Source organism: Pan troglodytes, chromosome 6 (assembly GCF_028858775.2).
Source record: "Pan troglodytes isolate AG18354 chromosome 6, NHGRI_mPanTro3-v2.0_pri, whole genome shotgun sequence".
Lineage (NCBI taxonomy): Eukaryota > Metazoa > Chordata > Mammalia > Primates > Hominidae > Pan > Pan troglodytes.
In genome coordinates, this window is record NC_072404.2 from 145,581,031 (window position 1) to 145,692,526 (window position 111,496).

General features: G+C 44.3%; 2 protein-coding genes, 1 non-coding gene and 1 pseudogene across 3 annotated transcripts; all 4 read left to right on the forward strand.

Annotated features, from left to right (window-relative positions):
* Positions 1–14,469: 14,469 nt before the first annotated feature.
* On the forward strand, positions 14,470–71,262 carry CPA2 (carboxypeptidase A2). Its single transcript, XM_063815592.1, has 14 exons — positions 14,470–14,635; positions 23,208–23,243; positions 48,172–48,244; positions 48,507–48,769; positions 50,718–50,799; positions 51,458–51,592; positions 52,482–52,577; positions 54,853–54,954; positions 56,929–57,027; positions 58,411–58,521; positions 59,611–59,701; positions 61,244–61,443; positions 63,885–63,969; positions 71,027–71,262. Exons 4-14 carry the CDS (start codon positions 48,699–48,701, stop codon positions 71,212–71,214), a joined length of 1,260 nt encoding a protein of 419 aa, XP_063671662.1. The 5' UTR covers positions 14,470–14,635; positions 23,208–23,243; positions 48,172–48,244; positions 48,507–48,698; the 3' UTR covers positions 71,215–71,262.
* On the forward strand, positions 37,741–44,595 carry LOC112209810 (large ribosomal subunit protein eL29-like; annotated as a pseudogene).
* Positions 71,263–74,601: 3,339 nt separating the features above from the next.
* Positions 74,602–105,667, forward strand: CPA4 (carboxypeptidase A4). The gene is made up of 11 exons (XM_519380.7): positions 74,602–74,716; positions 80,211–80,292; positions 80,735–80,869; positions 82,283–82,381; positions 85,943–86,044; positions 87,282–87,386; positions 88,256–88,366; positions 89,779–89,869; positions 92,268–92,467; positions 93,521–93,605; positions 103,985–105,667. The coding sequence occupies exons 1-11, from the start codon at positions 74,649–74,651 to the stop codon at positions 104,170–104,172; spliced, it is 1,266 nt and encodes a 421-aa protein (XP_519380.1). The 5' UTR covers positions 74,602–74,648; the 3' UTR covers positions 104,173–105,667.
* On the forward strand, positions 100,775–100,878 carry LOC112209939 (small nucleolar RNA U13). Its single transcript, XR_002944923.1, has one exon. It is a non-coding gene; the product is annotated as a small nucleolar RNA U13 (small nucleolar RNA).
* Positions 105,668–111,496: the final 5,829 nt, after the last annotated feature.

The following is a 111,496-nucleotide window of genomic DNA, read 5'->3' on the forward strand; positions in this document are numbered from 1 at the left end:
GCAGGAGGATCACTTGAGCCCAGGAATTCGAAACCAGCCTGGGCAAAATGGTGAGACCTTGTCTCTACTGAAAAAAAAAAAAAGATCTTGGGTAAGGACTTGGGGACTATGTATGGTTAAGACTACAGGCTAATACTAAGGACTGAGCCTTTCATGGGAGACAGGTAGGGGATGGGGACAGAGACCAGAGAGCTGTGACTTTGGGCCCATGAGTCATTCCTGATAAGAGCAGATTCCTCAACTGAATACAACAAAGATCCTTGGGAGGCAATGAGGGAGTCCCAACCACTGGGACTAGGCCACTAGAATCCACAAAACAGGGTAACATTTCTCAGCCTATTTGTGGAGGCTTTGTCTTATTCAGATTGCCTCAGGATTAGAACAGGTCTGGGCCGGGCGCGGTGGCTCACGCCTGTAATCCCAGCACTTTGGGAGGCCGAGGGGGGGCGGATCACGAGGTCAGGAGATCGAGACCATCCTGGCTAACATGGTGAAACCCCCTCTCTACTAAAAAAATACAAAAAATTAGCTGGGCTGGGCGTGGTGGCAGGCGCGTGTAATCCCAGCTACTTGGGAGGCCGAGGCAGGAGAATGGCGTGAACCCAGGAGGCGGAGCTTGCAATGAGCTGAGATCACGCCACTGCACTCCAACCTGGGGGACAGAGTGAGACTCCGTCTCAAAAAAAAAAAAAAGGATTAGAACAGGTCTGAAGGCCCAGGTGAGAAGCAGTGAAGCTGTCCTCACAGAGTTAACAAGAATTCTAGACAGAAATATAGTTATAAATAAGCACTAATCAGGCTGTACTTTGACCCACTTCCTTGTAACCCAGAGTCACTAGATCCTGACCATTTGTATCCCCATTGTTCCTACAGATGGGATTTTTGACATTAGAATTATAAGTCTTTTGTTTAAGAGCTGCTTAAGATGTTTTTCAGATCCCAGATTCTAAGGAAACAGCTCATGTTAACCAGTTTGAAGAACCCATCTCCCTGTCCATGACTTCACGCTGCACTCTTTGACCCCTCAGTGATCTCCACACTTTGGCCCACTCCATAATCCTGAAAAACCCAGCCGCCAAATCCTCAGGGAGATGGATTTGAGGTTTCCTGTCATCTGTTCATTTGGCAGACCTATGATTAAACCTTTCTCTGCTGCAGCCTGGGGTCTCAATGTATTGACTTGTTGTGCATGAAACTGCCTTTGCAAAATCATGACAGTAAGAGAAATCTGACCTAGTTGACTCCATCTTGCTTCTGACCTTTAAGCTGTCCTTGGCCATTCCTGGGCATAGGCCAAGCTAACTTTGGGAGGAATTTACAGTTTAACCTTAAAGCAAGGATGACAATACCCCTTCCCCAAACTAAATCACCTTTGTAAAACTAATGAAAGACCACAAAATTAGGATTATGAGAGGATCCTGAATTCTGAGAAGATGTAAGCATAGTTTCTGTAAACCCTTACTGCTCAGGAGTCATGTGGCCTGAGATGACAAGGTTTGTGTTACCCCAGTTGCTCCTATAGATAACATCACCATTGCTCCTATAGATAACATCACCATTGTAGAACCTAAAATTGGTTTTTTGAGATGTCTTTCAGACTGACCCCACCCAGACCTGTGGCGCATGACTCAATTGGTCCTGTGGCCCCATACAGAAGCAGACTGGGTGCATGAGGACCATTTTCCACACCCCTGTGATTTCATCCCCACTCAATTGGCAGCACTCATTCCCTAGACCCTTGCCCACCAATTTACCTATAAAAACCCTAGCCCCCGAGCCTTTGTGGAGACTGATTTGAGTGATAACTCCAGTTCTTCTGCGTGGCCAGCCTCGTGTCAAACTCTTTACTGCAATGCCGTGGTCTTAGTGAATTGATTTTGTCTAGGCGGCAAGCAGGAAGAACCTGTTGGGTGAACGTGAGCTTATCAGGCAGGAGACCTATTATGGTTACAGCAGAACAACTTCGAGATTCAGTAGTTCAAGCATCGACCTTTTCCACAAAAACTTTCCTTGCTCCTTGACACCCTCCTCCACTTTGTTCTCTCAGGCAGAACTCACTTTGCCCTCCCTCATCCTCCAGTGTGCCCTGAAAAGTTCTTTCTCAGCACCTTTATCTTTTTTTTGAGATGGAGTCTTGCTCTGTCACCTAGGCTGGAGTGCAGTGGCGTGATCTTGGCTTACTGTAAACTTCGCCTCCCAGGGTCAAGCGATTCTCCTGCCTCAGACTCCTGAGTAGCTGGGATTACAGGTGCATGCCACCATGCCTGGCTAATTTTTGTATTTTTAGTAGAGACGGGGTTTCACCATGTTGGCCAGGCTGGTCTCGAATTCCTGACCTCATGATCCACCCACCTCAGCCTCCCGAAGTGCTGGGATTAACAAGCATGAGCCACTGCGCCTGGCCATCTTTAACATTTTGATGAATGCATTTGTTTGCAAGTCTCTGTCCCCAACATATGCTTATCCACCCTTTAAGGTAGAGTCCATGATTTGTTATCTTTGTATCTCTGTAGCCTAGCACAGTGCCAGACAACATGACAGATAAACAATGCAGTTGAATCAATATATTATACAAAGAGATTCCTGAATGTAAAGTGGTGGTTAGGGGAGCTGGGGAATCAGAGGTAGAGGAACCAGGGCAGGGGCCAGTATCCACAATTCAGTGAATAATTCTATTTCCAGCTTGATGTGATCAAGGTGCTTAAATTATCCTAAGTAGTACCCTCCCTCCAAACAGCAACAACAAAAGAACCAAGTTGAAAATATAGCAGTAAGTTGCAGAGGAAGGATTTAGACCCAAGTCATCTTGCTTCAGAGTTTGGGCTCTTAATTGCTATGACCTTAATCATTATCTGAAGATAGAAGGTATGATTCCAAGGTAAGTTAATCACCACTTCCCCCACAGTCATAAATGATGTCTAAGCAGATACAACCTCACCAGGATCTATTGGAAGATATGGACAATGGCGATTTTCCAAATAACAGAGTAAGGGCCCATGCACCCAAATGTTTTGCTTGTAGATAGAATAGAAACCAATGACACTATTACCCAAAGAGTCACTTTTCCTAGTCTTATTCATAGGACTGGAAGAGTTGGGGGGCTGAAGATGGCTCTCTTTAGGAAAAGGGAATCAGGATTGAGTTAAGTATGGGGGTATAGTATGGGGTTAGCCAGGATAATCTGTGAGTATGTGAAACCAAAAACAGGCTAAACATAGTTGGGAGGATTATCCAAAGCCAAGGAGAGAATTGCACCAAATCAAAGGGACAAGGCAGAAACATAGTAGGATGAGAAGCAAAAGCATAGCCAGGTGCTTTGGGACTGGATCAGTGAACAAGGTGCACAACTGGTCAGGTGGGAGCTGGCTCATGAAACTAGAGCTGCTGGCTGGGCACGGTGGCTCATGCCTATAATCCCAGCACTTTGGGAGGCTAAGGAGTGTGGATCACCTGAGGTCAGGGGTTTGAAACCAGCCTGGCCAGCATGGTGAAGCCCCATCTCTACTAAAAATACAAAATTAGCCAGGCATGGTGGCACATGCCTGTAATCCCAGCTATTAGGGAGGATGAGGCAGGAGAATCACTCGAACCTGGGAGGTGGAGGTTGCAGTGAGCTGAGATTGAGCCATTGCACTCCAGCCTGGGCTACAGAGTGAGACTCGGTCTCAAAAAAAGAAAAAACAAAAAAGAAACTAGGGCTGCTAACACTAGTCACAGCTGGTTGTTGCTTTTGTGCAGTCTGGTGTGGGTTCTTAGGGTGGGATCCCTGGGTTGCATAACAGTCCCCTCTTCAGTCCTTCCTTGCTGGTTGGGATAAAGTAGGCCTTCTCTGGCTTTCATGGTCAAAGCCTGTAACCTGTTTGGGTGGTTTGCTTGAGGGAGGCATAAGATTCTCAGGCTGGCCTCCTCTCTGTGGCCCATCCATGCAGCTGAGCATCAGAATGACCTCTGTGGCGATGTCCAGCTACGTTAAGTATCACGATTTTTTTTTTTTTTTTAGACGGAGTTTCCCTCTTGTTGCCCAGGCTGGAATGCAATGGCATGATCTTGGCTTACCGCAACCTCCACCTCCCGGGTTCAAGCGATTCTCCTGCCTCACCCTCGCCAGTAGCTGGGATCACAGGTGTGCACCACCATGCCCAGCTAATTTTGTATTTTTAGTAGAGATGGGGCTTCTCCATGTTGGTCAGGCTGGTCTTGATCTCCTGACCTCAGGTGATCCCTCCCACCTTGGCCTCTCAAAATGTTGGGATTATAGGCGTGAGCCACCGCGCCCGGCCAGGTATCACAATTCTTATCAGGAACTGGGATGCAGGGAACTATGGGATGTAGAGAAAGGTCACAGTCCAAACCAGTATCTGCCCTCCAGGATGGGGTGGTGTGGCCTTGGTGGGAGGAGAGATGAGCCAGTAGGTTAAATCTTACCAATAACAGCAGCAACAATAATAGCAATATTGGAAACGAGTAACATTTAGAGCAGGGGTACCCAACACCTAGACCATGGTGCGGTACTAGTCCGTGGCTTGTTAGGAACTGGGCTGCACAACAGGAGGTGAGCGGCAGGCAAGCCAGCATTACTGCTTGAGCTCTGCCTCCACCTCCTGTCAGATCAGCAACGGCATTAGGTTCTCATAGGAGCGCGAACCCTATTGTGGACTGCACGTGCAAGGGATCTCAGTTGCATGCTCCTTATGAGAATCTAATCCCTGAAGATATGAGGTGAATCTAATGCCTGATGATCTGGGGTTTCATCCCCAAACCACCCGCCCAGCCCCCCACCCCTCCAATCCATGGAAAAATTGTCTTCCATAAAACCTGTCCCTGGTGCCAAAAAGGTTGGGGACTGCTGATTTAGAGATTGCTTGTCATATGCCAGGCACAAGGCAAGCAATTTATAAAGATTATTTATCCTTCACAATCCTGCAAGATAGATATTTCAATTTTACAGGTGATAAAAGTAAGGCTTGGGGTAATTAAATAACATACTCCAGGTCATACAGTTGGTAAATGGGGAGCTGGGCCTTGGTCTTGTCTGACCACAAATATTTTTTTGTGTTGTTTTACCATGGTAGAACATTATCCATTAAAAAATTTATTTTTTATTTTTTATTTTTAGAGATGGGGTCTTGCTTTGTTGCCCAGGCTAATGTCAAACTCTGGGCCTCAGGGAGGCCAGGTGCGGTGGCTCATGCCTGTAATCCCAACATTTTGGGAGGCTGAGGCAGGTGGATCACTTGAGGCCAGGAGTTGGAGAACAGCCTGGCCAATGTGGCGAAATCCCATCTCTACTAAAAATATAAAAATTAGCCAGTTGTGGTAGCATATGCCTGTGATCCCAGCTACTCTGGAGGCTGAGGTAGGAGGATCACTTGAACCTGGGATGCAGAGGTTTCAGTGAGCTGAGATCGCACCACTGCACTCCAGCCTGGGCGACAGAGTGAGACTCTGTCTCAAAAAAACAAAACAAAAACTCTGGGCCTCAGGCAGTCCTCTTGCCTTGATCTCCCAAAGTGCTGAGATTGCAGGTGTGGGCCACTGCACCTGGCCTATTATCCAAATTCTTAATGAAGAGCAACTGATAAAAACTTGGGACACCACATACCAAATACCAAACCAAGTCCTGAGAGAGCAGAGGACTATTAATGGAAAACAGAGCCAAGAGTCAGAGGCTGAGCAGAGTTAGAAGCAGAAGTAACCTGGAGAGGTTTCACACTGTGTGGTGGTGAGGACTTGCAATCACCTGACAGGTTCTTCCTGCCCACTGCACAGACAAAACCAATTCACTGAGACTGTGGGATTGCAGTAAAGAAAGAGTTTAATTAATGCAAGGCAGCCAAGAGGCAGGACTGGAGTTATCACTCAAATCAGTCTCTCCAAGAACTCAGATGCTAGGGTTTTTATGGACAATTTGGTGGACAGGGGGTTAGGGAATAGGTACTACTGATTGGCTGGGGATGAAATCACAGGGGTGTGAAGAATGGTCCTTGAGTGTTGAGTCTGCCTCTGGGTGGGGGGACCACAGGACCCGTTGAGTCACGAGTCAGGAGTCTGTGGGGTCAGTCGGTTGCCAGAATTCAAAAGCCTGAAAAACACCTCAAAAGACCAATCTTAAGTTCTACAATAGTGATGTTATCTATAGGAGCATCGGGGAAGTCACAGATCTTGTGACCTCTGATCACATGACTCCTAAGCAGTAAAGGATTGTAGAAACTATGCCTACATTTTAGCAGAATTCAGGCTCCTCCCATAATAAAACCGCTTTTGCAAAATTATGACTGAGATAGTGAAAGAGATCTAATCTAACTGACTACACCTTGCTTCTAACCTCCAAGCTGTCCTTGTTGGGCGTAGGCTGAACTAACTTTGGGAGGAACTTAGTTCATAGTTTATAGTTTATAGTTTTTCTTTCCTTTTTTTTTTTTTGAGACAGAGTCTCACTCTGCAGTGACATGATCTCGGCTCACTGCAACCTCCACCTCCCGGGTTCAAGTGATTCTCGTGCCGCAGCCTTCTGAGTAGCTGGGACTACAGGCACCTGCCACCACACCCGGTTAATTTTTGTATTTTTATTAGAGACAGGGTTTCACCATATTGGCCAGGCTGGTCTTGAACTCCTGACCTTGTGATTCGCCTGCCTCAGCCTCCCAAAGTGCTGGCATTACAGGTGTGAGCCACTGTACCCAGCTTATAGTTTACAGTTTAAAACAAAGACGATAACAGCCCTTTCCCAAAACAAACCTCCTCCTTGTCTGGGGACTAGACTGCCTTTGTAGGACTAAGAAATTAGTCACAAGATTAGAAATTATGGTTTAGGAGTCGTGCAGCTGGAGGCTACAAGATTTTGTCCCTCCCTAAATTCCTCCTAAGATAAGTGCTTGAGATATTTTGCAGCCCCTGCACTTGATGGATCAGCTGGCACCACCCAGATCAATAAACTGGCTCATCTGATCTTGTGGCCCCTACCCAGGAACTGACTAAGCACAAGAAGACAGCTTCAACTCCCTATGATTTCATCTCTGACCAGTCAGCACTCCCGGCTCACTGGCTTCCCTGCACCCACTAAGTTGTCCTTAAAAACTCTGATCCCCTGGCCGGGTGCAGTGGCTCACGCTTGTAATCCCAGCACTTTGGGAGGCCAAGGCGGGCAGATCATCTGAGGTCAGGAGTTTGAAACCAGCCTGACTAACATGGTGAAATCCCGTCTGTACTCAAAAATACAAAAAATTGGGGCAGGGCCGGGCGCTGTGGCTCACGCCTGTAATCCCAGCACTTTGGGAGGCTGAGGCGGGCGGATCATGAGGTCAGGAGATCGAGACCGTCCTGGCTAACACGGTGAAACCCCGTCTCTACTAAAAATACAAAAAAATTTGGCCAGGCGTGGTCCCGGGCGCCTGTAGTCCCAGCTACTCAGGAGGCTGAGGCAGGAGAATGGCGTGAACCCGGGAGGCGGAGGTTGCAGTCAGCCGAGATTGCGCCACTGCACTCCAGCCTGGGCGACACAGCGAGACTCTGTCTCAAAAAAAAAAAATTCCGGCAGATCACAAGGTCAGGAGATCAAGACCATCCTGGCTAACACGGTGAAACCCCGTCTCTAATAAAAATATAAAAAATTAGCCAGGCGTGGTGGTGGGTGCCTGTAATCCCAGCTACTTGGCAGGCTGAGGCAGGAGAATGGCGTGTACCCGGGAGGCGGAGCTTGCAGTGAGCCGGGATCACACCAGTGCACTCCAGCCTGAGCGACAGAGTGACATTTCATCTCAAAAAAAAAAAAAAAAAAAAAGCAAAACAAAAAATTAGCTGAGCATGGTGGCACATGCCTGTAATCCCAGCTACTCAAGAGGCTGAGGCAGGAGAATCGCTTGAACCCGGGAGGCGGAGGTTGCAGTCAGCTAAGATCGTGCCATTGCACTCCAGCCTCGGCAACAGAGCAAAACTCCGTCTCAAAAAACAAAACAAAACAAAACAAAAACAACAAAAAAACTCTGATCTCTGAATGCTCGGGGATACTGATTTGAGTAATAATAATACTTCGGTCTCCTGCATAGCCAGCTCCGTGTGAATTACTATTTCTCTATTGCAATTCCCCTGTCTTGATAAATTGGTTCTGTCTAGGCAGCAGGCCAGGTGAATCCATTGGGCAGTTACAATAGTCCTAATTTTCATGGCCTTTTATTAGTTTTACAAAGAAGATTTCAGTCCCTGAGCAAGGATAGAGTTAGTTTTAGGGAGAAACTATTATCCTTGCTTCAAAGTTAAACTATAAAATAAATTCCTCCACCTAGGAATGAGCAAGGCCAGCCAGCTCATAAGGCTAGAAGCAAGATGGAGTCAGCCATGCTGGATTTGTCTCATCATCATAATCTTTGCAAAGGCGATTTCCACCTTATGACATCAGCTTGCCTCCTCTGCAGGGGTTAAGCCTGGCCAGCTTAAGACAAAAAGGGAGAAATGGAGACTTAGCTGGTGAGGATAGAAATGAACTTTGCACTGATTGTTGAGAAACAAGGGACAGTAGGAACTAAAACAGTGAGGTTGATGGCCAAGGGTTTGAGTGGAGGAGAAGGAGGAGGGGATCTGGGTTCAGACCGCATGGGGAGTAAGAACTCTGATGTGAGTGGGCTTGCTCCATCTTCCCAGGACATGGTGAACCATAGAATGAGGAGCAAAACCATGGTCAGGTACAGATCTGGTGAGATGAGACGGTTATGAAACTGGGACCGCAGACACTAGTCATGGCTGGATGTTGCTTTTGTGCAGAGTCTGGTGTGGGCTCTACACCAAGCTCAACACCATCAAGAAAACCTGATAGCAACTACGACTCTTCCCCAGTGCCACTCCTTTATCTAATGAAGGAGTGCTATCTTCCAACACATTCTAGAAGTAGTACTTTGAAAATGACAACCCATTAGCAGATTGTGAAATAAATTTAGCGGGTCGTGATTCGCATTTATTAAATAATAAACAGAAAGTTGGTTGGGTGTGGTGGCTTACGCCTATAATCCCAACACTTTGGGAGGCCAAGGTGGGCAGATTACTTGAGGCCAGAAGTTCGAGACCAACCTGGCCAACATGGCGAAACTCTGTCTCTATTAAAAATACAAAAATTAGCTGGGCATGGTGGCACACGCCTGTAATCCCAGTTGCTTGGGAGGCTGAGGCAGGAGAATCATTTGAACTTGAGAGGCAGAGGTTGCAGTGAGCTGAGATCATGCCATTGCACTCCAGCCTGGGCGACAGAGCAAGACTCTGTCTAAAAAAAATAAATAAATAAAAATAATAAACAGAAAGTAACAGCATATCACACATAACAAGGGTAAGTATTATTAAGTGTGTGTGTACTGCATTGCAATGTAAAATGTATTTCTTATTATGTGTGATAAGAGAAAAGGGCTGAGCACAGTGGCTCACACCTGTAATCTCAGCATTTTAGGAAGCTGAGGCAGGAGGATCACTTGAGCCCAGGAATTAGAGACCAGCCTGGGCAACATAGTAAGACCCCTGTCTCTAGAAAAATATTTAAAAATAGAAAAAAAAAAAGATAAAAAACAAAAGTCACTGCTCTAGAGTAGTTTTCTTTGTAGATTTTCCTGTATCATCTAGCTATACCACTAAATTAGTGAAGGCACTATCCATGCTTTCCCAATTGTCTGCTAGGAATTAGTAAATCCTCACCCACACTATAGGATGGAACGTCTAGATTAGTGAAAAGCTTGAATTAAATTATACTACTTTAAAAGAACTTCAGGTTTATTATTTTCAAATACAAAAAGTGGAAGCAAGCTAACCAACTGTTGCCTGGTACACAGGGGTGGGTTTTGGCTTGGTGAATAGACAAGAGTTATCTGTAATTGACATTTCAAAGAAGCCTAAGAAACAGGCCAGCCTTTGTTTAAATCATAATTACCCTGTTTGTATGTAAAAGAATACTTCTGAAGCTTTTCAAAACAACTGGTTCTTTTAAGCAGATAATTATTCCCCTTCCAATCTTGTTTACACTACTATTCAGAACTTCAGTGAACTTTTTTTTTTCATAGATAGTACAAAGGTTAACTTCAGCCAGCCCTTCCTCAAATTATCACAAATTCCCAATTAGTGGATTCTAAACAGGGTTTCCCTGTAACAATATGCTGAAGACTTGCATGATGTGTTTTTTATTGCTTTGAATAACATCTGACAAGTTTCCAAGTACCAGGCCACCTGGACATTCTCTATCTGTCAGGAAAAGATAGAGGTCAAAGAGTTGGGTGGGAGGGTGGGGGAAATATAAATCAGGCCCATACATTCCTATACTATTAGAGGAAGACAAAAGGAAGAAAATGCTTTTTTTCCCCCCAAATATCTATTACATACCAACTGAATCTTAAATAATAGGCACTTTTTGGTGTAAAGAAGAGTTGCACTTACCATCTAAATTTAACAAAACCTCAGATGAAAATAGAAAGCTGACCTTTTTTGTATGTAGACTGGCAGTTATTGGAGAGGCCCAGGGAAGTTGGCAAGAGAAAGATGCATTATAAATAAATTATACTTGTCCTTTCTCGTTATTTCTTATTGCAAATTTCCACTCAGTGCACAAAGGGATAATGCATGAAATCCTTTTTTTAAACAAAAATTTTATGATCCTGAGCAATACTGTTTTCCAGTTCTTTTATCTTCTGAGCTCAGCCTTTTTCACAAGCTGTTCCTCAAGCTGCCTTATTGCAGGGGCCTGTTGTCTCTAATTGTCTTTGTTTATTAGGGCCCTCTGTCACCATGAAGTTTCACGTGTTCAAATCTTGATTTAGCAGTGAGAACACCAGGCTGAGAACTAACTCTGCTACTAATGAGTGTAAATCACAAAAGGGGAAGTGGAGAGATAAAAACCAGGTCCTAGTGGAAGGGTCTACAGCCAGGGTTAGTAAGACTGACTGGCAGGTCAGAGGATTGAGGAAGAGACGAAAGGGCTTGGAGAAATGCCACTTAGGGTCAGCGTCTTTTTGTCTCTTTTCTCTGATTGTACCCCTTCAGATACAGAAAGGGTCTGAAGTAGCCTATGTTGATTGTTTTCCTTTCTTCCATTTTGTTCCATTGTTCCTGCTCTCTTACATGATTTACGGTTAAGTTCTGATTGGTCTAAGCCAAGCCTGGTGGTGCCATTCTCCTGGTCCATGAGTGGCTCAAGGGTGGGCATGTAATCTCATTCTGGGAAGGGAAGTTTGCTGGGGGGAGCATTCAGAGAAAAATGTTTGTTCAGTCTTTCTTTAAAAAGACATGTGGAGAAGAGAAATAGTCCCTTTTCTTTTGGTGGTTGCTAGCAAGTCTGCACGTGATGACTGGAACTGTGACAGCCAGCTCGTGTCCATAGGGGCATTCGCCCCAGTATGACAGTGTGGAAATATGGAAAAGACTAGGTCCTGAGCTGCTGAATTAACAAATTCTGGAAACATCCTACTTTTAGATTTGTTGCTAGGCAAAATAATCCCTATTGTAAGTTGGTTTTTCTGTGACTTGCAGTTGATACAGGGTCTTAGTCATCTTCTTATGTTCTATAATTTCTAGAGCAGCTTCTTTTGCCTGGAAGGTGCTCTATGATGCCTAAATTGTTAAAGAAAAAATTATGCGTGCTTCTTTGATGGCGGGGCCCATGGCTTTGCGTGTGTGGTGATGATGATCATATTGAGAGGTGACAGCGTGCTGGCAGTCCTCAGAGCCCTCGCTTTCTCTCGGCACCTCCTCTGCCTGGGCTCCCACTTTGGCGGCATTTGAGGAGCCCTTCAGCCCACCACTGCACTGTGGGAGCCCCTTTCTGGGCTGGCCAAGGCTGGAGCCCACTCCCTCAGCTTGCAGTGAGGAGTGGAGGGAGAGGCGCGAGCGGGAACCCGGGCTGCGTGCGGCGCTTGCAGGCCAGCTGGAGTTCCGGGTGGGCGTGAGCTTGGCGGGCCCTGCACTCGGAGCAGCCGGCCAGCCCTGCTGGCCCTGGGCAATGAGGGACTTAGCACCCGGGCCAGTGGCTGCGGAGGGTGTACTGGGTCCCCCAGCAGTGCCAGCCCACCGGCGCTGCACTCGATTTCTCACCGAGCCTTAGCTGCCTCCTGGCGGGGCAGGGCTCGGGACCTGCAGCCCGCCATGCCTGAGCCTCCCACCCACTCCATGGGCTCCTGTGCGGCCCAAGCCTCCCCAACGAGCACCACCCCCTGCTCCACGGCGCCCAGTCCCATCGACCACCCAAGGGCTGAGGAGTGCGAGTGCACGGCGCCGTACTAGCAGGCAGCTCCACCTGCAGCCCCTGTGCGGGATCCACTAGGTGAAGCCAGCTGGGCTCCTGAGTCTGGTGGGGACGTGGAGAGTCTTTATGTCTAGCTCAGGGATTGTAAATACACCAATCAGCACCCTGTGTTTAGCTCAAGGTTTGTGAGTGTACCAATCAACACTCTGTATCTAGCTGCTCTGGTGGGGCTTTGGAGAACCTGTGTGTGGAAACTCTGTATCTAACTAATCTGATGGGGACGTGGAGAGCCTTTGTATCTAGCTCAGGGATTGTAAACGCACCAATCAGTGCCCTGACAAAATAGGCCACTCGGCTCTACCAATCAGCAGGATGTGGGTGGGGCCAGATAAGAGAATAAAAGCAGGCTGCCGGAGCCAGCAGTGGCAACCCGCTTGGGTATCCTTCCACACTGTGGTAGTTTTGTTCTTTCACTCTTTGCAATAAATCTTGCTACTGCTCACTCTTCGGATCCACACTGCTTTTATGAGCTGTAACACTCACCATGAAGATCTGCAGCTTCTGTCCTGAAGCCAGCGAGCCCATGAGCCCACCAGGAGGAAAGAACAACTCCAGATGCGCTGCCTTAAGAGCTGTTAACACTCATCGGGAAGGTCTGCAGCTTCACTCCTGAGACAGCGAGACCACGAACCCACCAGAAGGAAGAAACTCCTAACACATCTGAACATCAGAAGGAACAGACTCCAGACGTGCCACCTTAAAAGCTGTAACACTCACCACGAGGATCCGCGGCTTCATTCTTGAAGTCAGTGAGACCAAGAACCCACCAATTCCGGACACAGTATTAGTCCGTTCTCGCGCTGCTATAAAGAAATACCTGAGACTGGGTAATTTATAAAGAAAAGGGGTTTAATTGGCTCACAGTTCTGCCGGCTATACAGGAAGCATGGCTGAGGAGGCCCCAGGAAACTTTCAATCATGGTGGAAGGCGAAGAGGAAGCAGGAACGTCTTACATGCCTGGAGCAGGAGAAAGAGAGTGAAGTGGGAGGTGCTACACACTTTTAAACAACCTGATCTTGTGAGAACTCACTGTCATGAGAACAGCAAGGAGGAAATACACCCCCACGATCCAATTGAAGTAGGATATTTCCCTGACCCCTTTGCAGGACTCATGAAGGGGGTGCCCTGTTTACTCAGCCCACAGCTCTCAACTCCTTGTGGAAGGGAGTGCATGGGTGAACGAGACAGGAACTGGAGAACATGAGCACTGGAGTCAGCTGGCTACTCTGGTGCCAGCAGGAGTGAACTCCACTCAGACCCACTGAATTCTACCCCTTGCTGGAGGGGGGTGCAGGTGAATGGGTGCAGGAGCTGGGGCAAGTGCTTTGGGGGGCCAGTAGGAGCCAACTTCTTGCTGGTCCCATGGCAGCGTCTATGGGGGTGCTTGCGACCCCTGAAGCCCCAGAAGGTGTGTTACAGTGCTCTTTTAGCTCTGCCATCCACGGATGGCTGAAGTGTTATCAACTCAGAGGGCCCTCTGCCTTTTTGCATGAGGCGGCTGCCTTCTGCCAGTGAGAATAAAGGGTCAGTATGACAGCCTTTTACGTCCTCACTCTTGGCTCCTGAATTCTTGTCCAGCATCCAGGAGAAACAAGGTCACACAAACAAATTGAAGGATGGTAAATGTGGGGAATTTTACTGCTGATGAAAGTGACTCTCAGTGAGAAGGGGAGCTGAATAAGGGATGGGGTGGGCAGGTAATTTTCCCCTGGAGTCTGGCCATCTCTGGCTGGATTCTTCTCTGAAATTACACTGTCAGACTGTCCCTCTGAAGTCAAGCTGTTTCTCTCCAATGTCCAACCATAGTCTCTGAGGTACAGCTGCTTCTCAGGGATTTTTATGAGCACAGGATTTGGGGTAGGGCAGGCCATGGGTAGTTTTGGAAAATACGACTTTCAAGCAGGAAAATAGGAATGTAACTTCTCACTTTGGGCTGCTGTTTCAGGCTGTTTGTCTTGAGGGTGGGGCCCTCACTGGGGACCTGCCCTTTTCTGCCCAGAATTTCCCTGCCTCCTGTCCCTATCACAACCACCTTCCATCAGGCCACTTCTCCAACAGTGGGGATTACAATTCAAAATGAGATTTGGATGGGGACACAGATCCAACCCATATCGATGCTGAGAGCTATTAATAGCGGAGGGAAGGTTTTTGTAAATGTTTTGGACTTTTTCGTGTTGCCTGTCTCCTCCCTTTTCTTTTCCAGGAGCCACCACTTCTTCCAGTTCTCATGAATGTTGACACAGTGTGATGCTGCTTTCTACCACCTCACCTTCACCTTGACCAAGCATAGACTGCAGTAGGACTCTCTTCCAATCTGAGATGCTTCCTGAGAAGTTGGAATTGGGACCAGGAAAGAGATCAGTCTCTGGGTGAGTGCAACTAGAACAGGTTTTCAGGCTCTACATTTCCCTCCATGTAGATTGGGAAACAGAAAAAGCAGATTATTACTGAAAGAAAAAAAGAAACAGGACCAAGCATGGCGGCTTATGCCTGTAATCCCAGAAGTTTGAGAGGCCATGGGGGAGGGATGGATTGAAGCCAGGAGTTCAAGACTCTACCTTTTCTTTTCCCCCAGATGGAGTCTCACTCTGTTGCCCAGGCTGGAGTGCAGTGGTGCAATCTCGGCTCACTGAAACTTCCACCTCCTGCGCTGAAGCAACCTCCCACCTCAGCCTCCTGAGCAGCTGGGACTACAGGCACATGCCACCATACTTGGCTAATTTTTGTTTTTGTTTTTATTTTGAGACAGAATTTCACTCTGTCGCCCAGGCTGGAGTGCAGTGGCATGAGCTCAGCTCACTGCAACCTCTGCCTCCCAGGCCAAGTGATTCTTGTTTCTCAGCCATCTGAGTAGCTGGGAGTACAGGCGCCTGCCAACACGCCCAGCTAATTTTTGTATTTTTAGTAGAGATGGGGTTTCGCCATGTTGGCCAGGCTGGTCTTGAACTCCTGGCCTCAAGTGATCCATTCGCCTTGGCCTCCCAAGGTGTTGGGATGACAGGCATGAGCCACTGTGTCTGGCCTACTTTTTTGTTTTTTTGTAGAGATGGAATTTTACCATGTTGCCTAGGCTGATCTTGAACTCCTGGTCTCAAGGGATCTGCCCACCTCAGCCTCCCAAAGTGCTGGGATTACTAAGTGTGAGCCACTATGCCTTGCCAGACCCTGCCTCTTTAAAAAAAAAAAAAAAAAAAAAAAAAAAAAAGCAGGGGCAGAGAGATGAGATGGAAAGTTCTGATGTTTTTCTTTTTTTTTTTTTTTTTTGAGACGGAGTCTTGCTCTGTTGCCCAGGCTGGAGTGCAGTGGCGCGATCTTGGCTCACTGCAAGCTCTGCCTCCTGGGTTCAGGCCATTCTCCTGCCTCAGCCTCCCAAGTAGCTGGGACCACAGGTGACCGCCACCACGCCTGGCTAATTTTTTGTATTTTTAGTAGAGACGGGGTTTCACCGTGTTAGCCAGGATGGTCTCAATCTCCTGACCTCGTGATCCACCCGCCTTGGCCTCCCAAAGTGCTGGGATTACAGGTGTGAGCCACTGTGCCCGGCCAGTTCTGATGTTTTTCAAATCCCTGATTCTAGGTCATTTCTAAGGTCCATCTGTTTACACACTCATAGGCACCATGACACTTCGCTAGCAGATTTTTATAATAAATCCCCCTTTTCACTTATGCTAGTTCAAGTGGGATTGTATTACTAGAAACCAAAAAAATCCTTAAGGTAGTGGTGTGCTGGTAAATGTTTAACAATTGGCTCTGATTGTTAACAGCCGTGATTTTACAACACCTGTTGATTTCCATAATATACTCCCACTATCACTTCTCTCAAGTGGCAGCATGAAGGTGGAGTTGGGCTGAGACAACTGGAGTCCTGATAAGTGAGCCACAGTGAGGAAGGGGCCCCAGGTGGAGGAGGGCCCCAGGTGGAGAAGAACAATGAACAATTTTTCTGAGAGACAGCTAATCACAAACAACCCCCAGGCACAATGACCTCCATGGACACAGCTACCTCTTCTGTTCGTAGTCCCAGCAGCACGACCTTGTTCCGCATGTAGCCCCTTCCAACATGACCCTATAAAACTTCCCTTTAGTCCGCCTCTTTGCAGACAGCCCCTTCTCTGCTGTGCTGCCTGTTGCAACCTTGAAGCATGTTTTCATACCTTCTGTAATCAATCTGCCTTTCTTTACCTAAAACTGTCTAGGTAAATTCCTTTACCACCTGTGCCACTGGCCCCAAATAGTCGCTACCCACTACAACAAGCACATTGGTTTTGGTGAGCTGGTGGGAGGTGGCTCTAGCACACCACTGGCTAAAGAACACAACACATAACCCATATTAAATACTAATTATGGAAAGCCATTGTTTTGGACTAAGTTTCTGCTGTAGGCCCCAACAGACCAGACCTAAGACCAAAATGGAATCATTCATGCTAAAGTTCCAGGTCACCCAGCCTACACTAAGTTGTTATCTGACCTTCAGAGAAATAAAGAGAAAGAGATAACAGCCAATTTCCCAAACAGGCCAGTTAAAAATCTTCAATAGGCTGGATAATGCCATTCTCTCTCTAAACCTTACACAAAAAAAGTAACCTGACATTGACTGATCAGTTATTTTTCTATTGTTCTGTGTAAAAGTAACGAATATACTCTTTGTTCTTTGTCTTTGCTTTCTTCAGCTCTGTGATGGTTAATACTGTCAACTTGATTGGATTGAAGGATACAAAGTATTGATCCTGGGTGTGTCTGTGAGGGTGTTGCCAAAGGAGATTAACATTTGAGTCAATGGGCTGGGAAAGGTAGACCCACCCTTAATCTGGGTGGGCACCATCTAATCAGCTGCCAGTGTGGCTGGAATATAAAGCAGGCAGAAAAATGTGAAAAGATGAGACTGGCCTAGCCTCCCGGCCTACAACTTTCTCCCATGCTGGATGCTTCCTTCCTTTGAACGTTGGATTCCAAGTTCTTCAGTTCTGGGACTGGGACTGGCTCTCCTTGCTCCTCAGCTTGCAGGCAGCCTATCGTGGGACCTTGTGATTGTGCGAGTTAATATTTAATTTTTTTTCTCGAGACGGAGTCTTGCTCTGTTGCCCAGGCTGGAGTGCAATGGCGTGATCTCAACTCACTGCAACCTCCACCTCCCGGGTTCAAGCGATTCTCCTGCCTCAGCCTCCCAAGTAGCTGGGATTACAGGTGCGTGCCACCACGCCCGGCTAATTTTTTGTATTTTTTAGTAGAGATGGGGTTTCACCATGTTGGCCAGGCTGGTCTTGAACTCCTCACCTCGTGATCCACCCACCTCAGCCTCCCAAAGTGTTGAGATTACAGGTGTGAGCCACCACGCCCAGCCATGAGTTAATATTTAATAAACTCCCCTTTATATATATATATCTATCCTATTAGTTCTGTCCTTCTGGAGAACCCTGACTAATACAAGCTCAATTCATTGAAACACTTATTCTATTTTATGGAATGAAGTGTTGCCTGATCCTAGACTTGCAAATAAAGCTAGCTGAGATCTTTAGCCTCAATTTGTTATAATTATGTCTTTTGACACACACTTCTCAGTTATATAGGAGGTTCAGGGATGTATACTGATGGTTGCTAAGTTAGGAATTCTGGTATACTAATCTTTTAATTAGTTTCAAATGTGCAGAGACTTGGGGCTCAGGGAGTAGAGGAAATAAGACTAAGTTCTTAAATCATATTGAAAAAATACTTTTGTTGTATAATAATGCTTTTATGTGTATTGGGAATGGGAGGGAGGTAAGGGGCTGAGGAAGGAAAACTAGCTGTAAATGCAACTGGGAAGATGTGGAAGAAGGTGGCCTCTGCGAAGGAAGTCTCCAGACCTTGACTAAAAGGACAGGATTACCTTCTTCAGGTAAGGAGCAGCCTTCCAGGCTACCTAAAACCCCCAGCTACCAAACAAAACACTAACTCAGTTCACTGGGCCATCTCATGTTAGATCTCCTGACCTGCTTTGCTTTTGTCTGAAGTTCCTTTAAGGACAGAAAACCCTTTTTTCTTTTTCTTTTCTTTTCTTTTTTTTTTTTTTTTTTGAGACCGTCTTGCTCTGTCGCCCAGGCTGGAGTGCAGTGGCCCAAACTTCTCTCACTGCAGCCTCCTGGATTCAAGTGATTCTCATGCCTCGGTCTGCCAAGTAGCTGGGATTACAGGCATGCATGACACCCGGCTAATTTTTGTATTTTTAGTAGAGATGAGGTTTCACCATGTTGACCAGGCTGATCTCAAACTCCTGACCTCAAGTGATCTTCCTGCCTTGGCCTCTCAGAGTGCTGGGATTACAGATGTGAGCCACTGCACCCAGTCAGAAAACCGTTTGTTACACAATTAAAGACAAGGTATAGAATGCGTATTCAGAATGGGAGTAATATTTTTATTGTGAATGAAGGCAAATAATAATTATTAGCAAGACTCACATGGCTGGCAGCAGATCCTTCCCTTCTTTGATGAGGGGAGATTGGAAGGGGTAGAGAAGGATGGTGTCAAGGTCGGCAGGGAGCGTCTTCTAGGCTGGCCAGCTGCACACACACTTGGTTCTCTGCCTCAATAAAGACGCCAAATCTTCAAATAAATTCTTAAAGCCCTCTTCAATTTTAAGACCAAGCTTTTAGGTTGGTCTTTCTAACCAACCTCTAACATTTTCTATGGCTTTCTCAGGAAAGCTGCTTTCATGGTTCAGACCCCTGTTGTAGCATTGATCTCATTTTATGCAATTGACTGACAGCAGTCTCTCCTCTCGTCAGTTTGGTGTTAAAATAAATAGAGTTTTTGGACATTATACACCGACACCACTAAACCCCCAGAATTTTGATTTTTGTACTTGGGCTCATGAATGAACATTTCAAATGGCTGCATTGTTTAGTTCCAAAAGCACCAATATCTCTGTGCATTGGTATTTGAACATGATTTGAATATATATACATGGAAAAAGAATGTGTTGATGTTAGTTATAAGAAGAGTAAGTCATAAACATAGTTCAGTTGGGACAAAGCTGGAAATCATTAGACATGCTGGAAGGGGTGCATTTTAACAATGATCACATATTTGGGCTTAGGCCTGTTGATTCTGTTTGTGAAAAAGAAAAAAAGAAAATTAAAGAGCACATATAAAGTGCTGAAAAATATATTCCTAAAGAGTATATCTGAAAGGTGACATGAACTAATTCCTCATATAAAAATTAATTCCAGATGGAACAAAATTGAGAGATAAGGAAACCATAATAGTACTAGAAAAAAAGCACTAGAAAAATTTTCTTAATCTCACTCAAAAGTAGGAAAGACTTTTCCAAGCATAATATAAATAAAATCCAGAAGCCTTAAAGGAAAAGACGGATATTTGCACTGCATAAAAATATTTAAACTTCTGTAGCACAAGAGAAAAAAAACAACTCAGTAAATAAAGTAAAAAGTTGAAAAAAATGTTGGAACACAAGCCTTCATTTTCCTTATATATAAAGAGCTTTAAAAATAAGATGAAGTGCCTGTAGTCCTGGCTACCTGAGAGAATTAGGCAAACGATCATTTGAGCCTAGGACACAGAGGCTGCAGTGAGCTATGATTGTGCCACTGCACTGCAGCCTGGATGACAGAGTGACACCCCATCTCAATCAATCAATCAATAAGATAAAGCCACATAACTTAGTAGAAAAGTGGTCAGAATATATGAATAGAAAGTTCATGGAAGAGGAATTCCAAATAACTAATAAATACATGAAAAATGGTCAACTTTACAAATAAATATAAAATAATGAAATATTTTTCTTATTTTAGATTGGCATAGATCCAATTTTTGGTGATACCAGTATCAGGAAGATGTCCTCTCAAAAGCATTGCTGGTAGGAAAGAAAATTGTTATAATTTCTTTGGAGGGCAGTCTAGGAATACTAAAAATGTTCACACACTCTGTGACCCAGCAATTCCACTATTCAGAATTTGTCCACCATGCCGGCGTGGTGGCTCATGCCTGTAATCCCAGCATTTTGGGAGGCCGAGGTGGGCAGATCACTTGAGGTCAGGAGTTTGAGACCAGTCTGGCCAATGTAATGAATCCTCATCTCTAACAAAAGCAAAAATACAAAAATTAGCCAGGTGTGGTGGTGGGTGCCTGTAATCTCAGCTACTTAGGAGGCTGAGGCAGGAGAATTGCTTGAGTCAAGGAGGCGGAGGTTGCAGTAAGCCAAGATCGCACCACTGCACTCCAGCCTGCACCAACAGAGTGAGACTCCATCTCAAAAAAAAAAAAAAAAGAATTCGTCCAACAGAAATATCCTTTTAGTAGCATACACAAAAAATTAGATACACAGCTAAGGACATTCACTATAGTATTGTCTGTGCTTAGGTTTCCAGATTCTGAGTCTGTTTTTCAAAACTGACATTTGCGTTATGTTGTTTTCTGATTAGAAGCACCCATGTGCATTGTAAGAAATTCAAATAAAACAGTTATGTTAAATTAGAAAGAAAATTCCATCCCCAAAGATAATGACTACTAACAGTTTAATGCATATTATTTCCGGACCATTTTTGTACATAAATACATGCAGTAATATGAATTTAAGCTTTCCAAATCTTATAACCAGATTCAGCTAAATATTTTGAGATACAATTTATCCTCATCCAAATGCTCGCTATGTGCTATTTAAAACGTATAAGCTGAATACATTGCAAAAACTAATATCCTTCACTAGCTGAATTCACTTCTCAAACTTTATCTCTTGGTGTCTCAATTTAGAAATAGATTTGAGATCCAAGGATAACTGGATAAATATTTTTTCTTCTACAAAAGTTAAACTGTAACATACACTATTCAACAGCTTGCCTTTTTTTCCTTACAAATATATTTTATACATCATTCAATGTTAGTTCATAAAGATCTATCTCAGCTGGGCATGGTGGTTGATGCCTGTAATTCCAGCACTTTTTTGGGAGGCCAAGGCAGGAGGATTGGTTGAGTCCAGGAGTTTGAGACTAGCCTGGGTAACATGGCAATACCCCATCTCTACAAAAAATACAAAAATTAGCTGGGTGTGATGATGCACACCTGTAGTCCCAAGTATTTGGGAGGCTGAGGCAGGAGGATCACTTGAGCCCAGGAGTTGGAGGCTGCAGTGAGTTATGATCAACATCACTGCATTCCAGCCTGGATAACAGAGTGAAGCCCTGTCTCTAAAAACAAATAAAAGCGAAAAAGATCTATCGCGTTTCTTTTAAATTGCTGCATAGTACCATTGTACAGCTATAACATAATTTAACTGGTTTCTTATTGATGATAATTTATTGGTAGCCTAAGTATATGTATTGACATGGAAAGGTGTCCAAATATTTTTAAGTTAAAAAGTAAATTGGACCGTATGTATAGTCTATTTTAAAAGGATAAGCTGGTTAATATATACACAGAAAAAAATTCTGGTGAAATATACATCCAACTGCTATTTATCTATCATCTATCTATCTATCTATCTATCTATCTATCTATCTATCTATCTATCTATCTATTTAGAGATGAAGTCTCACTCTGTCACCCAGGCTGGAGTGCAGTGGCACGATCTGGGCTCACTGCAACCTCCACCTCCTGTGTTCAAGGAATTCTGTCTCAGTCTCTTGAGTAGCTGGGACTACAGGCGCACGCCACCACGCCAGGCTAATTTTTGTATTTTTAGTAGAGACAGGGTTTCACCATATTGGTTAGGCTGGTCTTGAACTCCTGACCTCAGGAGATCCACTAACCTAGGCCTCCCAAAGTGCTGGGATTACAGCTGTGAGCCACCATGCCCAGCCCCAACTGCTATCATCAGAGGTACAGATTGAGACAGGAGAGGGGGACAATAATCATTTTTTGGGGGGTTATATTTTTCAGTGATGTTTGAATGGTTTTACTATGAAAATATTATTTTAGAAGCAGAAAAAAATAAAAGCACACAAAGGTATTGTCAAGGAACAATATTTCACCAAATAGAGCTTTAAAAATCTGATCGGCTTTTATTAGTGATTTATGAATTGGGCAGCATCTCATCTATGAAACAGAAAGGTGCTTTGGTGAGAGCCAAGCAGAGAGGGTTGGTTACGTAGGCAGAAAAAGGCTGAAAAGAGCAAAAACAAGGAGGAAAAAGTGCATTGATCATTTCAAAGTTACTTTCCTTATAGGGTTAAAGCAGAGGGGATTTTCATATCATGCCAACTCAGGTTGACTGGCCCCTTTGGATTAATTGCTGTGAATCTCTTGTTCTTTGGAAAACCAGCTGGTTTCTAAATTTAGTTTGATTATGTGGCACCTAGCATGAGTGACTCCATTCTGGTTTGGTCTGGTCTGTTGGGGCCTAAGGGCAGGAGCTCAGTCCAAAACAAGGACCTCCCACAAATTTTATTTAACAGCATATACATGAATATTCTTTGTAAGATACTTTGAAATAGTGAAAAATTGAGTGCAGTAAATAAGGGATTGGTTAAATACAGTATACTCACATAGTGGAATACAATTGAGCTCTCCCCAAAATACAGTGTAATCCCACACAGAGAAAAATAACCAACATGGTAAAACCCCATCTTTACTAAAAATACAAAAATTAGCTGGGCGTGATGGTGGGCGCCTGTAATCCCAGCTACTCAGGAGGCTGAGTCAGGAGAATCACTTGAACCAGGGAGGTGGAGGTTGCAGTGAGCTGAGATCGTGCCACTGCCCTCCAGCCTGGCGACAGAGCAAGACTCTGTCTCAAAAAAAAAAAAAAAAAGAAAAAAAAAAGTAACTAATAACAACAATATGCCTTTATATAGATCAAACTGTTAATTATCTCTAGGAATATTTTAGCTTTCTTAGTAATGTCTATAATATTTTAATTGTCAATATGCCACATGAATTACTTTTACAGTTGAGATAAAAGGTTATTATTTAATGCTGGTTGAAACTGGGAATTTTATGATTTTTGTCTAGGTCTTGAGAAGCAACTACCTCACCCTGTTATATCAGGTAAGTCTATTGTTTATTTTTATTTATTTATTTTTTTGAGATAGAGTCTCGCTCTGTAGCCCAGGCTGGAGTGTGGTGGCTTGATCTTGGCTCACCGCAACCTCCGCCTTCTGGGTTCAAGTGATTCTCTTGCCTCAGCCTCCCGAGTAGCTGGGATTACAGGCATGCGCCACTGCACCCGGCTGATTTTTGTATTTTAAGTAGGGATGGGGTTTCGCCATGTTGGCCATGCTGGTCTTAAACTCCTGACCTAAGGTGATCCACTGGCCTCGGCCTCCCAAAGTGCTGGGATTACAGGTGTGAGCCACTGCGCCCGGCCCTATTTAATTTTTATGCATTAGGCTTTCCTATGCATTTCCAGGAACCTATTATGATACAAGTAGACTGTGCAGATATCATTTTTTTCCCTCTAGACCAATGCTATCCAATAGAAATTTATTGCAAGCTACATATGTAACTTTAAATTTTCTAGTAACTACATTTTAAAAAGAGCAGGTGCAATTAATTTTAATACTATATTTTATTAACCCAATATATCCAAAATATTATCATGTGAACATGTAATGGATATAAAAATTATTAATGAGATATTTTACATTCTAATTTCCACACTAAGTCTTTTAAATCTGGTGTGTGTTCTACTTACAGCATATTTCAATTTGAGTGCTAAATTTTCAACAGTTAAAATGTTGTCCTACCAAAACAATAAGATATGTATGCATTTAGAGGAAAAATATTTCACTCTGCTTCAGTTTTTAAATGTAAGTTAAAATTAATTTAAAACATCACTAGTGTGACCAGTCACACTTGCACATTTCAGGTACTCCATAGCCACAAGTGGCTGGTGGCTACAGCATTGGGGAGTGTAGATATAGAACATTCCACTGGACAGCCGTGGTCTAGACATTGAGCTCCAGGCAGATACAATCTCTTACTCATCTTCAGGGCTCTATGACTTAACAGTGCCTGTTACACAGTAGGAATGCCATAAATGAAGAACCCATTCATAGATCTGGGACTGAGATCATCATGAGCAGCACACTGATTAAGGGTGAAAAGACACACCTTCACAACATGGCCATGGATGGCCCTATTTACCTCCTCCTGAGCAGGACAAATAGTTAATATACGTGGAGGGATTTTGGTGTTGCAGACAGCAAATTATTTGTGGAATCTATTTGTTCTTCCCAACTGACTTAATATAAAAAAGAATTTGTATGATGGAATTTTAGACTCAAGATTGTCTTTGGTACAAGGCGGGAACCCGGTGTACCTTGGGACCAGGGGACTGACACAGTGGTTGTCTGCTGGGGGCAGGAGGGGGCAGCAGAGAGCCACCAGGGTGGTTGGCTCCGGGGAACCCAAAAGATGATGGATGAGTGGGAAAATGGACTGTTAGGGTGAACCCAAATCACAAACTCATAGATCAAAAGGAAAGCCGGGCTAGAAAGCCAAGCCAGGATGGAATCAATGTATTAGAAAATATGCTGTGAATCTGTGGTTTCCCTTACCACTTCAGTAGGAGATTTGACCTTTACTTTCTTTCTACTTAAATTATAAACAAAATGAAGAAAATTGGCCAAGTGTGGTGGCTCATGCCTGTAATCCCAACACTTTGGGAGGCTAAGGCAGAAGAATCATTTGAGGCCAGGAGTTTGAAACAAGCCTGAGCAACATAGTGAGACCCCATCTCTATTTTTTTTTAAATAATAAAAAAAGAAAATTAAAATTGTTGTTTACTACACAGAATTTTTAGCAATTTGTATAGCCAAATCCCTGAGTTAACTTTTTGGTGTATTTCCTTCCAAAATAATAATCATTTTGAATACATGTTTTGTTTTATAAGCTCCTTAAAATTTTTTTTGTCTAATTCTGGGTTTCAAGGGGAATGCGTCTAGCTTTTGCCCATTCAGTATATAATGTTGGCTGTAGGTTTATCATAGATGACTCTTATTATTTGAGATATGTGCCTTTAATACCTAGCTTATTGAGAGTTTTTAATATGAAGGGGTGCTGAATTTTATCAAAAGCCTTTTCTGCATCTATTGAGATGACCATATAATTTTTGTCTTTAAGTTCTGTTTATGTAATGAATCACATTTTCTGATTTGCATATGTTAAACTAACCTTGCATCCCAGGGATAAAGCCTGCTTGATCATAGTGGATAAGCTTTTTGGTGTGTTGCTGGATTTGGTTTGCCAGTATTTTGTTGAGGATTTTTCACTGATGTTCATCTAGCCTGAAGTTTCCTTTTTTGTTGTTTCTCTGCCAAGTTTTGGTTTCAGTATGATGCTGGCCTCATAGAATGAATTAGGGAGGAGTCCCTCCTCCTCAATTTTTTGGAATAATTTCAGTAGGAATGGACCAGCTCTTCTTTGTACATCTGGTAGAATCTGGCTGTGAATCCATCTGGTCCTGGGCTTTTTTTGGTTGGTAGTCTATTTATCACTGATTCAATTTCAGAGCTAGTTATTGGTCTGTTCAGGGATCCAATTTCTTCCTGGTTCAGTCTTGGGAGGGAGTATGTGTCCAGGAATTTATCTATTTCTTCTAGATTTTCTAGTTTGTGTACACAGAGGTGTTCATAATATTCTCTGATTGTTGTTTGTATTTCTGTGGCGTCGGTGGTAATATCCCCTTTGTCTTTTCTAATTTCTTTTATTTGGATCTTTTTTGGTTTTTCAAGTCTCAATATCCTTCAGCTTAGCTTTGATTTTGGTTATTTGTTGTCTTCTGCTAGCTTTGGGGTTGATTCACTCTTGGTTCTCTAGTTCTTTTAGTTGTGATGTTAGGTTGTTAAACTGAGATCTTTCTAACTTTTTGATGTGGGCATTTAGTGCTATACATTTTCCTCTTAACATTGCCTTAGCTGTGTCCCAGAGATTCTGGTGTGTTGTATCTTTGGTCTCATTAGTTTCAAAGAACTTCTAGATTTCTGCTTAATTTCATTATTTACCCAAAAATCATTCAGGAGCAGGTTATTCAATTTCCATGCAATTGTGTAATTTTAAGCTATTTTCTTAGTCTTGAATTCTATTTTAATTGCACTGTGGTCTGAGAGAGTGGTTGTTATGATTTCAGTTCCTTTGTATTTGCTGAGGAGTGTTTTACATCTGATTATGTAATTGAATTTAGAGTATGTGCCATGTGGCAATGAGAAGAATGTATATTCTGTTGTTTTTGGGGTAGAGAGTTCCGTAGATGTCTATCAGGTCTGTTTGATCCTGTGCTGAGTTTAGGTTCTGAATATCTCTGTTAATTTTTTGCCTGGGTGATCCAATACTGTCAGTGGAGTGTTAAAATTCCCCGCTATTATTGTGTGGGAGTCTAAGTCTCTTTGAAGGTCTCTAAGAACTTACTTTATGAATCTGGGTGCTCCTATGTTGGGCGCATATATATTTAAGAGAGTTAGGTCTTCTTGTTGAATTTAACCCTTTACCAATATGTAATGCCCATCTCTGTCTTTTTGATCTTTGCTGGTTTAAAGTCTGTTTTGTCTGAAGTTAGGATTGCAACCTCTGCTTTTTTCTGTTTTCTGTTTGCTTGGTAGATTTTTCTCTATGACCTCTCTCATCACTCCTATTCAATATAGTATTGGAAGTCCTGGCCAGAGCAATCAGGCAAGAGAAAGAAATAATGGGCATCCACATAGAAAGAGAGTAAGTCAAAATATCCCTGTTTGCAGATGACATGATCCTATGTCTAGAAAACCCCGTGGTCTCAGCTCAAAAGCTCCTTAAGCTGATAAACAACTTCAGTAAAGTCTTGGGATACAAAATCAATGTACAAAAAATCAGTAGCATTCCTATACACCAACAACAGTCAATCTGAGAGCCAATCAGGAATGCAATCCCATTCACAATTGCCACAGAAAGAATAAAATACCTAGAAATACACCTAACCAGGGAGGTGAAAGATCTCTACAATGAGAACTACAAAATACAGCTTAAAGAAATCAGAGATGACACAAACAAATGGAAAAACATTCCAAGTTTATGGATAGCAAGAATTAACATTGTTAAGATGGCCATACTGCCCAAAGCAATTTATAGATTTAATGCTATTCCTATCAAACTACTGATGACATTCTTCACAGAATTAGCAAAAAACTGTTTTAAAATTCTTATTGAACCAAAAAAGAGCCTGAATAGCTAAGGCAACCCTAAGCAAAGAGAACAAAGCTGGAGGCATCATGCTACCTGACTTTATACTACAGGTCTACAGTAACCAAAACAGCATGGTACTTACAAAGACAGATACATAGACCCATGGAACAGAATAGAGAGCCCAGAAATAAGGCCACATACCTACAGCCATCTAATCTTCGACAAAGCTGACAAAAACAAGCAATGGGGAAAGGACTCTCTATTTAATAAATGGTGCTGGGAGAACTGACTAACCATATGCAGAAGATTGAAACTGGACCCTTTCCTTACACCATATACAAAAATCAACTCAAGACGGGTTAAAGACTTCAGTGTAAAATCCCAGACTGTAAGAACTCTGGAAGACACCCTAGTCAATACCATTCTGGATGTTGAAACGGGCAAAGGTTTCGTGATGAAGATGCCAAAAGCAATTGCAACAAAAACAAAAAATGACATTGACTGGAAGCCTTATTGATTAACAAAAAAAGAGAAATAAATTGACAATGGGATCTAATTAAATTAAAGAGCTCCTGCACAGCAAAAGAAACTATCAATAAACAGACAACCTACAGAATAGGAGAAAAATTTTGCAAACTATGCATCTGACAAAGGTCTAATATCCAGCATCTATAAAGAACTTATACAAATTTACAAGAAAAAAAACCCATTAAAAAGTGGGCAAAGGACACTTCTCAAAAGAGGACCTACATGTAGGCAACAAGCATATGAAAAAAAGCTCAGCATCACTGACCCTTAGAGAAATGCAAATCGAAGCTACAATGAGATACCATCTCACACCAGTCAGAATGGCTATTACTAAAAAGTCAAAAAATAACAGATGCTGGCAAAGTTGTGGAGAAAAAGGAACACTTATACATTGTCAGTGGGAGTGTAAATTAGTTCGACCATTGTAGAAAGCACTGTGGCGATTCTTCAAAGAGCTAAAAACAGAACTACCATTCAACCCAGCAATCTCATTATTGGGTATATACCCAAAGGAATAGAAATCATTTATCATAAAGACATGCATTTGCATGTTCATTGCAGCACTATTCACAATAGCAAAGACACAAAATCAACCTAAATTCCCATCAATGGCAGACTGGATAAAGAAAATGTGGTGCATATACACCGTGGAATACTATGCAGCCAGAAAAAAGAATGAGATCATGTCCTTTGCAGGAACTTGGATTGAGCTAGAGGCCATAATCCTTAGCAAACTACTGCAGGAACAGAAAACCAAATACCTCATGTTCTCACTTATATTTAATAAGTGGAAACTAAATGATGAGAACATATGGCACATAGAAGAGAACACTGGGGCCTACTGGAGGTTGGAGGGTGGGAAAAGGGAGAGGATCAGGAAAAATAACTAATGAGTACTAGGCTTAATACCTAGGTGACAAAATAATCTGTACAACAAACCCCCATGACACGAGTCTACCTATTTAACAAACCTGCACATCAACCCCTGAACTTAAAAGTTAAAAACAACAACAACAAAACCCCAAACAATTTAATATTCTGTGAATATCTTTTCACATCTTTGAATTTCTTAGTATCCTTCCTTCCTTCCTTCCTCCCTTCCTTTCTTCCTTCCTTCTTTCTCTTTCCTTTCTTTCCTTTGCTTTCCTTTCCTTTCCTTTCCTTTCCTTTCCTTCCTTCCTTTTTTTTTGGAGACAATGTCTCTCTCTGCCACCCAGGCTGGAGTGCAGTGGTATGCCCATGGCTCACTGGAGCCTCGACCTCCTAGACTCAAGGGATCCTCTTACCTCAGCCTCCCAAGTAGCTGGGACCACAGGTGCTTGCCACCACGCCTGGCTAATTTTTGTAATTTTTGTAGAGTTAGGGTCTTGCTATGTTGCCAGGGCTGGTCTCAAACTCCTGGGCTCACATGACCCTCCTGCCTCAGCCTCCCAAAATGCTGAGATTACAGGTGTGAGCCACCCTGCCTGGCCAGATTTCTTAGCATTCTTATATACTTTTTTTTTTTTTTTTCCTAAAGAGGTAGGATCTTGTTGCTATGTTGCCCAGGAGGGACTTGAATTCCTGGGCTCAAGGGATGGGACCCTTCCATCTCAGCTTTCCCAGTAGCTGGGACTACAGGAGTGTGTCACCATGCCTGGCTGGCTCTTATATATATCATTTCTAATGGTAGCCTTATGTCCGGTGTGAATTTGCTCTGCTTGATTTCACCAACTGGCAATTAGAAGACACTAGGATTTTTCTAATTTTTCATCAGTTTAAACAGCATAAATCCTAGGTACATCTTTGTGTGTATCCATGGTGATTTTCCTTAGAATAAATTCCTGAAAGTAGAATAGTAGGCACATATCTGTGAGTTTTTGCCTTTGAATTGCCAAATCCCACTCTTGGAACAGCTGTAACAGTGTACACACTTCTGTACTGTTCATTTCCTCAAACCCTCACCAACTCTGGGTAGTATTAAAAACAAACAAACAAAAAACAGCCTACCACATTGGCTGGGTATGGTGGCTCACTCCTGTAATCCCAGCACTTTGGGAGGCCAAGGAGGGCAGATCTCTTGAGATCAGGTGTTTGAGACCAGCCTGGCCAACACAGTGAAACCCTGTCTCTACTAAAAATGCAAAAATTAGCCAGGTGTGGTGGCATGTGCCTGTAATCCCAGCTACTCGGGAGGCCGAGGCAGGAGAATTGCTTGAACCTGGGAGGCAGAGGTGCAGTAAGCCGAAATTGTGCCACTGCACTCCAGCCTGGGTGACAGAGCAAGACTCTGTCTCAAAAGAAACAAACACAAACAAACAAACAAACAAACAGAAAACCTCCCTCAAAAACAACCTACCACAGCAAAAAAACAAAACAAAACAAAAAACAAAAAACCTAACAACTTTACTAACCTGATTGGTGAAAAAAAATGGCATCTTATTTTTTGAAATATCATTTCTGTGATTACTGCAGGTATTGAACTTAAAAAAGAGTTTGGTCATCTCTCTCTGTCTCTTTGTCTCTCTCTCTCTCTCTCTCTGTGTGTGGGAGAGAGAGAGCTGCTTATTTTTGTCATTATTCATTTTTTTTTTTTAGGGTTGGTCAAATGAAACAAGCAATTTTTAATGAATGATGTTTTATAGAAGTAATTTCAATCCAAAAGAATTATTTTTTTTCTTTTTTTATAGGTTATTTATTTATTTATTATACTTTAAGTTCTAGGGTACATGTGCACAATGTGCAGGTTTGTTACATACATATGCATGTGCCATGTTGGTGTGCTGCACCCATTAACTCGTCATTTACATTAGGTATTTCTCCTAATGCTATCCCTCCCCCAGCCCCCACCCCCTGACAGGCCCCAGTGTGTGATGTTCCCCACCCTGTGTCCAAGTGTTCTCATTGTTCAATTCCCACCTATGAGTGAGAACATGCGGTGTTTAGTTTTCTGTCCTTGTGATAGTTTGCTGTGAATGATGATTTCCAGCTTCATCCATGACCCTGCAAAGGACATGAACTCATCCTTTTTTATGGCTGCATAGTATTCCATGGTGTATATGTGCCACATTTTCTTTTCTTTTCTTTTTTTTAGACCGAGTTTCGCTCTTGTTGCCTAGGCTGGAGTGCAGTGGCAAGATCTTGACTCACCGCAACCTCTGCATCCTGGGTTCAAGCGATTCTCCTACCTCAGCCTTCCTGAGTAGCTGGGGGTTACAGGCATGTGCCACCATGCCCTGCTAATTTTGTATTTTTAGTAGAGATGGGGTTTCCCCATGTTGGTCAGGCTGGTCTCGAACTTCCGACCTCAGATGATCTGCCCAATTCAGCCTCCCAAAGTGCTGGGATTACAGGCGTGAGCCACCGTGCCTGGCCTGTGCCACATTTTCTTAATCCAGTCTGTCATTGATGGACATTTGGGTTGGTTCCAAGTCTTTGCTATTGTGAATAGTGCCGCAATAAATATACATGTGCATATGTCTTTATAGGAGCATGATTTATAATCCTTTGGGTATATACCCATTAATGGGATAGCTGGATCAAATGGTATTTCTAGTTCTAGATCCTTGAGGAATCACCACACTGTCTTCCACAATGGTTGAACTAATTTACACTCCCACCAACAGTGTAAAAGCGTTCCTATTTCTCCACATCCTCTCCAGCCTCTGTTGTTTCCTGACTTTTTAATGATCGCCATTTTAATTGACGTGAGATGGTATCTCATTGTGGTTTTTATTTGCATTTCTCTGATGACCAGTGATGATGAGCATTTTTTCATGTGTCTGTTGGCTGCATAAATGTCTTCCTTTGAGAAATGTCTGTTCATATCCTTTGCCCACTTTTTGATGGGTTGCTTGTTTTTTTTCTTGTAAATTTGTTTAAGTTCTTTGTAGATTCTGGATATTAACCCTTTGTCAGAGGGGTAGATTGCAAAAATTTTCTCCCATTCTGTAGGTTGCCTATTCAGTCTGATGGTAGTTTCTTTTGCTGTGCAGAAGCTCTTTAGTTTAATTAGATCCCATTTGTCAATTTTGGCTTTTGTTGCCATTGCTTTTGGTGTTTTAGTCATGAAGTCCTTGCCCAGGCCAATGTCCTAAATGGTATTGCCTAGGTTTTCTTCTAGGGTTTTTATGGTTTTACGTCTAACATTTAAGTCTTTAATCCATCTCAAATTAATTTTTGTATAAGGTGTAAAGAAGGGATCCAGTTTCAGCTTTCCACATATGGCTAGCCAGTTTTACCAGCACCATTTATTAAATAAGGAATCCTTTCCCCATTTCTTGTTTTTGTCAGGTTTGTCAAAGATCAGATGGTTGTAGATGTGTGGTGTTATTTCTGAGACCTCTGTTCTGTTCCATTGGTCTAGATATCTGTTTCGGTAGCAGTACCATGCTGTTTTGGTTACTGTAGCCTTGTAGTAGAGTTTGAAGTCAGGTAGCGTGATGCCTCCAGCTTTGTTCTTTTTGCTTAGGATTGTCTTGGCCATGGGGGCTCTTTTTTGGTTCCATATGAATGTTAAAGTAATTTTTTCCAATTCTGTGAAAAAAGTCATTGGTAGCTTGATGGGGATGGCATTGCATCTATAAATTACCTTGGGCAGTATGGCCGTTTTCACGATATTGATTCTTCCTATCCTTGAGCATGGTATGTTCTTCCATTTGTTTGTGTCTTGTTTTATTTCGTTGAGCAGTGGTTTGTAGTTCTCCTTGAAGAGGTCTTTCACATCCCTTGTAAGTTGGATTCCTAGGTATTTTATTCTCTTTGTAGTAATTGTGAATGGGAGTTCACTCATGATTTGGCTCTCTGTTTGTCTGTTATTGGTGTCTAGGAGTGCTTATGATTTTTGCACATTGATTTTGTGTCCTGAGACTTTGCTGAAGTTGCTTATCAGCTTAAGGAGATTTTGGGCTGAGACGATGGGGTTTTCTAGATATACAATCATGTCATCTGCAAACAGGGACAATTTGACTTCCTCTTTTCCTAACTGAATACCCTTTATTTCTTCCTCTTGCCTGATTGCCCTGGCCAGAACTTCCAACACTATGTTGAATAGGAGTGGTGAGAGAGGGCATCTTGTCTTATGCCAGTTTTCAAAGGGAATGCTTCCAGTTTTTGCCCATTCAGTATGATATTGGCTGTGGGTTTGTCATAAACAGCTCTTATTGTTTTGAGATATGTTCTATCAATACCTAGTTTATTGAGAGTTTTTAGCATGAAGGGTGTTGAATTTTGTTGAAGGCCTTTTCTGCATCTGTTGAGATAATCATGTAGTTTTTGTCGCTGGTTCTGTTTATGTGATGGATTACGTTTATTGATTCGCGTATGTTGAACCAGCCTTGCATCCCAGGGATGAAGCCGACTTGATCATGGTGGATAAGCTTTTTGATGTGCTGCTGGATTAGGTTTGCCAGTATTTTATTGAGGATTTTTGCATCGATGTTCTTCAGGGATGTTGGTCTAAAATTCTCTTTTTTTTGTTGTGTCTCTGCCAGGCTTTGGTATCAGGATGATGCTGGCCTCATAAAATGAGTTAGGGAGGATTCCCTCTTTTTCTACTGATTGGAATAGTTTCAGAAGGAATGGTACCAGCTCCTCTTGTACTTCTGGTAGAATTCGGCTGTGAATCTTTCTGGTCCTGGACTTTTTTTGGTTGGTAGGCTATTGATTATTGCCTCAATTTCAGAGCCTGTTATTGGTCTATTCAGAGATTCAATTTCTTCCTGGTTTAGTCTTGGGAGGGTGTATGTGTCCAGGAATTTATCCATTTCTTCTAGATTTTCTAGTTTCTTTGCGTAGAGGTGTTCATAGTATTCTCTGATGGTAGTTTGTATTTCTGTGGGATTGGTGGTATCCCCTTTATCATTTTTTATTGTGTCTATTTGATTCTTCTCTTTTCTTCTTTATTAGTCTGTCTAGGGGTCTATCAATTTCGTTGATCTTTTCAAAAAACCGGCTCCTGGATTCATTGATTTTTTGAAGGTTTTTTGTGTCTCTATTGCCTTCAGTTCTGCTCTGATCTTAGTTATGTCATGCCTTCTGCTAGCTTTTGAATTTGTTTGCTCTAGCTTCTCTAGTTCTTTTAATTGTGGTGTTAGGATGTTGATTTTAGGTCTTTCCTGCTTTCTCTTGTGGGAATTTAGTGCTATAAATTTCCCTCTACAAACTGCTTTAAATGTGTCCCGGAGATTCTGGTATGTTGTGTCTTTGTTGTCATTGGTTTCAAAGAATATCTTTATTTCTGTCTTCATTTTGTTATTTACTCAGTAGTCATTCAGGAGCAGGTTGTTCAGTTTCCCTGTAGTTGTGCAGTTTTGAGTGAGTTTCTTAATCCTGAGTTCTAATTTGATTGCACTGTGGTCTGAGAGACAGTTTGTTGTGATTTCTGTTCTTTTACGTTTGCTGAAGAGTGCTTTACTTCCAATTATGTGGTGAATTTTAGAATAAGTGCGATGTGGTGCTGAGAAGAATGTATATTTTGTTGATTTGGGGTGGAGAGTTCTGTAGATGTCTGTTAGGTCCACTTGGTGCAGAGCTGAGTTCATGTCCTGGATATCCTCGTTAACCTTCTGTCTCATTGATCTGTCTAATATTGACAGTGGGGTGTTAAAGTCTCCCATTACTATTGTGTGGGAGTCTAAGTCTCTTTGTAGATCTCTAAGGACTTGCTTTATGAATCTGGGTGCTCCTGTATTGGGTGCATATATATTTAGGATAGTTAGCTCTTCTTGTTGAATCGATTCCTTTACCATTATGTAATGGCCTTCTTTGTGTCTTTTGATCTTTGTTGATTTAAAGTCTGTTTTATCAGAGACTAGGTTTGCAACTCCTGCTTTTTTTTGCTTTCCATTTGCTTGGTAGATCTTCCTTCATCCCTTTATTTTGAGCCTATATGTGTCTCTGCATGTGAGATGGGCCCCTGAGTATAGCACACTGATGGGTCTTGACTCTTTATCCAATTTGCCAGTCTGTGTCTTTTAATTGGCGCATTTAGCCCATTTACATTTAAGGTTAATATTGTTATGTGTGAATTTGATCCTGTCATTATGATGTTAGCTGTTTATTTTGCCCATTAATTGATGCAGTTTCTTCATAGCATCAATGGTCTTTACAGTTTGGCATGTTTTTGTAGTGGCTGGTACCAGTTGTTCCTTTCCATGTTTAGTCCTTCCTTCAGGAGCTCTTGTAAGGCAGGCCTGGTGGTGACAAAATCTCTCAACATTTGCTTGTCTGTAAAGGATTTTATTTCTCCTTCACTTATGAACGTTAGTTTGGCTGGATATGAAATTCTGGGTTGAAAATTCTTTTCTTTAAGAATGTTGAATATTGGCCCCCACTCTCTTCTGGCTTGTAGGGTTTCTGCTGAGAGATCCACTGTTAGTCTGACGGGTTTCCCTTTGTGGGTAACCCAACCTTTCTCTCTGGCTGACCTTAACTTTTTTTCCTTTATTTCAACCTTGGTGAATCTGACGATTATGCATCTTGGGGTTGCTCTCCTCGAGGATTATCTTTGTGATGTTCTCTGTATTTCCTGAATTTGAATGTTGGCCTGCCTTGGCTAGGTTGGGGAAGTTCTCCTGGATAATATCCTGAAGAGTGTTTTCCAACTTGGTTCCATTCTTCCCATCACTTTCAGGTATACCAATCAAATGTAGATTTGTTCTTTCCACATAGTCCCATATTTCTTGGAGGCTTTGTTCATTTCTTTTTACTCTTTTTTCTCTAAATGTGTCTTCTCACTTTATTTCATTAATTTGATCTTCAATCACTGATACCCTTTCTTCCACTTGATCGAATTGGCTATTGAAGCTTGTGCATGTGTCACGAAGTTCTCGTGCCATGGTTTTCAGCTCCATCAGATCATTTAAGGTCTTCTCTACACTGTTTATTCAGTTAGCCATTCATGTAACGTTTATTCAAGGTTTTTAGCTTCCTTGTGATGGGTTAGAACATGCTCTTTTAGTTCGGAGAAGTTTGTTATTACCGACCTTCTGAAGTCTACTTCTGTCAACTTGTCAAAATCATTCTCCGTTCAGCTTTGTTCCATTGCTGGTGAGGAGGTGCGACCCTTTGGAGGAGAAGAGGTGCTCTGGATTTTAGAATTTTCAGCTTTTCTGCTCTGGTTTCTCCCCATTTTTGTGGTTTTATCTACCTTTGGTTGTTTACGTTGGTGACCTACAGATGGGGTTTTGGTGTGGATGTCCTTTTTGATGATGTTGATGCTATTCTTTTCTGTTTGTTAGTTTTCCTTCTAACAGTCAGGTCCCTCAGCTGCAGGTCTGTTGGAGTTTGCTGGAGGTCTGCTTCAGACCCTGCTTGCCTGGGTATCACCAGCGGAGGCTGCAGAATTGCAAATATTGCAGAACAGCAAATATTGCTGCCTGATCCTTCCTCTGGAAGCTTTGTCCCAGAGGGGCTCCTGCCTGTATGAGGTGTTTGTCAGCCCCTACCGGGAGGTGTCTCCCAGTTAGGCTACACGGGGGTCAGGCACCCACTTGAGGAGGCAGTCTGACTGTTCTCAGAGCTCAAACGCCATGCTGGGAGAACCACTGCTCTCTTCAGAGCTGTCAGACAGGGACTTTTAAGTCTTCAGAAGTTGTCTGCTGTCTTTTGTTCAGCTATGCCATGCCCACAGAGGTGAAGTCTATAGAGGCAGTAGCCCTTGCTGAGCTGTGTTGGGCTCTGCCCAGTTCCAGCTTCCTGGCTGCTTTGTTTACCTACTCAAGCCTCAGCAGTGGCGGACGCCCCTCCCCCAGCCTGGCTGCAGCCTTGTAGGTCAATCTCAGACTTCTGCGCTAGCAGTGAGCAAGGCTCCATGGACATGGGACCCACTGAGCCAGGCACGGGAGAGAATCTCCTTGTCTGCCAGTTGCTAAGACCATGGGGAAAGCGCAGCATTTGGGCAGAAGTGTCCTGTGTTTCCAGGTACAGTCTGTCATGGCTTCCCTTGGCTAGGAAAGGGAAATCTCCCAACCCCTTGCACTTCCCGAGTGAGGCGATGCCTACCCTGCTTTGGCTTGCCGTCTGTGGGCTGCACCCACTGTCCAACCAGTCCAATGAGATGAACCAGGCACCTCAGTTAGAAATGCAGAAATCACCCATCTTCTGCATTGATCACGGTGGGAGCTGCAGACCAGAGCTGTTCCTGTTCGGCCATCTTGGAACAGAGACTCATTATTTATTTTTTACAAGATTTTTCTTATAGAGTTTTGTAGGTGGTTTCTACATAGTAAGGATATTAACCCTTTATTATACATGCTGTAAATATTTCCCCTTGTACATTATTTGCCTTTTCATTGTTTTTGGCATGTGGTTTTTCAGAAAGTTTTATTTTATAAAATAAACTTTCTATTTTGAAATAATCTTTGGAATAATTTTAGATTTTCAGAAAAGTTGCCAACATAATACAGAGAGTTCCTGTATACCTTCACCCAGCTACCAGTAATTTTTTTTTCCCAGCCACTAGATCACCAAGGATCCCCTAATGTTAACATCTTACATGGCCATGGTACATTTGTCAAAACAAAAAAAATCCCATAAGATTTTAAATATTCATGGTTCCAGAGAATCGAGCCTTGTTCATGGTTCCAGAGAATCAAGAAACTGATACAACCTTCATCTTCCTGTGATGAAAAATTTTGTTTAAAATTTGGTTGATTAAACTTTGATCTTGGCTCACTGCACCTCTGCCTCCTAGGTTCATCCTACTTCCACCAACCATGAGTTTATGTATTTCCCTGTGAGAGTACCAAAGTCTATTTAATTCATAATCTTTTGAAACATATCATTAATAGTTTATTAATAGTGCTGTAGAACTCATTTTACTACAAGTAGCTTTTCTCCTCCAGTGCCAATCACTTCGGGAGCCACAGGTTATGGTGCAGACATGGCCAAGTCCAACAACCATACCACACACAACCAGTCCTGAAAATGGCACAGAAATGGTATCAGGAAACCCTCATCATAAAGATATGCATCTTTTAAGGGGGTGGACCCCATGTTCCTGAGGAACATGTGCTTTTCCAAGAAGCACAAGAAGGTCCTAAAGAAGATGCACGTGCCAAGGCTATCAAGGCCCTTGTAAAGCCCAAGGAGGTTAAGCCCAAGATCCCAAAGGGCATCAGCTGCGAGCTCAATCGACTTGCCTACATTACCCACCCCAAGTGATAGATGCAGGAGGCAGATAAGGAGGTCCCTAGAGAACCTCTGACCCGCCCCACAAGTGTTTACATCAGATGCTTTTGTGCAGATGAGGGAACCTGCCCAGGGTCTTGTCTGTGTATGCCTGCAACGGACTGGAGACCCACCTGTGCACTGGGAGAATGGGGTAGAGCCATGGGAATTTCGTGCCTTGTGTAGCGGGGAGGAGCCTGGCTTCTTCAGCTCATGTGGTGGCAAGGAATCAATTTGTGACATGGGGGCCTGTTAGAAGGACCCCTCTTGCTTTGCTGAAAGTTTTTTTTTCTTTTAGCTCAATACATTCCACTTTACTCACCATTCAATGTGCCTGCATGCCTAAACTTTCCCAGTCTTGTGACAAGAACCTGGTTTTAGCTGAACTAAGGAGCAAAAATTCTGCAACATTTTGGTGCCTGAACAGGGACTTGAGGAAGGGTAAGATGTGAACCAAAAAATCTTTTTCCCTTTTGCTTCTAAGTCTTTTTGTCCTCAGACTTCTTCTGAGGGTAGAGGCAACTGTGCACCACCTGACCCCAGTGGCTGCAGGCTCGTGCAGGATGAATGGGCGAATAGCAGCTCCCTGCTCCCTTCCTGGCTGGGGCTGGGGCTCCCAAGGTTGCTGCATGGCAGGCTGGCCAGCCTTCCCTGCTATGCATCCATGGAGTCTTCCTCTTCCCTGGCCAAGGGGTCCAGCTCCATCAGACAGCAATTAAGTTTCTCTCCCTGTTGCAGGAATCCATTTGCGTAAGAATAAAAGGTTCCTCCCAAGGCATCTTTTTCTTTTCTCCACCCTGTCAGCAGTTAACATAGCCCTGCATTTAAGCTTTTTTTGTTTTGTTTTGTTTTCTTTTTCTCCACCAGGTCAGGAGTTAACTTTTAAGTGAGGCTTTTTTATTCTTTTTAGAGGGCATTTTACTAGGCCAGGACCCCAACTAACACAGCTAATATTCTCTGTAAAGTTTTAATTATGAAAAAGGATTTGTGAGGTTTGTCTTAAGCTGTAGCCAATCTGGTGTGCTTTGCATATCTTTCTGTATGGTCACTAGCAAACTTTGCTGCAGGTCTCCATCTTGTTTTACATCCTTGGAAGTGTGACCTGTAACCACAAGACAATGCTTTATTTTAGCATCTGCCATTTTACAATGGCAGCCTAGGTTCAATCCTGGCTTAGGGAATGAGTTCTTTCTGGTTTGACGTCTGCATTACTTTTTTGCCATTTGTTGATTCTCTTCCCCTCCATGAACTGCCTTGGATTTTCCTTTCTCTGAGCTTTTAATAAAGTTTGAAAGCCAGAAATATTGGCTGCTTGGCATGGCTAAAGTTGGATAACAAGGGATTTAAAAGGACTTTCTTAGAGAGTGCTCATCTTAATTAAAAGTGGATATCCAAGTTATGAGTATATTTAAAATGCCTTTATGTTTTTCTCTTCTTTTTTTTTTTTTTTTTTGAGATGGAGTTTCACTCTTGTTGCCCAGGCTGGAGTGCAATGGCATGATCTCAGCTCACTGCAACCTCCACCTCCTGGGTTCAGGCGATTTTCCTGCCTCAGCCTCCTGAGTAGCTGGGATTACAGGTATGTGCCACCACACCCAGCTAATTTTGTATTTTTAGTAGAGATGAGTTTTCTCCATGTTGGTCAGGCTGGTCTCAAACTCTTGACCTCAGGTGATCCACCCTTCTTGGCCTCCCAAAGTGCTGGGATTATAGGTGTGAACCACCATGCCCAGCTGTGTTTTTCTCTTCTTGAATCTTGTTTTGCTGGAAAACGGTTTTTTCTTATTAACTGAAATATTTTTCTCCATTTGCCTTGCCACTCTTAATGCATGCATGAGAGGGGAGAGGCTTCTGTTTTCCTCATGGATCCCCAGGAATTAAAGGCAGATGGATCCCTGTCAAAATCTGTTTTTGCCTTCCAGCTGTATTTGTTTATTAGGCCCTAAAAATGGCATATTTTCCTAGCCTTGTTCTTAAAGGGCTCCACCCAGAGGCCAATAATCTATTTAGGAGATGGCAAATGAAAAATCTTATGGCTACTGGATTTTCTTTTATCTCTCTGTTTAGTAATACAGGTATTGTGTATGTGATGTCTACAAAAAGAGCTCTAATTTATTGACTTAAAGAAGGATAAAGACTTGGATCAAATAGTTTTTAAAGGGAAGATAAAAGCTGTAGTACCTTTTAGTTCATGTGACTTTAATCTTTGAGAAATAAAAACAGCCTTAAAGATTATTGGTAAAATGCAGATATTGTCAAAATGTAAATTTTTGCCTGGGGTTATAGGATTGTTTTGAGTTAGGTAAGAAAAAACTAAAAGTTTAAACAAGTTATGGAAGGTTTCTAAAAAATTAATCTTGCAAAATAAATTCTGTGTGTGAACATTGACTACATTCAAAAGGGTTATAAAAGGTTTTTGATTTTTTAAAAATTTTTGAGTCACCATTTTGACAAAATAAATAACTTATGGTAATCTGGAATTCTGTTTTATAACATCAAGTGTTTTAAACCTCTAACATATTTAACAGGCTTCCCAAAATCAAACTTCAGTTTCAAAATTGTCTTTCCTGATACCTAGCTTTTGGATGCTACAGAGGGCCCCTGGAGCATTCAGAAGAGAGGTAAACAGGATTAGTTGACATGTTTAGGTACATGGGATTTCCAAATTGATGTTTAATCTTCTTCAAGTTATATTTTAGGACATAATATTAATACATGTTCCAAAATTATGTGGGATTTTAAAAATTCTAATGTCTGAGTATATGCTATCAATCACAATTAAGGTTGTTATGTATTGTAAATCACGGGGATAACCAAATTTCTTTGTCAATCATGTTTCTGACTGTAACTACCCTGGACATTTTGTTATTCACAGACGATTTTGTCTTGCTTTGATCCTCTTCAAAAGATGATTATAATCAGCTATAGAATTTTGACAGGTGCTCTCAAATGGAGGTTTCTGATAACTTTGGACATTATGACATTGGAATAAAGGAAAAACATACAGGACTCATGAAGAGCTGAAATGTTCACGAATATCAAGCAAAAAAAGAATTAACCAAATTGACTAAACTAATAGAGAATTAAAATAATCTTTTTGACTTTTGCTTGGAAAATTGCTGATCCTTGTTTTCTCAGAGTCAAGGAAACTTATTTTGAACTATTTATGGCCTTTAATAATTCAGTAAGCTATCCTCCTGTGAACAAAATTTGGAGCATGTTTGTCTCCCTTTCTCTGCCTGGCTTCTCTGGAATTTGGTTTTGTTTTTTTCTTTTGGAGATGGAGTTTTGCTGTTGTTGCCCAGGCTGGAGTGCAATGGCATGATCTCAGCTCACTACAACCTCCACCTCCTGGGTTCAAGCGATTCTCTTGCCTCAGCCTCCCAAGTAGCTGGGATTACAGGCACCTGCCACCATGCCCAGCTAATTTTTGTATTTTTAGTAGAGATGGGATTTCACCATGTTGGCTAGGCTGGTCTCGAACTCCTGACTTTAGGTGATCCACCCACCTTGGCCTCCCAAAATGCTGGGATTACAGGCATGAGCCACTGTGCCAGGCCTAGGATTTGGAAACTAGTTGTGAGTATTTTTAACTTATGGCAATATTGTTGTTTGCCTCAGTGCAATAGGAATCCATTTTCTTTTGCAACAGGATGCGATTGGAGAAACTGGTTGTTTTACCAAAGCTTTGATTGGATGAGTATGCTTCCCTTTAAGGAATCACGCTCAACTTGCAGAGCTGATAAAAGCCCCTTGGGAAAACTGGCCTCATACCTTGTCTACACATTCCCTGTACAGGGTTCCTAACCTGTGGTGAGTAAAGAATGTCGCATTCCAACAGGCCCAGGAACCACATGTTCTTGGGACCTCAAGAAGGGAGGAGTTTACCCAACTCACAGGTATTTGAAGGTACAAACCCATGGCTGGGCTCAGCTTTAGAAAGTCCTTTCTGAGATTCCTTGTGGAACAGAGTTCCAACAAAACCAGTCTAAAAGGGTTATACAAAAATAATTATTCTTGTTGCATTTTATGCAAATAATCAGGCCAAGTATCAGACTAAAGTCTATTTTGCAAACAACTCAGTCCTATCTTGATATGTTTTTAACAAAATGAGGACTGAAGAGAGAGAAATTATGTTTTAAAATTTATCATATGTTTGTCATTAAATTCTAGACTCATTAGTTGTTTTTAAGTTCTTGCCTACATTTTATACTAACCTTGCTTTTTCTTGTGAACTAACCAGCAATCCCTGGCTGCAGCTCAGAAAGGACAAAAGGGATGGATGATGTAAAAATCTGGATCAATACTCTAGTTCTGAGCAATTATTCTGTGAATCCTGCCAGGTGATGGGAATAAATAGAATGCCCATCAACCAGAGATTTCCTTTTTGGGAAAGTAAGACCAAGGGAGTTAACTAAAGCCAAGCCCCACATACCTAAATCTCAGCAAGCATAACTATAGCCACCAATTATCTGGGCATGTCACAGGACATCCTTTTCTCTCCCTTGTTCGAGGAGGGCTTGATTCCATAGTTTCACCTTAGCATTCAACTTATGATAAGGAGTCCATGCAACACTGCCTCCCCCTTCCAGAGACACATTTTTGTCCCAGACTCAACTCCAAGCTTTGGATTGAAGCCCTAGGAAATAAAACTGCGTCTGAGGGATCCAGAGGCAGATGATAATGGAAGTTAAAAGGCACAGCAGAGTGTGACTGATTCCTGCTGATTAATCCAAGCTTCCTGTTTCATGGATAAAGGTTATGTTAGTATCCATGGCATAAATGAGGTCTAGAAAACTTGAAGACTACTGACAGCAGATGAGATAGGGCATATGTTGGCAAGAGCGGATATTGCCACCCCCTAGGCCCCCCTGTTAACATGAGTGAAAGCCACTTTGACACCCATGGGTGGCACTCTGTCACAGTTGCCAGGAGGAACACCTCACTTTCTCTCTCCCTCATGTACCCTGGATATTTTCTAGGAAGAGAAGGGAACCTGGGATGCCTTGCTCCCCTCTTTCTAGATGAGTAGCCATTCATCTTCAGTCTGCACCCCTTTCAAATGCATCCTGAACCCCTGGGGCTCCTTTGAAAAAAAAGAAAGCCTTCTTTTTTCCTTTTTCCTTCTCTGTGCTGTCTTCACTGATAGGTAATTGTGTCTCTGTACTACGATATACTCTCCTTGGATACATCTTCCAAACTGGAAAAAGTTATTTTCCAAACCTTAAACTCATTGGCTTAGGATTGGGCTTGGGGGAAGAGAACCCAGAAGCCTGACATGCTGGCAAAAGGGTAAAAGCTTTTTATTATCAGTCTGGCTTTTGGCCTGCCTCTCCTTGTGCAAACTGGTAAAAGGCCTTGTGGTTTTTGCACTGTTCTTACCCTCCTTTATTTCATTTTGATACATGTTTTCTAATAACCCAGGTTGTCTCTTCTCACCTTCAGGCCCTCAAGCTCCAAAGGATCATGCAACTTGGGACTTGGACGATTTCCCCTTTTCCTGGGGACCCTTAGATAGGCCTCTGAGGGAGATCTGATTGCCGTTTTCCTAAAACAGCACCCCCTGTCAGCATGAAGCAGTTAAGATTGGTCTTCATCCTTATCCTTATCTTTGTTTGTTTGTTTGGTTTGGTTTTTTTGAGATGGAGTCTCTCTCTGCCGCCCAAGCTGGAATGCAGTGGTGTGATCTCGGCTCACTGCTTGCTTGCTTCCCAGGTACACGCCATTCTCTTGCCTCAGCCTCCTGAGTAGGTGGGACTACAGGTGCCCACCACCACGCCAGGCTAATTTTTTGTATTTTTAGTAGAGATGGGGTTTCACTGTGTTAGCTAAGATGGTCTCGATCTCCTGACCTTGTGATCCACCCACCTTGGCCTCTCAAAGTGCTGGGATTACAGGCGTGAGCCACTGCAACCAGCCCCTTATCTTTATCTTTATCCTTATTCTAAAGGCAGTTAGATGGACTTCTTTAGAGGCGGAAATAATAGATGCAGGAGGCAGATATGGGGAGGGGTCCCTGGAGAATCTCCGAGCTGCCCCACAAGTGTTTACATCAGATGCTTTTGTGCAGATGAGGGAACCTGCCCAGGGTCTTGTCTGCACCTGCCCGCAACAGACTGGGGACCTGCCTGTGCACTGGGAGGATGGGGTGGTGCCATGGGAAGTTCACACCCTGTGTGGGGGGAAGAACCTGGCCTCTTCAGCTCATGTGTGGTGGCCTGAAATCAATCTGTGAGGTGGGGGCCTGTTAGCAGGACCCCCTCTCACTTTGCTGAGAGTTTTTTTCTTTTTTGCCCAGTAAACTCCACTCTACTCACCCTTCAATGTGTCTGCGTGCCTAATCTTTCCTGGTTGTGTGACAAGAAGCCAGTTTTAGCTGAACTGAGGAGCAAAAATTCTGCAACACAAGGCTGGGAGTTGTGCTTGTGCCTGCATTGCCAAGGGTCTCAGACTCTGCCAGCCAAAGGCCAAAGCCAAGTATTGAAGCAAGGCTCAGGCTGCAGCTCCAGCTTCAGTTCCAGCTTAGGCTCCAAAAGGTGCCCAGGCTCTCACAAAGGCTCCAGAGTAGAGACCTCTGTCTGCCAATGTGAGAACAGAAGGACTAGTGTGACCCCTGGGCTGCCCTCTGCACGGGGCTGATGTCCTCCAGTGCTATTTGTACAAATAAACCCAAGGCAGGGGGACAAAAAGCACTACAAATAACCCCGTTTCTACAGGCAAAGGCATTCAGAGTTTTGAGTTGGAAGTGCTTTAGAATCTGGTATCTCTACTGAAGGCTTCAATCTGTGGTTCTTTCTCTTATGGTCCCATATAGTGGCCTACTCACCCTACCGTTAGGCTATCTCACCTTCTGGGGTTAAATGGCGAGAAAGTCGAATTGTGCCTGACATCATCTTCATAGGGAGTAATATGCTATTAAAGCACTTTTCTAAAGAGAGCTATCATCTTTCTCTTTCTGAATTACAGCTTCCTGGGGGATAGGTTGATGAAGAAGCATTTGGTCTAAAATGGTCTTTTCCTAGAGCCGAGTAGAATTACCTTGGTTAATTGGATGAAGCAGTGAACCAGGGTCTGAGGCTGGAGCTCCTGGTGCCTGCTCTAGCCCAGATCAGCCCTGGGGCTTTGTGTAAGTCGCTTCCCCTCTGGGGGCCTCATTTCCTTCTCTGCAAAGCAAGGAGGCTTCAATGATCTCTTTCTGGCTGGAGATTTTCTTAGTGATTCTCAGAAACAGATTTTACTGGGGATGATAGATCTGTGATATGTGATATTGATTGTGGTGATGATTTCATCATGGATATATACCTATGTCAAAACATGTCAAATTGCATGTCTTAAATATATGTAGTTTATAGACTGAGTTTCTTAAGAGAATGATACAGATTTAAAAATAAACATATGCAGTTTATTATATGTCATGTATACCTCAATATGACTGTTTAAAAAAATAGATTTCACCCAGCTTGTATGGTGGTGAGGAGGTAGAAATGACAATGCCCTATTCTGATATGTATCAGTTTATATTGTCAGAAACAGAAAACAGAGCTTTCTTAAGTTTTTCCTACAACCTCCTTCGAAGGCTTGTGCTTTCTCCTTCTCTAACTTCCTCTATTTATTTTATAAAATTACAATTTTCACCTTTCAAAAGACAAAATTACATCAAATTCAGTTTAAAGATCTCAGTTGGCTTTATTTGCGATTCTAGAATAGGGTAACACTTCATCCCATAAAACACAGTGAGTATTCTCATGAGCTAAGCAGAAGGGCTTGGCCTTACAGATAAAGACGGGCTGGATAACGCAGAAGCAAAAAACAAAGACTGTTAGTCTTTCCAAAGCTACTTTTCTTTTAAGGTGGGGACAGTGAGACACCACAATAGAAAAATAACTGGTTGGTTAACATCAGGTGACTTCAGGCCACCTTTTTTGTGTAAGGATTAAAGCAAAAGAGATTCATTATCATGCCTATTGAAGATTTAAACTGGCCTGTTTGGGAAATTGCCTGTTATCTCTTTCTCCTGATTTCTCAGGTCAGTTAACAACCTATCTTGGGTCCTTAGCATGGGTGGCTCTGCTTTGATTTTTAGTCTGGTCTGCTGGGGTCTGGTATGGAAGCTTAGTCCAAAACAATGGCCTTCTATAATTTTTATTTGACACATCCATCCAGGGAATGTTTATTTTTCTCACTCAGGCATCATCTTTGAGTCCTTTGGACTCAGGAGTGAGGTGGGGGCGAGGCATCTTTTGGACCCCCATTATAGCTCTAGGCTCAACACTCCCTTCCATTGTTCTTCCCAGCAAGGAAAGAGAGCTATCGTGTTCCTAGCACTGAGAGTGGATTCAATCATTGAGTAGCACTTCTCAGCAGAAATTCCTTTTTGAAAGCTTAACAGTAGGGGAGATAATCAAAACAAATTCTTACAGTGGAAATTCACCCAGTGTCACAATGGATGGGGAGATGTTGTGGGGGCAACCATGGAGGTGGCTACCTATCCCTCCTTTAACACGGGCTGGAACTTCCTTTCCCCACCTTCTCCTTCTATATCCAGTCATGCACCAATTACTCACCACAGGCTTGTGTTTCTTCCAATGAAATCTCTCTTCAAGCCCATCTCAGACATTTCCTCTGCCATCCACAAGTCCAGATGTATCATCCTAAATCTTGGTTTCCCCAAGAGGCTCATATTTGACTCCCTGCTTAGAGGATCTCTGCCAGGCACCATCCTGCAAGGTTCACCATTTTCAGCATTGCCCTCATCAATCAGTTACCTGCTTAGAAACCTTCCAAGGCTCTCCATATCATCTGGTGTGAACTCCTCTCTTTGGATTGTGAGATCCTTTGCCCTCTAGCCCACCTTCTGGTATTTTACCTTCCCCACCACTCCCAGGGTCAAGTCTCTGCTCTGCTGGGCTAAGTTTCCTCCTTAACCCAGCTGTGTATCATGTGCTCTCCCCTGGTTCCCTGTCTAGCTTATATTTTCTTACCACCAGAAATCCAGGCTCTTTTCACATTTGCCTTGGCACAAAGGCTCAGCTCAAACTCCATTTTTTTTTTTTTTTTGAGACGGAGTCTCACTCTGTTGCCTAGGCTGGAGCGCAGTGGTGCGATCTGGGCTCACTGCAAGCTCTGCCTCCCGGGTTCACACCATTCTCCTGCCTCAGCCTCCTGAGTAGCTGGGACTACACGCTCCTGCCACCACACCCGGCTAATTTTTTGTATTTTTAGTAGAGACGGAGTTTCACCATGCTAGCCAGGATGGTCTCGATCTCCTGACCTCGTGATCCACCTGCCTTGGCCTCCCAAAGTGCTGGGATTACAGGCGTGAGCCACTGCGCCCAGCCTGAAACTTGATTTTTTCCAGGAAGCTTTTATTGATTCTCCAAGTACATACTTCCAGTTTATTGAACTACTGTTTATTTGATAGGTGCTGGAGACATGAGGATGAATTATGGCCTCTGCCTTTTGGTTTCTGTCTTCTCTCTGACTCCCAGGAGAATGAAAAACCAAGTTAATCCAGTCATTCTTAAAATCAGAAACACTGTGTATATACCTTTCCCCTTAAAGCAGATATCTGAGAATGCGAACCCAGAGATTTAAAGTGTGTGCTGATAAATTTGACACACAAAGGACAGACGAAAATTTCCTTGCTGCTTGTTGTGGTTGAGGCTTTCTAGGCTTAATATAACGTGTATGAACAACTAAAATTAAATAAACTATGGTTTCTAAAAATAAGCAGTTATATTTTCTTCTTAAGCAATGAAGAACAAAGTCAGATTAATGTAGATCTATGTTTATGAACAAGAAAAGATCACCGTTGTTTAAAGAACAGTATACGCGATATGGTCTAATCTTTGTTTAAGAAAAAAACTGGAAAGCAGAGAAAGAAATTTGGAAAGACATATGCCAAATGGTTTTCTTTGGATGGAAGAATTATTGATGGTTAAAGAAAACACTTTCTTTTAATTCACACTTTTTATAACAAGCAACTTCATTGTTGCTTGTTATAGGAAATGTCATCAGAAAGACATTTTCATTTTGGGAAAAAGCACAGAAAGAGGGGTATCAATTTGGTGTAAATGCAGATGGATCACTTTCGAGACAGTGCAAAATTGAATATTAAAAGGCCCTCTGTTTTGTTTTAATATAGAGTGAGGATTGGAATGGGCCACATCTACAGGGACACTCAGCAGATGTGGACTGAGTGATTGCAGTGTTTCAAGGTAAACATTATAAAAATAAACAAATGAGCAAACTAATGGAATGTGATAGACAGGATGCCTGAGTAATTACTATAAATGCTCTGGCCTTTTTTGTGTGTGTGTGTCAGAGACCCAGAAAAGACTTTAACCTCTAGGTCTATTAATCTGGCTTCTATCACAGGGTAGCTAGTGGCGTTTTATGGTCTCAATCGTAACTATATTGCCCTTGGTATGCTCTAGCAATTTTGTTCTCTTTCCATCAAAGTTTGTTATCTTATCCTAGGAATGGAACATGTACACATTGGTGATATCACACAGGTGGATGTCTACAACCTTGAGAATTTCACGTGCAGGTGGGAATTTTCCCATGTGGGAATTCACATGAGTTCTCAGAGGGCCAGCAGATCGCCCTCAGCTGCCATCCCTACAAATAAAGTTCAGGAAGGACTCTGAATTCTGGACTCCAGGAAAACCCATGGCCATGAGGTTGATCCTGTTTTTTGGTGCCCTTTTTGGGCATATATACTGTCTAGAAACATTTGTGGGGTAAGTTATGCTTTCTGGTGCTTCTTTGAATTTTACTTACCTGATTGATGGAGGCTTTGATTGTTACAGAGTAAATGGGTATAAGTGTTCAGTGTTTTCAGAGAAGTTCTCTTAGATTTGGGGATAAGTCAATAGTGTGAAAAAAAGGAGTGGATGATCAAAAAGGAGGTGAATGACATTTAAAGGAAAAGACAAAAGTGAAAACTGAACACACATAACCCTATTTCTCTCTGTCCTTACTCATTTTTCCCTCCAGTGATCAGACTGTAGGGATGATAGACATCAGGGAAAATACAGCTGTGTGGCCATTTGTTTCAGGCAACTTAGCGGGTGTCAATGCTACTCTCCCACCTCCTCCTGCTCTTCTGGGCTTTACCATCCACATTAGCCCTTGTGCCCTAACCCCCGATCTTTAGATTCAGCACCTAGGTGGTGGAACCTCATGAAGTAGAAAGGCCAGGGCTATAGATTTCAGCTCAACTCCTCCTCTCCTGGCTTTGGAGGACTCATCTTTGCTCCAAAGTACTTTGCTTCATGATTCTATGAAGGGTTTCAGGCAGCATTTTTTGAAGAGTGGTCCAGGGAACTAAGAAAGCAGTCAAATAAGTTTGGTCCCAAAAAGCCACTGGTCAAATAAATGTGGGAATCAGAGGATTAAACAAACTATAGGATTTCTAGGAGCCTTGGCTAAATCAGTGTGCATTATAAATCTATAAGAGGGGATCTAGGTTGCAGCATGTACTCTTTTTTTTAATCATAAACTACCTACTGCTCCCAGCTTGCCCTTTCTTTCTTTCTCTTTCTCTTTCTTTCTTTCTCTTTCTTTCTTTCTTTCTTTCTTTCTTTCTTTCTTTCTTTCTTTCTTTCTTTCTTTCACTGAGTAACTCAAAGAACTACTATTCTTTAGAACACACACCAGGAAATATGACCCTGTTGTATTACTTTTCTCAGTGCCTTCCCATTTTAAAGGAGGACTCCTGGGAGTCCATGCATTAACCGAAAATAATGAGACTTAAATGGAAGAATTTTCAGACCATTTGTGGCAGGTGAGCCTCGAAGAGCTCACATTCCATCACTTCTGTATTCCACTGGAGTTCGTAGGAAATTGCATGGAGCTTGGTTTCAGAAGACCCATATTCTGGTCCCTGTACATGGCTCATTGTATTGATTCCTTCCCCACTGCACAAACAGTTGGGGCAGTGACTTAGGAAGTCTGCCTACCTGGAGAAAGGCTAGAAGGGGAAACTCTGTCACCAAGGGAACTCTTCCTAAAGAGATGTGCTTGATTGTTTTGAGATTTCTCTTTCCTGTTCATCCTTCATTCCCTATTAAGGGTGTGTGTGTGTGTGTGTGTGTTTGTAAAGAGAGGCACGGCACATAATTTTTCAGGGTCCCAACTATCTCTGGCCATGCCCCATGTTTGGGCCCCATGAATGGGGTCTGGGGATAGAACCTTGATACATTTTCAGTTGACAAAATCAAAGAACAAACAAAACCCCCAAAACCATTAAAAACAAAATCTTAGGTCTACCCACATATGAATTGTTTCCTCTTACAAGCACCAAATTATTCCACTTTTTAAAAACTTACTTCTGAACAACAGGAACAGGCAAGTATTAAAAGCTATAACACTCCACAAGCAGCAGGTGTTATTTGACTGATTAGCTACGGGAAAGGTAACTTTAATGGCAGGCTTCCTGCTAGGAGCAGGTACACCTATTCATTATTATTTAGATAACATTTCCTGGGAGGAAATAACGCCATTCTATCACCTTCTCATTCTGGCGATGTGGGTTTAGCATACTATTTATTAGTTTCTGGATTGTCACAGAGATTATTGACTGTTGCATTAATCTGTTTTACGCAGAGACTAACAGGTGCAGAAAGCAACAGGAAACAGTGTCCAGGTTTTGCTTTTAAGGTCATATTTGTGGTTAATTTTCTTTAGAGACCAAGTTCTTGAGATTGTACCAAGCAATGAAGAACAAATTAAAAATCTGCTACAATTGGAGGCTCAAGAACATCTCCAGGTATTTGATCTAGTGGGAGTTGCTGTTCCCAGAATGAATACAGTTAAACATGATTGAGCTCTATTTTTGACTGTATTCTAACTCCCATGACATAGTGTGAAATGCTAACTCATGCAGCTGGGTTTCTGAAAACTTGGGCTCTAGTCCCAACTACAGGACATTGGGCAAGCCACCTACCTTCCCTGTGTCTCATTTTCTCACTCAGAGTAATGGCGATAAATATGCCGTTCTTCTATCTCTCGGGTTTATTGTAAGAATGAAAAGAGATATCAAATGTGAAAGTTACTTTCAAAAATTAAACACCTTTAGTGCATATTTCCCTTATAAAATAATTTATAGCATTTATATCCCATTATTAAATGAATTGGATCGCTAGAATCCCAGCTTAAAAAAACTGCCATCGTTTTAATAATCTTTTCCTTCTGCCAGTTTTAATATCTAGCCATAGGGGCAGGGGAAACAATATAATGGATTTGCTGACACGTGGATATTTAAAAGAGCTTGTTGCAATATCATAGTGATTCCACAATGATTCCAAAACTTGTGGGCTCAAGATAAAGTGGATGCAAATTGATTTCTAGAAATCTATCAGTGCTGAACTGTCCATTCCCCAGAACAGCCCATTCATTTCCTTTGCTTGGACTTTTATCCCTTTCAGCTTGATTTTTGGAAATCACCCACCACCCCAGGGGAGACAGCCCACGTCCGAGTTCCCTTCGTCAACGTCCAGGCAGTCAAAGTGTTCTTGGAGTCCCAGGGAATTGCCTATTCCATCATGATTGAAGACGTGCAGGTAATTATGCCATGGACTCGCCTTCCTGCAGCTTGCTGGGCCACATGAACGTCAGTTCAGTTCCATCTTCTTTTATGCTTGAGTACTCTCTGCAGGGAAGGGACCTGTGGGTGCCACTAGGACCTTCCAGCAGTCTGGGCTCCCCTTGCAAGGTGGGTAGGAGGGCACTGTCTCTCTCTCTTTTGCATTTGGCACATGCAGAATATGGTAACAAAGAATTTAAGGGAAAGGGCAAAAGACAGCCTACAGCATGAAATATAAAGTGCAAACCAAAGGATGTTAGGCAGAAGAAGGAGGAGAAGGACTCTCATTCTGTTGCCCAGGCTGGAGTGCAGTGGCACGATCTTGGCTCACTGCAACCTCTGTCTCCCAGGCTCAAGCGATTCTCCAGCCTCAGCCTCTCCAGTAGCTGGGACTACAGGCATGCACCATCACGCCCAGCTAGTTTTTGTATTTTTAGTAGAGGTGGGGTTTCACCGTGTTGCCCAGGCTGATCTCAAACTCCTGGCCTCAAGTGATCTGCCCGCCTTGGCCTCCCAAAGTGCTGGGATTACAGGTGTGAGCCACCGACTCTGGCCTGATTTAGTTTTTGTTTAGAGGTTAACTCTTAACACAGGCCCTAAGCTCCCAGAAAGGTAGGATGAGCCATAAGACTGTGCCTGCAAACCTACCCTGGCACACCTGCAGCATCTGGCTGGTAGGAAGTCCCATGAATGCTCCATCCCCTTTCACATTGGGGCCAGAATAAGGGAAAGTCATGACCTCAAAGCCTACAGGACAAGAAGAGGAAAGCTTGGTACTGGGGACCCAAGTGTTACCCTTTCCTTCACAATTACAGACTGAAATGCATTTCTGTAAACCAGTCATAGATAGAATTGTTTTATCTTAGGTCCTGTTGGACAAAGAGAATGAAGAAATGCTTTTTAATAGGAGAAGAGAACGGAGTGGTAACTTCAATTTTGGGGCCTACCATACCCTGGAAGAGGTAGGTGTTTCAAAATGAACATCACGGAGACGGGCCATTCTCTCCTCTAAGGACAAAGCTCATACTACCACGTGGTGATTTAATGGCCTAGAAATTATTCTATTATTTTCTAACTTCTCCAAGTTTCCTTAGGATTTCACAGCCAGTACCAGTATCACTGGCTTCACACCTACTCCTGCTTCATGTAGGACCTGAAGTCCACTTGCCCATCTCAACAGCCACCCACTGTGGAGTGTCTAAAGGGTACCCACAAGCAGCCCCCTCAAGCTGGTGCTCTTGCCCTAAGCCCCCTTGCTGACTTCTGACCTGTGCTGCCCACAAAGCCAGGGAAGCCATCATGGCTGCCACTGACGATGCAATCGGGGCACAGAGCCAGGTGAGAGATGTGCTTCCGGGCTGCCACTGATGATGGAATCAGGGACCACCTTGACGCCTCTGACTTCCATCCAAGTGTTACTGGTGGAGGGTGTCCAGGTTCTTGGCGTCTTGAACAAATAATTGGACAAAACGCACAAACAAAACAAGGAAGGAATGAAGCAACAAAAGCATATATTTATTGAAAACAAAAGTACACTCCACAGGTTGGGAGCAGCCCGAGCATAGGGGCCCGAGAGCCCATTACAGAATTTTCTGGGATTTAAATACCCTTTAGAGGTTTCCCATTGGTTACTTGGTGTACACCCTACGTAAATGAAGCAGTAGCCTGCGATCAGTGTGATTGGTTGCAGAAAGTGGCCAGTCAGAGGCTGAAGTGAAGTTACAAAATTATACTCCTATGCAAATGAAGACTTGGCTTGCAACCAATCTGATTGGTTGCAGGAGGGGACCAATCAGAGGTACTTTCAATTTTTCATCTGCCGTGCCAAAAAGCGGGGGTTGGTGCAAAGGGAGTAGCCTCTGGTCCTTTTGTTACTTGGGCGTGGAAAGTTGGAGTTTTCTTTTTGATTTAGTTCTAGGGAGTCAGCCTGAATTGGCCTTGGGTTCCCTGCCTCCAGACCCTATTCTTCTGCCTCACAGGGATGTGCTCTCTAAGACCTCATGGCAGCAAAGCCTCATGAAGTCTCTGCTGTCTTTCCTGGGCTTTGTTGTTTCTGTGGAGACTATCCCCTTCCTGCATCTGCTACTCCATGCTGCTGTGGGGATCCTGGGCAGTGCTGCATTTACTTCTGTGGCACAGAGCTCTTCTCCAGGCCCACGGGAATCTATCTGCACTGACTTAAGAGTCGAGGGATGGAAATGGGCCGGAGGGGATGGAGGTTGTAGGGCCAAGGGGTGGCATGGGGAGTACGAAAGAGCCAGAGAAGAGGTATCTGGTAGGCACCAAGTCTCCAAGTTGGCAGTTTTTAAATGCAAAAAGCTTTAAACATTTTTTTCTCCTAATTTATTTGATGGAAAAACCTGATTTAACCTAAACTCATTTGGGAGCAAAATCTGACCTGAATTGCCTCACTGCTCATTTGTTTCACTGCCAGAAATAATATTAATGTGCTTGAATACGGAGCAATGTCCCATGTGTAATACATAATATATACTTCCTATTACCTTTCTAAAATTCTCCCCTGAAAAAAATATCTTATTTGAAATATATATGGCCTCAAGGGTTTCAGATAGGGGACTGTGGACCAGCACAGAGAATAAGAAAGAAAAGGAAGTGAAGCAAACAAGACGCCCTCCCGCTCTCCCAGACAAACTGATGTCTGTCTCCTACAGAGTGCAAATACTGGCAACAGCTGGAGGGACTGACTTCCTCCCGCTAGCTCTCCAGACGCGCCCGGACACGTCTCAATCCCAGCAATGGACACAGCTTGGGTTCTCCAGATGCACAAAATTTCAATCGCCTTGAAAATAGGAGCTGGAGTAGCCGGTGGCCTTCGTGCGTCTGCAGCAGAAACCCCATTGTCCCTGGGCCTGATTTAGCCGGGAGACATTTTGTAGCGATCGCCTCTACATCCATTTTGGGGTTGAGGGGGCACTACCGTTTGTGTTCCTCTGCTAACAAGGGCGAGAAACCCCACCTCAGGGCTGGGGTCGCCAAAAGCCACAAGTACCTCAGGGAAGTGTGCCATTTTGCTTTGCACAAAACTGCAAAGAGCCCTGCAGACACCGACGGACTCAGCAGCACTCAGCTGGATCCAAACCCTCCGACCCTACAGCTCGGGCCGCGCTGCCCCCTCCGCTGTGTCCCAAGGGAATGGGGAAAATCACCAGGGGATCAGATCTCATGCAACAGAAGGTTCACTCGCAAATGTCTATTTATTCACTTGAAACATTTCAGATTTCCCAAGAAATGGATAACCTCGTGGCTGAGCACCCTGGTCTAGTGAGCAAAGTGAATATTGGCTCTTCTTTTGAGAACCGGCCTATGAACGTGCTCAAGGTACACTGTGCAGGGACGTTTCTTCCTCTCGATGTTTCTAGAATCTCCCTCCTCCCAGGCTAGCCGGCAGTCCCAGCTTGTGCTACAGAGAGGCTCCTTTTTATTACTTTTTTTTTTCCTTTTCCTCCTAACCGGTCCTTGCTGGTTTTGAGTATCCACTCCCCCACCCCCGCCCCCTTCTTTTTCTTTCTCTCTGTTCCCTGAGCAAGCTGACGCAGGTCTGCAGGAGTGAATTAATGCTCGCGTCCTGAGAGATGAGCTCCTGGGGAACCGGGGCAAATGCGCCAATAGGAGCCGAGGAAGGGGGAGGTGCGGGCCGGGGGAGGTTGGGGGCTGGGGGCTGTAATTCATCAAGCTGGGAGTTCTCTGCCTCCCCTCCCCTTCTCTTTTTTTTCTTTCCTCTTTAAACACACACACACACACACACGCGCGCGCGCGCGCGCACACACACGCACACCAGTTAAAAAAGAAAAAGCACTAATTGCCTAAGCTGCATTTTCTTTCTTTTTCTTTTTTCTTTTTTGTTTTTTAAAGAAGAGTTCTGGTCGTATGCAGAAGGATGATGGACAACTAAACCCTAAACCGCAAAGACAAACGCCCTGAACGAAGATCTTTTGAAAAAGGATATAGATGAAAAAAGGTTAGGGTTTTACGCCATCTCGTAACCTCTGACAGTCTTTGTGCACATAATTTCAAGCTTTGCACTTTGTCCTCAAAAACAGTGAAAATTATTTCCCCAGATTTCCTAGAAAGAGTTTGTTAAGAGAAAAAAAAATCAAAAAGAGGTAATGTCACAACTCCTCGCTAAATTAGGAAACGTTATGGCTGGGAACCAACTGACTAACTGGGACAGATGGATTTCTCCAGAGCGTTTTTCCCAAAGCAGGCCTGAGAGGAGTGATTTGCCTACTTTATACCACTAGGATACATTTGCTAATGTTTACCTCCCTTCTTTCTTTTTATTTCCTCTACCCGCACCCCACCTCCCCGCGCCGAGTTGGATCAGAAAACCCCAGATTCTCTTCCACCTTGGTCTTCCCTGGCCTTCCCTTTTCCTGCGTGGTTCGGCGGTGGAGGATGTTGTGTTTTTGAAAGTTCCCTGCTTTTTACATTTGAGCTCTTTGGAGGAAAAGGCACAAAACAGTTTTAACTAAAACTCCTAGAACCCATGAACTGTAATTTTTAGCAAGGATTTGCACTTCTCATTTACCTTATCTGCTGTGTTTAGAATGCTGCACAGAGATAGAAGTTGATGGTGCAAAAATAATCTTTTCCTCTCCATTTACTGATCCAATTGGCAAAGCCACTGTTTCAAATAAAACTAAGTCACTTAGATCATAAAATTTAAACTCTGGAAAGTACCTCCGGAGGCTTGCTATCCTGTTTTTATGAAGGTCTCAAAAGGTTATCACAAGCATTTTTATAACAAAACACTATTATTGCATACATTTGGAAAATAGAGAAAAGAAAAAAGAAAAAAATCCTCATAATTCTAATTCCACAACTATAGGATAATAGCTATTAACAATCTGTTGTATATTTTTCTACTTTTTTCTCTTTTCTTTTTCCTTTTCTCTCTTCCTCTTTCTCCTTTTCCTTTTTTCTCATATGTATGTGTATGTATAAATGAACTAGTTTCTTTAAAAATAAAAATGAAACCTTGTAATCCATTTTTTTCCAATTTTCAGCATATGAAGATATTTTCATGTCATCATCTACAACGATTTTTTACAGACATCAGAGGAGAATTGTCTATGCCCCTCAGTCTGTGTTTACACTTGCATTCGAAGAAGGGGACAAAAGAAAATTCTCCTTAAATGAGAGTTAGTCGACAGCATCACTGTCTGTATTTTCTTCTCTGTCAATCACATCAAGAACAGAGAGAGGGACAGAGAAGGATGGTCTAGGGTAGAAAGGAGGCAACCAGGTGCCACGGCAGTGGAGCCGGTCACATTGCCACACTTGCTTTTGCAGTTCAGCACCGGAGGAGACAAGCCAGCTATCTGGCTGGATGCTGGGATCCATGCTCGAGAGTGGGTTACACAAGCTACGGCACTTTGGACAGCAAATAAGGTCATTTTGCCTAATATTCCTTGCTTATTTTGCCTTTCTGGGGTCAGGCCCACCAAAATCCATGACAGTCCCAGTGGTCCTGATGGCTGGCGCTCTCAGCCAAAACCCTTCTCTTGTCACACGGGCTGGCAGTCAACCCATCCAGACTTTTTTGGTATTGCCCCATCCAGCACCCCAGGCTCCTCCCCTTGGGCAGGCCACTGTGCGCTGTGTTAAAAGACACCGCGATGTGATGATTGCTGTTGAGTGAGAGAGAGGGGAAAAAAAAAAAAGACTCAGTAAGCTAAAGAGATTGAATGGGTGGCCAGGGAGGACCCTTGGGAGCCAGATTTCAGCATAAGAACCGACTAGAGAAAAATCACTTTGCTGCCTGGAACCCTGAGGGCTGTGGTATGATATGCTAGAAATTTATAAAATCATGAAAGGGGGTCACCTGGAAAATACAAACAGGTGCAAGAAGAGTTAACCCACAGATCCAAAGTGGAGTTGGCTAAGGGTGTTTGGGTTGTTCTGAAAATTTCCCAAATTTGATTTTGAAGGTAGGGTGTAGTAAGATCTCTCTTCCACAAGTTTGTTGGCATTAGAGTCAGGACATGGGGCTGGGTATGACCTAGTCTGGTGTTTCTTAAGTAATTCAAAAATGACATGCTATAAATCAGAATGTTAATTCACGAGCAGAGGAAATCAATCCACATCAGATCATTCAAGCATGTGCAACCACGTGCATACTGACTGATACATTTTTCCCTTCAATTAAAATGCAGTTACCTTTAGGGTATTATGAAATGGATATTTAACAGTTGAATAATAATGCCTTAGGATGGCTGAGCACAGGAAATGAATAAATTTTAATCCAGCAGAAACTTCAACTCAACTGCGGTTAATGGCAAGTAAAAATGTAATTCCCCAAATGGAATTTAACTTGTTCTCTGTGTCTTTAGCAATGTCTCTGCATATTTAAGTAATCTGATGTTGGTTGTGAGTTCTTTTGGAAAGTTATCTCATGTAGGGATTAAGGAATACCAAACAAAATTTCTTTGGTGCATAGGTCCACATAAGTCACATATATCACTGCTCACTATTGCAAAATGTCTCACTGGGTTGGATAGGAAGAATGTTACTGCTTTTGAAAGAGTAGATATATGATATCTGATTTTTACTCAATAGAAGTAAATTATTCTGATTAGAAATAAAAGTATAGACGCTAGCATATTCAACACATTAACATTGCAGGAGACCGGACTGCTGGATGCCTAGAAGACTTTCCTTGATCAATAGTGATCCCTGGTTCACATCTGGAAAAAACACACTACCTTACTATTCTGTCCTGTGTTCCCGACAAAAGCGGTGTGTGAGGTTGACATGTATCTTGTCTTTGCTCAGATTGTTTCTGATTATGGAAAGGACCCATCCATCACTTCCATTCTGGACACCCTGGATATCTTCCTCCTGCCAGTCACAAACCCTGATGGATACGTGTTCTCTCAAACCAAAGTAAGCCTGGATTTTGTTCCCTTCTTCAACAAGGACCTAAGGAGATGTGTAGGAACTTCAAAAGCAAAATAAAAGTACTCATTCTTTTCCTGATTTACTCTAAATGGAATGTCTAATTTCTCAGTAGTCACCCGGAAATGAGGGTTAGAGAAGTGGTTATAATCACTTCTTATTCCAACACATGATGTCGTTATATGTTGCCTCAGCCAGAGCCCATTTCAGCTGTTAGGCTGGGCTATTAGAGCTCAGTGTTCACCGTGAGTCATCTAGGAGATTTGTTCCAATTATCTCTGCATTTTTTTGTGGTAGGATTGATAAAAAAGAGGAGGTGGATGTTACCTGCTGACAATTAGATTGCAGTAGGATTTAGGTGGGCAGTACAGTGCATCCAGCATTTTACTTAAAATCTGTGGGAGAAATCCTCCATAATATCACTAAAAAGAGTTACATGGTTTTTTTTTTTCCCTTAAAATCTCATTACAATACACTATTGTAGCAAACATGACCCCACATATATTCAAGATGAATGACAGCTTCAAGTTTGTTTTTAGAGAGAGCTAACTACGGTAGCGTTTTCAAAGACATTTTCAAAGAAACTGATACTAATACTAGTACTCATCCCATGAGATACCATATGAATCAAGGGTTCCATTGTCAAGACCAGGAAACACCGCCCACCGTATCCGTTTCTTAGAGGTTTATAAAAAACAAGGCATTAACAATCCTTAGAAGTTCTGAAGTAAGTTTACCAAGTTAGCTCCATATTTTCCCCAAATAGTCTCATTGCAGAACCCTCTCTTCTGCTTTTGGTTCTTGCTGTTGGCCTTGGACAGAACTAGGGTTCCATGGCACGTGTTTGGCAGGCGTTCATTTGAGGAGATGGGGGCGTATTCATGTCTCACTTTGGTGAGATGGCAGAGAAACTCCTAGCAGAACCTGTATGAGGACTGTCCAACACCTCCCCAAGCCAAGGGAAAGGAGTGTCCCAGAGAACTAGGGAAATTGACAGAATTCTAAAGGAACCTTCTGATCAGGCTGAATGACCCTCTTTCTTTTTTTCCATGTGCTTTTTTGGGTGGGATCTGAAAGAATCGTATGTGGCGGAAGACCCGGTCCAAGGTATCTGGAAGCCTCTGTGTTGGTGTGGATCCTAACCGGAACTGGGATGCAGGTTTTGGAGGTGAGCGCAGGGACTTGCCCCCAGGGATGGTCAGCCCGTGGTCTGGCCCACAAGCTGGTTCAAATGGCCCTGCAGTGCATCAGCTGGCTAAGCCCATCCAGGATTTAAGCCATTTAAAAATCTGTTTGAAAAACACTTTACTAAATTCCCTTCACAGGAGCACAGTGCTGTCACAGAGCTCTGAGCAGCATTTAATATATTTTGTCTCACATCTTGGTTTTCCCACAAGCTGTCGCCCGGTTAGGCTTCTGTGCAGCGGGAGCAAGACTTTGCGCAGTGGCGGGAGGACTCGGGAAGCCCTGAGCCAGCCACTAGAGGGGGATAGGATCTATTCCAAGGAGAAGCATTACATCATCTATGGATGCTTCGAGAAAGAAAACTAAAAAGAAGTACATACACACAGGATGGAGAAACTGACTTTCAAAACAGATTCAAATATAAAATGTGAGCTTGCTGCCCTGGCTTTGTGACAGCGCTTATGTTTTGGAGTTCCGTGTCAGGCTAGTTAGGGGCTCCTTTATGGCCTCAGCCACTGGTGAAAACCCCTTATGTTTCAGTAACCATAGAATTAAATTTTTTCCCCCTCACTAGGCTATGATAAAATTGAGGTCAGGAGCTGTGTCTTTTTCACTGTAGTATTCCTAACACCTAGCACAGTGTCTGCAACGCAGAAGGTAATCACTATGTATTTATAAGACAAATTAATTAATTAGAGTTGTGGAACTAAGACAGGACTGTAGAGAACTGCTACAGGATATGGATGAGTGGCAACTTCATTCATTGCTTTTACAATTCTTCTTTTTTTTTAGTGTGGTGGAAAAATAATTAAAGCACAATACTGAGCAATAGCCCACAGTTCAATGTCAATCCCCCCGATATTATTTTCATTAAATAATTTTAAAATAAGGTGACGTTTTGTCTGTATCACATGGGGAGCCTAGGGAATCCTGATCCCTACTCATCCCCTGGAAGTTTCTCTAGCAGTGAGAACCCTGGCCAGGCCTACAATGGACCCATTTCAGTGGTCTTGAGCCACTCTAGTTGCTGAGAAAATCAAGGACAAAGGTGGCCTTGTTGTCAAATGTAGTCATGATTTCCTCACTGCAGAAAGGGTGTCAGAGGTTCCTTGCATTTGTGGCTTTGTGCCTTGGAATTACAGATGCATAGAATCTTCTACTGTTGGACTCTAAGAATTGGATGAGATCCCAGAAAATGAACTTGCTAAACTCCCACCCAATGCAGGAATTCCATCCATAATATTAAATCTAGCTTTTCTTCCAATAACTCCTACAGAGAGGAGACGATCTAATTAGATGGCTCTTTCTACTGTATAGAGGAACCATATTTTTTGAAGAAGAGATGTGTCCAGAATCACTTCAGTTAGGCTTTCTGACTATAACCTTTGGAAGAGACTTGATCTAACACAATGACAATCTTGCCCCGACTTCCAGAGGAGAAAATTAGTGATGCATGGTGACCTCCTCCCTACAGTGTCTTCTTAGAGCTCACTGTCCTCACTGGGCTACTTCTGCATCTCCCCAGGACCTGGAGCCAGCAGCAACCCTTGCTCTGATTCATACCATGGACCCAGTGCCAACTCTGAAGTTGAAGTGAAATCCATAGTGGACTTCATCAAGAGTCATGGAAAAGTCAAGGCCTTCATTACCCTCCACAGCTATTCCCAGCTGCTGATGTTCCCCTATGGGTACAAATGTACCAAGTTAGATGACTTTGATGAGCTGGTGAGTTTCTGAAACTTAATTTCAGCCCAGCAACAAACATCCATTGTGTGGTCAAGTAAGTTTCAGGCATAAAGTCATGCCCTAAGGTGGAGGTGTACCATTACAGCAATGAATGAAACATAAGTTCAACCACCGAGAAGATTATGATGCAGCCAAAGGTTTGAAAGACTGATTTTGAACTTTCCTATATTAAGTTTCTTTGGGAAATAGAATTCATGAAGTTATTGTTACCTTAGTCTAGATGAGCAGGAGCCTGGTTTGAGCATAAATTCCCAGAACATGCTTTTCTGTTGCATATGGGGGAAAAAACCCTTGGATTTGGATATGAGGCTTTTGGATTGGTAGTCAAACGCTCCAAGCTGAGCAATTCTGCTTCTCAGCAACTTGTCTTATACTTTTCTGGGATCTTTGGCTCTGTGATCTACCATGACGATGCACTGGTGTATGATGTTGGGGGTAAAACACTCACTTCCCTAACTTGATACCTTCTGTCACCCTTCCTGTTTCAGGAATAAGCCAACTGGCCCCAGCCTTAGATCAGATGGTGACATCTCAGAAGGCTGTTCACAACTGAGCAAGAGCTATCCCCAGCTAAAAAGAATGTGCAAATTATTTCTAATTTGGCTTTTAGGCTTGGTTTGTGAAACCCATATGTTAGAAATAAGCCCAGAGTTGGGACCTTTTTGTCAATTTACCTTCAAGTAGATTATTGTCAGCAGCCTCATGCAGAAATAGACTAGATTATTCCAATTCAAGTATGCCTTTCATCTCATCAGTTAGATTTGAGCGCTGTGAGGTTTTGATGGTCAGTATTACCATTCAAGGTCATATCAGGGAAAAAGAATGTTCTAAAATGTTCTTTTTTTAGACCTAGATGACCTTAAATTATCTAAACCTGTGCTCAAACCTCTAGCAGATAGTCAATCTAGGCTATGATTAGATGGCTTCCTGCCTTCAGGGGAGCCTATTCTGTGTGGGGGAAGGTTGTTAGTGTTCTTCTTTATAGAGAGCGAAATCTTTGTATGGTTTTCACCTATCAGCCCTGGTTTATCATCTGGTTCTACTGAGCAAGTTTATTTCCCTTTGAGAGGTGAATCCACTAATTACTTGAAGACCACCAGCCTGCTTCTCCTAGCTCTTACTCCTAAATAACCTCAGTTCCTTCAAGCATTCATATTATGGGCTCAAGTTCCCTTACTATTCTGGTCACTGTTTTCTGAATATGCTTCTTCAAGGGTAGTGTCTTAATCTGTTTGCATTGCTGTAAAGAAATACCTAAGACTAGGTAATTTATTAAGGAAAAAGTTTTATTTGGATTATGATTCTGCTGGCTGGAAGATTGGGCATCTGGTGAGAGCTTCAGGCTGCTTCCCACTCATGGAAGGCAAATGGGAGCTGGCGTGTGCAGAGATCACACGGTGAGGGAGGAAGCAAGAGAGAGAGTCAGGAGGTGCCGGACTCTTTAACAACCAGCTTTCGAGAGAATTAATAGAGCAAGTACTCACTCCTAACTGTGAGGACTGCACCAAGCCATTCATGAGGGATCTATTCCCATGATCCAGACACCTCCCATTAGGCCTCACCGCCAATCTTGGGGATCAGATTTCAACATGAGGCTTGAGGGGAATACATATCCAAACTATAGCAGGTAGCTCCCAGAAGTGAATGTGAAATGTGTATTGTGGGTTACCCAGCACAGAGCAGGGTGTGACCATAACTACCCTCAGCCAGACCGTGCACTTCTGCAAATTCAGTTGAGGATCACATTAGTTTTTTGGCAGTAGCCCTGTGATGTTGACTCATGTTGGGCTCATTGACAAGAGTAACCCCCAGGCTCTCCAAGGATTCTACCAAGCCAGGTTTCCCCCATCTGGTAATTGTACAGTTGTTTTCCTGGACCCAAGTTCAAGACCTTACATTTATCCCTGACAAGGACAGTAAAGCCTCAATCAGTCAAAATTGGAACCCTCAAATAATGGAAAATATTTTTCTGAGCTCTACTTCCTGGAAAAAGAGACAGCCATAGGGAAATAAGCCAACGTAGGGATCTAGTAAAAGAAAAGTCAACTTCCCACATATGTCCTGGGGTCAGTCCACGTTCTCTTTAGACCCCTTAAATCTACCCTATTTCTAGCCACACCCCTGAACAAGGAGAACTGGTGGCAAAATAATGAATCCTTGAGTGTTGCAAACACCAGGATGATCAAATAGACAATGAGGACCTTCACGTTGTATTTTCAAAGCCAATAGAAGTGAACTTACTTCTATTGGAGAAGTAAGCTTACTTCACAGTGAAAATGGTTCAAATAAAAAGGGTATTGTGCCTTCACCTCAATTAACTAGACAGTCTAGTTAGAGTATTCTATGTTCTACTGTTGGGCAACTGATCTCCCAAGAGACAAGTGTTATCTGTCTACCTTTCTTTGGTTCTCTTACTCTAGAGTGAAGTGGCCCAAAAGGCTGCCCAATCTCTGAGAAGCCTGCATGGCACCAAGTACAAAGTGGGACCAATCTGCTCTGTCATCTGTAAGTATCCAATGTGCTGGAAGTTTTTACAAATGACCCACTAAGATGGCAGGCACCGTGTGAGTTTGAGCCAAAACTTTTAAATGCCTTTATTGAAAGGGATAGGTCTTCATGCATGGAACCCAACCTTCCCCAATTTCCCTCAGTGAATCTAGTCTCCTCCATGAGATACTTACTGTGTGATGGCCGGAACAAAGAACTCCCTAAGTATATGCTTTGTGCCCTCTCCTGTGCTTGTTCAGATCCTTACAGCTCACTCTCATTCTGTAGAATTTGTTTATCTAAAAATAAGCCTTTATCAAGACCTGGCTCTTTTTTTTTTTCTTTTTTTTCTTTTTTTTTTGAGATGGAGTCTCGCTCTGTTGCCCGGGCTGGAATGCAGTGGCTTGATCTCAGCTCACTGCAACCTCCACCTCCTGGGTTCAAGCACTTCTCCTGTCTCAGCCTCCCAAGTAGCTGGGACTACAGGTGTGTGCCACCATGCCCAGCTAATTTTTGTATTTTTAATAGAGACGGAGTTTCACTACATTGGTCAGGCTGGTCTCGAACTTCTGACCTCAGGTGATCTGCCCACCTCGGCCTCCCAAAGTGCTGGGATTACAGGCACGAGCCGCTGTGCCTGGCCTAAGACCTGGCTGTTTTATTATCTTCCCTTTCCAGGCTAAGAGGGGCTCATGCCCTGAGAATTCCATGGACTGTGGGGGCAGAATGGGTGTGACTCTTGAAGAGGACCCAGGTGGTTCCGTGGATAGACTCTGCTGCAGCCATGTGTTGATGCAGAGTATGTGGAGATGGAGAAGGAGAAATCAGGAATAGCAGCAGTGTGAGGAATGAGTCTGGAGAGCCTGCCATCAGACTTTCTAGGCCCTCCTCTTCCCCAGTTGATTGAGATAAAAACAAGAAACTACTACAGTGCTTTGGGAAATCCCAGTGCACCCTTGTGCAGGTTCTGTATCCTTCAAAGGCACGGTCCTTTCCTTATGGACAAAGCTGGAAACTCAGGACCACACAGTTCCATGCCCAGGAGTTCCCTAGTGCTTCCATGCCCAAGGATCCTTTGGAAACCAATGCCTTTAATAGGCACCCATTCTGTTTTTCCTTTTTTTTTGGAGATGGAGTTTTGCTCTGTCACCCAGGTTGGAGTGCAGTAGCACCATCTCGGCTCACTGCAATCTCCAACTCCTAGGTTCAAGGGATTCTTGTGCCTCAGCCTCTGGAGTAGCTGGGATTACAGGTGCCCGCTACCACACCCATCTTATTTATTTATTTATTTATTTATCTATTTATTTGTATTTTTAGTAGAGAGAGGGTTTCACCACATTGGCCAGACTGGTCTCGAATTCCTGACCTCAAGTGATCTGTCCGCCTCTGCCTCCTAAAGTGCCGGGATTACAGACGTGAGCCACCATGTCTGGCCACCCATTCTAACAGACTTTTAAATTAAGTATCTATTATATGTTAAGCATTATGCCAAGCACTGGAGACATAATGTGCCCACACAGAACTCTTTAATAGAAGAGATGAACAGGAAGGCAAATGAACTTTTGTATAATGTGTGCAATAGTAGGCTATACATGGTACAGAAGTATTAGAAAGTCGGGGGATCCGATGGAAGTGGAGTCAGGAAAAACTTCATGTAAGAGGAGGGTAGGGTTGTAAAGACTGGTTGCCGGGTAGCTAGAGAAGGAGAAAAAGGATGGGGCATTCTCATAGCCAACAGCATATGCAAAGGCATAGAACTATAAAATTGCGTGATGGGTTCTGGGAGCTACAAGTAGGTTGAGATCGCTGAAATGAAAGAGGGAGAAAAGGGAGTTGGGGAAGTTCAGGGTTTTGTGTGCCGTGGTAAGGAGTTTAGGTTTAATCCAGAGGATTCTAAAAGCCATCGGGGGGTTTTCAGCAGGACGGTGAGGGAATTGAGGCATTGTGTTTAGCTAAAACATAGCAGCAGTGTGGATGGAGTGATGAGGGACTGCAGTAGAGACATCCCATAGGAAGAGGAGGAGGAGTTCAGGTGAGAGACAATGGCCCAAACTACAGCAGGGCCAGTGACGATGGAAGGGATTTAGGAGATAAAGCCAAGAAGCTTTGTCATTTATTGGATGGCGAGAGGTCCTCACTGAAAGTCATTGGTGCCACTCACTGAGGGAGAAGTCCAGGAAGGTGAAAGAGGGGTGAGGTTGCAAAGATAATGAGTTCAGCTGTGGACATATTGAGGCTGAGCTCCTTGTAGGGTATTCAAATGGAGATGGTCTGTAGGTTTTGGACTACATGCCCTGGGATTCTGTGCAGAGAGAGATTTGGGAAGAGTTGGCATAGAGTGGGTGGTTGGACCAGTAGAGCAGGGGGAACATTTGGAGTGAGAGGAACCCTGGGCAAAGCAGGGAGCAAGGTGTTAGGCAGCAGAAGGGGTTAGCAGCAAGGGCTAGGCAGAAAGGCAGAGAACCCTGGATGTCAGGAACCAGGGGAGAAGTAATTATTAAAAAGGAGGCAGGCCGGGCGCGGTGGCTCACGCCTGTAATCCCAGCACTTTGGGAGGCTGAGGCGGGTGGATCACAAAGTCAGGAGATCAAGACCATCCTGGCTAACACAGTGAAACCCCGTCTCTACTAAAAATACAAAAAATTAGCCGGGCGAGGTGGCGGGCGCCTGTAGTCCCAGCTACAGGCTGAGGCAGGAGAATGGCGTGAACCCCGGGGGATGGAGCCTGCAGTGAGCCAAGATCGTGCCACTGCACTCCAGCCTGGGCGACAGCGAGACTCCGTCTCAAAAAAAAAAATAAAAAGAAATAAAAAAATAAAAAGGAGGCAGCGGTCAACAATGGTGAAGGCCATGAAAAGTCAACTAAGATAAGGGCAAGACATTTTCCAGTGAATTTTCATCACTAGCTTATTGTTGACCTTAACCCAGAGCAGTTTCAGAAGAGTGGATAAGGGAAGGAGAGCAGAATGGAAGCCTTTTTTCTTTTTGAGATAAGAGATATATTTATTGACTGTGGGAAAGAACAAATAAAGAGGGAGAGGTGGAACATACAGGAGAGAGAAGAAATGACTAGTGCAGTGAAGGTTCCAGAGCTGGGGACAGGAGGACGAGCAGAGGTGGGCAGAAGCTGTGGCTCAGGATGGAATGAGAGGAGCATGTCTTTGAATGTGTTGTGGGCATGGATATAGCCACAGCCATAGGAGGGGTGATGGCGGGAATCACGGGAATGCACCCGTGCTAGTCATGATTTTCTTTTTTTGAGACAGAGTCTCGCTCTGTCACCCAGGCTGGAGTGCAGTGGCACAATCTTGGCTCACTGCCACCTCCGCCTCCTGGCTTCAAGAGATTCTCCTGCCTCAGATTCCCAAGTAGCTGAGATTACAGGTGTGTGCCACCACGTGAGGCTAATTTTTGTATTTTTAGTATAGATGGGGTTTTGCCATGTTGGCCAGGCTGGTGTTGAACTCCTGGCCTCAAGCGATCCACCCACCTCGGCCTCCCAAAGTGCTGGGATTACCGGTATGTTCAGCTTTTTAAAATTAACATCATTTCCTGTAAAGTTTTATGAATTTACATTCTAGTTTTTTGTTATTCCATGATGTTGCTATATCCCAGTTATTGAATCTTTGGATTGTTTCATCTTTATGCTAAACAGTGCTACTATAAACATGTTTGTACCAACTCCTTTTTCTCTTAGATGATCTTTTTGGAATATATTCCTGAGGCAAGATTGTCAAGTTAAATGGAATGAACAGCTTTGGCGCTCATGTTGCTTTTTTTTTTTTTGAGATGGAGTCTTGCTCTGTCGCCCGAGCTGGAGTGCAGTGGCGTGATCTTGGCTCACTGTAACCTCCGCCTCCTGGGTTCAAGCAGTTCTCCTGCCTCAGCCTCCCGAGTAGCTGGGATTACAGGCACGTGCCACCACGCCTGGCTAATTTTTGTATTTTTAGTAGAGGCAGGGTTTCACTATGTTGGTCAGGCTGGTCTCAAACTCCTGACCTTGTAGTCTGCCCTCTTTGGCCTCCCAAAGTGCTGGGATTACAGGCATGAGGCACCGTGCCCGGCCTCTTGTTACATATTTTTTAGGCGGTTCTCTGGGAAGACTGATCTGCTCACAGTTGCTGAGACTTTTTTAACCATGTTCCACATGGGATTGTCCTCACTTTCATCAGGGATACCCCCAGGGAGAAGGGCCTTCTGAGTGGTGGCAGTGGAGACAGAGGATGGACCTAGCCTGAGACATGATGGCAGCTTAATACTGAGGAATGAATGCTTTTGCTTGGCAGCCTTTGAGTGGAGGCTCGAGTTCAGAGTGTCAGCCGAATAGCATTGTGTATCCCCGAGACCCCTACATAGGTCTCAGCCATTTTATTACAAGGAATCTAGCTTTTCATCCACCTTATCTGGAGGTATTTACTAGTAAGATAGACCTTGGAAGGCTGAGGTTTGGTATGTTTTCTTTGGTGAGGTCACAGAAATGGAAGAGATTTCCAATAAGCAAGTGTAGGATTTGCTGTATGATCTTTTGGAGCCCGACTGTGAATGGCCCACCAAGTTCTAGCCACATCATTGTCCACAGCTGACTCTTATCCTGGCCTCATTCCAGCTTGGACAAGCTCTACCTCTAAGGACTAGTTTTAACTCAGCACTTTTTGCTTCCTGCCCCAGGTCAGTATGCAGCTCTGGGCAGAACACCTGCCTCACTCCACCCAAGAGATGGCTGTATGGTTGTAGTGGGTGAGACATTTCCTGGGCAGCTTCCCATCTGGAAAGGGCTTTGAGGAGCTGTGCTACAGTAGGTGTTTGGTTCAGAAGTTGTTCTTTTTTTAAAAAAATTTTTTTTGAAACAGAGTCTTGCTCTGTCACTAGGCTGGAGTGCAATGGGGCGATCTTGGCTCACTGCAACCTCCACCTCCCGGGTTCAAGCAGTTCTCCTGCCTCAGCCCCCTGAGTAGCCGGGATTACAGGTGCATGCCATCATGCCTGGCTAATTTTTGTATTTTTAGTAGAGATGGGGTTTCACCATGTTGGCTGGGCTGGTCTTGAACTCCTAACCTCGGGTGATTCGCCCGCCTTGGCCTCCCTAAGTGCTGGGATTACAGGAATGAGCCACCACACCTGGCCCAGAAGTTAGTTATTCTTTGAATTCTTTCTCAGAGAGGCATAGGGGGGCAAAACAAAAAACAAAAAACAAAACAAAACAAAACAAAACCCACATAGCTTGGGTACAGAGCCCTGGGTTTGAGTTATAGCACTGCCACTTTGGAACCAAGTAGCCATGGTCCAGTCACTTATTCTCCCTTGGTTTCTTATATCTGTGAAATAGGTTGTTGAGAGGCTCAAAAGCTATTATGTGGAATACAAGTGTTCCCTAATTCTAAAGCACTATGTAAACGTTGATTGTTAGTTTCCTGGTGAATGCTCTCCCACAGATAACTCCAGTCCTTAACGTGGCCTAACTTTTTTTTATTGGATCCTGATCATTTATTGACAATGATAGTTACAAACATAACTGACATTTATTGAATGCTTATTCTACATACATTATCCTAGCTCCTTCACTTAATATCCCTGTTTTTATTTTATTATTTTATTTAGTTTTTTAGAGACAGGGTCTCACTCTGCTGCCCAGGCTGGAGTACAGTGACAGGATCATGGCTCACTGTAGCCTGGACCTCCTGTGCTCCAGCAGCCCTCCCGCCTCAGCCTCCTGAGTAGCTGGGACCACAGGCATGTGCCACCACATCTAGTTCATTTTTTAAAAAAATTTTTTGTAGCGACAGGGTCTCGCTATGTTGCCCAGGCTGGTCTCAAACTCCTGGGCTCAAGTGATCCTCCTGCCTTGGTCCCCAAAGTGTTGGCAGAGAGCCACGATGCCTTGCCACTTAATCTCTTAATCTCAGTTTCCTCATCTGTAAAATGGGAATAATGCTAGTACCTACCTAGAGATTCACAACCAGTTTAACATAGTGCCTAGCACATTGACACAGCCAGTAGTGTCATCACAACCATTATGCCATTTAATTCTCACTCCCCTGTGAAACAAGTAGTAATATCATCCCTATGTGACAGGTGAAGCATCTGGAAATAGATGACTTGCTTTAGGTCACCCAGATAATGATTTGTAGGGTTGAGATTCTATCTGAGACCAGTATTCTGTCTACAGTTGACCTCTTAGTGTGATTGGCTGTGTCATGTAGACACACCAAAAGGTATGAGTTGGTAATTTTGGTCCAGGGAAGATTCAGTTCAAATCAGCAACCATTTAGTATTTATTATTTACCAGGCATTAATTTCCAAGCTGCTCTGCTGGGTGAAGGCAAAGACAAAAATCATGGGCGTTGACAATATTAATTCACAATATTAACCTCTAGCCCTACTCTTTTCTGGTACAACCTCCCTGGTCTTTCCAGCCCCATTCTTAGGGACTAGGTAGCTTCCGACATCTGTGCCTCAGCCGAGTCCTCCTGTGACCTCTAACTGCCCTTCCTGGGAGGGGCCACAGGGCCGGTCCATTGCTCGGCTTTTCTGAGTCATGACTGACTTGTAAGTTAATGCCATCTTCCTTCTTCATCTGTCACATCAGCGGCCACACAGATCTCAGGTTCACATTACTGTGTTGGCTGAACCCACCACACAGAGGTGCTGTACATGCAATTTGATAGCAGAGCAGAGAGTGCTCCACCCTTAATGCTCAAAGTCCCCTGAGGGTAGGGACCAAATCTCTTACTGCATTTGTAATCCCTCCACTCCCACTAGAGAAAACCATGTCTGTACCTTCTAAAGAAGGAAGTGGTGTGGCCTACCTAAGGTGGAGAAGAGGCCACTTAGGATGGCGTGGGCTCCTAAGAGCACTGAAGGAAGGCTCAGTTCAGTGTCCGCTGAATAACACCTTTTGCTTTTCAAATTATTGTGTTTTTTCATAAATGTGACCCTCTACTAAACTCTCCCCCCTCTTACAGTTCACACCTAGGGGCCTGGCTTACCTATGATAGTAGAATTTAATATGGAGGTTCCATTGCGTGAAGGCTAGTGGTAGTCGTGTAACCAAACTTTATTCTCATTTGCCCTTCAGACCAAGCCAGTGGAGGAAGCATTGACTGGTCCTATGATTATGGCATCAAGTACTCATTTGCCTTTGAACTGAGAGACACAGGGCGCTACGGCTTCCTCTTGCCAGCCCGTCAGATCCTGCCCACAGCCGAGGAGACCTGGCTTGGCTTGAAGGCAATCATGGAGCATGTGCGAGACCACCCCTATTAGGGCCCTGGGGAAGAAACAAGAGCCATTAAAATCTCTTTGGTTTGAAGCAAAGTTGGGTTGTGTTGTTTATTTTTCTAAGCCTGATCTGGCAGCACCGTTTCTCCAGTTTCTGCTGCCCTCAAACACAGCAAGTCATGGCATTGTACCCCTTCATCTTTTAAAAAATCCATCCTGGGGCCAGGCGTGGTGGCTCACCTGAAATCCCAGCACTTTGGGAGGCTGAGGTGGGACGACTGCTTGAGCCCAGGAGTTTGAGATCAGCCTGGGCAACAACATGGGGAGACCCCATCTCTAAAAAGAATAATATTTAAAAAAAAAATTCCATCCGGAGCAGAGTGCTCCCAACATCATTTGACAGTTTTTGTTTTTGTTTTCCTTTTGAGACAGAGTCTCACTCTGTCACCCAGGCTGGAGTGCAATGGCGTGATCTCGACTCACTGCAACTTCTGCCTCCCAGGTTCAAGCAATTCTCCTGCCTCAGCCTCTCAAGTAGCTGGGATTACAGGCACCTGCCACCATGCCTGGCTAATTTTTGTAGTTTTAGTAGAGACAGGGTTTCACCATTTTGGCCAGGCTGGTCTTGAACTCCTGACCTGAAGTGATCCACTCGCCTCGGCCTCCCAAAGTGCTGGGATTACAGGCGTGAGCCACCGTGCCTGGCCCCATTTGACAGTTTTTTATTGTGTTAAATTATACACAAAACTTACAATTTTGACCATTTTTAAGTGTACAATTCATTGGCATTAAGTACATTCACAACGTTATGCCACCATCACCATCATCCATCTCCAGAACTTTCCTATCATCCCAGACTGAAACTCTTCCCCATTAAACCATAACTCCCCATTCCTCTTGCCCTTCAGCCCCTGGCAACTAATAGCTACTTTCTGTCTCTACGAATTAGCCTATTCTAGGTATTTCATATAAGTGGAATTAAACAGTATTTGCCCTTTTGTGGCTAGCATTTTTTTTTTTTTTTAGTTAATATAATGTTTTCAAGGTTCATCCATGGTGTAGCATGTGTCACTGCTTCATCGTAAGAGTGTAGCATTTTAGGGCTAGCAATGGACTTTCAAGTTCATGTATTCAATAAATACTCATGAAGCAACTGCACTGTGCCAGGCCTCATGCCAGGTGCTATACCTGGTTCCATTGTTGCCTTTGGTTTTTCCTTTCCTGGTGTGCTACTTTATGAAGACTTGTGGGGCAGGGCATGGTGACTCAGGCCCGTGATCCCAGCACTTTGGAAGGCTGAGGTGGGAGGATCAGGAGTTTGAGATCAGCCTGAGCAACACAGTGAGACCCCATCTGTACAAAAACAAAACAAAGCACCTGTCATGGTGGCAAACATCTTTAGTCTCAGCTACTTGGGAGGCTAAGTTGGGAGGATCACTCGAGCCCAAGAGTTTGAGACTTCAGTGAGCTATGATCGCACCACTGTACTCCAGCCTGGTCGACAGAGTGAAACTCTGTCTCAAAAAAACAAACACACAAATGGTGGGGACCCAAGCCAATGGCATTCCTTTTTCCTGGTTGCCCTATCAAGCCTCGGTCTCAGGTTGCACACAGTTTCTCTTTAGATATTGACTCCCATTAGGGATTTAGGTTTTCTTCATGTGGATGATTTTCCCTGGGAGAAAAGGTAGGAACTAAATTTCAGCTTGCCTAGAATGCTGGGTCCTTGATTCTCCCACTTCACATCTCTTACAGATTTGGGTCTCAGTTGTTCTTGTTGCTGACTTCAAAGCTGACATCGATCTCAGTGACGCTGAGCCCACGCTTTGTGGTGGACAGGGTGGGTGTAGGAATTCAGTTTAAGTGTTGAGAGGACAAAAGGACCCTGAAGGAGCAAGAGGAGATGATGGCCCCTAGCTCCACAGCTCCTAACAAAGGCTCTCTCTGGGACCACACTTGAGATTCTGCACCCTCCTTTTCATTAGGCTGGTTCTTGAGCCCTGGCTAAGCCAGCCTAAGCAAAGATCCTGCAAAGTCATCCCTCCCACCTTGATATCTGATCAAGTTCCTCATCCCCACCTTTGATGGGGACTTTGATGTATAAGTCCTTGGCCTGCTTTTAGCAAGAATCCCCCTACCTTGATGTCTTCTCTTAGTAATCCCACTGATCCTCTCTGTTTTCTTTGCCGTATTCAGTGTTAAGCACAGTAAGTCTTTCCTACTGAAATAGCCATGGTCCTAATCATAATAATCTTGAATTAGGTCTTACATTTTAACACAGGTCAGGATAGTTTTTCTTTAACTCTCTCAACTATGACCCTTGGTTGTGTCCACTCCCTTTGAGTGGGTGTGGAAAGCATGTAGACCGTAGGGAGGGTGGGATGGGAAAGGCTGTGGGAACTGGGGCTCCCAGGACAGACTCAAAGGTCCCAGAGCCCCTGAAGGCGTTATGGAGATATGAGTGTCTTCCATTTATTCAGCTGTGACTTGGCGGAAAGGACACCAGACCCACAGTCTAGGAAGTATAAGAAAATCTTATTTTTTATTTATTTATTTATTTGAGATGGAGTCTCACTCTGTCGCCCAGGCTGGAGTGCAGTGGTGTGATCTCGGCTCACTGCAAGCTCCGCCTCCCAGGTTCACGCCATTCTCCTGAGTAGCTGGGACTACAGGCGTCCGCCACCACGCCCGGCTAATTTTTTGTATTTTTAGTAGAGACGAGGTTTCACTGTGATAGCCAGGATGGTCTCAATCTCCTGACTTCGTGATCCGCCCACCTCGGCCTCCCAAAGTGCTAGGATTACAGGCATGAGCCACCTCGCCCGGCTGAAAATCTTATTTTTGATAAAACCATTAAGCCTTCCCCATAGATCAGACCCCAAGGAACACTGATAATTTATTCAGACTAAAACATCCTTTCTATATCATTTGCCTGATACATTTCTATTTCCTTAGTGGAGTCAGAAGAATTAGGCTTCAGATACATAGAAGAGGCCCCAAACCTCTTTCCTCATCCTGACCTGCCCCGGTGAAATTCTCTGGCAGGGCTTGTCAAGCATGTGGTCTTGGAGCCAGCTCAGTCTTGCTTTGATAGTCTTAACTTTTTTATTATTATTCTAGAGGTAATTCTATGCCAGGTTTATAATCTGACCTCTCCTATCAGGATAAATTCCATCCAACACTGTGGAACTTTCTTATTCACTGAAAAAACACTATTTAAATGCCAAGTGATGAGCAATATGGTACCCTTGGCACAGACTTTTTCAGCTCCTGGAGCAAGTTCCTGACCTTGTAAATCGAGAGGCTCAACCTTTATCACTTGAAAGGAATGGGAGAGGCATTGGTAGGGCCTGCCTGTCACAGTCAGAGTTGCAAGGGTGCTTGGGAATCACATTAGCATTTTTGAGGACTTGAGTCACTCTCAGACTCTTTATAAATACAGCTTGACTCAGCCACTGTATGACTGACTCCCCAGGGACATGAGGTGGATACTGTTCATTGGGGCCCTTATTGGGTCCAGCATCTGTGGCCAAGAAAAATTTTTTGGGTAAGTTCCTTTTGGACTTCTTATTATTTGGTTATTTCAGAAATACGGGAGCCAAATGGAACTGAAAATGAATGGCTGATAATAGATCACATGGAGGAAGGAGACCTGGGCTCTTGTTCCAGCTTTGTCCCTGTGTCATCCTGGACAAGTCCACTCTCTTCTCTGAGACCCGATTTCATCCGTGAAATCAGGACTAGATGATCATTGCAGTGTCTTCCCAGCTCCCTCATCTCCTGCCAGTTCTTTTTCTGCCTAGTTCTTATTTAAAAGGTCAGTTCCAGGCATCTACTTTCTTACTCCTACCTTATTAATTACTAAGAGTTACTGGTTACTAAGAGCTACGTTACTAATTACTAAGAGTTACTGGTTACCAGAAATGGTTTGTTTCCAATTTCCGCCATGCATAAAGGGAAACCCTGGGTCTCAAGCTTGTTGGTTTCACTTCTTTGTTAATGGCGAAGGCTTTGCAGAGCTGGTGCCTTCTCTTGATCTGCAGTTTAATGCTCTACCCCTGAGCTATACCCTCTTCTGAGCTGGTGCTTTCTTACTGGCTTCTGGGACGTGGAGATTTCACAGGTCTTGCCTAGACACAGCTATGAAAATGACATGCAGAGACACATGCCTGTACACCGTGTGTGTGCACACGCGTGTGTGTGCACACACACACGTGTTCAACACGCTCCACGCAGAATGCTTTGAGGTTTGCAGGGGAGAGGACATTTGGGTGGTAGGAGAGATAAAAGGGATACCATGGTGCCCTGTTAGAAGACTGAATTATAATAACTCATTACTGCATAATACTTTACCATTTGCAAAGAGCTTTCATGTACATTATCTTTTTGATCACACAACAACTTTGCCAGGCAGGGGTGTTATTTTCTTCCACTTAAACATGAAAAAAATCAGCCTTAGAATGTTAAGGAACGCGCTCAAGGCCACTTAGCTGGGAAGCAGGGGAGCTGGAACTCTGAACGTAAAACTCGTACCCTTTTGCTATAACACAAGTTCATCTCCAAATAAAATCCTATATCTCTTGGATCTATCTCTTAGTTTTCTTTCTATTTTACTATCTGGCTAATGAGACTTTGGGGTTGTTTTTTGAGGTAATTACTTATATGAGATTGACTAAGTTTTATGATGATGACTTCTGTTCACACCTGTGTCTCTGTTGCCAAATAGCTCAGAGGGGTTAGGCGTAGCAGGTGGCCAGGGAAGATTTTCCCACAGGCGGCTCAGCAGTAGGTGTGTAGTGACTAGACTTGCTGCCGTGTGGGCTGACGCATGGAACTGTCAGGCTCCCACTGCAGCTATTCATGTGGCTGAAAAATCTCTATTTCGCAAGATACAGACCTCTCTTGCAATGTGGTGGGCACCTGGGCTGCGACAGCTGGGCCAGGCCCTAGAATGCTCTCTGCAGGAATTTTGCACAGAAAAAGCTGTGTGCCTGAGCTGACTGCAGATGGTTTTAACTGATAGTATCATTCTCATCCCCAAATCCGTTCTCACGCCATAGTAGGAAACCTAGCAAAGGTGGTGGAATTCTTCCTGGGCTCTCTAGAGGTGTCCCAGACACCCAGCTTTTAGAGCAAGGGGAACATTTTGAGCAAGGGGAAGCTGGCCTCTGAGCATTCAAGTGGTTGGGAAGCCAGGCTCTGGATTGGCTGCTGAAGATGAGGATGATGGTTTCTCCCCACCACCCACCACCCATTCCCCTCCCCTCCATCTGCCTCACCTATCTCCCCAGTCTCTCTTGCTCTACTGGAGTCTTCTGCCCTGGTCTTCAGAGATCTTCAGGATGGGACAATGGCCAGGATGCCTAGAGGCACCAGGCAGGCAGAGAACAGGAACCAGTTGCAGAGCTGGTTATAGCATCAACAGTAGTTGGCAGGCATCTAAGAGTTCTATGAAACCATCTCTTAATATTCTTTGTGGTGGCTGCTAAGCCTGGCTAGGGAGGCAGATGAGAAAGGCACAAAGGACGGGCCACTTGGCTGCTAGCATGGTGAAAGGGGAGGGATAGATGCTCAGTCACCAAAGTGGGTATTGACTGTCCAAAGCACAGACGCCTGTGAGGGTGAGGGAGTGGGAGTGCCAGCCATTGCAATGGCAGCAGCTGGACGCCCTGGCTATTGGAGAGGATCAAGCTAAGAGGAGCTGTGAGAACACCTGTGTGGAGCAGGAGGGGCAGACATGGCCACCTGTAAATCCCAACATGTCCCCCTCCCAGGCCAATTTCCATCTTCAGAAAGAGCTCAAGGTCTTTGAGTGAATTTCTAGATAGTGGAGATAGGATGTGCTCCACCGTCTTGAGTCTCATGAACTGACGAGGGCATTTTTCAAATACAGACAAGGACAGTGAGGGCAAGAAAAAGGCTGCCCTTCGCATCGCACCCCGCAATGTCCTCCCTGCTTTCGGGTGTTGCTGTGCTTCTGTTCATAAGGATAATGCTACCGCTGGGTGCAGTGGCTCACACCTATAATCCTAGCACTTTGGGAGGCTGAGGCAGGTGGATCACCTGAGGTCGGGAGTTCGAGACCAGCCTGACCAACATAGAGAAACCCCGCCTCTACTAAAAATACAAAATTAGCTGGGCGTGGAGGTGCATGCCTGCAATCCCAGCTACTTGGGAGGCTGAGGCAGGAGAATCACTTGAACCCCGGAGGCGGAGATTGCAGTGAGCTGAGATCGTGCTATTGCACTCCAGCCTGGGCAACAAGAGCAAAAACTCCATCTGAAAAAAAAGGATAATGCTACCCACTACCACAACCGCCAATGTTCAGCACTATCTGAAGACTGTTAGGACTTTGCTTCCTCTGGTCAGGAAAAGCTTCATGGGTGATGTGAGTTGGTCCTAAAGATTAGATGGGACTAGATGGGCCTGACAGATGAGAAAAAGGATGGATTGCAGGCAGTGGGAACAGCGTGTACAAAAGCATACAAAAGTACACAGTGAGTTTGGGCTGGGTCCGAGATGGGGCAGAAGGGAGAGGTGAAGAAGAGACAGATGGAATGGGCTTCACTCTGCACCCGCTCTTCTGCCCTGCCGCTTTGCATGCTACAGATATTTCGTTGACCTCTGTAGCTTGGCTGATTAGAGCAGGATGAAATGGGTTTGTGGATTTAATCATCCTCAGGGCCAGTCAGAGACACGGTGTCCCATTGTCCTGGGACTGCGCCCAGGAATGTCTACAAGTTCTGTTGTGAAGTCACCACTTTGGAAAAACTAAAACGCATGTGTTGGGTGAATGCGTAACGTGATTTTCATACTCAAAGAGCTTCTTATTCTTATGTCCTCCTTTTTTTCTCCTCCTGTCCCTTCTTTCTCCTTTTCCTCTTTGTGATTGCTGTAGCCAGTGCTGCATTTTACACACGCTTAACTGTACTAATAAATATGTCACCACACAAGATCTTTCTAGAAGCTCCCCTCACTTTTTTTTTTTTTTTTTTTTTTTGAGACAGGGTCTTGTTCTGTCAACCAGACTGGAGTGCGGTGATGCAATCATAGCTCACTGCAGCTTTTGAACTCCTGGGCTCAAGCAATCCTCCTGCCTTAGCCTCCCAAGTATAGAATCCCCACTTTAAAGATACCCCCTCTTTGGAGTGTTGGAGGTAGGTTATGATAGAGCATGAGTTCAGCGGACGGGCCCTTGTCCCCATCCAGGAGTAAAGATTTCCTTTCTGTTTTTTAAATTTATTTATTTTTAATTTTAATTTTTTGAGATGGGAGTCTTGCTCTATTGCCCAGGTTAGAGTGCAGAGGTATGATCATAGCTCACTGCAGCATTGAACGCCTGGGCTCCAGCGATCCTCCTGCCTCAGCCTCCTGAGTAGCTGGCCTACAGGTGTGAACCACCACGCCCAGCTAATTGTTTTTCATTTTTTTGTAGAGGCAAAGTCTCACTATTTTGTCCAGGATGATCTTGACCTCCTGGCCTCAAGCAATCCTCTCACCTTGGTTTCCTGAAGCACTGGGATCACAAGTGTGAGCCATGGTGCCTGGCTCCATTCTGTCTTACATCGGTCCCTTTTTTTCAATGGTGCTTGCCGAGGTCAGGGAAAGATCAGGTTTGATGCCTCATCTTCCCAGGGCGGTAGGTCCAACTCTTGGCAAGCCTGTTGGGTTCAGACTGAGACCTGCCCACCCAGTGGTATCTCTTCAGGGCCCTCGGCAGTGCCCACAGGGTGCAGTTACCCGCTGACCTCCAGGACCCTTTGGGGACCAGGTGGGTTGGGAGAAAGGGAACCTTCAGCACTGTCATCTCCTCCAGACCAGCCACCTGCAGCAGGAGTGGCTCTGCAGTGGACCTTGACTCCTTAAGTCTGGCCTAGACCCACTGGAGAGCCCCTAGAACCTTCCAGAACCCAGCAAAACCCTGAAGAGCCATCTGGATGAAACCGGTTTTCTGATGAGGAGCGGCCCCATGAGGCTGCACACTCAGCTCCCTGTGACAGCCATTCACTCTCAACAGGTCCTTGAGCCCACAGCGGCTCTCTTTGCATTCACTTGTGTCAAAGAGATGACGCAGTGACAACATCGAGTGCGGATTCTTTGGAGCTATCACCTAGCAACAGCCTAATGGCTCCCATCTCCCCCGGCCAGCTGAGAGCATAAAGGCAGCATTTCAGGCCCTGCTTTCTCCCACCCACACACAGGACTTCGGGGGCCACTACCCCTGCCGCCACTGCAGAAGCTAAATCACGTATATGAAGCAAGCTCAGGACAAACGACAAAGGGGACTGAGACTGGCCGGCCCCATCTGTGTCCTTTAAGGGTCCCCTCTCACCCCGTGGGGAGGAGTGGATCCTACATCCAGCCTCAGCACCATGGGCCATAGTCAGTTTCCACCCAAACGAGCCTTTGTGTGGGGTTCTGGAGCTGGAAGGGACTGAGCGAGCACCCAGCCTCGCCTGTTTTAAGACAGCACAGCTCACCCTCCCAGCATGGAGATGCTGTTTTCTTTCCAGCATGGAGGTTCCGTCAGGGTTTCAGTCCTCAGCCCTGACAGTGAAGAAGTGCTTCTTTATGTCTTGAGTTAGCTTTGCGTGTAACTCAGGCACATTCCTTCCTGTAAAATATATGTGTTTTTCATTATAAAGTAATATGACCACATTACAGAAAACAGATACAAGGGGGAAAAAAGTAAGTCATCCATAATCCCACGACCCGAACATAAGGGCTGTCAGCATTTGGTATATTTCCGCTGTCTGTTTTTCTTCCAATGCATCTGCTTTTTCCATACTTATAATCATGGCATACATACAATTTTGTGTCCTGCTCTTTCACTTAATATTTCCCTTAAAGTTATGCCATAAGCACTTTTTCATAGTTGCCATGTAGCCTCATTTTTAATGGCCATACATTAAAACCAAAGACTAGACCATTTCCTTTCTTTTGGCCTGGTTACGTCTGGGATAGGAGGCTTGGGGGTTTCTTTGCCAGCTGAAAGCTCATCATTATCTTTTGCTCTTTTTTCCTTTTTGCTTCTTCCCCAGGGACCAAGTTTTTAGGATTAATGTCAGAAATGGAGACGAGATCAGCAAATTGAGTCAACTAGTGAATTCAAACAACTTGAAGGTACCTGGTTCTTTTTAGCTCTCCTGAGTGTTTTCTAACTTTGGTGGGAGAAGACTCTTGCTCTACTGGTATTATTATTTTTATTTCTGAGGAGTCTCTGAATATAATCCTGTGGGAGTCCACTTGCCATTTATACAATTGAGGGGGCCGATGGGAGAGAGGGAGCACATCACAGCTGTGGTGTCCTGGGAGAGGGGATGCTTGAACAGTATAGGCTCCATCCTTCTAGCTGCCATCCACTTATGACTCTTGGTCTCTGCCAGATACTGCTTGTTGGGCAGGTCCAACCAGACACAATTGTGAAATGGGCAAACTTTGCCCTTGGGCAGAGCCTAGCCTCTCAGGGATCACCCTGGCTTTTGGCAGTGTTCTAGAAGAATAACCTCATTGTACATTTTACCTGAACGGTCCTTTAACCTGGTTTCATTTCTGTTCCCTTCAGCTCAATTTCTGGAAATCTCCCTCCTCCTTCAATCGGCCTGTGGATGTCCTGGTCCCATCTGTCAGTCTGCAGGCATTTAAATCCTTCCTGAGATCCCAGGGCTTAGAGTACGCAGTGACAATTAAGGACCTGCAGGTAGGTAGACTATGCCCCCTGCCTCCTGGTCTTGCATAGGACCAGGCAGCCAGTCCAGAGTAGACCGGAGCGATTTGCAAGTTCTGGTTTTATCCTTTTCTATTTTATAGACCAGGAAATGGAGGCAAATGGAAGTAAAGTGCAGTGACTTGTTAGAGGAACAAAATTTTGTAGTAGAAAGGGCATAAATAGGCCAGGGAACCACACAGATTTGGATCCAAATCCTGATTTTGCTAACTACTAGTGCTGTGTGCTGTGTCTTTGGACAAGTTATTAACCTGCTGAGCCTCCGTTTCTTCATCAGTAAAATGGTGATAGTGAGACCTTCTTCATGTGATTTGTTGAGAAGACTCAGGATTAAATGTATGTAAAATGTCTAACAGTGCCTGGCATATCCTACGTCTGCCATTAAGTCATAAGTCCCTCTTTCTTTCCTTCTTTGAAGTCCTTCCAGGTGGCAAGAGCAGAGATGAGGGAGGGTGTTGGGGACCAGCCACAGAGGCACCCTTTGAGACAGGGGGAATGTCATGGATAGCCCCAGCAGAGGGAATGCCGTCCTCTGGCCTCACGACCTGTATCTGAACATCAGGACAGGGTCTGGCTCATGTTCTCTCCTTCACCGAGGTGGGTTATGGACTAATTGGTGATCTGGCCTGGGAGTTTCCTGATGGCGTTAGCAGCTATGAGCTTATTAATCATCCTCACATGTCACAGACATCTGCCAGGAACCTTCAAAGCACGAGTGGTTATAAGAATTTCTTTGTTTCTGAATGGTTTCCCAAGCTGTGTATTTCAGAGGCACTGGATACCAGATGCGGTCTGATGTCTACAGAGTTCATACTATAGGATAGCCAAAGAGCGCATATGTTGCTTCCAGGGAGTAAGTGGGTTTTGAATGAGGCCATGTAAATTGGGCCCCAAGAAGTAAATTTTTTTTTTTTTTTTCTTTTTTGAGATGGAGTCTCTCTCTTTCGCCAGGCTAGAGTATAATGGTGCAATCTCGGCTCACTGCAACCTCTGACTCCCTGGTTCAGGCGATTCTCCTGCCTCAGCCTCCCAAGTAGCTGGGACTACAGGCACGCACCACCACGCCCAGCAAATTTTTGTATTTTTAGTAGAGACAGGGTCTCACCATGTTGGCCAGGATGGTCTCGATCTCCTGACCTCGTGATCCGCCCGCCTCAGCCTCCCAAAGTGCTGGGATTACAGACATGAGCCACCCTGCCCAGCCAAGAAATAAAATTTTATAAAGATATGAAAGAAATCTAACCCCCTTTTAAACCTTGACATTTGTGCTGCTTGATATGCTGAAAGGGCCGCCATCTTGGCTGACCCATATGCAAAGATATGGCAGAAAAAACATAAACCTGCGTCTGCAATGGATCACTTCACAACATTGCTGTGTGTTTTCAGGCCCTTTTAGACAATGAAGATGATGAAATGCAACACAATGAAGGGCAAGAACGGAGCAGTAATAACTTCAACTATGGGGCTTACCATTCCCTGGAAGCTGTAAGTGTTTCAGAGTGGGTTAAGATCAAGGTTCTCTGCCTCCTGAATTTTGTAACCTCTCTCCTTACTTCCAGGAGACATTGGTCTTCAGCACAATATCCCCTCACTGAGGGGCTAAAATGTGTACACTTCAATTCCTTTCTAATTCTTGGATTGCTGAACTCCTACCAGCACCTCAGAGTGTCATGAAATACAGCCTGGCTATTTCCTCCCTCAACCATCCTTCTCTCCTTAAGCAACTCTTTCAGAATACCATGAAAATAATTGCAATCATTTCTAGTCCTTGTAATTCAACCTTCTTCTACCCTACCATAATCCCTCTATTTTACTCACCCAGAATAAAATGTTACTTATTCCAGGCAAGTAGACAAATGATGATTTCGAAGGTTAACCAAATATTTCCACTCATTTATCATGACTACTTATAATGTATATATTTGTTCCATCATGCATTTTGGTGCTGTGTTTAGCTAGAAACCACTTGATATAGATGGCTGACTTTCAAGGTAAGCCAAACCTTCAAATGAAAAACTTGAAGCAGAATAATTTCCTAGGATACTGGGACTTAAGAAATCAAGAGAGGCTGTAGAATAGAACTGTACCATGAATGCGGTACAGTTCTCTTACACCCCTCAGTGTCTCCTTCATTCATCTGCAGACAACTAGCTCAGGATCACTCCCCCACATCTAAATTAGTATTCCCCTTGGTGTACCTTAATACATGTTGTTCTTGATATACAGACATGGTGTTGTTGGCATGCATTTCACAAGGCGTATACTTTGAGTCGTTTCTTTTCTTGAGGGAGGATTTCAAAGGTTGACTATTTCCACTTCTTTCCCATGCTTGTCGGTAGCTTTGTTTATTGTATATACTTCCAACGGCACTGCCCCTTGATCCCTCTTGTGACCAGTGACATACATCTGCAAAACAGCTGGATAAAGTTAGAAGTTCAGTCTCGGGCCATGGACGAAAGCAGAGCTCAGAGCCCACACAGGGATCAAGCCCATGAAATCAGCCTCATGAACATGGGGCCCTCGCCAGCTGAGCTAACCAGTTGCAAATGTCACCGAAGACCCTGGAGGGGCCATCCCCTCACCTGCCGACTGCTGGAGCCTCACTGTCTCACTGGCTTACCACTGATTTCTCTGGTTTGAGGCGCCCTTTGCAGCCTGGCTTACAGCAATCTTGTCCTCACTGTGACACCCTCCACTGTGGATTGGTGTGCCACCACCCTCCTAGCTCAGTCATATACAGTTCTTTCTAAAAACAGCTAAAGAACTCGTATTCTAGGCTGGGCATGGTGGCTCACACCTGTAATCCCAGAACTCTGGGAGGCCGAGGTGGGCAGATCACTTGAGATCAGTAGTTCAGGACCAGCCTGGCTAACATGGTGAAACCCCATCTCAACTAAAAAAATACAAAAATTAGCTGGGTGTGGTGGCAGGCACCTGTAGTCCCAGCTACTTGGGAAGCTGAGGCAGGAGAATCACTTGAAACCGGGAGGTGGAGGTTGCAGTGAGCCAAGATTGCACCACTGCACTCCAGCCTGGGCGACTGAGCGAGACTCTGTCTCAAAAAAAAAAAAAAAAAAAGAGCGCTCATATTGGCTCATATAACCACTTAGGCTTTCTTGGGTCTCTAGTGGGAATTTCATGTTTGTCTCTGCCACAGTTTCTGGTTCCAAAGCCATTGTCTGTGTTGTGGTAGTGGTGGGCAATGTGAATTTGCACTCCACACCTGGACACAGCTTGGTGTTTTAACTTTTCCTGGATGACTCTCTTTTCTCTCAAAGCTCAAGGCAGCTATCCTGCTTTTCCTCCACTCCCTAGGGTCAGTGGGTAGAGTGGGTAGAATTTCCAGGCCCTTTTTGTGGCCCAAATTGCCCATTCCTAGCTCTCAAGTTCCAGCTCCTTGTGCCATGCTGGGTCCTATGGCTCTCCTCCTAGTCCAGGTTTGCCTAAGCCTGTAGCACCCAAGGCAGAGATGGGGCTCTGTGGCATCATCTCCCACCCTCCACCCTCCTAGTTAGTTCCTTCTTTGTTTCTGGCACCTACAATTTCCTCTTGTTTAGCTTTTAAACTTGGCTGTGAATCATTTTCCTTGTATTTTACCTGGTTTGCCTATGTATTTGGAGGTGGTTTCTTGCTTCTGTTCGGTCTACCATATTGACGGCAAGTCTGATAAACCCTTTAAGCTTGACTTTGTTCTATATTAATTACACATTTTCCTCTTCTGTATAGTTCCTTCTTCCAGTCTTAAGGCTGAAACAAATACATTTGTTTATTTTCTTTTGGCCCTCAAGTGGTTTGAAAACTAAGATGGATAAATTCTATTTAAATCGAACTTTTTTCCTGAAAGCAAATAAGGGTATTCTTAGCCGTTTATTTACCTTTCTTCACTTGCACTCACAAAACCTTTAGAGAAATTATCTCCAAAGTGGGGCACATGTATCCACAGGATGTAAGCAAGATAGTCCACTGGGATGAAGGAAGAAACAATTACAATTTCTATTTATATTTCTACATATATTTCTGTTTATTATTAATACAACCATTTCAATTGTTTAATAATGTACACAATATATTTGTATCATTGTGTGTGTGTCTGTGTGTGTGTACATGTATATGGTGCATGCTAATTTTTTTATTATTTTTGAGTAGAGAAAGTCATCACAGAATTTTGGAGAGTACTGTTTTAAGAGCCTTGGAGCTCTTTCTTTTTATTTTTTATTTTTCAGACAGGGTCTCACTTGTTGCCCAGGCTGGAGTGCAGTGGTGCATTCGTGGCTCACTGTAGCCTAAACCTCCCAGGCTTGAACAATTCTCCCACCTCAGCTTCCTGAGTAGCTGGGACCACAGATACATGCCACCGCAGCTGCCTATTTTTTTTTTGTTTCATTATTTGTAGAGTTGGGGAGTCTCCTTACGTTGCCCAGGCTGGTCTCGAACTCCTGGGCTCAAGTGATTCTCCCACCTTGGCCTCCCAAAGTGTTGGGATTATAGGCATGAGCCACTGCACCTGGCTTGTTTTTATTTTATTTTATTATTATTATTCTTAAATTTTAAAATTTCTTTCTTTCCTTCCCTCTTCCGTATTTTTTATGAACTATTTTTATTTTTAAATGTTTCTTGTAGAGATGGGGTCTCACTATGTTGCCCAGGCTGTCTCAAACTCCTGGCCTCAAGCAATCCTCCTGCCTCAGTCTCCCAAATTGCTGGGATCACAGGCATGAGTCACTGTGCCTGGCCGCTTGTCTTTGACTGTCCAGTCTAGTACAGTGACAAAGGACACAGTGTTAGAGCAATATTGCAAAAGCCTCTCTACTCTAGTTTAGTGGACTACAATTTTGTGAACACACAAGTGTGCTACTCTCCAGAAAATTGTAGAAAAGGACTATTCAGGCAGGTCTCATAATCAGCGTTTCCATGCCGATAATATGGTCAATTCCAAGATTAGGGTCCCGGAAGAGATAGTTAAGATCAACAAAGTAAATCACAGATATCCAGCCATAGCTGAGCAGATTTTTAACATGTCCCTGGATTCACTCTTTCATGCTTCAGATTTACCACGAGATGGACAACATTGCCGCAGACTTTCCTGATCTGGCGAGGAGGGTGAAGATTGGACATTCGTTTGAAAACCGGCCGATGTATGTACTGAAGGTGAGGCCACATGCACTTGGAAGGGTCTCCTGGGTCCCCATGCCCAGGACCCAGCCTCAGACCTCTGAAAAGGGCAGCTTTTTGAACTCCTTGACTTCAGGGAGGAAAGCGAGGTCAGGACACATTGTACCTGGGCTGGGACTTGGTCTGACAGAGCCCCTTGCTTTTGTCTAATGTAGGGAGAATTAGAAGGAGCACATCCCATTCCAAGTTTTGGCTGAAAGACAGGATCAAAGGGAGGTGATTAGTATTCCAGAAAGCTCTCAGATGGGACAGTCTTTTACTTTCATTCTCACCTCTGTAAATAGCAGGACAGGTTGGGGTGGGCCGGACTTCTATTCTGCTTTCAGGGGGTACTTACTGGAAAATCAACCTAGGAAGTGAATTTGAGGGTTGGTGTAATTTTAAGCCCAGCCTCTGATCCTTGGATGCACAAAGCCTAATTTCCAAATATTTCTAACAGATTCAAGACTGTATTGGCAAAGGAGGTAGAGAGCTATGATAATGACATAAATTACATAAAAATCCAGTTGAATGAATAAGAAGGAATTTGGGCATATAACCCATGGAACACTGATGGTGCTAAGAATTTGCCAAACCCTCAGCTTCGTATAAGTCCCAAAGAACTCAGGCTTATAGCACTAAGCAAATTACCAGTGGGAGAGGAGACCTGCCACGGAGCTGGATAATTACATTTAAATATTTTTGCCGATCTGTTGGAGACCCTGGCTTCATTAGCACCAAGCTCTGACCCAAGGGGGCCCAACACTATGGCAAAGGCAGGAGCCAGGATTCATGGCTGCCATTTACAAAGAGCTATAGCGAGCCCCCATTCTTCTTAGTTTAAAACCAAATTCATTTATCATGTCGACCGAAACAGCCTGGTTTGTGTACCCTTATGTCTCTCGCTGTTGGGATACCATTTGAGGTCTTTCAAGAGACATAACATTATCTCTAATGGCACCGGCATCATAAAACACAGTAACGGTTGTTTCCCCTCCCATTTGCTCCTAATGCTGGAGAGGTTCAGGCTGCCTGGAGCTGCAGCTTGGCCCCGCAGCCAACCAATTAAGCTTCCAGGTCACGGATAAGCTCGATAAATAGATGGTGCCCTTAGGAACATTTGGTCTCTGAATTATCTTAAATGAATTAAATGAATGGGAGAGAGCTGGAGAGAGGAGAAATGAGCAGAGATGCGGGCAGGCGGTCATTTTCGAGCCTTTTCTCCCTTCTGCAGTTCAGCACTGGGAAAGGCGCGCGGCGGCCGGCCGTTTGGCTGAATGCAGGCATCCATTCCCGAGAGTGGATCTCCCAGGCCACTGCAATCTGGACGGCAAGGAAGGTCATGCCGCGTGGTATTAGCCAGGAATGCTGATGGTGCCGGGGTGCCCCTGCAGCATGCCATGTGGCTGGGCCTGGGGCACGAGGTGGGAGGGTTCTCTACTAAGACCCAGTCGGCTGGGGGGCCTTTTCAGATTGGAGAAGCAAATGGTCAAAACCCCTTGGTCAGCTCACTGCGGCCAAATTGATTGCGTTCCTGGTGGTGCACAAGCTGATATGCAGCAGAGGTGGGCCTGAGCCTCTGAGAGCAGTCCACTCCGCAGAAAGGGAGCAGAGCAACACCCAGACGAGGCCCCATAGACCCTCGGGGACCTCACGCCATCTCCATCTCCTAGAAAGGCTGCTGGGAGGGCAGCAGGAGGCTGAGGCAGGAGAATCCCTTGAACCCAGGAGGCGGAGGTTGCGTTGAGCCAAGATCACGCCACTGCACTCCAGCCTGGGCAACAGAGCAAGACTCTGTCTTAAAAAAAGAAAGAAAGAAAGAAAGTCTGCGGGGAGGGGAGGAGGGGTGCATGTGGAGGACACATCTTCCCTCCCTCTTCATTGGAGGTTCAAATTCCTAAAAACTATTACAATGTGTGGCTCCCTCCTCCTGGAAGGAAGGAATAAAGCACGTACCCCAGGACTCACTGCAGTTGATGCCATTAGCAGCCATGTCCCCAAGCAGCCGTGTCTCTCCAGGCTTTGAAGGGCTCAGAGGGCTTTGCAGAGAGCGAGCCTCTGAGGGTGGCAGGGAGGCTTTTGAGGGTGGATGCTGTTCTAGGAGCATTCATTCTAGCTGGTGGCTGGGCATCTTGAGAAGATACATGGTTCAGCCCTAATGGCCCATCCTGCCATGGGATAGCTGACAAGCATATTGTCTCTGCTTAGATTGTATCTGATTACCAGAGGGATCCAGCTATCACCTCCATCTTGGAGAAAATGGATATTTTCTTGTTGCCTGTGGCCAATCCTGACGGATATGTGTATACTCAAACTCAAGTGAGTATTCCCAAATGGGCTGGGCTTGCAGACTGTTGAATTCCTTGCTTTGCCACTAATTGTCTGACCTTGGAGAGAATTACCACAAATGTGCACCTTATGAGCTTCCTTGGGATTTCATCTTTTAGTCATCCTCAGAGCTGAGAATCACAAGGGGATATTTCTTCTTAGAGAAAATAGTCTAATGAACTCCCTATCATGGGTCTTAACAATGACCAACATTTTACCAATCTTTTCATCTCTTGCCCTCCCACACATTTTTTTCCTGACATATTTAAAACATATTCAACACATTATGTTATTTCACCCTAAACTACTTTAGTACGCATCTCTAACTGACGATAGAAAAAAAAAATTTAAAAACCCTATGGCACTACTATCACTTTTAAAGGAATAATGGAAGTTCTTTAATATCATCTAACACCCCCAATTACCTTAAAAATGGAGGCCGAGGCCAGGCGTGGTGGCTCACACCTGTAATCCCAGCACTTTGGGAGGCCGAGGTGGGCGGATCATGAGGTCAGGAGATCGAGACCATCCTGGCTAACATGGTGAAACCACATCTCTATTAAAAATACAAACAAATTAGCTGGGTGTGGTGGCGGGTGCCTGTAGTCCCAGCTACTTGGGAAGCTGAGGCAGGAGAATGACGTGAACCCAGGAGGCGGAGCTTGCAGTGAGCCGAGATGGTGCCACTGCTCCAGCCTGGGCGACATAGCAAGACTCCATCTCAAAAAAAAAAAAAAAAAAAAAAAGTGTTTTTAAGAGTCAATTTGTTCAAGTGAGGACCCAACAAGGTCTGCGCATGCACCTGGTGCTGTGTCTCTGCAGCCTCTTTTATTCTACAGCAGCACCCACACACACCTTTTAAAAGTCTCACTCATTTAGGGGAGAAGCCAAGTAATTTGTCTTGTACAGTGTCTCACATTCTGAATTTGGCTGATGGCTTCTTTGTTATGCCATTTAGTTTGTTCCCTTATCCCCTGTATTTCCTGTTCATAGATTGCCAGGTCTAGAGCTTGATTGGATTCAGGGGAATTTTTTAGGCAAGCAAGAAACAGGGGCTGTGTGCTTCCAGCTACATCTATTATCACTGAGGCATATAGTGTCCATTTGCCCACTTCTGCCAAAGCCAAAAAATTATTCAGTGGATTCAGGCGGTATCTGACTGGTTCTAGCATATAAAGGTCTCATCAGTACATTTGGAAGAAGTCCTTCTCTTAGAGCCGGAAGGGGAAATACTCCTCTCTCTGCGGGAGGAGAGACAACTGCTCAATGAGGACTAGGAGCCCCAGGGCCCTCCTGGCAGAACTGCAAGCAGCCTGCCCTGCCTGCGTGTCATCTCCACCCTAGCCCTCTTCGGTGATCTGATCTACCTCTGGTGTTTGTCCGCTCCTTGGTGGCTTTTTCAGAACCGATTATGGAGGAAGACGCGGTCCCGAAATCCTGGAAGCTCCTGCATTGGTGCTGACCCAAATAGAAACTGGAACGCTAGTTTTGCAGGTAGGTGGTGGGGAGACAGTTCTCAAATCCTGCTGTCCCTGGGCTCGCCTGGTCTACCAGTGCTCTGAGCTGGCCGGGACGGAGTGCGTTTCCACTTTGGTTCCGTTGCTGCGTCACTGAGAGACTGAGGAGCACTCCTTAGGCTCTGACTTAGTGTTTTGTTTGTTGTTGCTGTTTTGAGATGGAATCTCGCTCTGTCACCCAGGCTGGAGTGCAGTGGCGTGATCTTGGCTCACCACGACCTCTGCCTCCTGGGTTCAAGTGATTCTCCTGCCTTAGCCTCCTGAGTAGCTGGGACCGCAGGTGCACGCCACCACGCCCGGCTATTTTTTTGTTTTTTTTTTTTTTTTTCAGTAGAGATGGGGTTTCACCATGTTGGCCAGGATGGTTTTGATCTCCTGACCTCATGATCCACCTGCTTCAGCCTTCCAAAGTGCTGGGAGTATAGCCATGAGGCACCTAGCCCAGCCTTTTTTTTTTTTTTTTTGAGACAGAGTCTTGCTCCATCGCCCAGGCTGGAGTGCAGTGGCAGGATCTTGGCTCACTCTCACTGCAACCTCCACCTCCCGGGTTCAAGTGATTCTCCTGCCTCAGCCTCCTGGGATGACAGGTGCATGCCACCATGCCCAGCTAATTTTTGTATTTTTAGTAGAGACAGGGTTTTGCCATGTTGGCCAGGCTGGTCTTGAACTCCTGAACTCAGGTCATCTGCCCGCCTCAGCCTCCCAAAGTGCTGGGATTACAGGCATGAGCCATCGCATCCGGACTGTTTGTTGTTTTTTAAAATATATTTTTGTGATTTTGAAAGGGAATGATAGTAATGTCTGTCTTCCCGAGAGAATGGTGGGACAGAGCATCTTACATTGAGATTGCCATCTACGCTAATATTTTAAAAACACTCTCTTCTAAGACATACAAAACGGGGAACCTTCATCCCTGACCCTACCAGCCCTGCCTGGGCAAGTTGTGAGCAGGCGGAAGGACTCCTGGCAGCAACTCAGAAGAGAGGAATTAGCACTGTCACCCCAAAGGGCAAGACTGTGCTGTGAAAATTCCACTCCAGTACCCTTAGATGTGTAGATATGAACCTTAGCAGCTGGCTGTCATGGAAAGGGAAAGAGAATTAGGAGACCTGGGCTCTGAGTGCCAGCGATTTAAAAACCACCCTCCACAAAAGTGCCGACTGTGTACTAAGTACCTTCCAGTATTTATCATATTTATTCTTCTCACCTAGCGAGTGAATTTTATGATCTGAAATGAGACGGTGGAAGTTCAGAGACAATCTCAAGATGACGTGGGTGAACAGAGTTCTGATCTAAACTCAGCTTCCAATTTCAAATCCAGACAGTTCTCTTTCACTGTCCCATGGCTGTACTGATGGATTGTTTTGTTTTATTGAGACACGGTCGTGCTCTGTCATCCAGGCTGGAGTGCAGTGGCGTGATCATGACTCACTGCAGCCTCGACATCCTGGATTTAAGCGATCCTCCCACCTCAGCCTCCCTGGTAGCTGGGACTATAGGTGCATGCCACAATGCCGAGCTAATTTTTGTATTTTTTTGTGAAGATGGGGTTTTGCCATGTTGCCCAGACTGGTCTTGAACTTCTGGGCTTAAGTGATCCTTCCACCTCAGCCTCTCAAAGTGCTGGGATTATAGACATGAGGCACTGTGCCCGGCCCTGATGGTTTGTTTTTAATGTACTTCTTTTACTTGTATAGAAATACCACACAAACCATTGGGGGAAAATAATGACTGTGGGAAAGGAACTGATACAAATGTGGGAACTCAGAGCTTCAAAGTTAAGTCAGATATTCCCACCACTGGGGTGGTTTCAGTCACACTCATACACACACACGCACACACACACATATGCACGTGTGCACACACACACCCTAGAAACCCAAGGGAACTATATTATGAAGTAATACAGAAAGCAGTGTTTCTAAATACCTGTCAAATAATCAAGAGATTTTAGCCACAACAATTGATTATTTCTGGCACACTTGGCCTTTAAGATCTGAACCAGAGAATAAGTTGACACCAGAATAAATGGAGTCATTTTCATTATTTATTGGTATTCATATTAATTATCTAGTCTACTTATTAATTACAACTCATTCTCAAGGGTGATATTAATTATTTATGACAACTGCTATTGGTACAAGGCAAGGTCAACTCCAACAGTTTTTCTCCTCAGCTGTAGCAGACCCAACACCCAACCCTCCCTCTTCCATGCCTTCTCTGCAGTCCACACCCACCGTGGACTAGGTGCTCTGGGCCGTCTCGCCATGGCCTGCCCATTCCCAATACCTTCGGCCCCTCTCTAGGTGGAGCGTCTTGCATTTCTGTGTTCTTGGACTATGAGTTAATGTTTGTTCTTGGGCTATCCCCAACAGGAAAGGGAGCCAGCGACAACCCTTGCTCCGAAGTGTACCATGGACCCCACGCCAATTCGGAAGTGGAGGTGAAATCAGTGGTAGATTTCATCCAAAAACATGGGAATTTCAAGTGCTTCATCGACCTGCACAGCTACTCGCAGCTGCTGATGTATCCATATGGGTACTCAGTCAAAAAGGCCCCAGATGCCGAGGAACTCGTGAGTCACAGCTGCCTCCCACCCAGCCTGGGGCCCGCCTGACCCTCCTGGCGCTGCTAAGGTGGTAGCTCTGCAGCTTTATAGGGAGGGTCCAGGAGCCTAGGCATGTTTCATTGAAGGTCCAATCTTCTCTCCCTGCCCTTTGGGATATGCTGTCATCTGCTGGGGACAGGAAAACAGTGCCCTTTATTTCTGTGTCTGCTATGAGTTCCCAGAACCATGCCTGCCCCGCCTTTCCTTCTCCCTTGTTTTTCTGACTGCCATGTATTGTGGACCCACTGCTTGCCAAGGACTGTGGGTGGCACCTGGGTGGGCAAGAGGGAGAGATCCTCACTCTAGTGAAAGAAGAGTTTAAGGAGGGCGAAGGCCACAGCCTGGGGTGCTCTGTGTCTCATCCAGAACGTGGGCCATCAGGAGCAGGCCTGGCATCTGGAGGGTGACTGCAGGTGGCTGCCCAGGCTCACAGCCAGCCCTTAAACCTCAGGCAGATGCAGCCCCTCCCAGGCTCATGGCAAAGTGCGGGCTTGATTCTGCTCCCCCACCCCCACCCGGCCTCTCAGGCAGGCACTCTACACAGGGATCATCCACCTATGGCGGTCCTTCTCCTCCTCCACTCTGCAACACCCTACTCTTTGAGAGCTTTCTCTTGAGCATACTTGGCCCTCCCTCATGTGTGCATGATGTCTCCCTTCTCAGGATAGGTGAAGACGGTGGTGCCTTTACTAGATTCCTAGTGGGTCAGTGAGCAGCCCCAGAACCCCCATCTCTTCCAATCTGAGTACATAATGCACAGGCTTCCACTTCCCTCCTCATCTCCTCCCCCAAACTGGGAGTCAAGAACTGGGGGTGTGGTGGGAGAAGGAGTTGAAGGAACCATGCCACCTCCCTCAGTTTACAGTTGGGCCTTGGCACTGGGTGAAGGGGAAACAAGGGACCAGAAAGGAAATCAGGGGAGGGGCTGAGAATCTTCCAAACCATCCCAGAGCAGAGCAGCTGAGGAAGGTCAAGCTTCAGGATCCATTTTTTCTCACTCCACGGATGCCCCCTTCCCAGGACAAGGTGGCGAGGCTTGCGGCCAAAGCTCTGGCTTCTGTGTCGGGCACTGAGTACCAAGTGGGTCCCACCTGCACCACTGTCTGTAAGTACTCGCTTATTTATGAGTTATTTAGAAAGCACTTTGAGAGAAAACTTGAAATGGAGTGGGAGGAGGGCTGTAAGTTAGACTTACTTGTCATCTGATTGTTTTTGTTGTTGGTAATAGACTGAACTACATCACGCCTGTGTGGTGACAGCTGTTGCATGCAATCCCCTTCATCAACATCATATCAAAAATTCCTCATGCCCATCCCTTCATTTTCAAGGGAAACCCACCTTTCAGTTGGTAAACTGATGGTGGTAGTGGAGTTGAGGGAGACTCCCTCATCTTCCTAAAGGAGATGGACAAACATTGAGCCTGGACAACATAGCAAGACCCCATCTGATATGGTTTGGCTGTGTCCCCACTCAGCTCTCACCTTGAATTCCCATATGTTGTGGGAGGGACCTGGTGGGAGGTAATTGAATCATGGGGGCAGGTCTTTCCTGTGCTGTTCTCATGATAGTGAGTAAATCTCATGAGATCTGATGGTTATTATAAAGAGGAGTTTTCCAGCACAAGCCCTCTTCTTGTAAGAGTTAAAGAAAGAGGAAAGAAACACAAAAAACAGCTTAGCAGTCAAAGACAGGTTTATTCTTGGAATAAACCTGAGAGGGGCTTCTGGCTGATTTCGGTCAGGAGTGTTCTCTCTTAGAGACTAAGGGTATTTAAGGGTTTAGGGAGAGGGAGCTTATCGCAGGCTCGGAATGTTTCTGTGTGAAGGAGAGTTTTATTTCCTGGGTTGGAATATCTCTGATCAGTGGGGAGATTATCTTGGGGTTGGCATGTTTCTGGTTGGAGGGGAGGTTTATCTTAGAGTTGGAATGTTTCTGGTCATGCTGACATTACCCATTAGGCTGATGTTTGGGGCTAGTTTTTAATCAAGGGGAACTTAAAATGGCAGTGTTTGCCCAAGATGGTGATGCTCCTGCTCTGTCAATCCAGACCTTATAGTTATAAAAGGATGAAGGGCAGCATGTTCTTTTTGGCTACTTCCTGCTGAGGAGGGCACGGAGAGTTTTTTGGTCTCGGATTGACTGTAGGAGTAATGCTGTCTGTAGATGTTTTTGGGTAGTAGTCTGTGAGATGGGCAGGATTCTGTCAGTTAAATATCTTTGAAAAAGGTTGATTAGGCAGGGTAAGAACATTAGTCCTAGGCATATTATTAGGACAGAACCCAGGAATGGGATGACCTGTGTTATGATTTTGTTTCCAAACCAAGAAGTTATTTGGTTGTTTTGCTATTCCTTTAGCTTTTTAGCCCTTTTTAAAAGTTTTTCAGCAGTGTTTCTTACTAGGCCTGATTCTTACCCAATGAGAGGCAGAGGCCCCCTTTTTCAGCTGTTATAAGATTTAATCCCCATTTATTTTGGAGGACTGCAGCTGAGGAGTCTAGTTGGTCTTGGGCTTTTATAAGGCTTCGGGCTATATTTTTTAAAGAACCCTGTAGTTCTGTTGAAAGAGTTTTTTTAAAGTATGTTAAAGATGTGGCCAATCTGCCTGCTCCCAATCCAAGTATAGAGGTTACACCTAAGGCCTCCATCAAAGGAATGATATGGATGGCCCTCTTTTTTAAAACAGATTGGACAGATGGAATGGGTAAAGGTTGATTAGGAGGAACTAGTTTAATGGAGGGAGAAAGATAAACTAGGACACAGGTTCCAGTTTAGTTGGTGTGGAGACAAAGATATGTGTTGGTGCCACACCAAAAGAACAAGACTTCGTTGTAAATACAGGTGGAGATATGGAAAGAAAACAAGTGAATTAAAGATGGGGTGTTTTTTCTTTCTTGTGGTTCATTACTCCAGGTGGACAAGGAGGAGGCCAGGGAGACACCCACTATGGTAGAGATATAGAAAGAGTTATTTTGTACACACTAATGCAGTCAGATGTTGCACTATTGATATGCAACCATGGAAAAAGGTGGGCACCAGGGACAACAAAAGTTGGGCCAGAGGCATTGGTTGAGGGAGAGGCTGTGAAAAGAGCCAGTTGCAAAAATGCTCTGTTTGCTTCTGGTGATCCTCGGTAGTCAACTTTGTTAGTTTGGTGGTCAGAGGGGTGTTTAATAATAATGAGTGCGGTTGCATTGGTTAGGTGTTAAGGACCCTACAGGGAAATTTTCCTTAGAGGCTGAAAAGCAAAGTGAGGCTTGTTGTAAAATGGGGGTGTGTTTAGTTATGGGCCCTTTAATGGGAGGGCCTTGGGGCTTGAGGTGTTGTAGGGAGTCGTAATAGGTTTGAAATAATTTGTTGGCCTGATTGGCCCTGGAAGCAGGATAATCGCTGACCAGGGTGTCAGCTCTTTTAAAAAAGGAAGCTCCTTTCTGGAATTTATAAATTAGGGTTATGTTTCCTGTTAAAAGGTCATGAAGGGTTGTAGGAAGAGCTGCGTAAGCTGAGGAAGACAGCGATAAGCACATTCAGCATTCCGGAGCAAAGGAACAGTTAGCTTGCAGCAAGAGGGATCGTGTAAGGTTTACAGAGAGTTCTAGTTTGAGAGCAGTTAGGAGTGGTTGTATTGGTGAGGTTGATGTGATTAGGGAATTTATACTGAAAGAAACAAGAAAAAGAGAAAACAGTTATTTGGGTAGGAGTAAAGTCCTGGAAAGTTCCTCGAAGCCATAGGTCCCACAGCACAGTAAGGAGCTGTTCAGGATGTATAATGGGAATTCTGTAAGAGTACCACTGAAGGGCTGTAATGAGGTTGGTTAGGAAGCGATGAAAATTTGGGAGAGAAAGAGATGTAAGCGGCGTATGTGGATTTCTCTTCCTTTTTCTTCGGGATTCGGGTGAGGTGAAGGGAAGTGGGTCCTATGGAGACACAAGAGAAAGCTGAGGGATTTTAGACTTGGTTGTTTGGGTATGTGGTGAAGGGAAGTCTGTTTTCTTGAGAGAAGTATAATGAAACCAGTTGGGGAGTCCTTGGAGTTTTCCTGCCGTGGGTGTGGTAAGGATGATCTGGTAAGGTCCCTTCCATTTAGGTGTGAGGGGGGAATTGGGGGTAGGACTGGGATCTTTTACCAGAACCCAGTCTCCTGGCTGTAGGAAGGGATTAGAGGAGTCAGTTACGGGTTGTGGCAGGCATTTGTTAGCATATTCCCAAATAAAATGGCTGATGGTATGTAGAAGAGGGGAAACGAGAGGGGTTGGTGGAGGCAGGGCTTGACTCTGAGGTGGAACAAAAGGTGTGAGTGGTCTTTTGGACGTGAGTTTAAAGGGGCTGAGCATTGGAGGTTTAGGTGGGAGTGCCTGAATTTTTAGAAGGGCCAAAGGTAAAAGTGTAACCCAGTTTGTATGTGTTTGGAGTGAGTACTTGGTGAGGGTGTTTTTTAGAATGTTATTCATTTTTTTAACCTTTCCTGAAGATTGAGGGTGATAGGGGATGTGTGGCTTCCAGGTGATTAGTAGGGCCTGTGCAAGTGTTTGAGTAATTTGATAAATGAATTCAGGGCCATTATCAGATTGAAAAGAAAGAGGCACCCCGAACCTGGGGATGATTTATGTTATTAATTTGGAGGCGACAATAGAAATTCGATTGTTGGATGGAAAAAGCCTCCACCCATCCTGACAAGGTATTAGCCAGAACTAAAAGAAATTGAACCTTGTTTACTGGGGCATATGGGTAAAATTAATTTGCCAGTCTTGTCCTGAAGGTGTCCCCTGGCTTGAAAGGTTGGGAAAGAAGGGGGTTTAGTGTTGGAATAAGGTGACGCTTTGTGGCAAATAGAGCATTGATGGGAAATGACTTTTAACTGTTCCTTTATATCTGGGGTTATGTGTATATGAGAACTTATGAAATGTTGTAGAGGTAAATGGCTACTGTGGAAGAGATTGTGAATATCTCATAAAAGAGTTGTTTTTTCAGGGTTAGGTGGGACTAATTTGTTTTGTATGAACCAGTATGGGGGTTTGAATTGTGCCCCCGCCATAACTAGTTGCTATATTTGGTGTTTAGGATAAAAGGAGGGGATATGTTGTATGAGGAGAAATAGGTATTGGGGAATTGGATGATTGGTTGAGATGTGTTTTGCTCAATAGTCAGCCTCACAGTTCCCTAAAGAAATGTGATTGATGTCCTTTGCAATGGATAACTGCAACCTTTTCTGGAAGTAAAGCTGCCTTTAGATGATGGATTAGTTTTCCATTACTGATAGGAGTTCCCTCAGCTGTGAGATAGCCCTGCTCGCTCCAAATTTGGGCATTGGAATGGATGATGTTATAGGCATATTTAGAATCGGTGTATAAATTGTGTGTTTTTTGCTAGGGTTAGGGCTCTTAGGGCAACTAATTCTGTTTGTTGGGAGGATGTGCCCAAAGGCAAGGGGGCAGCCTCTACAACTCTTTTAGGTGGGAGAGAGTGGGTATCATTATGATATCCCTTAAAGATGGCATATCCTGCTTGGAGGGAGGGTTTTTTGATGTGCTGCCATTTATAAACTAATTTGGGGCTCCCTTTATGTGAGTGGAAGTAAGGTGGTGAAACATGGTGAGAGAACTTTTAATTAGATCAGAGCATGAGCGTTGGTTGGGGTTTAAAATTGGTGTTGAGGCTGGGCGCGTTGGCTCACGCCTGTAATCCTCCCACTTCGGGAGGCCGAGGCGGGTGGATCACCTGAGGTCAGGAGTTTGAGACTAGCTTGGCCAACATGGTGAAACCCCGTCTCTACTAAAATAGTTTAGCTGGGCATTGTGGTGTGCACCTGTAATCCCAGCTACTTGGAAGGCTGAGTCAGGAGAATCGCTTGAACCCGGGAGGCAGAGGTTGCACTCCAGCCTGAGCTACAAGAGCGAAACTGTCTCAAAAAAAAAAAAAAAATTGAAGGTAAAAGACTGGTGGGATTTGGGGGGTAGCATATATGAAGAGAGATAGAAGGTTGAAAGAGTATTGAATATAGGGCTTGCATGTGAGAGGATGGAAAGGATGAGATGGAGGTGAGCGCCTTATGGCTGAGCATATCTTGTAGACTGTGAGAAGAAAATACCTGAAGGGATCTTTATCTGGGCTCAAGCAATCCTCTCTTGTCAGCTTCCCAAAGTGTTGAGATGACAGGCACGAGCCAGTGCACCTGGCCTATTGTACCTTTCGTATGTTTAGATTTGTTTAGATAGACAAATACTCACCATTGTGCTACAACTTTCAACAGTGTTCAGTACAGTAACATGCTGTGCAGGCTTGTAGCCTAGGAGCAATAGGCTATGCCATATAGTCTAGGTGTGCAGTATGTTATACCATCTAGGTTTGTGTAAGTACATTGCACGATGATGAAAACATACCTCCATTGTGAAGTGATGCATGGCTGTATGAACATGGAAGGCACAACTCTGATCCCCCTTAGGGTGGTGCCCTCCTTTTATTTCTCTAAATTTTATGAGACAGGGTCTCACTCTCTGGTCCAGTCTGGAGTGCACTGGTGCAATCTCGGCTCACTGCAGCCTCGACTTCCCCAAACTCAGGTGATCCTCCCACTTCAGCCTCCTGAGTAGCTGGTAGTACAGGCGTACACCAACATGCCCAGCTAATTTTTGTATTTTTTTTTTTGTAGAGAAAGAGTCTCATTCTGTTGCTCAGACTGGTCTCAAACTCCTGGGCTCAAGCAATCTGTCTGTCTCAGCCTCCCAAAGTGCTGGGATTACAGGCGTGAGCCACCTCGCCCTTCTTTCCCCTCTATTGGCTTTTCTATAATAGTCTCAATAGTTGATCCACCCTCAGAACCCCTGCAAACTCGCTGCCGTTTCTTTCCTCTTCAATTCTCCACCCACTCTCCCCTCCAACTTGACTCACTTTCAACTGGCTTCACTTCAGACCCCCTCTTTTAGGAAGATTCTCCATCCACCCCCCGGGCCCTCCTCTGGACTCCATCTCAACAGTCTTGTCTCTGTTTCAGATGCCATCAGATGATGTTGGTGTTTGTGTTGCTAATTGCAGCAACAACCATTAATAATTCATGGTTTCTTGATATTAGTGTTGCTAAGTGGGAACTCTTCAGACAACACACCTGGAGAGTTTCTGCATCCTCTGCTTAATTAGAACGGAGTGAGGGGCCAAAGACAGTTAAAAGAGACTTGGTAGGTGCCCTCTGAGGACGTCCTCTCCAAAGATCTTTGGGGGTCACCAGGGTCCTGGCCTGTGGGTCAAACACCAGCTTAAATAATGGCCTTGTCCTCCTGCATCAGACACATTCTTTTCTCTCCTCCACAGTATAAACTGCCAAAACCGGGAGATACTCATCAGATTGCTCCAACAGAAGAGGAGGAAGGCTCTCCCGAGGGCTGTCCAGGAGACATAAAATTTCTGCCTTTTCTTTTCTTTTTGAAATGGAGTTTCTTTTCGCTCTTGTTGCCCAGGCTGGAGTGCAATGGCGTGATCTCCACTCATCACAACTTCCGCCTCCCAGGTTCAAGCAATTCCCCTGCCTCAGCCTCCCGAGTAACTGGGATTATAGGCATGTGCCCCACCCCCAGCTAATTTTTGTATTTTTAGTAGAGATGGGGTTTCTCCATGTTGGTCAGTCTGGTCTTGAACTCCCGACCTCAGGTGATCTGCCCGCCTCGGCCTCTCAAAGTGCTGGGATTACAGGCGTGAGCCACAGCGCCCGGCCAAAATGTCCACCTTTTCTAAGAGCCCATCTTCCATATTCTTTATAGGCCTTGTCTGTCCTCCTTGTTTTTTCAAAAAAAAAGCAATCAATTTTTGTATAATAGCACTCTATCCAACGCCATAGGTTATGGTGTGTGCTACATACACAGTCGACGTTTGTCCTTTCAAGTGCTGGACCTTTTCCTAGATCGCCATTTTAGAGGAAAATAATTCTAAAATGGATTTTACACTCTTCTGCCTTCTAAAACAGAGCATGGAGAAGAGATTTAAGCCCCTTTTTTCATGGTTAAGTGTACTTCTCAACCTCAGTTCGTATATGCTAAAGGCCTACTCTGCCGTCTTGGACTGTTTGGACCTTCTGCTAAATGATCCCGGCCTGTTTTCCTTCTTGTGTTTGCTTTGTAGAGTTTTGTGTCTCCTTTCTCCTGCCAGACTGTCAGCAGTAGCTTGTATTGCTTCAGGCCAACAGCCTCTAGCAACCCTTTCCCCTCCTCTTCACTGATTCTGCTCCAGGAAGGGCTTGGAAACAAGTTCTTTGGGTTCATCTGACTTGTGGATAAAGCAGTTTCATGTACTTTTTGTAGTTCATAAGCGTGGTGATTGGGTTTTCACGCTCATGTGTGACATATGCCTTCCTCCAATTTTGTTACAATGTTGGTGCATTACCCATCAGACATGGGGGAAGAAAGGGTGTTCATGACAGCATTATCTATAGTTACAAAAGACATGTATAGGGGCCAAGGGAAAACTTCCCCTTTGCCTTCTGAAGGTTCATTGAAAAATCAACTGACCAAAGGCAGATCGATAGGAGAAAAGGCATACAAAATTTTATTTTAGTGTGCATGGCACAGGGGAATCAAAAGAGAATGATTTCCCAATAACCCAATGGGGCACAGAAGCTTGTATACCCTTTTTCATACAGGAGGGAGGAGATGTATGGACTGGGGAGGCGGGAGGCAGATATTACAGGACGGTGAGGGGCGGAGCTGTACAGGAACAAAGCTTGTCTTATTAAGCAGATAAAGTCCTCCAGGCAATCTCTCGGAGCTGCTCTCAGAAGAATAGATGAAGTCTGTCTGGGTGTGGTGATGATTCCCAGTCTCATCTCTTCTGGTGGTTTATCTTTCTTGGTTATTTGATGAGACCTCTAGGGAGGGTGTTTAAGACAATTGCATTTCTTTTGGAAAGATGCTTTCTTGGTCAGATGAGGAAATTTCCAAAGACAGACAGTCCCTCCCTGTGTTTGGTGGTGGGGCAGGTATGGAGAACAAGAAGTTAGAGGGACCTTGATTCGGGGGTGGCTTCTGAGGGCCCTCAGTGTGTCAAAACATCAGCCTTTGGGATATCACTTTCTGAGCCCCAACCCTTGTAAGTGTCTAAAATGTCCACCTAGAGAATGCAGGATAAATACACATTTGGTGCATTCACACAATGCAGCACTACACAGCCCTTAAATGAATGAGGTAGATCTATGTGCGCTAAAAGGGAATACTCACCAATTGTTAATTGAAAAATACGGGGGCAGAACAGCGTTAATAGTGTGTTCCCATTTTTTGTTGTTGTTATTGTTTTTAAAGAGTAGGTAGCTTTCAGCAGGGACCCAAATAAAGTGAAGTTTACAAACTTCGTCATTTTGACTGCTCAGCAGAAGCCTTTTTGCCTCCTTCCTGAATCTCAAATGTGTTCTGAAATACTTGCACTTGCCATATAAGTAACTTCTAGAAACTTCTGGTACCATTGCTTTTCACTCAGCATTTTCTTGAGGTAAAGAAAGGCCATGGGAACCACACAGGGAGGGAGCACGGAGTCTCACTGGAAGCATCCCTAGAAAAATCACAAATGCTATTCAGGAATCACACAGCTCTCAGGAACCATGGAAAAGCCAAAGGACCCATATTTCCATGTAACAGGCTTGTTAATATACTCACTAGATCTGAAGTTGGTTGAGGAGAGCCTGGGCTTTATTATCAGATGGACCTGGGTTTAGATTGCAGCTCTGCCATTTTCCATCTGTATTTCCTTAGGTGAATTATCCATTCTGAGCTTGGATTTCCTCATCTGTAAAACAAGGACAATAAAACCTACTTCAATGAGTTTTTAAAGATTAGGAGATCTTAAGTGTGAAGTGTCTGATATAATGCCTGGCTCATAGTAGCTGCTCAACAGATGGTAGCTGCTACTGACATCATTTTATTATTTAATGTCATCCAGGCCAGGCGTGGGACTCACACCTTTAATCCCAGCACCTTGGGAGGCTGAGGTGGGATGACCACTTGAGTCCAGGAGTTTGACACCAGCTGGGCAACATAGTAAGACCCCATCTCTGCAAATAAATAAATTAGCCGGGCATAGTGCTATGTGCCTGTAGTCCCAGCTACTTGGGAGACTGAGGTGGGAGGATCACTTGAGCCTAGGAGGTCAAGGCTGCGGTAAGCTGTGATTATGCCACTGCACTCCAGCCTGAGTGACAGACTGAGACCTTGTCTCAAAAAGAAAAAAGAAAAAATTATCTATGCTTTGTACTCTTAGGCAATTTCTGAGCTAGTAGAGTTTGACTGGTAAGAAGCAGAAAAATGGACCTCTTGCCCTTCATAAGCCTTTTGGCAAAGGTAAGTCCCAAGGGCTGTGCTCCCTTCTCCGTATCCATTATCTCTTGCCATGTTAAAAAAAAAATCCTAAAACTTAGCAGCTTAAAACAATCAACGTCCATTTTCTTACAGTTTCTGTAGGGCAGGAATTCAATGGTTTAGCTAGATGGCTCTGGCTCAGGATCCTTCATGAGGCTGCAGTCAAGATGTCTTCCAGGGCCTCAGTCAACCTAAGGCTTGTGTGTTTGTCCATTTTCACACTGCTGATAAAGACATACCTGGGACTGGGTAATTTATAAAGAAAAAGAGGTTTAATGGACTCGCAGTTCCACGTGGCTGGTGAGGCCTCACAATCATGGCAGAAGGCAAAAGGCATGTCTTACATGGTAGCAGGGCAAAGAGCAAATGAGAACTAAGCAAAAGGGGTTTCCCCTTATAAAACCATCAGATCTCATGAGACTTATTCACTACCACGAGAACAGTATGGGGGAAACCACTCCCATGATTCAATTATCTCCCACTGGGTCCCTCCCACAACACATGAGAATTATGGGAGCTACAGTTCAAGATGAGATTTGGGTGGGGACACAGCCAAACCATATCAGCTTGCATTTTTCATTCACTACCTCAGTTCCTCACTATCATGAATCTCTGTAGAGGCCTGCTTGAATGTCCTTACACCATGACAGCTGGCTTATCCAGAGTGAGTAATCCAAGAGACAGCAAGGCAGAAGCCACAGTGTCTTTTATGACCTGGCCTTGAAAGTCAGACGGCTTCATTTCTGCAGCATCCTGTCAGTTACACTAGTGAGGTCAGCCCTATTTAATGTAGAAGGGAGCTGCACAAAGACCTGACTTCTGGGATCCAAGTATCATTGGGGCTACCTTGGAGGCTGCCTACTACACTCTCTGTAGAGATTGGTTTTGAGGGACTTACAGGACGGACACAGCGTTAGTAATAAGGTGGGAGTAGGGGTTTCAGATCTCTTGATTTGAGACCAGTGTGCACCTCAGGCCAATGCAGGATGTCCTGAGACCTAGGGATCAGGCTGATGATTTTGTCATAGGACTGATGACTTGAGGAGCAAACTCTGGATTCCTTAAGGAACCCCAGGCAGGCAGAGCTCTTGGCCCCTTCCCATCTAACCCAGGAGGGAACTGGGCTTCAAGAGTGTTTTGTCCTCCGACTTACAGATCCAGCTAGCGGGAGCAGCATCGACTGGGCGTATGACAACGGCATCAAATTTGCATTCACATTTGAGTTGAGAGATACCGGGACCTATGGCTTTCTCCTGCCAGCTAACCAGATCATCCCCACTGCGGAGGAGACGTGGCTGGGGCTGAAGACCATCATGGAGCATGTGCGGGACAACTTCTACTAGGCGATGGCCCTGCTCTGTCTACATTTATTTGTACCCACACGTGCACGCACTGAGGCCATTGTTAAAGGAGCTCATTCCTTCCTGTGTGAGTCAGAGCCCTCTGGGTTTGTGGAGCACACAGGCCTGCCCCTCTCCAGCCAGCTCCCTGGAGTCGTGTGTCCTGGCGGTGTCCCTGCAAGAACTGGTTCTGCCAGCCTGCTCAATTTTGGTCCTGCTGTTTTTGATGAGCCTTTTGTCTGTTTCTCCTTCTACCCTGCTGGCTGGGCGGCTGCACTCAGCATCACCCCTTCCTGGGTGGCATGTCTCTCTCTACCTCATTTTTAGAACCAAAGAACATCTGAGATGATTCTCTACCCTCATCCACATCTAGCCAAGCCAGTGACCTTGCTCTGGTGGCACTGTGGGAGACACCGCTTGTCTTTAGGTGGGTCTCAAAGATGATGTAGGATTTCCTTTAATTTCTCGCAGTCTTCCTGGAAAATATTTTCCTTTGAGCAGCAAATCTTGTAGGGATATCAGTGAAGGTCTCTCCCTCCCTCCTCTCCTGTTTTTTTTTTTTTTTTTTTTTGAGACAGAGTTTTGCTCTTGTTGCCCAGGCTGGAGTGTGATGGCTCGATCTTGGCTCACCACAACCTCTGCCTCCTGGGTTCAAGCAATTCTCCTGCCTCAGCCTCTTGAGTAGCTTGGTTTATAGGCGCATGCCACCATGCCTGGCTAATTTTGTGTTTTTAGTAGAGACAGGGTTTCTCCATGTTGGTCAGGCTGGTCTCAAACTCCCAACCTCAGGTGATCTGCCCTCCTTGGCCCCCCAGAGTGCTGGGATTACAGGTGTGAGCCACTGTGCCGGGCCCCTCCCCTCCTTTTTTAGGCCTGAATACAAAGTAGAAGATCACTTTCCTTCACTGTGCTGAGAATTTCTAGATACTACAGTTCTTACTCCTCTCCTCCCTTTGTTATTCAGTGTGACCAGGATGGCGGGAGGGGATCTGTGTCACTGTAGGTACTGTGCCCAGGAAGGCTGGGTGAAGTGACCATCTAAATTGCAGGATGGTGAAATTATCCCCATCTGTCCTAATGGGCTTACCTCCTCTTTGCCTTTTGAACTCATTTCAAAGATCTAGGCCTCATCTTACAGGTCCTAAATCACTCATCTGGCCTGGATAATCTCACCACCCTGGCACATTCCCATTTGTGCTGTGGTGTATCCTGTGTTTCCTTGTCCTGGTTTGTGTGTGTGTGTGTGTGTGTTTGTGTGTGTGTGTCTGTCTATTTTGTATCCTGGACCACAAGTTCCTAAGTAGAGCAAGAATTCATCAACCAACTGCCTCTTGTTTCATTTCACCTCAGCACGTACCATCTGTCCTTTTGTTGTTGTTGTTTTGTTTTTGTTTTTTTGCTTTTACCAAACATGTCTGTAAATCTTAACCTCCTGCCTAGGATTTGTACAGCATCTGGTGTGTGCTTATAAGCCAATAAATATTCAATGTGAGTTTCATGATCATCTCCTATTCTTTGCCTTCACCTGAATGGAACCAAGCTATGGTTTTGAATATGCAACTCTTTATAATGTCAGAAGTCGACTTTAATCCCTGTCTGTATCGCATGACATGTAAGAAGTCCTCCTTCATCAGGCCAAGGGTCCTCCAGGGCAATGTTACCTCGGTGATTTCACTCTGGTCCTGGGTCTAATTCTTAGCTTTTCAGCTCAAAAGCTTGATAGTCTCAGTGTCCATGTTGATTAAACTAGGGGATGCTGACTCACGCCTACAGACCTCAGATGAGGCAGATGATAAAATCAGAATGCAGATTTATTAATTTACATCGTGGCATGTAACCGGTGAGTGGATTGGATCCTCACGTCGGCCTGAGCAGTACATTCTCTCCCTGTAGGCAAGATACATGGGAAGCCAAATTATAATCAGAAGGTTGCTTAGTGAGCGGGCGTCAGAGCAAGGAAAGTTAATTAAAGTCTATGATTAGACTTTTTAATAGCACCCAGCTCTAATAGCATGATATATCCAGTTCTATAGCCAGAGCACGCCTGCCAGTCAGCCAGCTGGCCGCTTGTGCTGGCTGGTCAGGACTGCCTCAGATAGGGCTGTGCCTCGGTAAGCATAACCAAGCTTGCCTCTGTGACTGGCCTCTCACCTGGGCCTAATTGTGATCACTCTCCTCAGACTGAGATTATCCTTCAGATTCCTTAAGGGAAAGATTTATTTTAAAATTTTATTATTATTTCTTTCTATAGAGAGATGGGGCCTTGCTATGTTGCCCAGGCTGGTCTTGAACTCCTGGCCTCAAGCAATCCTCCAACCTTGGCCTCCCAAAGTGCTGGGATTACAGGTGTGAGCCACCACACCCCACCAAGGGAAAGACTGCTTAAACGAGACATAAATGCCAGATACTATAATGAAATTAGAGCTTTTGTTCATTAAAAGATATTATAGAAACGGAGAAAACAAGTTAAAGGCCAGGAGAGGATGTTCACCATATTTCTAATACAAACAACAGACAAAGAATGTATGAAGAACTTCAACAAATCAATAAAGAAAGCACAGATAACCCAATAGAAAAATGCACCAAAGGTATAATGAAGCATTTCACATAAGAGGAAGCACAGGCCGTGCATGGTGGCGCATGCCTGTAATCCCAACACTCTGGGAGGCCGAGGTGGGAAGATTGCCTGAGCCCAGCAGTTAGAGACCAACCTGAGCAACAAAGTGAGACCATTGTTTCAACAAAAATAAAAACAAAATAAAAATAAAAAATTAGCTGGGTGTGGTGGCAAGCACCTATAGTTTCAGCTACTCAGGAAGCTGAGGTAGAAGGATCACTTGAGCCCAGGAGTTTGAGACCAGCTTCAGCAACATAGTAAGACCCCGCCCCCAATGTCTCTATAAGAAAAGGAAAAAGATCATCTGGGTGTGGTGGTGTGCACCTGTAGTCCCAGCTACTTGGGAGGCTGAGGTGGGAGGATTGCTTGAGCCCAGGAGTTTGAGGCTGTAGTGAGTTATGATCAAACCACTGCACTTCAGCCTTGGTGACAGAGTAAGACCCTGTCTCTAAAAAAAAAAAAAAAAAAAAAAAAAGAAGCAGATATATCTGATCAACATATGAAAGGATGATTAGTGATTGAGGACACGCAAATCAAGACTGCAATGAGATGCCATTTTATACTCATTCAATTTACAAAAATCAAAAAGTTGGAGAGGATGTGAATGGCAGAGTCTCATACCTTATTGGTGGGCAGCTGAATTAGTAAAACTACTTTACAAAACAGTTTGACATCTTCTCAAGTTTACACCTTATGATCCAGCTATTCCACCTTAGGCATGGCCTCAAGAAATTCTTGCAATTGTACAGCAGGAGACATAGGCAAGAATGTTCATAGCAACTTTGTTCACAATAGTAAAAACCTAAAAATAACTCAGAATACCATCAGTGGGAGAATGGGTGAAAAAGGTGTGGTACATTCACATACTGAGATATTATACAACAGTCAAAACAAAATTTAGTATGATTTCCCTTCTAGAAAGATCCAAACACCTGAAAAAAAATGTATGCATACTTTTATAGAAGATATACAAATTTTGATGAAACTATATAAAGAGAGAAGCAAGCCATAGTGGACATATCCAGACCCCGCTTCCTGGCTGAGTGCACAGATCCCAGTGGCTGTTAAGTATTGGCTGCCAATGTTCAGGGCTACATCCCTCTCTAAAGAATTGCCCTTGGCCAAATGGGGGTTGCCTCACCCAGGAGGCTGTGCACCTGTCTTTTCTTTTACCATCATCCCAAATGTCCACCGAGGACAGACTGGCTCAGGCGTACACACAGCTAGCTCTTTGCTTCAAGGTGGGATCAACACTTTGGCGCAACAAATGTTCCAGAGCCCATGCGGTTGGGCTAGAGCTCCAGATGATTTCAGGCAAGTCATCCTTGCTTAGCTTTTTTTCCTGCCCCACCTGTTTTCCTCACTCTCCTCCTGAGACAACTCCCCTTCATATCACTTGCATAAGAATCTCCATCTTGCGTTCTGCTTTTAGGGAGACTAAGACAACAGGAAATGGAGAACCTGGGATTCCTGAATGATGATTCCTTCAAATGGGGAGAGGTAGAGGATGAGAGAGGGACAGGGCCCTATGGTTAGAGGACAAACCTTAGCTTTTGTCTTAGATTCTGCTTTTTCAGGTGTTTATTATGTGATTTTTTTTTTTAAAGTAGAGACAAGGGTCTCCCTATGTAGCTTAGGTCAGTCTTGAACCCTTGGCCTCAAGTAATTCTCCTGCCTTGGCTTCCCAAAGTGCTGGGATTACAGGTGTGAGCCACTGCACTCAGCCTATTATATGATTTTTTTAAAAAACCTAATTAAGTAGCTAAATAAATAATTAAAAGAGGACCATGCGGCTGGGCATGGTGGCTCACGCCTGTAATCCCAGCACTTTGGTAGGCCGAGGCAGGCAGATCACGAGGTCAGGAGATCGAGACCATCCTGGATAACACGGTGAAACCCCGTCTCTACTAAAAAAAATAGAAAAAAAATTAGCCAGGTGTGGTGGCGGGCACCTGTAGTCCCAGCTACTAGGGAGGCTGAGGCAGGAGAATGGCGTGAACCCAGGAGGTGGAGCTTCCAGTAAGCAGAGATCACGCCACTGCACTCCAGACTGGGTGACTCAGCAAGACTCTGTCTCAAAAAAAAAAAAAAAAAAAAAAAGAGGACCATGCATAGATCAATGATGAGTGTGCCACTAACCATGGATTGTAATTAATCTATTTCTATGGACTTGAAAACCAATTTTAAAAATGTTTATAAAGATACTAATTTTAAACAAAAATTGTACTATTCAACATGCATTTATTGAGTACCTACTATGTGCCAGAGACAGTTTTTTTTTTTTCTTTTTTTAGAGGCAGGATCTGGCTCTGTCACCAAGACTGGAGTTCAGTGGGGCAATCATAGCTCACTGTAGCCTCAAACTCCTGGGCTCAAGCGATCCTCCTACCTCAGCCTCCCAAAATGCTGGGATTACAGGCACGAGCCACCACACCTGGCTCTTGAGACAGTTTTATTATTTTATTATTGCAAAGAAGAAGACAAATCTTTTATTGCATGAAATTTCATTGTAGTTGGAAAGACCGGAAGTACTCAAGTAAACAACTAAATTAAGAAGTTAATTTGGGTGAGGAGAGCTGCGATAAATAAAAGAAAACAGACTGCTGTCAGGAGAGTGATGGGTGGTAGGGGAACCTGTCTAGATTTGGAAAGCTAGGGAAGATAGTATTATAAACTATTCTTAACTTTATTCTCTGTATTCTTTGTTTACTTCCTCAAAACATGTAAAAAAGGTGGGCTAGACTTTTTATTTTGAGACAGGATCTCCCCTCTGTCACTCAGACTGGAGCGCAGTGGCACAACCACAGCTCACTGCAGCCTTGACCTCCTAGGCTCAAGCAATTCTCCTACCTCAGCCTCTGGAGTAGCTAGGCTAATTAAAAAAAAAATCTTTTGTAGAGATGGGGTCTTTCCATGTTGCCCAGACTGGTCTCAAACTCCTGGGCTCAAGTGATCCTCCTGCCTTGGCCTCCCAAAGTGCTGGGATTACAGGCATGAGCCACCGTGCCTGGCAGCGACTTAAATTTCTGAAGCACATTTAAGTTTGAAAGGCTTTCATACCTCATCAAATCAGTCTGTAGGGAATTTTCCACCAGTAAGACATCAAGGTGGGTGGAAAAAGTATAATCTATCAATAATGGGGAAAAATGACTTGAGTTCTCTTTTTTGCAGTAATGGAGAGGATGGGTTTCTCCGAGCCACCTCCAGGTGTTGCACCCAATTCTCTTGGGGCCCAGAAGAAGATCTTTGTGAAGTAGCTGACAGAATGAGGGATATATTTGGAATTAGCTGTTGTCCAGTTGACACCAGAGCCCTTCATTGGACTGTAACCCCCTGGAGGCAGGGAGCAGACCATAGCCACTTCTGTATTCTGGGTCACAGGTGGTGGAAAGCCGTGGAATGGACCACCTTTTTCACCGACACATATGACTTTGGCCCATGAGATAACCTCTGGGCTCCTCAGTTTCTCACCTTTAAAAGAATAACGATAGTATCTGCAATGACTTATCAAGAGAATTAACTAAGAGAATATTAAAGCATTCAGTTATTTACCTGGCAGTAGAAGCTCTTGATAGGTGTTAGAATTATTTTCAGCTGGCACACATTTACCTATGCAACAAACCTGAACATTCTGCACATGTATCCTGGAACTTAAAGTGAAATTAAAAAAATAAAAATAACAAATAAAAGAATTATTCTCAGCTGGGCCTGGTGGTTCACACACCTGTAAGCCCATCATTTGGGGAGGCCAAGGTGGGCAGTCTGCTTGAGCCCAGGAGTTTGAGACCAGCCTGAGCAAAAGGGCAAGACCCCGTTTCTACAAAAAAATACAAACATTAGCCAGGTGTGGTGGCATGTGCCTACAGTCCTAGCTACTTAAGAGGCTGAGATGGGAAGATGGCTTGAGCCCAGGAGGCTGAGGCTGCAATGAGCCACGATCACACCACTGCACTCCAGCCTGGGTGACAGAGTGAGACCCTGTCTCAAAAACAAACAAGCAAACAAACAAAAAAGAATTATTCTCACTGAGTGGTGGAAATTCATTTATAAATCAGGTCTTCAGCATTTTCCCTAAAGTGATAGACTTATTTACTTCAGATTCTTCATGAAACGTAATAACAAAGATCTCAACAGATCACAGAAAAACACTAGCTGGATGTTAAATAATTTTTATTATTATTTGGGTTTGGAAATATTGGGGTTCTTTCTCTGGGAGCTTTCCCAGGTTCTATAGGTATCGAGTTTCCTTTATGAAATTAAGACAAAGGATCACTGCCTGAAACCTTCATAGGTCCAGCTTCCAAACACAACCACATCAAACATAGGGGGTCACTGGGTTTTACAGGTCTTGGAAAGGCCCTGTTGTAAATCAGTTTTGGGTAATGTTGACGGCCTGTTCCAACTCTGGAATGTCCTATGTAGATTGCACTTCTTTTGTGTTACTATAGAAAGACTATGCAGAATCATTTTTATCATTATCATCATCATCCTTATCTTTCTGTTTGATGAATTCTGGAATTTTGCCAACCCAGGCAGCTTGTAAAATAAATTCTCTCTGCGATTTGTACTGAGCCTTAAATCACGAACACCAGCTGTTTCTTGTATTTGAAGTAAAGCTTCAGGTATATTGGGGGCATCCAGGGAGCACAGGCGGTTTTTTCCTCCTGTAGAATACACAGGTTCTGTGGTTCAGCTGGGCAATTTGCTCCT

Bases quoted from the DNA above. Each gene is read 5' to 3' on its own strand.
- CPA2 (XM_063815592.1), top strand. From the start codon at position 48,699: ATGGCCATGAGGTTGATCCTGTTTTTTGGTGCCCTTTTTGGGCATATA. The intron at 48,770-50,717 runs GTAAGTTATGCT...AATTTTCTTTAG, and splicing joins TGTCTAGAAACATTTGTGGG to AGACCAAGTTCTTGAGATTG. The intron at 50,800-51,457 runs GTATTTGATCTA...TATCCCTTTCAG, and splicing joins AGGCTCAAGAACATCTCCAG to CTTGATTTTTGGAAATCACC.
- CPA4 (XM_519380.7), top strand. From the start codon at position 74,649: ATGAGGTGGATACTGTTCATTGGGGCCCTTATTGGGTCCAGCATCTGT. The intron at 87,387-88,255 runs GTCATGCCGCGT...GTCTCTGCTTAG, and splicing joins CAATCTGGACGGCAAGGAAG to ATTGTATCTGATTACCAGAG. The intron at 89,870-92,267 runs GTAGGTGGTGGG...TATCCCCAACAG, and splicing joins CTGGAACGCTAGTTTTGCAG to GAAAGGGAGCCAGCGACAAC.